This window comes from Parambassis ranga, chromosome 21, assembly GCF_900634625.1.
Source record: "Parambassis ranga chromosome 21, fParRan2.1, whole genome shotgun sequence".
In the NCBI taxonomy this organism is placed as follows: domain Eukaryota; kingdom Metazoa; phylum Chordata; class Actinopteri; family Ambassidae; genus Parambassis; species Parambassis ranga.
The window spans coordinates 11,653,576-11,761,580 of NC_041041.1; the positions used below are offsets into that span (position 1 = coordinate 11,653,576).

General features: G+C 40.4%; 8 protein-coding genes across 9 annotated transcripts; 6 read left to right on the top strand and 2 right to left on the bottom strand.

Moving 5' to 3' along the window:
- Positions 1-410: 410 nt before the first annotated feature.
- Positions 411-8,256, top strand: chn1 (chimerin 1). Its single transcript, XM_028393611.1, has 8 exons — positions 411-542; positions 720-978; positions 2,126-2,210; positions 4,731-4,904; positions 5,976-6,053; positions 6,728-6,865; positions 7,357-7,462; positions 7,589-8,256. The coding sequence occupies exons 1-8, from the start codon at positions 460-462 to the stop codon at positions 7,758-7,760; spliced, it is 1,095 nt and encodes a 364-aa protein (XP_028249412.1). The 5' UTR covers positions 411-459; the 3' UTR covers positions 7,761-8,256.
- A 3,926-nt stretch (positions 8,257-12,182) lies between these two features.
- On the top strand, positions 12,183-16,987 carry LOC114426037 (acetylcholine receptor subunit alpha-like). Its single transcript, XM_028393157.1, has 9 exons — positions 12,183-12,225; positions 12,948-13,090; positions 13,173-13,217; positions 13,690-13,799; positions 14,219-14,414; positions 14,629-14,866; positions 15,881-16,104; positions 16,245-16,481; positions 16,578-16,987. Exons 1-9 carry the CDS (start codon positions 12,183-12,185, stop codon positions 16,704-16,706), a joined length of 1,365 nt encoding a protein of 454 aa, XP_028248958.1. The 3' UTR covers positions 16,707-16,987.
- A 370-nt stretch (positions 16,988-17,357) lies between these two features.
- Positions 17,358-25,018, top strand: gpr155a (G protein-coupled receptor 155a). Its single transcript, XM_028393318.1, has 16 exons — positions 17,358-17,625; positions 17,835-18,325; positions 19,404-19,803; positions 20,322-20,490; positions 20,577-20,732; positions 21,231-21,314; positions 21,434-21,554; positions 21,643-21,727; positions 22,026-22,116; positions 22,208-22,409; positions 23,010-23,099; positions 23,190-23,320; positions 23,459-23,554; positions 23,636-23,700; positions 23,800-23,934; positions 24,068-25,018. The coding sequence occupies exons 2-16, from the start codon at positions 17,896-17,898 to the stop codon at positions 24,261-24,263; spliced, it is 2,451 nt and encodes an 816-aa protein (XP_028249119.1). The 5' UTR covers positions 17,358-17,625; positions 17,835-17,895; the 3' UTR covers positions 24,264-25,018.
- A 151-nt stretch (positions 25,019-25,169) lies between these two features.
- On the bottom strand, positions 25,170-27,781 carry scrn3 (secernin 3). Its single transcript, XM_028393319.1, has 8 exons — positions 27,693-27,781; positions 27,371-27,542; positions 27,073-27,254; positions 26,757-26,956; positions 26,217-26,429; positions 25,976-26,138; positions 25,706-25,886; positions 25,170-25,608 (listed from the first exon to the last, which is right to left on the bottom strand). The coding sequence occupies exons 2-8, from the start codon at positions 27,524-27,526 to the stop codon at positions 25,447-25,449; spliced, it is 1,257 nt and encodes a 418-aa protein (XP_028249120.1). The 5' UTR covers positions 27,527-27,542; positions 27,693-27,781; the 3' UTR covers positions 25,170-25,446.
- A 350-nt stretch (positions 27,782-28,131) lies between these two features.
- On the top strand, positions 28,132-33,396 carry cirsr (corepressor of RBPJ and splicing regulator). The gene is made up of 10 exons (XM_028394307.1): positions 28,132-28,288; positions 29,012-29,106; positions 29,362-29,435; positions 29,577-29,590; positions 30,133-30,185; positions 30,266-30,314; positions 30,696-30,816; positions 31,495-31,601; positions 31,881-31,966; positions 32,237-33,396. Exons 1-10 carry the CDS (start codon positions 28,217-28,219, stop codon positions 32,943-32,945), a joined length of 1,380 nt encoding a protein of 459 aa, XP_028250108.1. The 5' UTR covers positions 28,132-28,216; the 3' UTR covers positions 32,946-33,396.
- Positions 33,397-34,959: 1,563 nt separating this feature from the next.
- sp9 (sp9 transcription factor) lies at positions 34,960-37,353 on the bottom strand. Its single transcript, XM_028393257.1, has 2 exons — positions 37,197-37,353; positions 34,960-36,679 (listed from the first exon to the last, which is right to left on the bottom strand). The coding sequence occupies exons 1-2, from the start codon at positions 37,215-37,217 to the stop codon at positions 35,381-35,383; spliced, it is 1,320 nt and encodes a 439-aa protein (XP_028249058.1). The 5' UTR covers positions 37,218-37,353; the 3' UTR covers positions 34,960-35,380.
- Positions 37,354-40,294: 2,941 nt separating this feature from the next.
- LOC114426098 (obg-like ATPase 1) lies at positions 40,295-76,219 on the top strand. Of its 2 annotated transcripts, XM_028393258.1 has the most exons (11): positions 40,295-40,433; positions 40,548-40,636; positions 44,117-44,260; positions 45,106-45,233; positions 56,295-56,470; positions 59,648-59,728; positions 60,034-60,131; positions 69,744-69,884; positions 70,424-70,520; positions 73,436-73,558; positions 75,768-76,219. In XM_028393258.1, exons 1-11 carry the CDS (start codon positions 40,419-40,421, stop codon positions 75,867-75,869), a joined length of 1,194 nt encoding a protein of 397 aa, XP_028249059.1. In that variant the 5' UTR covers positions 40,295-40,418; the 3' UTR covers positions 75,870-76,219. The 2 variants fall into 2 exon arrangements, with proteins under 2 accessions (XP_028249059.1, XP_028249060.1); XM_028393259.1 differs by lacking the exons at positions 40,295-40,433; positions 40,548-40,636; positions 44,117-44,260; positions 45,106-45,233 and adding an exon at positions 45,522-45,657.
- A 4,900-nt stretch (positions 76,220-81,119) lies between these two features.
- Positions 81,120-90,662, top strand: sp3a (sp3a transcription factor). Its single transcript, XM_028394302.1, has 6 exons — positions 81,120-81,299; positions 81,704-81,801; positions 85,134-86,346; positions 87,343-87,529; positions 87,624-87,820; positions 89,142-90,662. The coding sequence occupies exons 1-6, from the start codon at positions 81,293-81,295 to the stop codon at positions 89,432-89,434; spliced, it is 1,995 nt and encodes a 664-aa protein (XP_028250103.1). The 5' UTR covers positions 81,120-81,292; the 3' UTR covers positions 89,435-90,662.
- The last annotated feature ends 17,343 nt before the right edge of the window (positions 90,663-108,005 follow it).

Genomic DNA, 108,005 nt, shown 5'->3' on the forward strand with positions numbered 1-108,005 from the left:
TTCAGCCCTGTCGTGATCAGTTTCTGTGGCAACATGATTTTTGAAAATAGCTCCCCTCTCCAACGGCCCACTGCTGTCGCAAGTTCTCCAGGCTGGAGCCCACTGCTTGATGCATGACTCATTCATTGCTCATTATCATCCCACTCTCATTTCATCCCACCACAGGCTCCCCAGCTCGGATATCTGATGGTTGTTGTGTGGGGGCGGGGTGAAGGGCTACTATAAAGCTGGTGCGTCCCCGCTGTGATTGGCTGGTGGAATCCATTTAATCTGCAGTGACTACTACAGGGCCCACCCCCATACTCCTCCCCTCTCTCCCTTCTCTCTCCCTCTCTGTGTTCACCCTGACAGCATCCATATATACACAACACTCTCCTTTCCAGGGAGAATATCAGCTCTGCACAGGGAGGAGAGGATTAACCACTCAGCTCATCTGCATACACGTTCCCAGAGAACCACATGAGCACCCAGAGGCTGCACCTCTTTTGTATAAAACCTGGCACTCCTCTCACAGAGGCTCCACTTGATCTGCTCTCACAGCTGTGAGAAGATTTTGGAAACACTATTTGTATTTTTTTTTAATTTATGGGCTGCATTTTGTTGTCAGCAATGACTCCATTTAATTGGGAAGATGAAAGTAGTTTTGTTTGAGTTATTTTGAATCATTTTTTGACATTTCCACTTGGTTTGTTTTGTCATCTGCTTTTGGAATACAACAGCTCCAGAATGCCATCTAGAGAGTCCTACGAGGTTCACAACGAAGAGAAGCCTTTGGTGCAAAAGGCCAAGCGAGAGGCCAATCAGGAGGATATTCTGGCGGCAGCACTGGGCATGAGGATGGGGCCACAGAAACATTCAGCCAGTTTTTGGCAGCCACTTAAACTATTCGCCTATTCACAGCTCACCTCGCTGGTTCGCAGAGCTACTCTGAAGGAGAGCGACCGCCCACCCAAATCAGAGAAAGTCCACAACTTTAAGGTGAGTACAGTTAACCCGACAGCTCCAAAAAAGATGGTTTTAATTTTATTATGTGTGGCCAGAGGGCTGCTGTCCTTGTGGGAGATGAAGAGGGAGGGTATCAGTGTGTGTGTGTGTGTGTGTGTGTGTGTGTGTGTGTGTGTGTGTATTACTGAATGAGAGAGAGAGAGAGAGAGGCGATGAAAAACAGAGCTGTTTTGATCTGTCCAGTGAGCCTTTATCAAAAGAAAATCTGCTGGGTGGTCTGTGGACCACTGCTGTTAGTTTGAGCACCAGATGGAGAGATTAGGCCGATGGAGAAGGGGAAACAGTGGAGGAGTGTCTCCCTGTTTGGCTCAGGCTCACTCTTCTAGTTTGGCCGGTTAATGGGATGGAAAGCAGTGATGGAAATATTACAGTCACAGCTCTTTAAACTGCTGATGCTCACAGGTTCTGCTGCTTTGTTCTTCTGTTTTGCTGAATGTTGCATTTCAACCTGAAACCAAGGAGGAGTGTGTTTTATGTATTAACATAAAATCTAAATTCTGGCTTATCTGAAACTGATAAGCCAGAATCTGAAACTCTGACGGGTCAGTCATTACACTAAATTGATTAGAACAGGGTGATCTGGGAACTGCTGAATGATGACATCACTCCAGACTGTTGACATCTACTTTTCAGGTTGAATCCAGACCTTTATGTACACATTAATACAGCAATACAAAACAAAATGTCTTCCCATCTGTGGCCGACTTAATGCAGGTGTACTGGGAGAAGTTGTGGTTCGCTCTTCTTCCCAGAAGCCTCCCTGATTGGTTGGGTTGTTGTTACCTGCCAGAGTGTGGGGCTTCCATTCCTACACAACAGCCAGGCGTCCCTCCACTGTTTCCCTGACAACTCGCACCTTGTCTCTGGGAAAGTGTCACAACCATGGTGGCAAAGGCTGCACCAGCCTCTGTATTGTCAGTCTGAGGGTCTGTTGAAACAACAATCCTCCTCCACTGTGTCATTGAAGGTGGCAGCACCTACGCATCTCCTGGCAGGCTCCAGAAGGTGCTGCGGGGCGTCTGTGGAGTTAATGGCTGCCACTACCCACTGTTTCCTCTCTCCCTCTTTCAGGCTCGTCTTTGCACTTCATGGCTAATATGTGTCCTCCTCTCTGTTGTAGGTCCATACCTTTCGGGGTCCTCACTGGTGTGAGCACTGTGCCAGCTTCATGTGGGGACTGATGGCTCAGGGGGTCAAATGTGCAGGTATGACTTGTCCTCAGTAGCCTCATGTCATCACACTACATTACACATTACATCGATGGTGTACAAAATGAGCATTAACTGTATATGGGTTACAGCTGGAGCTGGATTATTGTGCGTTAATCTAAACTCTTAACAGTAGGATTATGGGTTGTATAACAGCCTGGAATGATGTAATTGATATATGTTACATTATATAAAAAAATAGATTTTGACCTACTTTTTAGTCTATGGCGCAGATTTTTCAAAGCTAAACACCGTATAGCAAAAAATAAAAGCTTTCTGTGCTTCTGCTCAGATTATTTTAATGATTGTAGCTTAAAAACAACAGCACAGCATATCCTGCAGCTGACAGGAATACTGTGTTTAACGTGTTTTGGTTCAGTTCTTCTTATTTTCATGGATGCATTTTATGATGTGCAGCATTTTACTTTGTGTGACACATCCATCGTTTACTCATGCATACTGTTATTTCTGTTGTTCTGGTATCTTGGTTTATATACTTGCACGTTCAGTCTTGTTGGATTTCTTCTCCCATTCCAGCGCAGCACTATAATACTCTCTGATGTGTTTCATTGATGTTTTATAGATGAAACAAAGTGTGTCGCACAAATCAGCGGGAGCTCTTTTTTATTCATTATTTATGTTTTGATTCTGAAAGCTGACACAACAATTGAAATGAAGGCACTCACTATATGTGTGGAGCCGTATCTTTAACTCTATACGTTGTACAGTATAAAGCACCATTCCTTCAGACTCGACCACAGCCAGGAGAGAATCTAGGGCACCAAACTCTCACATGATACTCAAATTTGCATACCAAAAAAATGTTCTCTTAGCCTCACCCCCCTTTTTCTTTTTGTGTGTGTGAACTGTTTTTTTGGCCAATTGCCAGAAAGCCAGCCTCTGCTTGTGCTTGTTGTGCCACATTTCCTCATCAGAGTACGCCCCCAGCCTCATCCCATCATGGCCATGAAGGAAAACAAAGCTGGCATGTCTCTTTAATGAGGAGCTGAGCTGGGGGAGTGTGGGGAAGGAGCTCCATTTCCACACACATTAAAATTCACCAGGCTTCAACCAAAGAGCTAGGTCACACAGCTCAGCCCCTATTTAACTTAAACACTTGGTAGAAAAGAACAAAAACAAACCTTCTAACACACACTGGTAGAGCTGTTTGATTCCAGTTCTAACTGGTAGGCTGGATGATGTGCTGAGAACAGCCACCATTAAACCTTTCTTCAATGCTGCACCCTCCAAAGTGTAGCCACGGTGACAGGGCTGACGGTGCAGTAAAGCAGCATCCCCTGTCTCCTGGTGTGTCCCCTGGGCTCTGCCTCACCCTCACCCTCACCCAACCCACCTGGGACCTGGGGCCATAACTGTGGACAACCGGAGCTCAGCAGGCTTGTATCTGATGACAGGCCCTCCATTATTATACTGCCTGTCTCATGTCCTTAAGAGAATCATCTCTTTAAGTAATTACATTTCTGCATCAATGCATATAAATTCAGGCTGTGTGAATTTCTCCAGGGACCCATATTAATCAAAATATTGTCCCTTAAAACACAGATTCAGCTTTCAGAAGTAGAATTTTTACTTAAAATTAAAAAAAAATGTTATGAGGGATTAAAAATAATCTGTTTCATATTTTTAGAATGAAAAACCACATGTCGTTTATTTAATAAGGATAAAAGAAAAAGAACTTGGAGATTGCTCAGAAGATCTAAGAGCTTGAAGAGCTGCCCCATTTTAGTCTGGGAAACTAGGTCTGCCGTAGCCCGCAGCGCCTCAATTGCTGCTTCCACGGCCATTGTGTGTGAGCTCGGATTTGGAGAAAGAATGGAGCACACAGCAGCGCTGACTGTCCCTCCTCCAGGACGCGGCGTTTTCCAGTGTTCCTCTAATTCCCTACATGCGTCTCTGTTACAAAGCAGAGCTGCAGCCTCCACGGGCACCTCTGTTCCCCACGAGGTGAAGGCTGCTCTGAAACAGCTGTGCCTCAGGCGCCTTCCACTGTGATTGCGACGCAAAACACAATGTGGGGTCCTTACACACAACATCATGACTAATATGCCATTTAATCACCCAGTAAGAGGCTTCTGTGTCTGAAAAGTGTCTAGAAAAATGGAATTTTCTCATGTGACTATATGCATATGACATGATTTACTATCCTCCTTATCTGGTTCATTATTGTTCTGTTTCACACTTTGAATTAATAAGTGACCTTCTAGAGGTGACTATGGATCTATCCAGTGCCTTCAAGGTGACTCCAATGACATGTGTAGTGGAGAGAAACAGCTCACTAGAGGTGTAGTGACATTTTAGGGGCAGATATTGATGTAGGGGATTAACGCTTGTCTACAAGCCAAAACACACATGAAACCCTCAGAGCATGTCAGAGTGAACCTGCTGATGAACAGTGGTTAGTAGCTCTCAGTATGAATAATCATTCTGCTGCGTTTAGGTTATTTTTTATTGACAGATGTAATAAATTGTGATGTGTGTGTCTGTCTCCCCGTGTAGATTGCGGTATGAACGTCCACAAACAGTGCTCGTCCCTCGTACCCAATGACTGCAAGCCAAACCTGAGACACATCCGTAAAGTTTACAGCTGTGACCTGACGACCCTGGTGAAGGCTTATAACACAGCCCGGCCCATGGTGGTGGACATGTGCATACGAGAGATCGAGTCCAGAGGTCAGTTTTTACATGAATATGTATATTTGATTAAAATGTAAAGAAGAAGGGTCTGCTTTGTATGTTGTGTATGTCGTGTTTATGGCTTTTTGTGATACTGTTGACTATAATGACAATAGAGCTGAATGTAATAACCGAGGTCACATCAATGTCGTGTAGCTACTGATTACAGCTACCTGATTAACCACTTCTGCATTGCTATTGGCTAGCAGAGCAATGATAAGGTAATGCTATGCTACACATTAGCCTTGTAGCATTACATCATTTTATTGTTGACTATAATACATTTGTGTCATGAATCATGTTTGATGGACAGTTGGACCGGTTGCCTATTCTCAGATAGTATTTAGTTATTGATAATATTAGCAAGAAAGCTAATAGGGAAATCAAGTTGTAGTAGCAGGATATATTAAAGAACAATACATTAAAAATTAAGCTAATACTATATAAAATATGATACGCTTTAAAGTTTTCTAAACAACCCCTTTAAAACACCCTTTAAAGTTAAATTTAAGGATCATGTTTGCAGTATTCACACTTGCTGTAAAACAGCTTTTCTTTAATAGTGTAGTAAGTGATCCGAAATCTACACTACTTGTGTTGAAGTGTAAAAAAGTCTGATTCAATTACTGAGTGAGTTAATGTTTTTTGGGGGGGAGTATGACTGGGAGGAGAGATGAGACTGCTGGTAATTGTCAAAGCGTAATAAAGAATACATTAGTGTGTTTCCTGCTGCCTTAGTTGATTGCATTTGAGTTAAATCATTCAGCTACGCAGCACACTCGTTGCTCCCTCATTGTCTGCCCGCTAATACATGTCTGTAGCTGAGCTTGATTTATGTCTGTATTATTTTGCCCAGTGATGCAGAAAACTAGTTGCATCTGCCCATGTTGTTCCAATGTGTGGCACTGTGGACATTTTGTTCCTTAATTTCTTATGCATATTTAAGAGCATTTAATGGATTTTCCTAAATTACCCGAGGTGATGTATGCAGGTGAATTTTTCTACATTACTCCTGACAGCCATATTACTGTGTCTGAATGCCTGTTTGTTTCATGTTTGCTCCTCAAGGACTGAAGTCTGAAGGTCTCTACAGAATATCTGGATTCAGCGATTCAGTGGAGGAAGTCAGGACCGGCTTTGACAAAGGTTTGTTCCATCGATAGCTGTCAACTCACACAACACGACACATGTTTACATGAGACACACAGAACACGCTCCAGATTAATGAAAGTGACACATTGGTGAAGGATTAGTGTCCATCTGGGAGTGCAGATCCTACACTGACATCTCACGCAGGGTTTCACTGAGTGGACAGACAGGGGGGACCTCAGGGGCTGCACACTGTGGATGTACTGTCACTGCCTTAAAAAAACTCTGTTCTGTGTTGGGATTCAGTCGTGGACTTAGTGAGAATAAACCTGTCTTGGTCCAGTGTGGTGTGAATTTTAACTGTTAGAGGAAAAAAAAAACCCTGCAGCAGTGAGCTAAACTCTTAGCCAGATCCGCATGTGGGAGATCATCCATGACAGAGTGTCATTCCAGCTCACAGCACTGTGATGTTCAGTCTGCCAGCACAAGTAGGCCATGGCCTGCTCTGAAGAGCATGCATAACTGAGGGAAAGTCAGAATAAAACAGGCCAGGCGGATGATAGCAGCTACTTTGCAAAAATACAGAGCGAGAGTGGAATATCTTTGTAACAGAGCCTCTTTATTCCTCAGTTCACTCTCTGACACCAAAGTGCTGATGTGAGCCATTTTTTTACCATGAAAAATCTCATTTTTTTCTCTCATCTCCCTCATTTTATCACACATCTTCACAGATGGTGAGAAGACAGACATCTCGGTGAATGCCTATGAAGACATCAATATCATCACGGGCGCACTGAAACTGTACCTCAGGGATTTGCCTGTTCCTGTCATCACATACGATGCTTACCCTAGGTTCATCGAGGCTGCAAGTACGTCACAGCCAGACAAATGAGTTAAAAACACCTGTTTCAATAGGCTTTCTCTGACAAACTGTAACTCTTATATTTTCTTCGTGTAGCCATGAACTGAGTTATTTTTAATTTTGATTGAATTTTATTTCTATTTCTAATTAGAATTAATCTCTGTGCAGATGATGCCATTGTCTTTACACATAAAACACTGACAAGATTTTCATGGCTAGCCATTTACACAATATTGTGGCTGATATTTAACATTAATATTATCAACGTATTTATAATTACTTTCACCTTAAAATGCAACTACTAGTATTGCATTCCTGGTGAATTTGGAGGTTGAGGATCCTATCCACACTCTCTCAAACAGCACACCCTCCTCAGATTTCCTCTCAGAGACTAATGGCTTTTACTTCGCCACCCGGATGTTAACTGCACTCTGTATCCTCTGAGGTCAGAGACTGTGGTCTGGCCTCTCTAATGGCATCCTCCTCTCTGTTTGTTAGAACTCTCAGACCCAGAGAAGAAGCTTGAAGCTTTCCGCGAGGCTCTCGCTCTGCTGCCGTCATCGCACAATGAAACTCTGAAGTACCTCATGGCCCACTTAAAAAGGTGAGTAAACCAGGCAAGGGGGAAAAATTGTTGTTCAGCAATTTAAGTTTAATCTTGTCTTTAGTTTTATTAACGTCTGCTTTGTAGTTCAGTTTGTGTGTAATGAAAAAACAAAATGTCTTCCAGGGTGGCGCAGAATGAGAAATTCAACCTAATGAATGCAGAGAACCTTGCCATCGTCTTTGGGCCCACCCTCATGCGTGCACCCAACATGGACGCCATAACAGCACTGAATGACATCCGCTACCAGAGACAGGTGGTGGAGGTGCTCATTAAAAAGGAGGACGTGCTTTTCTAAAAAAAACAGATCAGGACTTTTATAGAACAACAGTCTCTAATCATTCTTTTTTGTGTGAAGACTTGAATGACCTGTTTGTATTACACTGATTGATACATTTTTAAATGCCTTGTGTATGGACTAGTGCTGACCTAATATCTGTCCCCCCTGTTAGCGGGTGTGGATAATGAACCTTACACTTGTACGTACTTTTACGTAGTCTCCCCATTTTTGTCGGGGGATCTTTCAGAAGCTGACGGACCAGCATGCATGGTGCCGGGTCTTTGTTGCTTTGTAGTTGTAACCCAGCATGTGTTCAGATGGTGTAGCGCTGTGATTTGTTGTGTAGTAGTTGTTGTTAACATTCCCAGCTGCCTGCAGTGCAGTTTAATTCAGTGAAACTTTGTATAGCTGGATATAAATATAAGCTACTAATTTTTCTGGGGTCCTTTTTATTATGATGTATTTTTTTATCTCCTCAAATGTTTGTATGTCACCTTGAAGTTTCTTAGTTGAACGAGCCTTTCCTCTTAATGTGTACACACTGGTGGATTTGCCTGACTTAAACATTTCTATTGTGTTATAAACAGCATTATTTGTGAGTTTTTTTTTTACCGTAATGTTTTTGTACACAACTTGTGCATGATCACTTTAATTTATTAAACCGTGCTCTGACAATTTAGGTGATTAATGAGTCATCTGAATTGCCATAATAAAACCTGAAATTTAATTTGTGGCTAAAACTGCTTTAAGTGTTTTTATCAGGCCTCTCGGAGGAAGCAGGAAGTAAAAACTTAGGTTGAAATAACATCAACAAATACGATCCTGCAAAGGCATCCATTTAGATACATGTTTGAGTCAATTGTCTTTTACCTCTGCTGTTATCTTCTGAGGGAAATTCAGCCCATCCCATATGTGTCATAATACACTTACAAGCCTTTTAATCTTGTCTCATCTCATTACAGTAGGTCCAAGGCCAAGTAACAGCAACAGAAACTGTACAGTCTCATCAGTTATTAAAAAGAGCTAACATTAGAATACACAATTTGTCACTTCGGCACATTCACAGCATGTTATTCATAGCTGTGTGTATAGCAGGTGATCAGTATTTTGTTTTGTGAATACAAACAATAATGGTTGCCAAAAACCTCCCTTTATGTATGACTGACACAAAACCTGACCCTATTATCTCTTGAAGTACAGACGATACCAGCAACTTGCTTTGAGTAAAAACCAAATAGTTTATTTCTGACACAGACTTCCATTGTTTTTTTTCTCCAAAAACACAAAAATAGTGGTGACATATTTAATCGTGATATAATTCTACATGCACACAGCCCATCCTGCTGCTGTGCGACACATACAAACATGCTTTGTTTTCCTTATTTAAACAAAGATCAGCAACTATATCATGCACTGTACTCTATGCTGGTTAACAACAGCACAGCATTAGTTTGAGATTGCGTGATTAGACCGTGGCAGTTTTGCATATTCAAAATGACAGGTTGTGCCTAAAAGCCTCCAGTCACGTGACTACACATACACCCCCCCCCCCCCCCCCACCCCCCAACAACACACCAGTCACACAGATTCATTCTGAATTTAAACCCACATCACCTAAAGCTACACCGCTGTGCTCTCGAGAGGCTGTTAATTACTGGATATATGTGCAAACAGTGTCACATGGAATTTATGAATTTCTGCTTTAATTACCCACAGGTTATGTCCTTCCTTCCTAGCAATTTCCAAGAACCAGTCATGCACGCCGCCGGTGGCTCATTACACGATCACTGCTTCAAACTGCTGAGGCTCATGGACAGTTTTTAACTCACTGTCTAGTGTCTTTACATTTTATTTTTTCTTAGGCATGCAAGCACTGCATTTAAAACATACCATTTTACTGCTGTATATATTATAGTAAAATATATATTATATAATTTTTTTTATTTTACTATTTTGAAGACCATAACATAACCAATTCTTTTTCACCATTTTAAATTGTTATTCACAGGAGGGAGCACATAAAACAAGACTTACAAAGAAAGCGATTAGTAGAAAATAAATATAAATATTCCACTTTTCCACTATTTGCTGCGTTTGCCTCAGATTTCTCCACAAAGCATTTGAGCAGCATCACAGTTGGATGTTGTCATCACATCACAGTGAGTTAATGTAAGCCAGACTCAGGCTTGTCTCCGGTGATTGTGTGGCAAAATTGGATTTCCATCCAACCGTTTAGCCTCCTCCTCCATTATCAGCCATTTTAAATATATCATATACCTTCATGTGCATGGGGGGGCGCAGACTGTGAAAGGAGGTAAACTACACCAATAAAGCTATCAGGCTTTCTATCTCTCAGTCAGATGCTGTGATGACGGCTAGAGGATTGTCCGGGAAATGTATTGTGTGCTGGATGTGCATTATTCAATGCAATGAGACTAAATCTGAAAGGCTGTGATCCATGAGATAACTGACCTTTCTCTCTTAAATGGATGGTAATGCTCTCCTCCCTGTAGAAGGCTGACCTGAATACATTTACAGAAATTGAAGTGTAAAGAAATATTCAGTTCATCCATGTGAAGAATTTGAACTTATTAGCTGGTCATTTGCTGGTACTTCTTATTACCCATTTTAAATGGAGTAATAAAGAAGAAAGTCCAATGTTACATGTTTCTATGTTTATGCTGCTGTTATTTAAAATATATTGCTCAAAGCACATCCTAATCGCTTCTATAAAAACCCTAATCCTCTTAATCTTCATCAAGGCATAAACATCCAGTATGTTGTCCAGTTTTCAGCCACCTCCTGCAGATACTACATGGACGCTTTCATTCAGATTCACTGAACATTTAATCATTCACAGAGCAGACGCAAACACGCAGCTCATGGTCCTCCAGAGAGAATAATCTCAGAGTGAGCCTTCAAAGAGTTATAATTAACACTGGACGGAGCACTAAGAGTGTCTGCCTGAGCAGAGACAATAAAGGCTTGTCTTATGTGTTACATGACAGACTTGGAGAGATGCAAAGCGCTGCTAACATGATCAGGTGACTGGAGATAGAGAAAAAGAGAAAGAGAGGAGGTAGAGGAGGGGGAGGGTTCGGACAAATCTCTCTTAATTCAGATATTGCCAAAATGGTCATTTGTCCCTAAGTGAGATGAATGAGGCCCGTGGTTGAATGGCTGGCTGATTGAACAGACTGGGGATGTGAGGAAATTGAGTAGCTTGACCCATCACAGGCCTGACAGGGAGGGGTCGTGCAAGAAAGAGGCACATGGGTGAGACAGCTGGCCTCCAGAAAATAAGGCAGTTTAAAAATCAGAATCATCTGAAACTATTTTATTACTGAATACTGGATTTTAGAGGCTATGTGATGTAAATATGTTCATAATCCCCATTGTAAAAATAGCACTGACTTAGCATCTAAGTGCAGTACAAAAACACTGTTTATCAGCTTCTCCTTGTTGTAATAATATAACATTATTCTGCAATAAAGAAGGGACTATATATAACCTGCTATAACACACATGATACATCTATACTGCATAGAATCCCTCAAACACAACATTGAAAGCACCCTCACTCACTCACTTTATCTTATCTCACTCCCTAAACCATTCCAAATAAATGTATTTCTTCTCCCTTTCCTCAAGTCTAATTTCATGGCGTAGGGATTTATCTTCAGCAAATGAAGATTTACATAATTAATATATCACTGATGCACAGAACACACGTATACACAGATAGGCATCTTTATAGAAATTACAGATTTTTACAGAAACTCTAGCAAACATTGTCATACTAAACACTTTCAGCATAAAAATCAATAATTTGTATATTGAGATTACTCTATGTTAATTTTAAGTGAATACATGCTACCTGACCATCACTCCATCTTATCAAAGGATCCATTCAGAGGCTGTTTCTAAAGCTTCCAGTTGTATTTCATGCTACCTAAGCAGAGGGATGTTACAGTGTTGCTGCAGCCCTTCACATGCTCACACTGACATCTGGCAAATGAATGGATCCTAAATTAGTGCTATTCATGAAAGGAAATGTTGCATCATGTCACCCCCATCCACGCTATGTTTTCTTCAAATAGTTTATAAAGAAGAAAATGACAGCAGCACACATGTGTTGTGTCTTGTACCTCCAGGCTTATGTGTGTGGCTGGGATATTTTAGTGGTGGATTACTCTGGCATGTTGATCTTATGGCAAAGAACATGGCCCTCTCAAATGACAAGCATTGGCAGCCAGTCACTCACATCCGCTGTCGGACAATAACAACAGCAGAGAGCCTGCAGGTTGTACAGTAAGTCTTTTGCTGGTGCTGAAAGAATGTTTTAGGCGGGTCAAACCTTTTTCATTCTCAAGTGGTCAACGGGGCATCGTGTTGAAGTTGGATCTTGTTTTTTTTGGATGTCTGTGTTTATTGGCAAGAATGAATGCTGGGTTTTTCCTTTTTCATCTTGTCATTCTAGCAGGTAAGGAACGTGTGTCTGTTCTTTATGTAGTTGTGATAAAGTAGAGAGAAAAGTTAAAGAAATAACACAAATATTGTCACTCAAACTTTTCTTTATTTAAGTGCATTTACTGGAACCCCTCAAAGGTCAGACAGAGACAATCCAATTCACAGATCAAAACTAATGAGCCTATTTGAATTTTGTGCACACTGCTTCTTTGATGTGTTTACTGTCTTATTTTGAACCCTTCATCTGTCACCACGTGAAGCCACCTGCATAATTACACATAGATCATTTCCTTGGTTTGTTGTTTTGAATCTATCTCCAGAATCATTCAAGCATTCAAACAACATGTTGCTCTAAAACGACCTTCGCTTCAAGGTTAGCTGAAAAATGAAAGGAGATCCTGCGCTAGCTCGTAACAGATACATAGTGGAAATATCTCTATTAACAACCGCCACAGCGGAGCCATCGCATGTCTGAATCAGTATTGCTAGTTTAAGACCCCAAACACAGCTCAATGGTACACATGTGCACCAGGCTTACAGCATGAATACACTGCATGCTTGCATTTCTTCATGATAAGTCCCTGATAATGTTTTCAAAGCGTCCTGTGAGGGTTGGTCAGGCCCATGCTTTGCCCGCAGTGTGATACTTGTCACGTCTATTTCTCAAGTCATATTAAGTTAACTCATCTCAAGTATCAGGTGCTCTTAAAGCAACATAACAAGTCCGTGTTACAGGTGCTGCCTGGGCCTCCACTGACGAGACACGCTTGGTTAAAACCCTTTTCACTGGATACAATAAGGTCGTCCGTCCAGTCAATCACTTCAAGGACCCCGTGGTCGTTACTGTGGGTCTGCAGCTCATCCAGCTCATTAGTGTGGTGAGGTCTCATGCCACAGAGCAGCATCCAATCAATATTCAGTGTTGTCAAACTGTCTAAACTTGTTTGTCTGGACTCACAGGATGAAGTTAACCAGATCGTCAGCAGCAATGTGCGGCTGAAACAGGTTAGAAGGAAATATATATATATAATATATACATATATTCATCTGTGCTGCTCTTATACCATTTAATGACTATTACAGCCACTAACTACTGCCATATGGCTATTAAGGCCCTCATAAGTATAGGCCTAATCCAAATTTGGGCACAGGGTAGTTATGGGGGTGGATGGTTACAAAATGTTATAGAACATGTTAAAGAACATTATCTATCGAGATTAAAACCATAATTTGTTGCTTTATACGTGTTTTTTCTTTTTAGCATGACTGAGTCTATAGGCACCTCAAGTGGCCATTTAAAGAACTGCATTTTCTGGTTTTATCTCTCAGCCTTGGAAGTTGCTTTGATGTGGTCCCACATTTTCATTATTTACAAAGTCTAGTCAGGAATTAAACTCTTCATAAAGATTTCTGCTTTAATAATATACTGTGAATTGTGACAAACTGAAAAGGGTGTTATTGTCTGTTTTTTTTTTAGCAATGGAAAGATGTGAACTTGCAGTGGAACCCGGAGGATTATGGTGGCATCAAAAAGATCCGAGTCCCCTCCACTGACATTTGGCGGCCTGATCTGGTCCTCTACAATAAGTATGCTCTCAGCCTATATTTGATCCACGTCTTGCTTCTTTTTCAAAGCCAATATTTTTTCATCACTGTAAGCTTAACGTGACCTGGACCTCCTGACTCTTGGAAACAATCAGCACACCTGTCAGAGATATTTTGAATCACACTTTCCCATACTGCAGTCTGTAGCGTGCGAAAGCTCAAGTTTCATCAGGCTAAATCTGGCCTCTGTATTGCAGGTCCCTCACTAAACCACCCCCCCCCCCCTCCTCCTCACACCATATGCTGCATCTGACACACTGCTGTTTTCCCTGACAACCGGCTCTGAGGCCACACCAACTTGTGCCAACCCTACCCATCCTGAGGCGCTGATGTCCCCCTGCGTTAGCATTTAACTGATCATCTCCCATGCTGACGCTGCCTGTGTTTGTCTATGCCTGCAGTGCTGACGGTGACTTTGCCATCGTTCATGAGACCAAAGTGCTTCTGGAGCACACTGGGATGATCACATGGAACCCACCTGCCATCTTCAAGAGCTACTGTGAAATCATTGTGCTGCACTTCCCATTTGACCTCCAGAACTGCAGCATGAAGCTCGGCACCTGGACTTATGATGGAAACCTGGTCGTCGTCAATCCTGTAATACCACTTAATCCACACATAATCACTTTTTAAATGATTGTTAGATCAGTTTCACTCTAATATCTGTGTGTAATTAAAAAGCTTTTACAGAGAGCTGTTAGCTTAAACATTTAAACAGGTCACCTCAGTACAAAGGACAAAAATCTCATACCTGCAAAGCCACTAACTATGTCGGAACAACCACCATGTTTACTGCTTCTTCTTTTCACAGGACAGCGACCGCCCAGATCTCAGTAACTTCATGGAAAGTGGAGAGTGGGTGATGAAAGATTTCCGTGGCTGGAAGCACTGGGTGTACTATGCCTGCTGCCCTGACACCCCCTACCTGGACATCACCTATCACTTCCTGATGCTGCGGCTCCCACTGTACTTCATTGTCAACGTCATCATCCCATGCATGCTCTTCTCCTTCCTGACTGGCCTCGTCTTCTATCTTCCCACAGACTCCGGTATGTACCAATGAAACATATACATATTTAAACAATACAATCCAAATATCAACATGGATGTCATGTTAATGTTGTTATGTTAAGTGGAATCAAGTACCAAATAAACACTGTTACACATGGAAGGTATCCTTTTCAAAAATATGCTTGATTGTTTTTATACTTTGGCAACAGAATAATAGGTCTGACATGCTCTTTGACGCTGTCCCCTGAAAAATATTCACATGCTGTCAGTATTGCATAAAGTTGTAATGGCCTAAATCCTCTTTATACTGCCAACATTATCATTATCAGCTGACACATATTGTAAAAATCCTTAAATGCTGTCTGTCAGTCTAAAGTGTTGCTACATCAGCTGCTACAGAACCCACTCAGCTTCTGTGCACATCTGGATGTGTTCCCCGTGTGTAGGTCTGCCTCATTACCCAGGGTCCCTCTGTGCTGTCATGTCTGAAAGCAGGCCTTTGCTTTAATGTATAATACATCACTTGATCCCTGTTTCTGATATGGCTGCTGACAGGAAAGTGTAGGGGAGGAACTGGTGCCAAAAGATGCTCTCTCTCTCTCTCTCTCTGGAATAGCTGTTCTTACTGAGCAACAACAAAAACAGGTCTTGCATTTTATTGGTGTGAAATGGTGTCAGAATCTGTTTAGCGCTGCCCCTCACTCTTTAACGTGATTGGCTCATAATTACTGTGTTGCTATATGACTGTATAAGGTGGATTTCTGATTGGCTGATGAGACACATAAGTTGCAAGAGCTATAGAAACAGCTCTCCCTGGTGGCAGTTTAATAGTATTGCACATATTGTATTAAAAATATTATGACAAAACTTCACACAAATTATTAGAAGAAGATCAATAGTTTGTTTTATGATTTCTATATCTTACACCTCTGATTGGATCCTGACCTCTCAGCTACAAATGCCAATTTATTTTGCACTTCATGGTGATTCTCAGACACTGAAACTGAAAAGAAAAAATGAGCAGTGAAGTTAGTCTGTTGTGTTTTTTCCAGGTGAGAAGATGACTCTCAGCATCTCTGTCTTGCTGTCTTTGACTGTGTTCCTGCTGGTCATTGTGGAGCTGATACCCTCCACCTCCAGTGCTGTGCCCCTCATTGGGAAATACATGCTTTTCACCATGGTGTTTGTCATAGCATCCATCATCATCACTGTCATCGTCATCAACACCCACCATCGCTCACCAAGCACTCATACAATGCCAGAGTGGGTCCGCAAGGTGAGCGCAAGACAAGAAGTGCAGAAGTGGAGAGCAATCAGTGATCTTTATTGTCAAGCATTATACTGCCATCTAGTGGTGGCATTCAGCAACTAATTTTGACCATTCCTTTACAATTGTTGTCATTTTTTTTATGGCAGGTTTTTATTGAAACTATTCCCAACATCATGTTCTTCTCAACAATGAAGCGCCCAGGGAAGGAAAAGCAGACTAAAAGCATCTATGGCGCTGACTTTGACATCTCAGACATCTCAGGCAACCAGACCTCTGCAGTCCCCTACCAGTCACCCATTACCAAGAACCCTGATGTCCGCAGTGCCATTGAAGGAGTCAAGTACATCGCAGAGACCATGAAATCAGACGAGGAATCCAACAATGTAAACTCATAATAATAATAATAATAATATTAAATGCAATATGTTCTTCGATGAGTCCTTCCAGTGTAACCATATTGTGCCTTGTTTTTTTTCCAGGCAGCTGAAGAGTGGAAGTTTGTGGCCATGGTGCTGGATCACATTCTCTTGTGTGTCTTCATGGCTGTATGTCTGATTGGCACGCTAGGCGTGTTTGCAGGACGTCTGATTGAGTTGAGCATGCTTTAAATGGCTGTGCTTTGTGTTCCACTGGTTTGACTTCTTTTTTATTATTCTATGGAAGCTGATGGTCCTGTTTTGTATTTGCGTAACATCTTTCATGCTGTATCTTCTACTGCTATTGTATGTTTTATGTTCTGTAGGGATGGGCAGGTCCAAGAGTGCTATATTCCAATGTTTATTACATTTAAAAGAATTAAAGAATTAAAAATGTGTGAAGCTTTAAAATGTTTTTAGGACATAAAAACAATAAACTGGTTTGGTGAGTTTTGCCAGATGATGTGATTTTACTGAAGTGGTGCCTAATGTATAATTTGACAGTTTATGAAGCACATTAGGCTAGATAATCACACACACACACACACACACACACACACACACACACACACACACTCTCTCTCTCTCTCTCTCTCTCTCTCAGTAGAGTTTAGAAAACCAATCATGTGACCATTATTTAGCAAGTTCTGTACTGCTCGATTGATCCAATTAGGTATCAAAGTGAGAAAACGAAAGAAGTTAACACGAGAAGCTGCGGCCTTGTTTACAAGGTCGTGGTTGATAACAGCAGCTAGCTGCAGAACACCGCCTGAGGATTATTAGCATAGTTACAGAAACCAACCTAAGCCCCGCCCCTCTGCCTCAGTCCTGAAACGTGATTGGCGGAGGCTTGTTGACAAATCATGGAGGTTATGAAAGTTGGGTGAAATATTAAGCAATATTTTCAGTATGTAACGCAGCATATATTCAGTCAAAGGCTGTGAGAAGGAGTGTTTAGGTGGACACGAAAGTTTGGTCGTGTAAGTAGCTCCACATTGTGTCTCTGCGTGTCTCCAGCTTAACATTAGCTAACCTGCTAACTGTAATGGCTACTTCTACTGAAACATGACCGACACATGGGACAGAAGAAGGCACGGCGGCTGTCAGTGAGGTGAGAGTAACTTTATAAGCCACTGCATGCGGACTAACTTCATGTTAAGACTTCTGTAATGATTTCAATTATTTCACGTTGATTTGGGTTCGTAACGCCGTTAGCTGCTTTTAAAGTTATCTATGATCAGAGGATGTTTGAACCTGTCAGTTTAACGGCTGTAATTGCTGGCTGCTTTTAAGTCCCCTTCCTCGTGTATTACATGACAGGAGCAGACATTAACATGACCACAACCCAGGAATCACAGCTGACAACGGAGGGAGGATTATTATGATGGAGGCACCTGGCAGTGTGAGGACATTCAACTTTATGGAGGAGGACCCGGCATCCTCTGCTGTCTCCTCCACCATGTCCATAGACAAGCTCTTCCCCGCTCTCCTGGAGTGCTTTGGGATCATACTGTGCGGATACATCGCAGGCAGGACAAACATCATCACCTCTACACAGGCCAAAGGATTGGGGAATTTTGTGTCCAAGTTTGCTCTCCCAGCACTGCTGTTCAAGAACATGGTGCTGCTGGACTTTGGTGATGTCATCTGGCCATTCCTCTGGAGCGTTCTCATAGCCAAAGTGTCTGTGTTTTGCCTTGTTTGTGTCCTCACGCTGATAGTTGCCAATCCTGACAGCAGATACAGCAAGGCTGGGCTCTTCTCAATATTTGCCACACAAAGCAATGACTTTGCTTTGGGATATCCTATAGGTAAGTATATAAAGCTTTTTATCCTATCACACACAAACACACTGTGTGTCACTTACTGAGGCAGCAGTAATCCATGCAACTCAAACTATAATTATGTATCTGTTACACTGTAAACACAGTCACTGGGAGTGTTCTAGAGCTAAAGGTGTGAGACATTTTAAAGCAAGGTTCTCACATAGAAACATTTACAGACATATAAAGACAAATCAATCATGCTAACACTAGTGGTTAATATTAAGATTTGTCCATGTATGGGCTCAGCCACTATAGCACATTAACTCTGCAGTGGAATGAAAAAGTTGTTACCTTACAAAGGTGTTTAATTTAGGCTGAACATAAACATTAGCATCCATTTCAGAAATTGCCCTATGTTCTAATGACTCCTATAAGACATAATTTTCTCAAGGTGTTGGTAACATTTACATAAAGTGCCCTTTTGGCTGTAATGTCATTGACTCAGTTTCTGTATCTTTCATCTTAAAAGTATGAAAGAAGTCAGGACTGCACATCCATCCATCCATCCATTATCTGAACCCGCTTCGCCCTGCAGTGCATGGTCACGGGGGGCTGGAGTCTATCCCAGCTAGGACTGCACATGTAAACATCAATTAAAACCATTTTGTTTGTGTGATGACACTGGCAAAGTTTATACAGTGGAGACAACAATAAACAATATTGATTGTGTAAGAATAAGTCAATCTAAAGGAGTGATTTTAGAACTTTTTCTTATACAGTGTTAATCATTGGCCTTGTGATGATGGTGGTTCTCTAATCTTTTCTGACCTGCCCTCTTTCTGGAGCCAGAACAAATCAGACCATTCCATCTCACAGTTTGTATCAGTCATTAACTATGATAGGAAAAGCAATAAATAAAGATGTGACATAAATCTCAGCCTGTCAGTAAGTAAACATTGTCATGTAAATGACATTCACCTGCTGTTCATATTTATCAAACACGTATAACTTTATGACTGTTGGCCTGCAGAATCACTGCTTAATCAAGTCATCTGTAAGTTTTGTCAATACTGGAAACCACAGTATTGAAGTTCATTGACCCATTTTTTGTCTTCACCCGCAGTTGAAGCCCTGTACCAGAGCACACACCCAGAGTACCTTCAGTACATCTACCTGGTCGCACCTGTATCCCTGATGATTCTAAATCCCATTGGCTTTGGCTTCTGTGAGATCCAGAAGTGGAAGGATCAAGGAAACCACCAGCAGAGCAAACTACTGATTGTGGGACTTGTAGTTTTACAGGTCCTAAAGAACCCCATAGTGTTCATGGTTGTCATTGGCCTCATCGCCCACTTTGTCCTGCACCAGAAGATTCCTGCTATCATGGCTGAGTTTGTGGATGGCTTGGCCAATTCTTTTGGTGGAGCAGCTCTGTTCTACCTAGGTCTGACCATGGTGGGTCATGTGAGGAAGTTGTCCAGATCCACAGTTGTGACTCTGATATTACTCATTACAGCAAAACTGTGAGTGGAAATCATTACATGTGATTGTCATATTAGTTCATCTGATAACCTCCTATTATTATAATTAAACATCTTGTAGAAATGTAGAGTCAGCAGGTTAGAGCTTTGCAAAGTACTCCCAACATGTTATTTTGTGCTGATGGTGTGGATGACTTGGATTTTTCTCACACCACAAGCCTTTACCGTATAGATGACGCACTAAGAGGTCTCAAGAGTACACAGCATGGTAATTTCTAATCAAAAAATCTGTATTATTCCTTATAAGGAAATATTGTAGTTTGCCAAAGATGGTGGAAGTTAAAAAATATAACTTTAGCAGAGAGGAGGAATTGGCTGCTACACCAAGTTTTACGGGAAGGAAGAACAGCAAGACCTCCTGTGATGTACAGTGAAGCACTTAGTCCCCTGGCCAAACAGCTAGTGTATATAAATAATTTAGTTGCACAGCATTTTACACTGGAGTGTTAACTAACTGCTCCAATAACGGTACATGGTACATCTTTTGATTTCACTTTCAGTTTGTTAATGCCCCTGATTTGCAAGGACATGGTGGATCTGTTGGACAATAACAGCACCAGCGCTTTGAACCACTCCAGTCTCTCCAATTATGCCTTTCTTTATGGAGTGTTTCCAACGGCGCCAAGTGTGGCCATTTATGCCGTTTATTACAACGCAGAGCTAGAAGTTGTAAGTTGTTTACCTGCTGATTTTTTTTCATCATTTTATCCTTCTTTATGTCACACTAACATATTTATTTATTCCATTTTTAACAGGTAACCTCTGGAATGGTGATCAGCACTTTTCTTTCAGCTCCAATAATGTATGTTTCAGCGTGGCTGCTTACAATCCACTGGATGGATCCTCAGCTTTTGATGCACTCACTGCAGAGTGTTAGTTTTAACATAAGCATAGTGAGCTTAGTTGCACTGGTGAGTCACAACTTCAACATTTCTATGTAACCAAATGTGACACACTGACTTTCTATCAGCTGATTCTGTTTGTTTGTGTAAAACACAGGTCACAGTGAAATCTGTTCTAATGCCTGACCGGGCTTCCAGGATTTACATTGAATTTCCATAGCTAGGCACCTCATTACACACATCCCAGTGTTTCATAAGGAAGTACAGAATAATGGTTTCGTGACAGATGTTTGAACTTCTATGGCAGACTAACATTACTAACATTAAACATCTCAGTCATTTTAGAGGATGTGTGGAAGCACAGATGCTTCACTGTCTCACAGAACCACTTCCTCTTTCTCACTTTCAGAGCTCCTTTTAAGGAAGTTGAAACTCCCCTGCTATATTTTGATAATTTTTTTAATGATAGAATATGACCACATCTTTAAAACTTCCCCAGCCACATATGCAAATGTGTGTGTAAACTTGCATTATTTTATATATATGTGTATTTTCTGGTTTGAACAGGTGTGGACAATTGGTGTCATGTTTTTAAGTAAGAAATTCAAGAGACTCCCCCACATGTTTACAGTCAACCTTTTCTTGGCACAGGTACAGCATGCTCTCGCAAACTCTCAACCTGAATGTTATTACCCATTAATAAAAAAAGTTAAAAGTCTTATGTATTTTGTATATATCTGTATTTATCACAATGTTCTCTATCTTTTTAGTTTCTAACTTCTATTGGGATGATCCTGTGGAAGTTTGTGGTGATGGAAGACAACTTCATCGGGCAGGTCCTGACTTTCTCATTATTATCCATTTCCCTCTACAGTACCTTTGTTTGGCCAGGTATGCACCATCCAGTAAACTCACATTAAACTGTTTTCATTTACCCTGATGATATTTCTGATAATATCTGTTGTTGATTTGGTTTTAGGGTTGATAGCACTCTCACTTGTCCTGCTGAAAAAGTTTGATGATGTCAAAGTTTCACCTGCCGTGTTGGTCATTGCAGGATGGGGGTAAGTCTCTGAAAGAATAAACATAGAAATAAAACCAAACTATACAAAGGTTGTACTCACAAGTTCCGTTTAACAGTCGACACTCATCACATGACCACATTTTAGGGTCAAACTTGGGCAATAACTGCGTACACAAGGCAGCAGTACAACCAGTGTACCTGCCCTGAAGTAGAGCTCAAAGGTTTGACCTACATCTGTGAACATGTACCGATACATTTTATATTGCAATAATTAAACCTCATCATTGAGCTCCCTTTTTATTTTAATGCTAACCCTGATCTTATGTGTTTCTTTACAGGGTTCCCATTTTAGTGACTGCAGTTTTGCTCATATTTGGGGAAAAAATGTCTGACACAATTGATGTTGCTTTTTTCTATGGCAAGCTACAGGTAACATTATTCATGAAAGTTATTGTCCTGGTTTTTACCATTTGTAATAGAAAAATACATAAACATCTGTATATTATGTGTTTTCTGTCAGATAATCTGTACCACAGTTGTAGTTGCCCTCAGCTTTCTGCTGGGAGGAGGCTCCCTTGTGTGCCTAAGTAGAGGAAGCTGGGCCCACATTAACCAACAACAAGACGGAAACCCCTTATCTGACAATGCAGAGGATCTTGTGACTGAAACAGAACCAGAAGACCAACCTCTGTTTGTGCCAGTCAGCACATCTGTAGACAGAGGTATTGTGTCTTTCAATTTATTATAAAAACAAACCAACAAACATTTGTTTATGGGTTATTAAAATACTATGATAATCAGTGAAGTTGTTCTCACCCATAAAAATTGTGAGTTGTTTTAAGCTGAAGTTGAAGAGATAAGGACGAGAAAGTCAATGCTATCTTACCTACAAGTTATCTGCAGTGATCTCCTTGTAATTGAGCCTGTGTTACATTAGAAGGAAATGTCAACAATGACCGTTGCCACACACTTACCAGACAATGGGAGATTGTTTCAGACACTAATACTCTGTTTGGTTTAAGTGAGGGGTGGTAGAGTGTGCAGAAGGTCAGGACATGACGCACATCAGCTTGCATACTTTTTCCAGATCATTTCCTACTTCATTCATACAAGAGTTCAGTCACAATTTTAAACAGACTTTGCACAGGGAGCTGGCAGGTTAAAGTCCATTTAATGTATGTTCCAACTGTTTCAGATTATCTCTACTCCCAATAATAACTGCAGTACCCAGTATTAAGTTGCCACACACGTGCTGTATTTACTCTCATCTTAGTGTGAAGGGATATGAATTATATAATCTTTCTCTTTTGGTGCTTTATCAGCGTGCCTCATATGTGACTGTGCTGCACCCCAGCCCATGCCTGACATGATCATCAGCACCAGTGCAAACAACACACCAACCACACTAGCAGGTACTGCACTGATAAGCAACTGTCATGACAGTATGTGCAGTTTTGTACTAGCTTCAATATGTTAAGTTTATGCTATGCTGCCCCCCTCAGGTCAGTGTGAGAATAGGTGTGAATCAACAGACTGCCTCCTTGCCGAGGTGGAGGAGCGCCAACAATTTACAGACAGACAAGTGGCCCGTCATACGCTCCTATGTCTGCTTCTGACAGTCTTCCTGCTTGCTGTAAGTGAAACACCCCCCTTTAACTCCAACACAGACTGAATGAATACAGTTACTGAGTCACTTTTGCTCAACTGGTTCTAAAAGCTAAAGAGATGTTTTATTGGCATTTGAACCCTAAAGTCCTTCTTAATTCAACAGAACTTGTCCAGCTGCTTGTGGCTTCTCTTCAACCCAAGTCCTGGTAGACTCTACTTGGAACTGCAGTTCTTCTGTGCTCTAGCCAACTATGGACAGGTTAGAGAGAAATACCAGTGTAGCACAGTCTTGAGCATTTTGTCCTAACACAGTCATGACTTTTATGTTTTCTGTTGACAGGGGTTCCTCTCCTTCGCTCTTTTTGGGCTGGACAAACATTTAATATTACTGCCTTTTAAGAAGAGGTACATTCATCTTATGAAACGTTTGCACACTCTAAGCACATATGTGCACTATGGAGGAAACTGTGTTTGTGCTGTTATTTATGTTTTCTAATGTTTTAGGTTATACAACCTGTGGTATGGAAAGAAGCAACAAGAGCCACCGACTGATTTGCCTGAGGACATCAGGATGACCTGCATCCAGTTCACCAAATACCACAAGCAACAGTGTTTTAATGATATTGTAAAAAAGAGAAGGTGAGAGCGAAAAACATGTATGAAAACAACACCTTTACATATCACATCTCTTACAGCAGTGTTAATGTGTGGCCGGGCTCTGTCTCCTTTTCCTCTTTTGTTTGGTGCCTTCAATGCTTCTCTTGACTTCCAGGTGTGGTAAGAAAACTATGGTGGACTGTTTTCTTGGCTGTGATCTTGTGGAATGGCTTCAGCAGGTGGGTTTGGCTCAGGATCGTGGTGAGGCAGTACTCTATGGGACACGTTTACAGCAGGGTGGGGTGCTCCAGCACTTCAAGGAGGAACACGGCTTCCAAGACAGTCATCTTTATTACCGCTTCATCACATAAGACCTAGGAGTAAATGCTTACAGGAAGTTCTGCTCTGTCAGCTCAGCATTTAACTGTGCAGTTCAGCATCACAGCTGGATGCCAGAATACGTCCCACATGACACTGATTGTGAAACTTTAAATTGCAGAAATGCTTAAGAAACCAAACCAAAAAACAAGTTGTATTGTCTGTGTTGTTTTTAACCACCTCAGCCTTTAAATGTAAAATTCCAGGTTAATTTCTGAGACGTGAATTTTCAGCGTCTTTGGTACAGTGAGGTGTCAGATGACTATGCACATACAGCAAAAAAAAAACCTTATTAAGATATAATATGAAATCCATTTATTTGGAAGTGAAATTGAAAGTGAGCACAATGGTGCTGGAAAGTCATTGTGTAAGTGCCAGTGTTGCTCAGATAAATATTATACACTGGATTTAACTTCAGGGAGTGAAAAGGGAGTCTTTTGCCGTCAGTGTACTTTGACTTTTTTTATTTTATGCCACTGCACAAGTGGTGAAGCACAAAGTAATACTAGTGCAGGCAAAAAAAATCATATAGCTCATCATTGCTCTACCAAAGCATGTAAGGGAAGGTGGGACTTAATTTCACCAGCTTTTAGCTTTTCAAAGTTTGCTCCGTTTATTTTACCAGTTAGTGAACTGGTAGTTGTAACAGGCAGGTTAATGTGACATTGCACTGACTGACACTGTTGAACTATATTATCCTCATTCTAATGCAACAGCTACTAACAACTAATACAGCTCTTTTGAACCACAAGGTTGTTTCGTGTGAGTACTTGAAAATGTTAACCTCTTCATAACCCCCATAAAATATTGTTGCTGAATTCATTTCTCAGGTACAGTCATAGTGATAAAGTGCTTTTTAAGTGTAAGGGCTAGTTTCATTATTCAAAACATGTTGAGAGTATAGGTGTAAATAGTCTTTTTATTGAAATTATGTTATTATATTAATACATTGTGGGTCACACACACTTTCTGTCAAAGACTGCTTATGTTTGTTTTTATTTGTTTTAAAATAAATTATACCACTCAACCCTCAAAACATGTATTGCATATAGATTTTTTTTTCTGAAAACTTTTTCAGTGGTTGATTACAGGGTATTTAATGATCATGGGATTTATGAATTTGACTAAAAGGTTAACGACAGACTTGATGAATACTGCTGCTGGTTTTCAGGCCTCTCAGTGTAAGCCATACACAGCTACCTCCTTCTGAACACAATTTGAAAACAGGTCTACCAGTTCATCAGGATTCTCCACACCAGATGAAAGAATCTTCTCCATCTTTTGCATCGTGGCCTTCTCCAGCTGCCTCATACCTTCAATGATCTTCTGTCCTCTGTCCTATAGAGAAAAAGACAGGCTGTCAGAATGATTCTGACCTCATAATGCTCAATTACAAGTTTTGTTGAATTGCAATTTTGAATCAAGATAGTTAAACCTGGTGTGATTCAATGATGGCAGCCACCACCTCATGTTTGACAAACAACTCATGCTTGCGGTCAGGTTTGCTCTGGAAGCGTGGCTTCTTCTTCACAGGGTCCTCTGGACCATAACTGGGTGAAGAAGTCTTCTTGAGAGGATGAAGGTTTTTCACAAAGACGAATGGCTTGAATACAGACCTGTTGTATGAAAAAACAATTTGATCAATCACAAATGCAGTCAACTTTAATTTACAGAATTCGTTGTGTGTAAAGTTCAAGTGTTGAACCTTTCAGGGTCTGGAGTTGCAGTAAAATAGTGGACCGCTGGCAGACCAGGGTTTGTAGGTATCACAGACACCATACTTCCTGTTGTCATGAACATGCCCTCCATGTTGATGCCGCTGTCTTTGTCCCTCAGAATGTCCATCATAGTCTCAGCAGTAATGCGACCTTCAGTAAACAAAATCAACACATGTATAAACAGTAGAAGAAGACAGATAATCTTTTGTAGAGTCTGTGTCAACTAACCACTGCTCTTGTCCAGCAGCTTCTTCCCTTCACAGTATCGACTCCCAGAGGCTTCTATTCTGGCTGTAGTCATAAAGGAGTAGACCGTGGCAAAGTTGAACTCTGACTTTCCGTCCCACCAACCCTTACTTCGTGCATACTCTCTCATTTCTGGATGTTCCTTGTCGATCTTGGTTGTTATGCCATATTGGTTTGAGATGTTTCGACAGGCCCCTGGAGAAAGGGAAAATGTATAAAAGTCATTGTTTATTCACATCTTTCTTCATTTATAGCTACTTTAGGTTGTTGTTAGGTTGTTATTATGGTGACTAAACTTATGACAGCAATAACAGACAGTAACATAGAATGAAGATGTGACAAAACATGTTCTGATATTTTCCAGTGAGGTAGCGCTCTCTGGTGGGCAAATTGTGTCAGTATTTTCATGTGTCTTTTCTTGCTTGTTCTATTCTTCTTTATTCTTCGAGTTTCAGTGAAAGATATTAACTTATTCCATTTACTTATGTTACAAATCTTCTATTACTATTCTTTTCTGATTACCTTCCACTTTCTCAGCTGCCCAGTATTTCCCTGATGTTTCCAGCAGCCACGCTTCTTTCCTGTCTGAGATGAGGAAGCTGTTGTGGTAGGTGAAGACACATTCGTCCTCCATGCATGATCCTCCCTGACCATATTTCTGCAGGAGCTCAGTGATGACATCCACAGCTTTCTCAGCTGTATTGGCCCTTTCAAGCCCGAGCCTGTAAGAGCACAAGATCACAGCTGGTCTATGTGTCATTCTCACAAATCTACTCTAAATTGACAAGAGCAAGAACTATATTAAATGTCATTTAAAACCTTAAAACAGCCTGCTTACCTGACAAGATCCATGCCAAGAAGAGCCTCCTCATCGTCTGCACTCTCTCTGCCCCACACTGCTTCATTGCCTATGCACACTTGATGCTCATTTGCACCCATCTCTGCCCCCCAGAGCCATGCTGGTCTGCTCAACACAACTGCGTAAGTGTGGGCAACCTGCTCAATCTCTATATATGTGCACTTTTGACAAAAAGACAGCAAGAGACAGGGACAAAAGCTCTTAATGGCTACCAATTGGGAGCATTCACACAGTGGAAAATTGAAGGTTAGAGGGTCCAGTTGTCTGTGTCACCTACCTCAACCTTCTCCCCTGCTTCATAGTCTCTGGCTGGAAAACACAAAACCTCCTGGACTTCGTCACAAGGCCTGTCAGAGTTTTTCCCAAAGATGATGCGTTCTCCGTCAGTGGAGGGAGGCAGAGCCACAAATGTGTCACAGGAAGATGGATGCATTTCCAACACAAAGTAGCTGTGAGAACCAAATAAGATACTTCACTAACACAGATTGATTGTGATTGTCTTAGCCACTAGTACACTGATTGCACCACACCGATGATACATAGTTTTACAGCCTCAACTGTAATATTTAATGCTAGGTAATCTGTATTCACACCCTTACCTGTCCTACAGCGGACTGTCTGTATCAGTTTCTGTTCTCATGTGTTTCAGTCTGAAAACAGGTCACGTTCACTAACACGGAAGCAGTCCGGTCACGTGACCTAAATAAAGTCAGTTTCATATTTAAGTTGAGAGGCTTTTTGTGTATTTATCGCCGTTTCACTCGCACAGCTTTAATAAAACTGTTTGCAGTGTTTTTTTAACACTGTTGGAAGAGTTATCATCACGCATGACTTTTATTAATGACATTTTTACACAACCGAAATAGGGTTTTAACTTATTTAAATGCTGTAATAAATTAAGTAAATTATGTTTCATAATATTTAAATGTATATAGGTGCATTTAAACCAACCCACTCCAACTGATTTCTGCATACAAGCCCCTACATAAAATCAACCATTCGGTTTGTACCAACGTAAAGCTGACTTCCTGACGACGGTCTTGTTTACTTGCGTAGAAGGAAGCTACGCTAGTGTCCCTGCTAGCTTCGTTCTCCACCTGGCTAACGCTATAATTTAGCAACCATGGGGAAGTCGTTTGCAAATTTTATGTGTAAGAAGGATTTTCACCCTGCGTCGAAGTCAAATATCAAAAAGGTAAGGTTTAGTAAACATTTAACGGTGCTACCTTCGACGTTGGAGGACTTATGCTAAGCCAGCTAGCTAAAGAGCTATGCTATGTACTAGCTACATACACTATTCAAGCCTGCTACGTAGCAAAAAACTAACACAGTGCTGACTACTCGACCCAAAATGCTGATCTAAAATTACACATAGTTTTTTTTTATTGTGCTTGAATGTTAAGTTTGGTAAACAATTTCTCGCAAGGTTGCTATGTAGGGTTGTCGAATATAATGTAAAGGAGCGTTGTTCAAATTCTGGGAAAAAAAGTTAAACGTTTTAAAAGTCTCCTGTTGTTCCATTTAACGCTTTATTCTTGGCTTAATGTTGACCAGCCATGTGTCTGGACGTTTCAGTCAGTCAGTGGTGTTTCTAAAATCGTGGTTCGTGCATTGTGGATGTGTACTAAAAGACAGTAATATACATTAGTAATACAGTGCCATAACTAGCAATATTGGCAGTGTAGTGTACACTAAATTAAAGCTGCAAATACAGAGTAAATGTTATTCCTTCTAAAGTTGCATCTCACAATATTTGAGTTTTTTCATTATGTAAGTTTTGACGTAAATTCTATCATCTCCATGAATAGGACAGTGAGTGTGCCTCAGGGCTGCATGAGACATAACTGATAACATGCAGCCCAGTATATCATATCAAGTAGAAGAATGTTTGCTGTAACTGTCACTGTCCTGGTTACAGGTATGGATCGCAGAACAGAAGCTGACCTTCGAGAAGAGGAAGCAAGAGGACCTAATGCAGGCTTATCTGAAAGAGCAAGACAATTACAACAACAGGTTAGCTCATTACACTGGAGCATGCATCACCATTAAAAAATGAATACTGAATTTATTTTTAAACAAACATACATTTTACCAGATAAATATTTCCAGATGATTTTACACAGCAGATGAAAATAGTTTCATTTGTCATTAAATTTACTAACTTGGTTATCTCCTGGACTTTGGTGAATATTATTATTTCAGACAATGTGCTTGGGAATATTGTCAAAACTGTCCAGAGTTAGTGTTGTTTTTTTTTTCCTCATCTAGGCTGTTGATGGGTGATGATCGTGTTAAAAATGGCCTGAATTTCATGTATGAGGCTCCACCTGGAGCGTCAAAAGGTAAATGAACCCTTGTACAAACCTGCTCTGATCTACTAAAATGTATTTACCTATTCTCAAGACTTGACTCTTCAAATAAGTAATGGTAAATTTTTAGTATTTGTTCTTTCTTTCCATGTATAACTGTCTTCTGCACTGAAGAGGAAAAGAATGAGGTAGGTAGTGACAACAAAAACCTAAGCCTACGTTTAAATAAATCTAAGCACCTTTATTGGACCCTGAAGTATGTAAATAAAGGTTTGCTTTGGCATTGTTATAATATTTTGGTTAATGTTTATTTATAAGCAACAACAGAAACAAGACGTATCCCTTTTGGGGATCCCCAAGTGGGGATTTCTTTTGTGTCTGTGTGTTATTTTCATACTACACACAAGACCTACAAATGAGACATAATGCCCTAAAACCTCAAGTGATGCTTTTTTAAAGCACTGTAAACAGTGCATCACTGTTTATACTAATAACTCCAATAAATTAATGTGTTTACTTGTAGATTTTTTTAAATGAGGCATGAAAGTATAACAGACTACAACTAAAATGCTGCACTTTGTGTCTTTGACCCATGTTTGTGCTCAACTCCTATCTCCACATTTCTGTAAATGAATTAGTATTTTAGTTGTTGTATTGTGTTTGTTTGATTTACACTTTATTACAGCAACAAATGTTTATGTACTCATATTCATTATGACATTTTTTCCAGGAGGGGGAAGAAGAATATAAATTTGAGTGGCAAAAGGGGGCTCCCCGAGAGAAGTAAGTTACTTTTTTTTTACACAAGTTTTAGGTCCCCTGCCTAATGTAGCTAATGTGTTAATTTTTTTTGTATCTCATAGGTATGCAAAGGATGACATGAATATTAGAGATCAGCCATTTGGAATCCAGGTGAGAGAAGATTTTTTTTTAAGCTAACTTCATTGCAATGGTTAAAAAAGGCATTAGTTAGTTAAATGAAAAAGAAGTGAAATGTTCAGAGTGAACAGTAAAGGAGAAGACTATTACAGTCAAGCTATGTATATGTATATGCATATAGATGCTGATTTATATTTTAGGAATCAAAAACACTGTCATATTAATTACACGTGTGAATTATACACACTCATCTTCCAAAGTAAAACTTAAATTTGTGATTAATAAAAAGTCTGTATGTTGCCTTATATTTACGATATAATTTTGTAAACAGTTCATAGTGTATGGTTTTGTTTAAACTGTTATGCATGTGTCTTGTGTTGAGTCAGCTGTCTTTTCTGTCTTTCACTTCCCAAGGTGCGCAATGTCCGATGCATCAAATGTCACAAGTGGGGCCACGTCAACACTGACAGAGAATGTCCTCTCTACGGACTGTCGGGTATCAATGCCAACGCAATGGCGTCAGAAGAGACAGCAGGTACACAAGTTAATTATTAAAAAATCTTCATTTTTTTTGAAAAACCAGATTTAGATATGTACTTGGATCTTGTCCAAACCTTAACTATTACAGGTTTTAGTATTATGCAGATACCCCGGATATTTTTAATTTCTTAAATTTGGTTCCTGAGAGAGAGAATTTTATTTCTGTTAACCAGCTTTGCTGTTACTTATGTTATGGGAAAAAAACCTGTATAGTACAAAAGAACCGAAAAGAAAAAATGTTGGATTTGTGTGACAGCGGGGAAGCTTTTGTCTGTCCCACATTGTGCAGCACGTACACTTACTGTATCTTTGCTCTCAGGCTTCAGCTGGAGCTCCCAGCCTTGAGCTGATTCTGACTTCTGCAATCAGGCAGTTGAGTAGTAAAGTAATAATGTTTACCCTGGGAGAGTCCAGTCAGTGGTGTTGATGGTGGAGTGCTGTAATGGTCCCCCTCCTGTGCCGAGAGAAAAAATGTAATTATTGTGTATTCTGATTCCCCTAAATGCTGCTTTGGCAGTGAATGATATTGTATGATTTGCTCAGCCGGAAGTGGAGTGAGTTGATTTGATGTCCCATTTTGTTAACAAAGCCGCCTCTGAAATTCCCACTGTGGAGATAGTGGATGGTATGGGTTTGACATCAATGGGACTCAGGCTGTGATTTGTGCCAACAGGTCCGTCGATGCACCCCTCGGAGTTAATGGCGGAGATGCGAAACAGTGGGTTTGCCCTGAAAAAATGTGTCCTTGGTAGGAATTCTACTGTTTGTGATCCATCGCAGGTAATTGTCTGCCTCACACTGTCATCTTTGTGCACATAGGACAATATAGGAACACACACTTATACTATTCCCCAGAGAGAGAGGACTAGCTCTGGTTTGTTCTGGAACTATATCTATTTGCAGAAAAGGAGTTGGTTATGGTACAAGTGCAGTCAAGTGAACAGCATTGACAAAGGAATTTTGAGAAATGTTGTGATTGAATATAGATCCTACTGCTTATGAGAGTTGTATTTGCATGTGCTTTGTTGGTTTGACTTCTTGTGTTGGTTAATTTAACAGGACTTTGTTGCCAGTGATGAGGAGGAAGATCCGGAGGTGGAATTTCTGAAATCCTTGTCGACCAAACAGAAACAGAAACTCCTCAGGTAAAACACGACACAATGTGCGAGCTTTAAGCTACTTTTAAAATAAAAGTCTGAGAAAGTGTATCAATTCATGTGATTATATAAATATGCCTGACCTGGTTTGGATGTTTTAAGCTTAATATTGATTCTATAAGCAGGTAAATGATTATTTTCAATTGGAATGATCATATATTTGCTGACCAGTACACATATTTTCGTTTATATGATGTGTTCATATGTTGCTGTCTTATTAAAGAATAATAATCAAGTGTTTGTTTTTCTGTTTTGCAGGAAACTTGATCGTCTGGAAAAGCAGAAGGCCAAGAAAAAGAAGAGCAAAAAACAGAAGAAGAAAAGCAAAAGAAAACACAAGAAAAAACATGAAAGCAGCGACAGTTCGACAGATTCCTCTGGCAGTAGCAGCTGTAGCAGTGATAGCGACTCAGATTCAGACAGTCAGGGCAAGTCCAAGAGCCAAAAGAAAAAGAAGAACAAGAGAAAAGATTCCTGTCGGGATAACAGCTCCGAGAGTGAGCGGCAAGTCAAGAGTCAGAAAAGGGCCTCTTCTCACAGAAGCAGGTCACAGAGCCCTCACGCTGGACAGAGGCGGTCTAAAGAGGAGTCTGGAGATTGTAGACAAACAAGGACAGAGAGGAGAAGGAGCCGGAGTCACAGCCGTAGCCCTCAGAACAAGAGTAGGCTGGAGGGAGGCGTGGAGAGGAGGAGGCCCAACAGCAGGGACAGGCAGAGACCTAGCAGCTTCAAGTCTGGCTTCGAAAGAAGTAGAAGCCGTGAGAGAGGTAGGGAGGATGGAGGTAAAGACAGATGTCACAGTAGAGATGGTGAGAGGAACAGAAGTAGCACAGAAGGAAGGAGAGACAGAACAGCAGACAGGAGGAGCAGAAGCAGAGAGAGGAGGAGAGAACGGGAGGGCAGGGGGAGAAGTAGGAGTAGGGAGAAAAGGGAGAGAAGCCAGGACAGAACAAAGAGAAAGCAGTAACTTTCTTATGTTGTTATTCCTCATACAATACTGAGCAAAAACCCTGTGATTGCAGTTACTGTTAAGTAGTATATGTGCCTGTGTTTAAAAAATGAGGTCTCCTTTTCGTCCAGTAGAGGGAAGCAGTCGACAGAAAATAGGTGGTTGCAGCTCAGAGCACTCTGATGCTGCCTTGTACTCTATGAAAGGGTAGAAATTAATAGATTACCATTGGAGGCAATTTGCAGCTGATCCGTTGATGGGAAAATGTTGGACGTGGTCACTTGCCCATAGAAAAGACAAGTTCCGTTGCTGCATTTTTTTTTAATCCCAATTTCCTAATTGTATTTTGAAAAAAAACAAAAACAAGGTGTTGATTGCTGGGAGGAAAAATCTTTTCTGATTAAATTGTGAAACCTCTAAATTTATGCGTTTTTGTTTAGATGCATTAAAGTCATAGATTCCATGAGAACAGAGGTGTAAATGTATCTGTGGAGAAGCCGTTAGTGTATTACTCCCAGTATATTGGCTACAAGGTCTGAATGCCTGAGAGAAACTTCATACACTTTTGTGCAAAGTAACATCTTTTTTTTATTTTTATTTAAATTACATAATTTTAATTCAAACCTTTGAAACACAGTAAACAGACATTTTAAGGGTGTTAAACGGCAAACAAAAAATGAATTGGATTTTTGTCAAAACACGCAGACGATAAATAAACAAAAATCAAAAGAATAACAAACGCGCAGAGCGGGAAAACTGCTCTCTAATATTGTCTTATATTAGGTTATATGTTGACATGGGGATATTATAGAAGAATATGTAGACACGTTAATTTATCCATGTCTGTTTTTCAAGTTCATTCTCTAAAATGTCAATAAACAATTTTGACCCCATTGAAAATAATTACATTTGGTCTAAAAATAATTTTAGTTAACTTGCTAAATAAAAATATTACATTTTAGCATTTTTACCGAACGTTTGCTGCGTGTTTATCTATTTTTATATTTTTGATTCAATTGAAATTGGAAGTCTAATTTGATAGTTTTCAGTATCTGGCCGTTTCCTTAAAGCCGCTGCTGCACAAAAGGAAATGAAAATAATTTCCCTCTATTGCCTTCTGGTCAATTTAACATCCTCTTCATAAAAAGAGAGGGTGTCTGGATGAGATGCTTTTCCATGACGTATTCCCAGTCCTGGATTCACGCTGTAATTATTCCCCGGCTTTTTCTTTGAGAGTCGGACGCTGCACTGGGTAAGCACAAAGAAGTCAGAGAGCATCCTTGAACCCTTTCAATACGGGGCCACTGATATTCAAATAACATGCAGGCACCGTTTGACTGCGCTGTGCAGAGAGCATTTAAAATCCAACATTTGCATGTGACTCTTTGCCCCCTTCTTTTTTTCTAAAGTTTAAAAAACTGTTCCCATAACATCTCTGTGTGGTTTCTGGCACAGAGAGAGAGAAGCCATATCCTTATTCTCGGTCCATCGATTGGTATGCAAATGAAAGCAGTTAATTTGGACAATTAGAATAAATATTCTGGGACCTTTGTCAGCGAACCCCCCTGGAAACCCCCCGATAAAGTGAATCTGAACAAAAGATGTCTCGGAGATTAATTAGATATTTGATAAGACACGAATCCCTAATCGCAAATACAAGACACATGGGGCTGCAATGTGCTCCAAGTCATAATTAATACCATTTAACAAGATTTTCATTTGGGCATGAAATTTCTTTTCCGGGGCATTAAACATTGATTTATTCCATAGGGAAAAATAGGTGAATTTAAGAAAAACTGGCCAATGAACAACACTCACGCTTTAAAATAAATTTCTAAATAAAATAACATTTAGATTAAAAACAAAAAAATATAAAATCTACATCACACAGTTACAGCCTTTTTTGAGATGTTTTAATTACGATAAAATGAAAGTCTTATACGTGTGACTTTATACAGGTAAACATTTATATATAGATTTTTTTAAGCAAAGAAATAAAATGGTTAACCAAAGTTTAAAAAGCTGTGTACATACATATCCACAAAGTGCGTCGAAAGTAAACTCCCTGATTTCCAGGATACCAACACGAACAAAACAATCATAGCCTAACATTTACATGGAAAATAACACATAGTTTAGTCGTCAATATACAAGATGTAACTCACATTGTCCAACCAAAGTTCAACAGGTTTCGCGCACTGTCATTAGCAAAGCATCCGTTTCATTTTTCAAGTTGTCTCCTAAAAATTTCCCGAGGCCTACAGTGAATCACTCTGTTTTCTTTAGATGATTTTACGCATGAAATACTCGTTACGCCAGTGGAGAATAGTTTGTTTTTTTTTTTTTTTTAGATTTTGCTTTCGGAAACATTTTCTCCTTTTATTGTCTGTCAGATAGGACCCGTTTTTCATTGCTGTGCAGTTTTGAATGTGGTTTGATTTTGGACAGAAGCCTCAGGGCTCGTCGTGAGGAGACGGATCCTTAACAGTGATTCTGGGGTTTACACCCTCCAAAATAAGTTCAGGGGACTCGGACCTCGGGGTCTCCAGGTTACTGGTGTCGGTGTCACTGTCGCTCCCCTTTTTTCCTCCTCCACCTCCTGTGTGCGTTTTGATGTGCTTGCTCAAATGGTCACTCCGCATAAAGCGTTTGTTACACACCGGGCAAGCAAACCTTTTCTCGCCGGTGTGGGTGCGCAGGTGTCTTTGGAGCTCATCGGACCGAGTGAACCTTTTGCCACAGAAAAGCCAGTTGCAGACAAAAGGCCGCTCGCCGGTGTGCCATCTCAAATGCGCTTTGAGGTGAGATGTCTTTCCATACACTTTACCGCAGCCCGGGATGTGGCAGCTGTGGAGTCCCTTTCTCCGCAGGCTGGCCCCGGCGGGTCCCAGTCGCTCAGCCTCCTGGCAGTTTGGACAGTCACATGTTGCTCTGCCGGAGTACCGCCTGGACGACCTCGAGGAGCTACTTATTCCTGAACTGCCCCCTGAAATCATGGCGTTGGCGGCAGAAGCGTCTGTGTAAGTGGGGATGACTGTTTTGAAACCGTCCTGCGTTAACAGGTGCTGACTGGTGGACAGTAGGTGCGACGCGGAGGGGCTGATTCCAGTGGAGCTAAAGGCGGAGTGTGTCAGCGAGGAGAAGTCCGGGTTGTAGCCACTCAGCTGAGAGTGGATAGCCTGCGGGGTCCCGGAGTGCAGTGAGGTCTGGAGGGTACTTGCGGGATTCTGGACATCGAGCCACGAGCCGGGGTTAGTGTGGACATCCCACCACGAGGACGCACCGTTGGCAACATCTCCAGAGATGGTTGAGTGGAACCCCGACTTGTACCACGACTCGTACGGGTGCGCCATCCCTACCCGCGGGTACAGAGTCTCTGCTGATGTGTGGACTTTGGAAATAAACGCTGACTGTCCAGACTCCTGCGTCGTGACACTCGCAGAGTTGGAAAACAGACCGCCGTACTCTGTGGAAAATGCAGACGAGGTCGGGGAGGTGGAGGCTAAGCAAAAGGCGCTGTTGCCTGTGCCACTGGTCGGTGTTAGTCCTGTCGAAGCGCGGCTTGTTGCCACCGTGAAGCCGGGTAGACTGGATCCCAAGTTGCAGCTGGAGGAGGATCTCTTCCACGGATGAAATCCACCTTTTGTGAACGCGCTGGAGTCAGGTAAAGTTGTAAGAGGGCTGGTGTTACCAATTTTGTTGCAAGTTGCCGCCAGCATAGCTAAAGGTGTAGTTCCAAACCGTGGCTCTTCCTAAAAACACACATACACAGAGACAGAAATACTTAAAACATGATGACAAATGGAGCAAGATTTTCACTTAACTGGAGACAACGGCTATGGCGCAACATAACATGGCTACAACAAATTAATTAAAAACATCTATTTCTTTTTGTAAGTTATCTCAGACATTTTGGAAAGAGGAAAAACGAATATAACAAAAGTATTCTTTTTTTCAAAATTGTAGCCTTGCTTAATAACAATGAACAGTTTTTATGGAGTTTGTCAAAATACTGTCCTGGGCTGAAAATGTTGAAGTCACTGCAAAAGTTTGAGCGACTGTTTGTCCAGCATGTATGGACAATAAAGAATCACTTTAACAGCAAATCAACACTATCAGCTGTCAACACGTGATAAGTAAGAGTACAAAAGACACTAGTGAATCTACACGCATGTTTACAAAGACAACAAACATTTCTTCTGCAACCATAAGAAGACAAACAATAACTTTACGCACAACTTTGACGCGTAAATACAAAGTGAGACTTACCCCAAGTATAGACGTAGCCATATCCGGGGTCTGTGCAGTGATGAGGGTGTTTGCGATTTCAGTGCTGTATGGCTCCAATTTGATTCAGATTTCCCGTGTTGACTCGGGTCACACGGTTTCTCTCTTGGCTCGCAGCTCTCAACACTACCTAGTTGTAGTGAGCGTGTTCTTTGAAGTACAGCTGGCGAGGACGCACAGCCAATCTAATAGCTGCATTTGTGGCCGGGGTTTGAAGTCAGCCAATGAGAGAGTCGACCGCAGACAGAAACACCAAAAAGCCCCGCCGTCAATCATCTGTTGTGCTGCCTCTGCTCAGACTGTCATACAAGACACGAATTGGTATTTTTTTTAATGCATACAGTTATTTTTATGTATTCTCACACGAAGCCTCAATGTCTCCCTTCATTGCAGAATTGAGATCACACGTCAATTCTCCAGGAGGTAAGCGTTTCATTAATTTTCTAAGCGTTTTGTGGATTGTGGCGACACTGTTCTAGTTCCAGACTTCCCTTTCTGATTTTCAATATTCAGATCATGGACAACACGTCATTAAGAAGTTGTTGATTTCAGCACAGAATAGCAGTGTGAGAGATAAACTTGGAGATGACTTTATGAAAGCAGTCTACATCCACTGCATGCTGCTGCTGCTGCTCCTCCTGGGTTAGATGTGGCACAGTTAACGCAACAATTCTCATCCATGGTCCGGGGTTTATTTACAAAAATGAGACATTTGGACGTTAACGGCGATATTATTTAGGACATGTCAAAGAATATCCGAGTAAAGGAGGACATAACTCCTAATTGTTTAGATGTTTTTCCTTTAGATTTTTTTTAACTTTCAAGCAAAATTTACGCGCGTCTCTGTTCGTGCGTGTGTACGTGTTGGCGCGCGCCCGTGCCACACGTGTGCCCCCCCCTCCTCCTCCTCCTCCCGCTTACTTGTTGGGGGGCGTGCAGGCAAGGGGTTAATTAAAAATGACTGCTCGCTTTGTCAGCGCATGTAGTAGATCTGTTTTAAAAGACAAGTGTTTTATAGGTGGAAAAAAGTTCCAGCATCCAGCAGACAGCTACCTGCTGTACGGCCGCCACTCATCCCCATTTAACCCGTTTACCAGGACGCGTGTCTTTAAACTGGGGATTCAAATTTAACGCCAGCCTAATCGCACATTTAATTAAATTCTTCACAATGAAGATGATACTATTTTCCACCAGTATTTTTTTTTTAAACGCGACATTTTTCTTCTTAATATATTTATTTTTTTGTTCCTTAAATATGACAATTTCATAAGCCCGCATATTCCATAGCTTGTTAAAGCCCTCAAGGATAATAGCACAATGTAAAATTGACCTGCTCTGATGTGATTCACCATCCCTTTAAAAGTTAAAGCAATTTTCCAGAGAAAGGCTTGACCGAAAGATGTGCATTACAGTATTCAAAACGGGCAAATAATGCTCTATTATAGAGTGTGAATGCTGCCAGTAAACACAGGCGCAATTTGTTCAAATACTCCTTTTCTGCTTTAAAACCCCACCTTTGGAAGGGTGAATAAAAATCAGCCTCATCAAATACTGAGCGCTGCCAAGAAAATGGAATCATTTTTGCAATCATGACAATTTGGCAGAGTGCTGTTAACAGTATTAAATATCTGTTCTACATAAGCACAGTTGATTGTTGCTAAAGAAGTTAAATTAATCCCAGTGTTAAATTCAGTTCAGTTTTCCAATATTATTTCTTTTCTAAATGGTTTTATCCTTCAGTTAAATGTGTATTAAGGTTTTATAAAAACCTGATTTTGGACTGGAAAAAAATAATAGTTTTTTTTTTGTATACTATATTATGTCTAGTATTGTGTCTTAATATTGAGCAGTGTGACATTCATATTGGACCCTACAAAATCCAAAGGAGCCACAGGATGCACAGATAATATTGTGTCTTTTTTTTGTTTACATGTATTTGTAGAGAAAACACATTATCCTAGAATAACAAAATATTTTCCAGAGGATATGTTTTAGTGGAGAACACGATCCTGCCTTGTCATTCAAGTCAAAAAATTCTGAGCTGAATCTGTAATTCTGGACTCCATTCGTGAGCACTTCTCTGTGGCAATTAGGAGCCTATTACAAGCCATTAGATTGATCAATGTACCTTAAACAATGGGAATGATTTATTTGGTCGAACAAAACGCTCTGCATCTATTGTGATGAGTCTAAGTGGGGGTGCATCCATCAACAAAAGATAAATGATTAATTCAGACCTATTCATTTAAATTCTTTCTACAAAGCCGGCCTCACTTGCCTCAAATCCAGATTATTAGAGCCTCATTTTCTGCATGTTAAACTAGACAGCCTGCCGGATGGGGGCAATGGTTTTTGGTTGTGCCCCTGTGTGCTTTAATTTGTATTTCAGCAGAGGGAAGTTTATTTGAGGATGTTTAACTAATTGTTGTAATTTTGTGTGCTGGTGTGGCTACACCTGTTTCTCTCAAAGGGGGCTTGCAGGAAACTATGAGAGGAAGGATGTTACTTTATTTCTGTTGTGCTAAAGCTGTAAACATTTTTATCAGAGGAAACACAGTCAATAGAAAAAGTGGGCACAGGTTTTCAGATGTTTTTACTTACTGTGCCTTCTTCTGATAAATATTTCTAGGTTGTAAAAACTTACTATTTTTTTGTTACACAGGGCTCTACATTTCATCTGCCATTTACCACAAGTCTGTCTAATTCCATAGCTCATTCTTATTATTCTGAGCGACCACAGCAAGAAAACAGTGTCATACTTAATTAAAAAAGGGGCTATAAACAGGCGGAATGGCATGGCAGAATTGCTCAGACCTCTTAGTGTTAGACACCTTCAGTCAAGATTGAGGATTCAGATGTTTAATAGAAAGCAGACAATACAGTCAAGCCTCTGTTAAGGATTAACTATGCTTTTTATATCCACTTTTCAACACTAGTACACGAGGTTGATCTTACAGGAGCTCATCAACCTGCATCGATATTATTGACAGCTAAATTTGGAGGTGTAGGTCAGCTCGCCAGCTTACAGTGTCAACTTTCATTTCCAGAGGCTGCCTGTTCTATTTTGAGCGTTGGCAGTGAGCTGGTTGAAGTGCAGTCGACTGGTTGCATTCGAGGACTATAAGCTTAGCCCATTTTCTGTCAATGCACGTGTTTTTCTTGCCTTAGTGAACGGGTGTGGAGAAAAGCATAAAAGTGTGAGAAATGGCTCCAAAAAAGGTGCGTTTTTTGTTTCTGTTGAAGATGCCATTCAAAAATGTGAGCATGCATTGTAGATTATGTAATGGCAAGTGCTCTCTCTGACTGCAGGCATCTCTATATTGTCTTTATTAGGGAAAGGATGATGTACAAAAGCCACCCCCAGTGATCGGAAGGTTTGGCACTTCATTGAAAATAGGAATTGTCGGTCTGCCCAATGTTGGGTAAGTAAAATCTTTTAATTTTGCAGTTGTTCCTATGTGTGCCTTCTACTCCTGCACTATATTTGTCTGCCATGAAATATGAATGCATACAAGCGAGCATGTAAAGTGAGTACAGTACACTGCAAAGAGCAGACACTCAAATGAAAGTGCAGTCCACCTTTTTCCAAAAGCTTCACACATTACCGTGTTTTTAATGATTAAGTGTAAACCTGTCACATAAATAGCTCATTAAAACCCATGGATTTATTAAGATGTTAAAAGTAGCCTGCATTCATTAGCTTCAATCCTTAAGTTTATGAATGTGGGTTCTATTATTACAGCAGTGTCCTTTAATTAGATAAAACAGCAGTCTAATTCTGTGCTATCTCACTGTTTCATTAAAACTCTATGATAGCATGCAAACTTTAACCTTATATTCTCCCCTCTCTCTGCTGTTGTTGAAGAAAAGAAGTGTATTGTGCATTTGTTTTGCACTTATCACTCATCACAGCACACACGGTCAAAGGTTAGGATGCATCCTAGACAGCTCTGTGGGTAAATCACAGGGAAAGAGACACATAACACAGTCATATCTCAGGCAATTTGTGAGTTAAGAGGCTGACATACTGTTCACATGTCAGACCTGGTCAGACAAATCCATTTTGTCAGCATCTCCTGAGACCTTCAGCAACATCAGTGACATAGCATAATCAGAGGGCAGACCCTTCATGACATCCACACAGCCCCCCCTTCCTTTGAGGTACATAAAGGGCTGCTGTGATAGGTTGTCTTCTGCTCATCTTTTCAAACATTTTTTCAATAAAACATCATTAGCCTAGAAAGTTTTGAGAAAGAAAGCAAAGAGATCCATGATGGTATCCAGGTATTAACAGAGAGCTCAAGATCATATCCAGTTATTGAAATGTAACGTGCAAACCTTAGACAGGCCGAGGGTGTTTGTAGAAGTCACTTATTACATATTTAGTTCCTATAATACGTGTCTGCTAAAGAAAACTATGAGAGCAGACATTCAAATTAAAGTAAAGTGCTGGTTATAGTAGAGAAAAAAAACATATGCAGATGAGGTTCTCCACATATGTGTGACCACATACTGTGTACTGGTGGTTGTTTTGACAGGTTTTGGGGATTGCAGCACAAAGCTCTAACTCTCCAGTGTCCAGTGTTTTCCTTTCGTACCGCAGTGTAACCACACTGTCTTCCTGCTATAAGAAGTGGAACTCACTGAGGTTGCGGCCTGCCATACCACATTTGTGTCAAAGTACAACTTGTCAACCCTCCTATGGTTTCTTCATGAATGAACTATGTTCAGATGCCAGGCATCCGTTAGCTGGGCGTAACTGACCATCCTTCACACATGGGGAACTTTAGAGTACACCAGCCTTTTCAGCTTCATTTGGAGCAGCACATGTTCACAATATTTACTGCCATTCTCCTGCACACTGGCCAAATATTTGTTGTTTTTTCTCATAGAAATAGATGCAACAAAACAGCCTCAGTTCTTATACACACCATCTACCTAAACCTAAATAGGGTCGCAGAAATATATCTGCCACCTTCAGCTGAGCATCAACTCATATTTTTAGCTAGTATTTTTAACTTTTTTCATATACAGTACCAAGTGGATAGATGTGTGCAGACTCTCATCTTAACCATATAACCAAGATGATGGAGATTAACAAGGCACTCAAGCAGAAAAACAAAAGCCCACTTCCTCATGCAGGGTAGTAAACTAGCTTTATCAGTCCTAATATGGACTGCTGTTCACACAAACCTTAACCATTCTGAAGGACAAATAATGGAATAATATGGATTTTTTTTAGTGTTGCTGAATGTTATTTTTTGGCCCAAGCTAAAGGAAAATCAGCTCAAAAGTCACACCTGATAAAATAAATGGCACTAAAAATGTGTTTATTATCAACTTATCAAAAAACAAGAAATATAAACTTTGACCTTTAAGAGTTAACTCCTCTCTCATCCACAGCCTTTTTAATGTTACAATAACATTGCCTGCTGTCTGAACCCCCGAAAAACTAAAATGTTTTGGAAAACATGTGAGTATGACCAGAGAGGGAATGGCAGAAATATTCATTTCTTATGAGTATGCATCTCATCCCTGCTTAACTTTGTGTTTACCTCCTCAATTTACCAGAAGAAAAACAAAAGCACTCTTGACTCACTAACGCTGGTTTAAGGTCAGACGTTTTTCAATTTTAGGTCACAGCTGTTTATTATTGACTACCAATTATATGTGCAGAGTTTAGTAATTATTGTGTGGGGGAAGCAAACTTGAAAATGTTCCACTAAGTTTTTCCACTTCCACTAAGGCTGTAATCACAGAGGGTAACATAACTTGTTTTTTTTGTTTTAATCTCTTGACACAGAGCAGCATCTACAGGTCAAAAAGTCTATTGGTGAGGTTGATTTCAATAAAGTGTTTAACCCCTATGATTTATTATCTTAACAAAAAATCTTTGTCCTGAAAGAATAATCGTAAAAAAGCTAAAGTCAAAAGGTTTAGAAGTATTTTGAGTAAACATGTAAGTAGATAATCACCTTAACATTTATTTGAAAGATTTGTGAATTGAGAAAATAGAGTTTATTAAAGAATCTTTTACCAACGCTTGCAGTAGGTGCTGTGTGTCATGTGACATGTCTATATTTAATTATGGTATGGTATGGCAACAATATAGTGTATATACAGTACATTTCAATCTATAATTATCTGTATTATGTAATAGGTTACAGCCATTCATATTTGTTATTACTGATCAACTATTATCCTCAGAATTGCACAATAATCAAGTCACTAATTTTGCATGTTCTCCTTTGTGTTTGTAATTAAAACTGTACACCTGTGAGTGGCTGTAATGTTGCCGTGGATTCCTTCCTTCCACCAAGGTGACCCAGGAGCAGCCGTCAAGTAGAAAATCAACCCAGCTTTATATTAGGAATTAATACATGCACTTTAGCAGTCGCCAGCAATTTCATGCCTATAGAACTTAGCAAACAATCATTTCAATGTGAAGCACTGAGTGAGGGGACAAAGATGGAAAGTCCTGGATTATAGTTAACTGCCACACCATTATTACTCTTAGACACTCACCATTGTCTGTAGATTTTGAAGTACACTTGAGTGGCTTGTGCTGTACAAAATAAATCTCTCTGTGATCACAACATGAAGCAGCTGATCCTGTTCAACAGCTGAGATCAATCAGAAATGTAAATAGCCCCCTCAATCCCACAAACAGTTGATCCATTATGGGATTATCTAACCTTGTAATTGGCGTAGTATTTTATTTTTGTTTCAAGAGCTTAGATTCTGACCATTAGAGTAACCTTTCTTTCTTCCATGAAAATACAAAAATAAAGTCAGTCTTGCATAAATAGCTAAAGTGTTTCTGGATCATGCTATTGAATCATCAGGTTCTACACAGCAGCACCTTTCAGACGTCTTGACCTCACTGCTGTTTTTATTTTCAGGAAGTCAACCTTTTTCAATGTGCTGACAAAGAGTCAGGCAGCAGCTGAAAATTTCCCCTTCTGCACCATTGACCCAAATGAAAGCAGAGTGCCCATTCCAGATGAACGCTATGATTTCCTCTGCCAATTCCACAAACCTGCCAGGTATGGGGTCTCATCATTCACGTATTATTCACACTTCAGGTCTGTAGTCTGTGGCGCTTCTCCTGCTATAGGTATGAGAAAACATATAACCATGATGTTGACATGTAGCTGTGTGATGTGGTCTGTATAATGTTAGACTGCTCCTCTTCCTTCAGAGAAACTGTTGATGTATGTGAACCTGGTTATCATATACATTTATAGAGGCTGTTAAAGCAGGTTCAGATTCAGATTTTTCCATTCTATACTGTGTATGATTTATACTGCTAGTCCAACACATGCAAAACAGGTACTATTTGTGTTTACTGATAATGACACCAGTATCCATGCATACAATAACACAATGTTGTGTAGGTTTAAAGCTCTGCAGTCTGTCTACCTTTCAAGAAAAGACTATTTCTACCATGTACATTACAAGCTATTACTAGTCTAGACTATATCTAGATATCTTATAGCTCTATGCCATAGATTACTGTTGTCCATAAATGTTAAAACCAGCACATCTTCACAAATGAATGACACATTTGGTGGATTACGTTACTGTATGCCAGAACAGCACATCTGTCATCTGATCAAGGAACCATTATAACTGCAATATTCTGCTGATCTTCACCTAGGAGTCTAGAATTTGTGTCCCTCCTGACACAGTTGCTTTATTTGTGTTAGGTACCTCATCCACCACCCACTTTTGTTTTCTCTTGTGGTTCTTCCATCACAGTGGCCTTAAATTCTAGACCTCTTCGGCACTAATCAAACCAGAGTTAAATGGTTGCGGCATGAAGCACAGAGCAAAGTTGGTGGTTCATCTTACTTATCTGACCTTTTCTTGTGACTCTCTTGCATTGCAGCAAAATTCCAGCATTCCTAAATGTTGTTGATATTGCTGGATTGGTGAGAGGCGCTCATGCTGGCCAAGGCCTGGGGAACGCCTTCCTGTCCCACATCAGCGCCTGTGATGGCATCTTCCACATGACACGTGAGTCACAGGTTGAGGGGTTGCTTTTCTATAAAGAGTTTAATATCATCGTCAACAGTTGCTAAAGGTAAAGTGACCCCAAAGGCAGCTTTTGGCCATGCTCAGGCCCCACCACCTTCAGGCATGTGAAAGCAGAAGCCATTGTTTTACCGGAGCTTTAGCTAGCAGGGCATCTTGTGTGGCCAGTGCCAAGAACAACATAACAGTCAGGATTAATGAAGTCAAACCAAACCTCACATTCCTACTGGGAGGCTCCCTGAATGAGAATCAAAGGAGCGGTGGAGTGAGAGGGTCTGTGCCTGTTTTAGATGACACACAATCAGAAGCATGTTCAGAGGACTGGAAACATTACAAGAAGGAGCACTGCACATTATTGTAACAAGAGTCCTAATGCCACTTCTGATTTAGTTTGGGCGTAGAAGAGGTAAGTTAAAAAACATGTTATGAGCAATATCCCTCTTTTTCTGACTGTTTTATTTTTTAGCATCAATAATTTCTTGTGATCTATTTGTAATAACTCTTATAATGTTATTTATTTATATAGTTGGCTTCTGCGCCTTTCTGAATGTATAGATATAATAATCTCAGCCTTCATATCACTCTCTTAGTCCTCCTCCGCCTCAGGTTCTCCAGTGTCTGTGACATGGTGTTTGTCTTAGACAATTAAAGAGTTACACGCTAGAATAATTCAAATTACAGCAACTGAAATGCATGCAGAGGCCCTTTTAAAAATAGCTGAATTAGTTTGCTGATTGTATGCTGTTATTGACTTTCCCACTATGTGAAAAGAGCTCTGATTGGAGTCTTTGGTGGCAGGCACAGAGCGGACGCATATAAAGGGTTAAAATTAAGTCCATTTTTCTATATTGTTCCTATGTTGTCTCTATGTATCACTGACAAACACATTACTTCTGTTCCGGTGCAATTTTCAAATAGCCTTTCTGCATGATGACTGTAGTTTGTGAGAAGCAGAAGACCACCCACTGTAGGACTTGGTAATGATTTACAGAGTGAACAAGGGGTGCCAGGAGGGATAAACTGTTGTCAAAAACACAGGTCAAGAAATCAGGTTATATTCTTTATCTTTCATCATCAATAGATAACATAAAATGACATAAATATTCACATATAGTCTATCACTTAACAACTTAACCTTGTTTACAAGCAGCAGCCTTCAACACATGTGGCCCATGTGGAAGTGTTAAAAATTGCAGTTCACTTCATAGCCTCTAGAGGCTGACTCAGTCAATCCCCTTAGACCTTCAGGATAAAATGGCTAACTTTACAGAAACAACATCCTGACACAGAAGGTAACAATAGAATTAAATTAACATAGCAAAACTCAAGTTTAGAGCAGACCCAGCTGAGTGTAGAGTATTGGAGTGTCAGCTGATTCAGGATGTGGGTTTAAGACATATTGTGTCGAACTGGGTATTTCATTATTTTTTTATACTTCACATCAGAGTTCACATAAACTACTCTTTACAGAATGATGTGTCATCCGTCTGAAAGTTTTCATTGTGTTGAAGGGTGCACTGCACTCATGAAGTCTCAATCTAGACTGCAGATCTGTTCAATATCTTGAACAGATCTGCAGCCTAATAAGGCAACAAAGCCTTACCTTGATCTATTTTCTACTTTGTTCTACTGTTCTGTGTTTTGCATCTGTTTGGTTTCTGATTCTCTAAAAGTGCTCCTTGTTGTCTTTTGTATATCCAACTTTACCTCGAAGGGAACCACAATGCTGTCTTCAGCCAGTCAGGCTTTTTTCAGGGCTGCTCAGAACTTCTCCTGCAGCAGGGAGTTTTTTTTTCTTCCCTGAAAATGCCACCCTAAAACAGCATGCTACTTCCCATGGTTGAAACACACCTGACATCAGGGTTTAATTACACAAAAATAACTTGTTAGGATCCATTTGTTCTAGCTTTAACATCATTCGGGGATTTGTTGATTTAAAAAAAAACTGTCATCAGCCTTAATTATTTATTTTCATGTATACATGAGCTTTACATGCATATGTGTGTGTATACTTTTATATACCCTATTATGTGTGTGGTCAAAGCGACCCACAGTTCTTTTGCCGTGAACTAAATGTATATACCAGATCCTCACCCAAAACCAACTCTTTTGTTTCTGCTCACACAAAGAAGACAAACATTCACAACAATCGGAAATAGAAATCGAAAGCTTCTTTTCTGCGTGCACGTCTGGAACTATCCGCTCTGACATGCCATTGTTTCCACTCTTGTGAAGTCCCTGGAAACAATGTGGTTTGTTTCACAAGTTAACCATTAAACATAGCTGCTTTTGTTTTGTAATTATATCTATCTGGTGTTAAGCAGACTGCAATGCTGAAGCCACTGCTTTTATATAACTTGATTATATGGTTGTGTGGTTGTGGGGATCACACTTTTTGTGTGTCTGGAGTGGCATGGAAATTAATAGAAGAGATCCTACAGACAGCGGTAAAGTTTGTAACATGAAACAGCTGAGTGCAGTTGTGTGATTACTCATGCAAAGTGAGGTCATAAGCCATTGACCTGAATCTGATGAAATTAAGTCGTGAAGTCTTGTAAAACATTAGATATCAGCCCAAGTTTCTGCCAGTCCTGCTTGAACTTATTGTATGATCAGCTTATAGCAACAGGTTTTTCCAGGAAGTAGTTGTCCTAGATTATTCTCTTCAAGTCTGGTCTGCACATTATAAGTATTTTTCCTCCTCTAATGACTTTGAAAGATCTGTGTAAACAGAGGATTTGCTTTCAACAATACCCTCCAAAAACTATCAAAGTACATGATGACATCCTGAAAGCGGATTCTGTTGAATGCACTGTGTTTCCTGGTCTCAGAGCAGACATGGTTTGCAGGCTCCCAGTGCCTCTGCAGTGACTGGAAAGTGGTTTGAATCGTTTCTGCCTGAGACAAGACACAGACATGTTCTACTTCATCTACTCTTCTGTTCCCCGCTAGCAACTCTGCCAGCTCACCTGGCCTTATTCCCAGATGTTTGGTTTCCAGCAATTAGATGTTTGAATGCTCACACGGCGCCCCCTCCTCATCACTGTGGGAAACCTCTAGTTCACTTCTAATGAAGACTTATTTACGGGTGTATGGCACTCAGTAAGAATCTAGCCTTAAGATACCATGCTATAGCACATTTAACCTTCAGGGACTTTCTGTGGTTGTCGGCAGCCAAGTGGAAAGTAGCTGTTATTTTTGGCCGAGACTCTTCCTTACTGTGATATTCATGCTTTCAGCACCTGAATCCCTGGTTAAGTTTGATCATTTTCCATTTTCTGGAGGCAGATTAAACTTTAAGGAAAATTAAAATGTATCATCTGATGGACAGATGTTACATAGATATTGAGCTTTAACATGAAAAACATCTTTTAATTGGTAAATCATGCTTTTATTAGCTTAGCAACAGTTACACATTTCATAACCAGGTATTTGCTTCATAGCACTTTTCAAGAAAAAAGTGTCAAATGTCTGAAAAGTTAGTGTTTTTTTCTCATGCATTTCATTATTAGTAAATGTAAAAATTGTTGTAACCTGGTTTTAAGAAAAGTGGCTCCAGTTCCTGGAAACAGGGAGCCTGTATTTCTTATGAAGGTTATTGTGGTTGTCTTTGATCACAGCGCTGCTGTTCCAGTAAGAATTTTGTCTTCTCACCTCAGGACTGCTGTTCACACTTCTTCCTTTGTGTTTGCTAAGCTACCTGAGACCTGTGATTACTTCATATTTACAGTTGATAGTTTTTACTTTTACTGCCCCTGTGACCCAGCCCTGGATAAGCGGGTGACGATGGATGGAGTTTTTACTTTTTTGAGTTTTTTGTGTTTTAAACACCTAAACTAGCCCTTTTAAAGATTTAACACCAAATATTTGAATTCATATTAAAAGAAATATTAATTGCCTCTGAAAGTTCAATCAAAAACCTCTGATGTTCTGTTGTTTGGTGGCTGGTCTTATTTTGATTGGATAAAAGTGTCAAAAACACAATAAAAACAAATTTTCGTGTGAATAAGCAGCTCCTGTTCACTCACCTCTAAAAAAAACAAGTCCACCATTTACCAGTGACGTCTGTGACTTTTACATGAATCATGATGAATGCATGAATGTGTGCTTAAATGAGTTATAGGAGATTGTATTGGTGTTTGTTTATTGCATTATTCAGACGTCATCCCACACTCCACTAATGGCTCACAGGGATAAAATCAAACTGATTGTTTAGCTACAGGCAATACAAGCAAACTGGATTGACTATTCAGACAGAGATGATTTATGGCTGACCTGCCTCTTCACTGACGCCAGTGATGGCTGCTCTGCATGTTTTCAGCCTTATCACTCATCAACTCACAAATTCTCAAAGTTGACAATCGTCCAACACACCTCACTCAGCCCAGCTCAGCAATGTGTGGATTTGTCAGCAGTTCTTTTGGAGAATCTGTGATTGCACTGATTAAACAGTTGATATTAGAGTATAAAAAGTTATTTGTTGTTGAAAGACTTTGGCTCCTGAAGTGAAAAAAATGCTCAGATTCAGGGGCCAAACTAAAAACATACAGACTTCTACTTACACTCAAAAACTAAAATTAAGGAAATCATAGTCTCTCAGCAAACAATTTCAAATGAAAATGACAGCCAAGGAAGCTTTAGCTTTTGTGATTAGAACTGTGAAATGTTGCAGGTCTATGCACAAACTCTAAAGTCTCTAATGATCCAGTGACAAAAAATGTAGCAGCTACTTTGTTAGCTTGGGTGATAAGCCTGTCAAATCCTGCTATCGTCATTTCCAGTAAGTGCACAGCTTGTCATAGATAGATACAGTATATGTACTAGTTAAAGTGAATGGCACAGTTATATGAGGACAAAACATAGAAGGACTGATTCATTTTCCTTATATTATCATAACTGTTGCAATTGTTGAACAAAAAAAGGTTCTAATATAATATTGCATAATATTGCTTTATGTTATTTTATAAAATATTTCTGTTGTTCATGTTGTTTTTGGCTTAATGGCCATGGGTAAAATGCCAAATACCAAACAAAACAGATGAACAAAAACAGCATAAGCATGAATCCTTCAGGTAGGTTTACTGGTTTATAATATACTGTGCTGCCTGACCGTCTCCCTTTGTTGTAATTCTAAGGTTAGAGTAGCAATAATGCCTTTTAAATAAGTCAGAAAAATCTCTGCCCTGTGCTGTATGTGGCTCTTTGTTTATGTTTTAATCAACACTCCTATTGTAAAATCTCGATCATTTAGCTTTGGCGGTATCATCCTTCTTTTGTGTGTTTTTGGACTGTGTTGATGTGCTGTCACAGCATTTAAATGAGCAGTTTGCTTCAGCAAGAATGAAGAGTTTTTGTCAGCCTCCACTCATCGTGGATGATTAGAGAAAAATGTCTACCCATCTTGACTGGAGATCGCCACAGCTCCAGATAACATGCTCGGTGATTGAAGGTCGCAATATTTTGAATTCTAATGGGCCTGCAAGATGAATTGCCTGAAATAGACTGTAGAATCTTCCTGCTTCCTCCTCATGCCCCCCTTGCCTGTCCGCTGTGAAAAGAACCACTGGGAATGGCAAGGCCCGATGATCATAGAATTATTGGATGGTGATTCTAAACCCTTCAAAAGGGAGTTGCTATGGAGATCTCGTTCCAAACTGTGAAATGATTCACCTTTGAAAGGCTGGAGGGCCTGAAAGCTGAACACATCATTGTTCAGGTGGCGGTTGGTTAGGAAATTGCTGGTGTCTGTGCAATCAGCAGCACTATAGTAGTTAGGGATCTAAAAAGGTTTGTTCTCTGAATGATGTGGGACAACAGTGGTCTGCATATGACAGTTCCTTTCAATCAAGGCACTCTCATGCTCAGTGGTTTAACAAAATAAATGGAACGACAGAGGTTAAGCTAATGATACGGGAATTAATACTGTTGTTTTCTGTCTGTTAGTAGTTCAAATTGCATTTTCAGCTGCACAGAGGTTTTCTCCTTTGTTTTTTTCTTCAGTCTGTGAAAGATGCATCTCTAAAAGGCAGCACAGTTTTCAGTTAGTTGAGCTGGAGACGCCTCATGAGGCAGCGATATTCATACTATCGAGCACTGTGATTTCACTGTTATCTATGTTAGAAGATGGGATCATGTTGAAAACATGAGTCAGTGAAAGCCTCCAACACACCATTTTCTGGTGTCAAACAGCTTTTTTAGCAGCCAATATATTTGCTATAATTGACATAGTATGTGCAGAGAAACAAGGCTGAATATTCCACAAACTCTGTTACAGGAACAGTGTACTACAAATTGCTGTCAATCTCATGTATCCTAAAATGAATGTCAAGAAGATATTTCCTGAATGAACATAAATACCCTTATGTGCTTTTTTTAATGCTGGGAAGACATCTATAATGTGCTTTTTCCTGACAGACTCATAAAATAGCTTTTACTGCTCTGAATACCAGGAGAATTGCGGCACTGAGTTTGCATGAACATTTTAAAAGCAGCATGTGGAATGCAAGTCCTTTAGATGTGCTCTTACCCATCCTGCATGTGAAAACACGCACAGGAAGTTAGAAGTCAATGAATACTGTAATTTAACTGAATTATGTTGACCACATATCCTCCCAGGTAGCAACATCAGAGGAAGCAGCTCAATCTGTATTGATCTAGACTCGACTCAGAAAACGGTGACAGAAAAGTAATGCTACAAGCTAACTCAAGCCCGCTTGGTGCTAGTAGGTCTCAAACTAAAATACAGAGCTAATTTAAAATGCAACTAATTTTGCATAATAACAACAACTTTATTTCTTTGTTTTTTTTCCATTTAATTATGTGAATTTCAGTTACATCTTCTCAGGCTACACCTGCCTGCCTGCAGTGCTGCTGTAATTTTGTAGAGCTTAGCCTGATCCTTAATCAGGCCATTGAATACCACTCACCCTCTGGAGACTTAATCCTTTTGTTCTGTCAGTGAAGGCGCACCTGTTAATAGTGTCTGCATATAACATGAACTATTTGACACAAAGCAGTAAAACCTGAATTGAGAGATGGACCTGACTCCTGACAGTGTGTGTTTTCAGCCATCTTTTATTGTGAGTTTTTACTGTCTTGCACGTGGCTTTGTGTGGCTCCAGTGTTCTGTCTTCACACAGCTCCATACTCAGAGCCAGTTGTTAAAGGACTAATTGTGGAGATTACTCCATCAGATTTTCCTCCTCTCTTTCACCTCATGCATTTGTTGTTGAGCCCTACGCCTTGAATGGAAAGGCGGTAAAGTAGATGTGAATGTTAAATTAGGCGAAATTAATTAAAGCAAATTACTTTGGAATATGTGGTAGTCAGCATGATGACTAAATGGTGAGTGATCAGCTGCTCTTTGAAAGCCTGTTTGAAATTTTGATTTATTCGCGTCCATATTATGATGCATAACACTAGTTTAAAAAACTGCTGTAGATTAGTTAAGGGGAAAAAGTGCCTTACTTTAGGTGTTTTTAACAAATGTATTGTCACTTTAATTCTTTTAATACCAATAATTCATGAGTGAAGAGGATTTGAAATCTTTCCTCCTTGCTCTAATTAATATGTGCTAAAGTGAACAACAGACACATGCATTTTTCCACAGTGTATCACAACTATACATCATAATTGTTTATAATGTATGTATATTCTTGCAGCTAACAAAATGATTACATTGCATTATATTTTCTGAGTTCATGCAGACACAATAGCAAATTTTCATTCCAATCAGTGCTGAACAGGGAGCTGGTAAATTGGAGCAGCAAAACAATAATTCCACTGATTAGCCCCTTTCTGTGTGGCGTAAGTGAACTGTTTATACTGTGGAGTACCTCTGCAAGAGGAGAGGAACCAAAACAGCCTGATTAGGCAAAGAGTAATTGAATAAGTTCATTTCACCATGAGGACAACGCACAGGATGACAGCTTGCACAAAAGTCTACAGCTTCTGTTGACTTGCATGAGTAATAAGGTGTAGGGCTTTTGGTTGTCAGTCATTTTGTTGTAAAAGCCATTTAGTTTAGAAAATCAGGCGTTTTCCCTCCCTAATACAAGAACAGATATTATATCTTGTGCATGTTGAAGAGGTGTGTATTATCTCAGTTTACAAGTTACATATAAACATGTAATGGTGTCAGAGTCACTGGTTTCTATGGTGAATAATATTGAGAACATACCCTTAGGTTTTGCGAATAGCATTTTAAAAATCTCTTTTTATTCTGCTCTTATTGTAAAACCTTATTATAATTTATATATATTAAGTGCTGTCCATTAATTTTTGGCCATGAATGGGGAAGAATGTTGGCAGCTCTTGCTTTAAGCTAAGGTGCTAACAGAGTCACTAACATGCAGATTTTTTGCACATAGGCTGATGTTTTCCTAGTTTAGGCCGTTGTGATACTGGTGCAAATCACCTCCTTTCAATTTGTCACAGTAATGTGCATTGATCCACTACAATACCGCTTAAAGAGGGTGAGGAGATGCATACACAGGAGTGAGAAACTATACCCATACCCAAAAAAGTTAGTTTGCCAGTGTATGTTTTTTTTTAATATTCTGTAAAAACAAAAAACAACCATGAACTCAAAAGATGGCAGCACCCACCCACCTGTTCATCCACCTTCACTTACCTGATCCTGCAGATTTCGCCACAGCATAGAAAGTAACTTGCAGTTATTTCACCAGACTGAAATCTTAGGCACTGTCAGAGAGATTAAGATCCACCTGAGTCCTAACACTGAGTCAAAGCTGAGATGATTGTCTCCGTTTCCTCTATATTTTCCATTTATATTGTGAACAAATCTGAGAAAAAAAAAAAAATCTGAATTGTTTGGTGTTCAATGAAGACCCGACAGCCCGAATGCTAGTTGTACATATTTATCCTACAGGAGATATAAATGCATTTGTCATGGCAATCTTTGGCACTCAGATACATAGGAAATAGAAATTGTTCCTCAGGGGATCATAAATATCAACAAAGGCACCATCCATAGTCTCAAGACTAGTGTCAATAGCATTGACTTCTTAACAAATAACCTTGACGTCAGTTTGATCACTGGCTTAGACTCAAACCTCTCTTAGCCTCATATTAAGACATTGTTTTAATAAGATTGACCCAAATCTCAGGTATGCAGTTACTTGCTATGAATCATCAATATTTTCCTTATGTGTCACTGTTAGAACTTGTGAGATATTAGCTTGCAGGGCCTCACCTATCAGCAGCTCCTCACACACGCAGGTATCAACACATGTTCGCTGAAGTGATTCGTCGATAACATTTAGTGACTTCACCACGCACATTCCAAACATAACACCTTTCAACACTTCCATACTTAAAGCCAAGTCATTATTCACCTGACTTCCACCTGCTTGGTGAATGAGATGGCATTCCCATTATGCCACTTTGTGAAACTTGACGAATTTCTGTTATTGACAGATTTACAACATGCGCAAATCCAACATGAAAATCTACCATGAAGACGCTCCAGTCCAGATACACATTCTAAATAAGTAGCGTTATTTTAAATTACCTCATTTTTCCTGTATTAGATCACAATTAAACCATAAACCAAGCAGCTACAAACATGTTTCTAACATAGTTTTATCTCTGTCTAAATCTTCTATAAAAAGAAAATAATACTTGCATCAGTGCCAATGTGAAAGTGCTGAAACAAAAGTGAGTCAATGAGTTAATCCCACCTGAAATGACCAACTTTACAGAGGAAATAAACTGTTTAAATTAAATTTAATTTCTACAGCAGAAAACCCCTGAAGGGGGGAGTGGCAGATTTAAGTGACAGTAGGATGCCATCTCAGATTCTCAGCAGCTCCACTCTCACTCCTCTGCTTTGCATAACCCAGGAGTTAAGACTGATGATGTTATGTTGGTGCCAGTGTTAGTAACTCTACATGTGACAAATTATGAAAAGCTACAGAGATTTGCCCTTATAGCACCGCTCTCCTTGGTATGGATGCTACATGTAGGGCAAATGCTGATTTGTTGTTAAAAACGTCAAGCATCTACCTATCTTTGATGCTGCCCCCATGTGGGGCACAAATAAGTGTGCGTATAAGTTGACTCAGGGTTAGCATCATCACACAGAGCATTAGAACCTTATTTCAGCAAACCTATTACAGAGTTTGTCTTTATCCATAGCCTATGTTGATAATATTTTATTTTTTATTTTTATTTGATCCTTGAATATACAATAAGATATTGCTATGCATATGCCATGGTTGTTTGGTTAAAGACCCCCTAAGAATAAACATTCAGTAGAACAGTCCACTATACGTGCCACTATGATGTTAAAGGCTGTCACTTTCATGTGACAGATGTACACTCGTGCTCCCCACCCACTCCCCTCCCACTGGAGAATCAGAAGGAGTCCTGAGAGCCGTTGGTGGCTAAATGGTCTGCTTCTGAGCCTCATTACCTAATCACCAGCACAGACACAGCTAAGATGCAAATGATTACAAGATGACTGTCCTCTTTCATTTGTGAGTGTTGACATTTTCTCTTAAATCATACTTAGTTTTGTATATTTGTCATGTTTTTTTTTACTTAATGGTTAATATTTGTTAGACAGAGGTAGAAAAACGCAGGTCCAGGCGCTCTTTACTTCATGCAGATTGACAGACAAGCCTGTTTTGTTGCACTTAAAGCCAATTTTAGTGGAGCTCACTGTGACACTCTAAGCTGGTTTCTCATATTTCTGACACTGAAAAGAAAGACTAAATATATTCCTGAATATTTGATTGTATTTGTTATGACTTTCCTTTGACACCCACTGTGCTTTTTCATGTGGATGTTTATTTTTCCCCATATTCTCTGCAGAAGCTAATGATTTTTTTTTTTTTTTTAGCTGAATCTAATCACCGTTTCACATTTGATCTCACAAAGTCGATGTCATTGATTTTGTTACACTGATTCTCTCGTGTGTATCATATATGTAGTGTTGTTGTTGTTGATGATGATGCTGGGGGGTAAAAAAAAAAAACTGTGCTGATGCTCTCCCTGTGTGTTTGTGTCCTGTCGTTTCAGGTGCTTTTGAGGACGAGGATATCATCCATGTTGAGGGGACAGTGGACCCAGTGAGGGATATGGAGATCATTCACGAGGAGCTGAGGCAGAAGGATGAGGAGATGATCGGTCCTATTATTGACAAGCTGGAGAAGACAGCCATTAGAGGCGGTGACAAGAAACTCAAACCAGAATATGTAAGTCAATGTCCCAGCAGGGCCTTTGCTCCCCCTCACGGCAAGGCACAAATAATAACCCTCCCACACACATGGCCAAGGAGAAAAAAAGTATGTTTTTTTTAATCTCCCTCCAATAGGTCTCACCCCTCCCCCTGGCCCATTTTTTTCCCTTTCTGAGATTGAAAGTGATCAGGGGTCAGGGGTTTTCTGCTGTAGAAATCATTAATAGTGAGTTACTTATTCAGCTGCTGACCCTGGGTCACAGCACTGGGCTAATGAAAGTGTTTCCACACAGCTCTTTTCATCTAAAGTAATACTCAAATCATGGCACAGCTCTTGCTGATGCTTATACACCTACAGCAGCTCAGGAAATTGTGTAAGGCCATACAATGGGTGACACATATGCCCATACCTCGCTATGAATACCGTAAATGTTTAGAATATTCTTTGACAGAAAAGTCTTGACTCTCAGAGGAGCAGGGCAAATCACAGGGTAAGAGGAGAAAAATAATCCAGGATGTCAGTTTGTGGATTCACATTCGGATAGTTATATTGTAACAGTAATGAGGCCGCACCTTTAGCAATGATTTGGTTGTAAATGTCACATGATGTGTTTCTATCACTGGAGCAGGCCGGCACATAAGGGGGATGTGGCCTTTCACTTGGAGCGGGCCAATTTCAGGGCCTAACACACCAAAGCTCTGACCACTCATTACACTAACGAGAGGGGCTATTTCACCTGCTGCAGAGGCCCCCATGACTGGTTGGTTCCCCTCAGACGAACCCCCTCCCTTTATTACCAACAGCACTTCCCCACACCCCTGTAGCCCCACAGACAGGAGCCATTCAGGCTAGGCAGGTGGCCGCTTACGCACATAATTGCTAACAATTTTAGGCAATGAATAAAAATGATCTACATTACTTGTCAAAGGTTGCGCACACGTCGGCAAGTGAGAATCTATAGAAGACCTCTTTAGATGGCAAAGAATGGTGCTTATCAAAGGCTGCACTAAGCTTTCAGGTGGGAGGGATTGTGTGATTGTCTCACCGGCCGAGCTTAGTGTTTGACACGCTCAGCTGTGTGTAGACACACATGTTTATGTTAGCGTTTACATGCAGAACAACAAGACTGTCTAAAAATATACAGTATAAAGGAAACAATAGGTCTTACTTTTATGCTCTGAATTGGTATATGTGTTTAGATGGTTATTACTTGAGTAATAAAATACACATTTAAAATAGGATTTAGCTCTACAGGTCTGCATGTAGCATGAAATATCATGAGCAAAACAGCTTTATGAAGCTCCTGGTAGATTTGAATAATTATAACAATGACAGTGAAATGAGGGGACAACTTATTTTCTTTATTATTTATCTGATTACATATACATTAGTATATGATGCGCGTAAAGAGCTGGTTTACAGTTAATGCATAAATAAAATGAATTCATTAAAAATGAAATAGTATAAAAAGCCTCACAAAAATGGCAATAATGTGCCTTTAGCAGCACACATGCAGACACTGAAAAGAACTTCCTGCATATTGTTGTAGATGTTTGAAATATAATGACGCCTTTCTCATGCACGTAAAGAATAATGTTACATATTTGTGGTTTATGGCCAAGTAAAATAAAAAGGTTTTGAGGGCATCCTGCATTTTTCTAAGTACTTCCTGCAGAAACAGGATTCAAGGAGATGATTGACACTAGAAAAAAAAATACAGATTCATAGACTGAGACAATACACTGTTTAAGGAGAAAAAAGAATTATTATTGTAAAGGGTTATACCATGGGTAGAATTTCTGTAAAAAAAAAAAAAAAAAAAAGCCATTTGCTGTAATGTGTTTAAGGTTAGGCTTAATGTATGCGCATACAGGGCTCAAATGTATGCATTGTTCATAAGATTTAAATCCATTTTGCTGGTGCTGTGTTTACAAGAACAATGTTTCATTGCTTTTGTCCACATGAATCCTCAAAATCCCTATCCTTACAAAACAATAATAAGAAACCGGCCCACCAGCGGCGCTTCATGGTGGCAAGCGTATGTGTTTGACCCCTGTGGGACCTATATGCCTTTTATTAACACCTGCCTGTTAGAGGAGCGCTGCACGGCGGCTGCGAGCTGATGAGGGAAACCTGGAGCGGGTTCAGCCTGTGTCACTGGCCGTTTGCTGTTTCCATTTCACAGATGATTAATCTCTCTGTGAAGACTTGGGCCGGCGCGGGCGGAGTGTATGCAGCTCTTCCTGCGCTCTCTCCCGCTGGCTGCACTCTGGCTGCCTGACTAAAAGGCCTTTAGAATTCCTGTGGAGAGAGATGTGCAGAGAGTGAATGCAGCTGGCTGGGGGTCAGTGTGTGGAGCTTTTTCTGCCATTGTGTAATTGAGGCTCTGGCAGGATTTTTTCCTCAGTTCTTTCAAAAGGGAGTATGATTGTGAAGTGCTGCAAGGGTTTGGGGAGGGAAAAGGAGGTAGGGGGAGTGTTGCAGGGGGTGGGGGAGTTTTTATATGAAGGGGGAGGTCAAGTTGACAGGAACAAAAAGAATGTGTTCCGCTAATTTCTGTGGGGCTGGATCAACAATAATAGGCTCAATTTCTTTATTACAAATTTTATAACTACCTCCCTCCCATTTTCCCACCCTTTTCCGTTTCCAGATCCTGTCAAGACCCAGTCTTGCCTGTGGTCTCAACCCACAAGTACCTCGGTAATGAATGTGGCATACAGAGCTGGAAATGCTCAATATTTTCTCCAGAAGAAACAGTGAATAATTAGCTCTGTACCTCACTAGTGCTCATTCAGAATGACTACATTCTGCAATGTGCCCGAGGAAGGACCAATAATTTACACCTTACTAACCAACTTCCAATTAGTACCCCACTTTTTCCAATTTTGTCTCCTCTCTCCGTCCTTTTCATTAAACAGTCCCGATGGAATATGGATGTATGAAGCTGGGACTCCAAGAGAGAGACACCCCAGAAGGCATTTTGTCATGATTTAAAGGAGGGAAGGGGGTCTTGTGCATGCCATCCCTGTCAAAGCCAGGCCACTCCTGCTTGAATGCGAGCAAAAGCCATTGTTCATTTTGGCATCAGGATGCCATGCATTTAGGAAATAATTACCCCATACCCTGCTGGGTTTGTACTCTTTTTCATCTCCTTTAATGGCTTCTTGTTCATTCTATTTCAACCCCAAACAGGACGTTATGTGCAAAATAAAGAGCTGGGTTGTGGATGAAAAGAAACACGTCCGCTACAATCACGACTGGAACGACAAGGAGGTATGGCTTTGATGTTACTGTCAGATTTCTTAATGTGATTTATCTCACTAGCTTTTCACATGACCTAAAAGTACAACTGCTGCTTCCTCCTCTGTTTTTGCTTTTTTTTTTAACATTAGTTTAATACAAGCTAATGACATCTGGCCATGCTGATCTTGATTTGGAGGCTTCATAGTTGCTCCCCATGGTGCCCATATATACCAGACTCTAATTTGATTTGGCTTCACTTGTCTCTGTGCTGTGCCTTCCTCAAAGACTGGAAAGTTGTGGGTTCTCACTACTCGCCTTCTCTGTCTTTTCCACAGATCGAAGTGTTAAACAAATACTTGTTTTTGACATCCAAACCAATGATCTACCTCGTTAATCTCTCAGAGAAAGACTACATTCGGAGAAAGAACAAATGGTAAGTGCTTTGCAGAAGGGGCGGGAGCAGATTCACTGCACTCACTAAAGAGCTTTCCGTCTACTTGTGTGCATAATTTCCTCCATAACTTTGACTCTGTCTGCAGTTGGCCACAGAGAAAAGTGTGTGTGCATGCTTCTGTGTATTCACGTGCGGGGTGTGTGAGACTGACTCTGGTCTCCTGCTGACACAATCGGTCATATCGTTGTGAGAGGATCTGCCTGGAGGTGGCACTAAGAAAGCTCTAACACAACATCCAGCTCTGCAAAACCTCAACCAGCCTCCAGTCCCTGCACTTCATTAAGCACATACTAACATATGGTTTCTATTTTCCATCAAAATTTCTCATTTCCATATGATATCAAAGAGAGTGGAGGCCTTAAATGACAACAAAACAACAAGCCTTATGTATGTCTGAAGCCAAACAAGTGATTAATATCGTCTGGAGTCCACCAATAAATCATAGAACTGTTTAAATATAATGTGAAATTGTTTTAGCTCCAGATATTGTCTTCACATGTTGGTACTTTTGCTTTACAAGCATCAATTTACAGCCATGAAATTCCCACAGTTGTAGAGCTTCCTAGTGATCACATGCATGTTTTTCAGAGATTTATACAACTTATACTGCAGGAACAACACTACTCATAATGTGAACGGACTAAACATAAGCCTTAATGCACTGGCATAACTTCTTTGCTGTGTGCAGCCCTCTGCTCTGCCACAAACACTTTTTATAGTAATGTTGTGACTGGCCACGGTGAGAGCAGATCTAGAAGGCTGGTGTTAGACATCCATTATATCTAAAAGGGCTACTTTTCTACACTACAGCTGTTTTGTCAATAACACCAACTTGTGGATTGTTATCACACTTTTCCAATTGGCCTCTAAGGCTTGTGGTGTCACTTCTAACAAAAAATTTTTTCTTTCTTTTTTTTTTTTTGCTTGGCAGCATTGTATTACAAGGGAAGTTGTTTACCTATGACTGTTGGTTAAATTTTTTCCTAACACGAAAGTATGTGTGTCAGACAGAGAGAGGGAGGAGGAAGAGAACTCATAAATCAAATGATTCATGGCAAGTGGAACATCCGTCATCAGTAGGAAGAGAGGTTTTTCACATTTGTGAGTGTGTGTGTGAGTGTGTGTGTGTGTGTTTTTAACTGTGTGAAATGCAATAAATCTCAGAGCGTTTTAAACAGGCAAACAGTAGTGCTCAGGTGGCCTCAGGGCTCCGTGATGAACAATGCCGACATCAAAGTGTTGATGTTTGACAAGTGATGAGTCACTTCCCTTGTCCAGAGAGGAGCTCACACCTGTATGGAGATGATTACAGGTAGATCTAGCTGGCCCTAATTGTACAATAAATGCTGCTCTCAGCCCTAATGGCAGCTAGTCTGCTACAGAGACGCCAGACTGCCATTTGGCTGTCGCCATGCTCCCGTGTTTTTCCACCAGCACAGTTGAGATGATGATACGGTTAAGGACTATTCAAAGCAAACAGCAAGACAAATTGCAATCTCAGCTTTAATGTGTTGAGGAAAAGAGGGGGAATCGTAGAATGAGGCAAATAAGCCAATTTTATCTGTTTCACTCTCGAGACACTTTTTCAGACCATTTCACAGGTTCAGTTCGCTGCACTGTTTTTGTATTTGAGGTGTTTTGTTTAAAGTAAGGTTCAGGGTTTTAAATTTAGCAACATGCCCCACGCATTAACGCACATTAAATAGCATGTTATAGAGGCGACACTGTTGCGCCTTCCATTAACACACACAGCCACAAAACTGGTTTTATGAAACCTCCAGAAACATTCCATTGTTAACCAAGATCATCCTGTTTGGAGTATGGGAACCACATACCAAGCTGCCCTTGTTTAGACAAGAATACACAGTATTAGCTTTAGCAAGCCATCATTAATGGAAGGATCAGACGAGGAGCAAGGCCTCCTTTCATCCCCAGGTTCACTGCTGGAGACAGTACATCATTTACTGTTGAGAGGAGCACATGGCTCCAATCCTATACAGTGTATGTGTATGTGTATGAGAATGCGTACATGTGCATGTTTGAAGTCTGTTTCAGAGGCGACTCCACGCTCATTTGGATGCTGGTGTAATTGCGGTGTGGAGATCAAAGGCGCGCTGGCCGAGTGATGTTCCAGAGGAGACTTTACCACACAGCCCTCTCCTCTGTGCAGAGGGGGCCGCCTGCTGCTCGCCGCTCCCCTCTCCCCTCTAGCCATGCACTGCCCCCTGCACATCCCCGCTCGTAAAAAATGATTAAGGCTGCATTTGTCATGTGTTTATGACTGAGAGGCATTGCGTGATAGGGAATGGCATCTACAAGAGTCTATCAAGAGGCTTTCTCCTCTTTCCTCGGCGTCAGTGAGCTGAGACTGTTTTCTCTGCGCCAAATACCGCAGTTTGTGTGTTAAAGAAGGTCATTAGAGTGCTGTTGATGATGTGGTGGCAGCAGTCTGCCCAGTGTTGGCATCTTTCACTTTTCATCTGAGAGACTGTTTATTTTACAAGCAGCCATTCATTATTTCTTCTAATAAGTCTGATATCAGAAAAAAAACATTTAATTGTCCTCAGAGAACTGAGGAATGACACACTCGAGAGTATTCCTGCTATGCTGTGGTGTTTTTTTCCTTGTCATTTCTGTCTTTTTCTCTGCTATTTTTTCTCCTTCTTCCTCTTCTTCTTTTGGACAATGTGCATTAAAGTAAATTGGTGCCTCTTAAGTAGATGAGTTGACCTTTAAGGAAACCAGCAAGCGTGACCTGTCTGTGAGTGCCTCTGCCGTGTGGGTTCTCCTGGTGAGTGTAAGAACTGCAGGGTACCATCGCTTGGAGCTTTTATTAACTCTGTGTGTGGGTCTGTCTGTTTGCCTGCCTGTATACAAGTGTGTGTGTGTGTTGCATAGGTATGAGGATGTGCACTTCTTTTTTTAGTATAGATTTTTTTATTATACCCTTTTAAACTGATTTAATCCTCTAATATTTTATTATTTGACATTCAGTGTGAAATAGTTGCCACCGTTTCTTTCTACAACAATTATTTCACTTTATTTTTCTTCCACTGTAGGAATCAGAAAATCTTTTTCACATTTGACAACTTCAATTAAAGAGACTGACCACTGCGAATTTTCTGATAAGATGATCTATTTCTATATCTATCTAATCTGATTATCAAGCAATTAATAAAACAAAACAGTGTTCCACCTGCTTATTTAAAATACTGATATCCGCACTGTCGTACATACGCACTTAGAGACCAAATCAAATATTGAAATATCAAATATTGCCTGAAAGTAGTGCTCAAATGTGCATTTTTTGACAGCACCAACACATTTTTAGCTTAAATGTTTATATATTAAATTATATTTGTTCAAATATCTGCATATTCTGTGACAAAATAAAGAGAAAGAGGAGGAAATTCATTTGTAATTTGTTTAAATCTTTGCACTGGCAATTTAAATAGACCCAAACAATGCAGTGTGAACATGAGGTAATGTCTCTGGCAGTAAGTTTGAGGAACAGTTAAAGAAGGAGCTGAGGGGCAGGAAATAATCCTTCCTGAGTCTGATACTCCAGTCTGCCTGTAGGAGGAGCTTTGACAATTAAAGTAAAGGAAGCCCTGAGCATGTCAGTGATGGCAGTGTTTTGAATCACACCATTATAATACAGGGACAGTATCCTTCATCTGCTCAGTGTTAGTGTTGTATTTTGTTAGCTCCTCTTTTGCTTTTAAATCCCAGTAATAAGTTGCATGCATGTTCTTTCGTCAGTTCATTTTGACACACAGCCAGCCTTTTGTGAGTACCCATCAGGATTTAGACTAAAGGGGGAAAAAAACTGAGGATGGAGGAGACTGCTATGATTCACTGAGAGCCAGTGAGAGAGCCAGTCACTGCACTTCAGCTACTCTAAACCATAATTCCCATAAACACAACTGAAACTTTATTGAGTGCAAAACCACTGGCTCCATCCAAGTTTTTAGGAACTACTATCTGGGGAGTTCACTTTTCAAAGCCTTGTGGGAGATTCATATACGATCACATACTCCTTTTTATTTTGTCATCCGCTCTCTCCTCGTGCAGTGTGGAATCCTGAGAAACACTTTCCCGTGGTAAGATGTGTACCCGACTGCCCACAGTCAGTCCTAATGGATGCCTTCATCCAGCTTTCAATGGGAGAAAACAACAGGAGAGGCTGTATAGTAAAACTGAAACAGATGTAAAGTCCTGTCGGCTCAGTTAACCCGCTTATTGACTGTCCTCTGAACAGGTAATGAAAGGATACCGTTGACATGTAACATGCCACCCCATTGTGTTTGATGTGATCTGTAGCAGAGACACAGCTGCTGTTGTTGTAAGTAGACACATCCCAAACAGGACTAAAACAGATTTTCTCTGTTTTTTGTTTGAATCCTTTGAAAGTTTATTAGTTTAAAAAAACTTTAGAATGCTGAAAATAAATTACAATTAGCAGCAGAATCTGACAGTAAAATCCATAATGACAATAACTAATAGCATGCTACCATCAGGCTGATAGTACAGTATCTAGTCTGCCCTCAGTCCAACAAATAAGAGGAAGAGGCAGCACTATACAGTTTATAAGTCTAACCTCTTCTCAGTCATGTTCATGAGAATGTAATCACCATCATGATAAAGGATGATAAAGGAGGCAGCCGGGTACATTTGTCATTCACTCACAGGTCTTTTACTAAACGGGGCCTTTTGTGATATTGAATGTGACGTGTGGAGGCAGACAAACACCACATGCTGTAATGAGAAAGTAAAAGGCACACATAGTTATACGATATTTTTTTAAGCAGGAGTCTCTAAAATCTGTCCCTTCATTTGCCAAACCCAAGCCTGATAAGTACTGACCGAGTCCTCCATAGTTCATAATACATTGAGACAGCATAGCAGCAGTGCAACATGCTTTTTGCTAGAGTCACATTGGGAGTAGCTCTCCTGTAATGCCTGCAGTTTGGCATTTTGCAGCCATAAAAGAAACATCAAGTCCGTCTAATGATACATTCTGATAGCTTCGGCTTTGTTGAGCAATGTCTTTTTTTTTATCTTTGTGATACTGTATGCGGTTTAGACGAACACATGCCATAGTGAGTATCCTGCAGCCTCGCTCACTCTAATGAGACAAATAAATGAATTTAGTGTTGCCACATACAGCCCCCTGAACGCTTATTATCAGGATTATTGTTGAACTGTTATGAATGGGGGGAAAGAAAAAAAGATGTCGGATTGGAAGGGGGCATGATTGGCTGATGTTACATATGTCCTTGATTACCTTCTTTCTGCTTTTATTCTAATAAGTGGCATTCTTTGTACTCCCTAGGACAGCTAGACAGTCTGACACACGATGAGAATAAATATTGCATGTGGTAGACATTAAGCTGTCATCCCGGAAAAAAAGAAGAGATGGAGAAATCCGTGTGGTGTTCTTCGGCGCTACACTTTGCCTGCTCTTGTCACAATTGTCACATCTTGATGACTCCCCCCACTCTGCCCCAGCCCCCTTATTTTCTCTCGCCCAGTCAACTGCCATGAATGACAGCATGGATACCCCATATAGAGAATTATTTTGGGTGATGCAGAATGTACTCCTCTGGGTTACTGTTTGAATTTCTCATGTTTGCCTCTTCTTCTTTTTGTTCATCCTTACAGAAATAGCCTTAAACAAGATTGTATCTTTGATAATGTCTTCTCAGCCAACATCTTAAAGACAAAACTGCAGCTGATGGTTCTGGTCTGTCATGTGCAAACATTTAAAGTCACAAGATTTAATGGGTGTAGTTATCAAAGAAAGGAAAGTTGTTTTAAAAAAAAAAAAGCTTGTTACCAGAACACCCTCAAGGTTTGTTTGAGACACGATGTGAGATGATGCTCTTAATTAAAGCTGCTCCCATTGTGCGTGCACCATGTTCTGTTTCCTCCAGCCTATGAATGCTTTGAAGATAGAAAGAAGTTGATCATATTGGTGATAGTGTGTGTATACGTCTGTGTGTGTGTCAGATCTCCTCTTTTCTACAGAGGCTGATGTGTAATGCCTTTCCATCCGGCTGCGGCCACGGGGACCAGAGAGCGTCTGCACTCTTGTCGCTCAGGAGCTCACCACTGGGAGGATGAAAAGCTTCCCACAGAGCCCCCGACTTCCCAGCCTCAAAAGCCAACATGAGCTTATACCTCTCATTTCTCTCTCCCGTCACAGAGGAGGCAAAGAGGAGGGGGGTTAGTATATGCTGTGTGCCGCAGCATCCTAACCCCCTAGGTTGCCTATCCCTGCAACCTGAGGAAAAACAGAGACTTTATTACTTGATGAGTGTGTGCCAGTAGCTGCCAAGATATGTGCACAGATGCCCCGTTCAGGTGCTGGGCCCCTCCACCTGTGGGTGTGTCAGTGATCGGACTGTGTGGATGATGCAGGTATATCGGATTACTCCTCAGGTCTTGTCAGCACTCAATTGCATCTGAAAGGAGCACTCAAACTGGAGGTGATGGCCCACGTTTTTACAGGCTTAACTTGGCTCAGCACTCATAATGAAGCCAACCTGTATGAGTGTGTGTCAGACACAGGCCCGGGTCATTGTCTCAGGTAGCTGCCCCTGTTCTTTAGAAACTCCCATTGTTTTCCCCTCCTGAGCCGTTTAAGCAGATCAAAGCTCTGACAAAGCCCAGGGAAGCCTGAGGCATGCAGAAACACAGGAATTATCCCCCCCTCAGGATTCCCACACAAAAAGACAAATAGACTAGCTGCAGAGGGTGGCCCCCTGTGGGACATCTCTATTCAGAGCCAGTCTGTTGTGGAAGGTCCAATTGTTTTTTTTTCCTCTCTTGTCATTTTGCAATATATTGTGTTTTAAATTAGATGTACTGTAAATACAACTAAAGCTCATAACACAGTAACACAGCAGCCATTTTTCTAGATAAACAGATGTTGCTTTCATTTTGCTTTGTTTTTACGATTAAAAAAACAATAATGTGCACATGCTTTAGATTTTTAAAAAGTTTATAAAAGAACTACATTTCACACTTTGAATCAGGAGCAGGAGGGAAAGGCACAAACACGGCTTGTTCTGTAGCCTTGTTTGAGCCTTCAAGCTGGTGAATGATTAGCAGAAATAATGTCCCTGTCATCCTTAATCACATTAAAACGTGGTTAACATTTAATTTTTCCCACTTGATATGCAAAAATTTCCACTTGATTTGCAGCAGAGGCCATTGGAATTCCATTATAAAAAGAATAAAAATTTCAGGCATCATTTGTTCAGAGAGGGATATCAAGAGCAGAAAGTGCTGAATCTTTCTATTAACCGAGCATGTGAGAGATGGTACTCAGTGCTGGAACATAATGGAAGACTGACAAGACACAGACGCACATTTTTTTTTTCAGTTTCTTTAGTTTGTACGAGCAAAATCTTTTTAAATGAGGCCTCTATGAAAAACATGTTACTATGCTGTTAATTATTTCCTTTAAAGATGTGGAGGATAAACAATAATCAGTAAACCTGCATTAAAACAACAAAGCAAGATGTGATGTGCTCTCTGATGATTTACAGGAATAGCCTTTATGATTCACAGTGACTGAAAAGCTGAAGAGTGTTTTACATAAAGATTTTTCTAAATTTACACATCCATGTAAAATTTCACACAAATAATTGGAAGGGACATAAATACAAATTGCAAAGTGGCACGAGCAGACAGCGGTGAAGTTGACAGAATTGGTTTTGGGAGCTGTGTTGACGGTGCATCAAAGCTCTTAATTGACAGTGCTTTGTTTCTAGAGTTGAGGGAAGGGGGTGTTTCATGTTCTTGTGGCAAGGTGTTTGTCTGGTCCCGTGTCACTCAATGCGAGGACCCAGAGACCCCCGTGCTCATTTGCAGCTCACGTTCTCCGTCTCAGCTTCACATTATTAAAATCATCCCTCAGCCTTCCACCAAGAGCCTCTTTGTTACTTGGCTGGCTTGGCTCAGCTCTGTCAAGTCTTCACCAATTACAGTCTCAGGTACAATGGTCTATTCAAAGGATCACAGCCCTTGACTGGTGTGGAGAGAGTGATTTGTGAATCATTATTCAACCGCCTGTAGAGAACGCAATACCTGAGGAATGCAAATAACGTGCCACCAAATAGACAGCTGTGCTGCTAAAAGTGACAAACTACAGCTGTTATTATCTCAGATTGGATTTTTTTCCCCTCTCGAAGCGCCTGCCATCTCCTATGTTTTCAGTTTTTTTTCTGGCTTTTGACTAAATGTGTTTTATTTTTCTGTCCTTTATTGGTACAACACTGGTTACCACCTTATTGTGGTGGCAGTCTAACGACAGCTCTGCATACATAGTGCAAACAGAAAGGGATATATTAGGTTGTGCATCTGAACAGACAGACAAACTGGCATGTGAGGAAAATGTACCCTGTAGTGTTATTTTAACTTGTTGCGAAAAACATTCAATCAAAGCTAAACTGCGCTCTCCTCGCGGCTGTTACCCTGTCATATATTGTATATTGATAATCATTAGGTAGGAGCAGTGATATGGTGCTGCAGGTGATAAAGCGGTGACATTGTTATTGGAATAGATGTGGTATTGAGGTGGTCGGGTTCCTCCCAGTCTTTGATTCTTATGGGCTTTAAACAGGAAACTAGGATTACAGATAATGACAGGGACCCCTTTAGAATCAATCCAGCCCAGGAGCCACCGTGTGAAAATGGATTTGTGTGATGCTGTTCTTTGAGATCTGTCCAATCCCAGCCTCCGAGCTTGCGGGGCTAATCTCATAATTGCCCTAACTCCCTCGTATTGTTCTGACTGAAAGTTACCATTAGGCGTGAGGATATCTTTGTCCTGCAATGTCAGGTGTCCTGCTGGACAGGAAGACAGGAGGGGGGGGGCACAGGCAGTTACGAGAATGACAAAGACATAAGTAAGAAAACACTTAGTGGTTAGTGGTTCTTCTCCCTCCTGGATGTACAATAAATGTTTGTGTAGATGCTCAGCAGGTGGAGGAATTATTTTGTACTTTTACTTCACCACATTTCAGAAGAAAGGTGCTTTTTACACTGCTGTGTTTCAGGATGTTGTAAGAGCATTGCTAAAAGTCAAATAGAGCTGTTAAGTTAAAACAAATACTATAATCTATCAGTGTATCTGCTTGACAAAATATTGTGGGTGGCACTATTGCACCTTAATGCTGGGAGCTACCTGCTCCATTAAAACTGAATTTTCTTTTTGTATAGAAATTATAATTGTGTGGTGAAAAACATAAATTACATTTTTCATAGATATTTTATAGATAATATCACCTTTTTTATCTTAAAGTTATTTAATACATGGCAAATATAGAGAAAAATCAACACACGTTCTGCATAGTTTTAGTTCTGATACTTCATATGAACATTTGTGCTTCTTTCACTTGATGTCAAGTTCAAAACTTTCCACAGAAAAAAGTCAGACTCTCAGAAAGAATTGGCACATTTGGAGTGCAGTATGTCCAGCTGATCTCATGAATATGCAGCAGATAACAAATACTTTTGACATTAATCAGGTCCTAGAATGAATCATGTGGCTCCTGTGTTTTTCTCCTTTTTTTGTATCAGGTTGGTGAAAATCAAGGAGTGGGTGGACAGTCATGACCCCGGAGCCTTGGTCATCCCCTTCAGCGGCGGACTGGAGAGCCAGCTACAGGACGGCAGCGAGGAGGAGAGGCAGAAGTACTGCACAGAGCACAAGACGCAGAGGTTAATTAGCATTCAGTCTCCCCACACTTTATTATCAGCTGTGTCCTCCATGCACTCCTTTAATTGCATGTGCTGATAGAATAATAAATGGCAGAGTAATTACCATTATAAAGCAAAGGATCCCTCTTCTTACTGAACAACTCAGTCAAAGGGTTTTCCTCTAAATTAAGTTTTTAACTGTCATCTGTCATCTGTAGGTATAATTATAACTTGGGCATTTTGGGTTTATTGTTCTCGTGTGAAAACCTCTATGGAGAGAAAAATTGTGACAGCAGATTTTCTCTGCACAGAACGAGGCATTGGGCTGAATTCTTAAAAATGTTAAATGAGTCTACAAGCTTTCTAATTAATCAAAGAAACCATTGGAGAGTTGAATGTCTTATGTGGAACGAAGTGACCCATCTTATTCGCTTAATGAGTTTATATTGGAATGAATGAGGCCTCGGCACTGAAGTAAAATTTGTCTGAGCATCAGTGGTGATAAAGAATACTTAAACAGTTCAGACCCCTCGATTCAAACTGACGTTTCTCTCCACCAGTGCCCTGAGCAAGATCATCAAGGCAGGCTACGCCTCCCTGCAGCTGGAGTACTTCTTCACTGCCGGACCAGACGAGGTCCGTGCATGGACCGTTCGGGTAAGAGCCAGCTGAGGGTGTGTACCAGATGTGTGCACACACACACACACACACACACACAAATGAATACACACAGTTTTCCACCCTGCTGGCACCCTCACTGATATCACACACTTCCAACTTTGTCATGGTTGTGCTTTAGCTAGTCATTACAGACCAAGGATAACTTCAATTACTGGTGAGCTGCTGAACAGTGAAAGTGGGGGCTACATTGATTGAGGAGGGCAACAATTGATTTTGCCCATTACGTCCATGAGAATGTTTCCATCCTGTGCAGATCTGCCTGCCCTCCTCCTGCCGCTGGAGATAAGGAGCCTGTGCATTGTGCCTGCCTAATCTGTGTGACGGAGGTTGTCTGTGCCAAAATTGATGTTGCTTTTCATTCGACTGTTTGTGGGTCTTGCTGGGGGCTCCTCCTCCCTGTGTGTCTCAGTTTACTGATCCCAGCCTGCCAAGAGCTTTCTGCAATGGGATCGCAGTTTTTACATCAATACAGATGTTGGCTTTGCATGTTGGTCTTGTGTGTTTTGTTGTTGTTGTTTTTTGTTGAGTGCAGTTATAATAAGGTCTCTGACTGACTGAGTCATATCTTCTAAGTTGATATAGGTGGTTTAAAAATACATCAGACTTACTTTTCTTTTAACCTTCTCCTGTGTCATTGTAATAATTTTCACTCTTTCGTCCCATCAGATGTTTCACAAGGTGTTTTCAATACCAAATGATTTCAGTGCCATAAACACAAGTTGTCCATTTGAAAAGAGGGGGGATGATTTTTCACAATGGCTTCTATTCAAAGAACTTGTCATCAAGCAGATCATCATGGATGTTTCCTATTCACAGTTTAGTGACAAATGTTCCTTAAATAGAGTCTTATAGATTATCTTTATTTGAAAGCAATATCAATGTAGATACCAGGATGATTCTCTCTCTCTTTTTGTTTTGGCTCTTTGACTCTTTTCATAATAGAAATGAAAGAATGTTTAGAGGCAGCACACATTATAGTGTCTTTAGTGTGTTAATCTACAGCTCATTTTAAAAATGAAAAAGCAATAATCATCCATTTCTATTCAAGTCATAGTTAATACTTATTAAGCATCAGCTAAAACAGACAGCATCAGCAGGGAGTTTGTGCTCAGGCTCTCATCTTATATTTATAATCTTAAAAAATTTAATTTACATTTTTTTTTAATTTAATCCTAAAGGTGGTCGCTTAAATATTTAATTCTTCAGTTGATTTATGAAGAATTCCCATTACTGAGGCCAACTTGATGGGACTGTTAGTGTGTGATTTAACCTGCCAAAAATATCAAAACAATACATTTTCATGTCTACTTTTATGTAGGGTCAATACAACATTTAATATTTAAGTTGTTTTTGTAAAAAAAAATCTGAGGAAGTACAGATTATGATGTATTTCAACATTCAGGAAGCTTAAATAAGCTACAAGCAGAGACATAATAAATAAATGAATGAATAAATCAAATTAAAATATATCAATATAGCAAAACTGATCAGATTAGCTTTTTTTGTAGATGATGTGAAATCTATCCAAACAAGTCTAAACACAAACTCTGCTAAATGTTTTCAGTGTGTCTCCTCAGACTGTGCTCAGCTCACTCCCTCTTTGTTTCTCACAGGACACATCACATTTTAGTCTGATGACATCACCTGGTTTGGGCGCAGCAGCTCGTCTCAGCATGACTGATGTCCTTGCTATTTACAGAAAAAGTCTCAAAACACTTTAAAGACACCCTCAAAAAAATGCTTGTCCTCCTTGACATAACTGATTACAGCCAGCCTTGATTGTGTGTGAGGGGCATTTAGTCAGGTAAGCATCAGTGAGTAACTATATTAAGCCAATACATCTTGTATTGTAAAAACTACACTCAGTAATGTCGTGTTCCTAAGTCCTTTAACATGCTTTATTAGGCAGCCTCGAGGTGACCATTATCTATCAGCCTGCTCTGCATAGCTCTTAACTAGGACAATGTGGATCTCTTGTAATGCACCATATGAAAAAAATCCCTCCCTTAATCTATTTTTCTCCAGATAGACAAACCTTGATGCTGATTAATGGTAGTTAAACTCACAAGCACTCCGTCAATGAGATTGCAAATAGATGGTAATGTATTAGAGTCATTAAATACGCATCATTCTTTTGGCATGAAATATGTTGACCCCAACCTGATTATATACATAATTAAAACTGCTCAACAGTTTCTGAGCACGGAGCCGCAGAGAGAGAGAGAGAGAGGAGAGCGAGAGAGAGAGAGATAGCAGGTCGACAGGCAGGACTCATGATGATACACAACAACCACGTCACTTATTTGGGTCATTTGTCATTTCCACCCAGCATTATTTTAGTGCATATAGATTGCACATTTCAACAGTCTGCCGTTGTGTCTTTCTAGAGAGGATTTTTCTTTTAAATGTGTATAAAACATCAACATCAAACACATCTGCCACGCTAAAATGAAGCTGAACTGAATTTGAATTACCAAACTCTGGTGTGTGTGACAACAGTCAGGCCTGATGCACTGAGGTCTGCACCACCCTGGCCTCTCACTGCAACACTGGGTCTTCTTGCTGTCATGACCAGAGAGCCGAGCAGCGACCCACAATGAGGCAAGATTGCTTGGACAGAAATCAATACCACTACGGAATGGGAATCAGAAGGCATTGATAGCAGTGCCGGGTCCTTATCGGTGTCCAGGCTGCCCTAGCAGGGCACAGCCGAGTGGAAAGCTATCCAGAAATCAGGACTGAGGCAAGAATACCCCCTGACTGAAAAAAAAAAAAACACCCCCAGAGTGATCACAACGCTATCACCCTATCAAACACCATGTCGCTCGCATGCTGTAATCCATCTTCTCCAAAACAATTCATTTGTCCTCTCTCTTCCTTCCTCATGACAGAAAGGAACTAAGGCTCCACAGGCTGCGGGGAAGATCCACACAGACTTTGAGAAGGGCTTCATTATGGCGGAAGTAATGAAATTCCAGGATTTTAAAGAGGAAGGCAGCGAGACCGCTGTCAAGGTGAGCAGTCAAGGTGCCAGAGGAGATGAGAGGAAGTCTCCTGTGATCAGTGGAGCTGACAGTCACCACACAGCTCCTACTGAAAACTGCTCTTCACCTTTACTCAGGGGAAGAAATTACTGCACACACTCCAGCACCACTCCTGACAAGCCAACTGATTCTGGCTCTAAACACTGCCATTCTGCTCCAGCTGTGCATATCTTTATCACAATGTGTCTTAACTGGCTGATGGTAGTTCCTGCTCGTGGCTCAGCACAGTTGCTCAGAGGAAGCACTTCTTCACCTCACCAGGCATTTATCAGATCTATAGAGTGCGCTGTTAGCTCAGAGCTCTCTGTTGCCAAATCCCTGAGCCACTGTACAAGGCATGTGACAGTGATATAAAGCGGCAAGTTAAATAAAGTGTGAAATTCCTCCAATAAGGGCGGTTTCATGGATGGGTAGCACAGAAATATGACTTGCATATCTTTATTTTTTACGATGCTAGTGTTTGTTTTGACCTTTTAGCTGTGCACACAGCTGTCACGTTTAATAACGTGAATTTGTGAATAACTGAGCGACAGCTTTTACACTTTGCGAGTTTATGTTCAGTTTCTCGCTTAGTTTCAAATCAAACAATAATATAATAAGAATTTCTCATCGAAGGAATGTTATCATTTTATTAGCCATTGTAATATCTTAATTGAATTGTCAGTTAATTAAATGAAAGCAGACTCTAAGGCTGCATATGTCTGACACTTGTGAGCAGCAGCTGTAAGCCATGCTGTTGCTATCACCACCATCAACTCCATGTGCCCACTTACACACTCAACTAATGTAATTATAGTGACACAAAAGGCCCACAGGGACCAGTGCGGAAAGGAAGCACTGAAAAAAAAACACATTTAAATCTCCTTACTATTAAAGCCTCTCTCTTTTTTTTGATAAATATTTGATATTTAATGCAGCGGCAGTGTATTGTCCCCACCCTTCATGAGCTGTACAGGCAGAGTGAAATGTGTCGGTCTCTGGGGGGTTCAGCATTGTTATCCGAGGTTCAGATCTGAGTGTCAGGTCCTTACTGCATGCTCTCTTACTAATCCCTTTTTGAGCCTCAGAAGAACATGGAGCGTTTCTGACTGTGGCATTAAGGTCCGTGCTATTTAATGCCAGTTGTGGGAATAGGCTGTCTGAATAGGGCCAGTGTACGGGGATATCACATTATTAGTAATCATATCTGCTTAAGCCAAGCTTTCTGCTCCAGATGGCTGCTTTCAAGTGCAAATGAACCAGTTAGACGTGTCTGGTTTAATACATACTCAGGAATCACAAATAGCCATTGATTTTTTCCCCCCGTCTCCCTCTCCATCCAGTGTTTCTGGTGGTATTGAGCTTGGATTAAATGGTCTCCTGAGCCTTTAAAGGGACATTGATTCTTCTAATTAATTGTGCACTGTGCAGAACCAGAATGCATAAACCTGTCCGTATTAGCACTTCAAGTCAATTATTTTTGAGTTTGCCGGGAAGGAGAACAAACACTTACTGTACACAAAAGAAATGTTAGAACTTATTTTGTTGCCTTGAGAAGTTTTATAGTGCTGTAATCAAAGACTTATTAACATTTTGTGCCTGTGCGTGAAACTGAAATGGACAGAAGAGACGATTATTCACTCAGTGGGGATTCAGGCACCCCTTGAACAAAACATGTATGTGTGGATGAAGAAGTGTGTGACATTTTGTGGTATTGTATTATGTTATTATGCTCTTTTATGTTATTATTACCCGTTTTTATTGTTCATTAAGCCTCTGTAGTCAGTGTGTTTAGAATAAAAATGTATGTTTCTGTGGTTAATTTAAATAGGTGGTGTTCAGAACCCATGTACATTCTTAGTTAAACTGAGGGCAGAACACTATTGCTAGCACGGCTAGCCAGCTAAACAGCTAACAAACAAAGCATTTTAGAAGGCGAGCTAGCCTCTCCGCCCTGTTTAGCATTGCAAATTTTGGTTTTCTCTGCCATTATTATTTGAACATGTAAGCATTAGTTAAAGGCAATAAAACTTTGCTGAGGAAGATAGAGGGGTCTGAAATCCACATACAATATCACTGATATGTACATGCAATATGTTACCAAGTTGTGAAGTACATTTCAGAAAGATGACTCCAAACCTCCTGTATATTGTACAATGTGCCTGTATTCTAATTCAGCTGTTGTATTGTTCTCTTACAGGCGGCTGGAAAATACAGACAACAGGGAAGAAACTACATTGTTGAAGATGGAGACATCATCTTTTTCAAATTTAATGCACCTAACGCACCAAAGAAAAAGTGACACCAGAACAATATGTTTATATAACCGACTGCATCATTACCTTCTTTTATATTTTGGTTTCCACACTTTCTTTTTTTTGTTTTCCCATTCTGTAGGATCAGTGCCAAAGCACAGGTAAACTCTGACAGCTTTGCTATTTAAGATCAGGATCGGCCCCCCACTCCAAATTGTAGCAGCATTTGAAGGAGCATATTACTCTCCAGATACTTCATTAATCTCCATCACGGGTGCCAGCACTGACACAGCTGACAGCGGGGACAATGCCACCTGCTCCTCTCCCCCTTCTGCAGATAATGCATGTTTTACAGTAGCCCAGATGTCTACACTCAATAAAACATTTGACAAAACCAGTCTGTGTGTGTTTTGGGATGTCTGTATTGAGCGGGAAGCTGCATGGGGATGGCGATAGCGGTCCTGCCGACCACTGATTAGAGAATTAAAAGACACAGCTGACATTGACTGTAGCATAGAGGGGATGATTATAATTAAATCTGTTAAGTGATGTTGATTTTTGAAGGGCGCTCGCAGGATGTGCAGGTGTTTTTGGGGCAAAAAAAAAGTGGTCAGTTTTTGTAAATTAACCTTTCATTTACAATTTTTTTTATACTGTCCCACTTCAATCTTTAAATATTGACAGAATGACCCTTTTTGTTATGATTCTTACTCCTATCCACATCAAGAGAAACAAAATATATATTCATTCATTCAAACCACATTTTCACAAAGAAAGTTGACATTTTTGGAAATTGTGTGTAGTATGAAAATAGAAGTTGACACAATCCACAGGCACAAGCAGAAAACGATTCCTGTTGTCTGAAGTAGTGTTTTTCTCGCCCCTATACTTTGTGTGTAAGTGTTTGTGAAGCATTTATGCTGATGGAATTGTATGGCTGCAGCCGCAGCGCTCCGAAGTAAGATTGTGTTCTCCGTGGGAGTCTCAACAAAGAGCCGCAGATCAGCAGTGCTTTGCTGAATATCTTGTAACCATTAAGACTACGGAGAAAAAAATGGCCTTTTGATGGGAACAAAACGATTGAATAAAAATGGTCATTTTACAAGGGAAGAGTATTGCATATCCAAGTTTTTGGATAGGATGTTTCATGGAGAAGAGTCTGTGCTAGCACTACAAAGCATAGTGTTTGTCATGGAAATAAGGTGGATTATAGTCTTTAAGGTTTGAGATCAGTGACAAAATATAGGATAGTGTTTATTGTGGCTACTTAGAAAGAATGACAGGATGACAACGCGCGTAAAGTAACATTAAGCTCACTTTGCTTACTACTTTTACATTACATTACATTAACCAGTGATTTTAATCACTTCAGTTTCATACAGCGGACCTTTACAGACCTTTACAGCTCTCATATAGGCTGTTTTCTGTTGTCTAATCGAAACCATACTAACCCTCTGGAGAGCACAATGGGGGCTTGAGACAAAAACAGTTTTTGCATTCTTCTCGGGGTGGTGTTGGCCAACTTAAACCCTGCATATTCATCTGCTGCAGTTTTGAGGCTCAGGGATTGATGAGTTGTTCCCAGTGGTCTGGGTCATGGAGTATTTTGTTTTTCATAAAGTGGCAGTAAATCTTTTCGGGCAAAAGTAATAAAGCTATTTAGAATCCTGCAGATGTAGTATATAGGGGGGGGGCACCATGTATGCTCAACATGCTGTTTCAGAGTCTGATACCAGTAATTTTGCTGTCACAGAAGAAACAAGAATTAATGAATTATAAACTCATTGGGTGTCCTTTCTGTCCTGACATCAAGGGACGAAGCATGCAAACATAACCCCCCACAGTTAACAGTGAAAACGTATTAAAGCAGTCACAAACATTATCAGGTGAAAGTGTTGGGTTGTAAAAGCAGCCCGACAGGACTCGTAAAATGCTCCCAGAGATCTAACACAATCTCTGTTGGTACAAATGTTCTGTCAGCACCATCAATCCAGTGGTGCCACTCTGCCCCGAGGCGAACCACAGCAGCATCGAACCAAAGACGGGCAGAGAGCTCCACAAAACAGACCGCGGACTGCCGTCGTAAATCACTTGCACACCAAAGACCTTTGAAGTATTTTGCAAGTTATAACAAATAAACATATAAATAACACTGGCATCTTTCAGGGCAGCAGCTATGCACAAGGGATTGTGTTGGGAAATAAAATGGTTATTATAAACGCACTGTATCATATTATTACAGAGAGGAAATTATCTCTATTCTGGATGACAATAAAAGTGTCGTAATTGTATTGCTATTGTGTGTATTTGCATGTGTGCTGCACACAGAATAGGCACAGGGTCAATATAGAACCAGTGTTTGACTAAAATAACACTTCATGCTCACATATGAATGTTTACTATTACCTACTATGATACAGCTTTGAGTTATTGCTCTCCCTGTCAGGGTGATAATACATTGTCGGTGCAGTGCTGAGTGAAAGGAATGCCATAAACAGCTCAGAGGAGTGTTTAAACCATAATGTATAGACTCCCTTCCTCTCTGGTCTGACTGATCCTTTAAAGCAGGCTTTCTATTTTAATTATCAGATCAGATCAGTTATAGTAAAGAATAGACAGTAGACAGTACAGTCAAATGCTATGTTTTGCATGCATGTTGTTCTCTCTGCTCTGATGATGGAGGTAAAGGTGCGTGAACATGTCGGTTGTTTTCCTCCCGTTTGTACTGTACGTACAGTTAATCAGCTCTTCCTGCAGAACGATGCATCAACATGTCCTTCTAACACGCAAGCTAACTTTTATTACAGAGAGTGTCATAATCTCATTAGTCATCTCAGAAAACTCTCTGCTTTGCTGTTAGTAGCTAGTTACTGCATGTTCTGTTTGATGGAGGGTGGCAACCAGTATCAAGGTGCATTAACACCACCTACAGTGAAAAAAAGAAACAATTTAAAAGGCACTGGATTGCACAATAACACAATGACAATGACACATTATCATGGTGCATTTTTAAATGGCATGGGTATCACACAACCCTAACCCGCAACAACTCCACTGTCTGTCTGTGTGTGTTTACTTCAATGAGGGACAGAATAATAAGAACACCTCCGAACATACAGATGTGACAATGATCTCTAAATGATAACAAGTGAGTAGACTTTGTGGCATGTGGATGTCTTGGACTCCCTCACATTGATCTATGGTTACTTCTTATTACAAACACACATATAAGAAACATACACAATATTTGCACAAGCAGACCTCTACCTATTTAAACCTGCAGGTATCAACACACTTTGCTTATTAATTCTAATACAAAATTGGGGAAAAAAGTTGACGTTCTTAAGTAAAGATTACAATAAATAAGTTTTCTCATATGTTAGTTTGAACTCAGCTTTTATCATGTGTGCACGTACCAGTCGTCTCTGGACAAAGAAGGACTTGTTCCTGTCTCAGGTGCTTCAGAGTTGTATCTAACATGTATTTGATATTCTATCCACACCTGCTCATGCTGCACCAGTTTCAATTTTCTTTCTCAGGTCCCATTTTCAGGCCTCCAGTTGGGCTGTTTCTCTCCATGAGGTCACTCTCTCTTGGACTGGCCATCAGAAAGAAAAAAAAAACAACAACTGTCAATATGTTAATACAAAACACTCTGAACCATTGTGGACACATATCTGAAATGTGCCACAACTGCAATGTCTGCAACAAGTGGACACTAAGAAGAGGCTTTTACTTCGACTACAAATGTTTTGATTACAATGTCTCATCTATAATTCCATGTAGATTTGATGATGATGAAGCGCAGCATTTGCATGACAGAAGCTAAACGCTAACGGTTTTGTGATCATCCCATGAGAAGGACATGGATGCCCCTATTTATAGTCATATCTGTCACACTGAACCCTTATAGATGTGCTGAAACTCACTGGGTAATTGCTCTGCAGACTTCACAGATTCCTCTCATGAGGTGAATACACGGTGTGTCAATACAATTTCATTTCCCTTGTTTGCAGCTGCAACCAGAGACAACACTCACAGGTCTGAACAAGACAAACACGATGGCGGAACCCGTCTCATGTAGGCCACTGCGTTGCATTTGTATTGCTTTTAGGATATTTGACTTTTCCCTTTAACTTGGAGGTCTTTGTAGAAATTGCTGATACGTTTCCAAGGACTCCTGGAGTAAGACAGACGTAGCTGCGAGGTTTTTCTAAAGCTGTTTCCATTGGCCTGTGTTTACCTGACACTTGGATTGACAGCAGAGTGATTGGAAATATCCACCATTCACTGCCGCGAGCTCCTGAGTGCACGGAAAGTGCTTTTGTAGTCTGGCTGTAATGGGCCAAGTTTGAATTGAAGGTTGGAAGAAATAGCCTCACTGCGGTCGTGCACTGTGAGGAACTGACACACCACAAATAATACTCAGAAGTGGGGTCCTGATAGCATCACAGCCACAGAGCAGATACAATAGCATGCAGGCTCTCATTTCAATGCACTTTCACAATGTTGTAATGTGCACAATCACATGGAGGGGAAGAAATCTAGTCAAATACAAACTCAGATTCTGTCTTCACTGTGCCCCAAGTAATCATCACAGAAAGTTACAAGTTAGAAAATTCCACTGTTAGATTGATGAGAATGCTAAATTAATCTATCTATCTATCTATCTATCTATCTATCTATCTATCTATCTATCTATCTATCTATCTATCATCTATCTATCTATCTATCTATCATCTATCTATCTATCTATCTATCTATCTATCTATCTATCTATCTATCTATCATCTATCTATCTATCTATCTATCTATCTATCATCTATCTATCTATCTATCTGTCTGTCTCGTTACAAAATTCATTATTTTCTGTAATAATTCATTTACTATAGGCAGTTTTAAAGTCAGAATGAGCTTAGGTTTTTACTTTATATGTTGTAAAATTATTTTTTTACTGGCAGGTTTATTATACTTGTTGGTCATGATGCTCCCAACAGAGGCAGCATAGATTTCATATATCATGTATTCATAATTACAAAACTTTAATGTTATAGAGGCTGCACAAACATTCAGAGGTTTGGATTCACAACATTGTAACTGAGAGTAAAGACTGTAACTACAGACCTACTCACTGCCACCAGCAACACTGTAAACTGTTCATGCAAAATAAACAGGAAAAGAATCTTACAAGGGATGATTGACACGTCGACCGACAAATAATAACACCGCGTCACAAACCGTATAACCAATCACCTTTATGCAGAACGGCGGGATTTCCTGTATGTGACGCAAATACTCCCAGTCAACAGTGGAGGCCCCACCCTTTGTGTTACCTACCGCCCGTCAATCAAAATAGAAAAAAATTTGACAGTTATCACCTATTTCTCCGCATATACAATAAGTATAAACAGCTTATCATGTCCGGAGGCTGGTGACTATCAGGACCCTCCGCTTTACGACAAGTCACGCAATGACTGGTATGTAATTTCTGTTCACCCATGTAAGCTAACAAGCTATCTCAGGCATCCTCTGGCTAAATTAGCTCGCTAGCATGCTAGTAGGTAATCTTGATGGTGATATTGCTAATCATCGCCGGCTAAGTTAGCAGCCGCAGCTAACGCTGTGCTCGTTAGCTTAGCTAACTGTCTTAGCTTGATTAGGGCACATCACAGACCAACTCTGCTTCGACTAACCATCACTATATAGCTGTGTTAATGGGTGTAGGAACTGTTTGGAGCGATCGTTGTAGTTGTAGTGGATCTATTGTTAGCCGGTTTACCGAGGCTAGACCTCTGTGTGGGAGTCTGGGGTTTGTTTAGCTAACGTTAGCGTCGGCTGTTCACACACTTGACAAATAACTAACTTGCTTTTCACTTAACAGCCCCAGAACAGCCAATGAAACCAGACGATATGGCTGCTTTGGAAGTGGACAGCAGTCAGAGCGACTTTATGCAGCAGGAGGAAGGCAGGGGCAATCAGGTAAGATTTCTCTCAGTGTTATCGCTCTCATTCTCCGCCGTTGCTGCGTTTTCATTAGCTGAGTGGTGCCTACTCAGTTCACACATTTCAAACTTGCAGGGGGTATTGTACCCTGATTTGAACCTCTCAGGCAACACTTCCTCTCAGGCTGCTTACAAATCCCGCCTCCTCTACAAGGATTGAAGTGACAGACAGTAAACTAGAGCCAGACCCAGACATTACTTGGATGTTATCTTAGGTGCTGCCTGAGGGGCTCAACACTGGAAAAGGAAGTTCTTTAACCTTACACAGTTTAGTCTTTTAGCAACAAGTCACACTTGTTTGGCCTGGACTAATGGCCACCCACTCTCTTCCTTTTAAACTTGCATTGTGGGTAGGACACTCAGCCATCACCTCTCGACCTGCTAGCAACGACCTGCACTAAAGTTGGGTCACCATTGTCAGAGGTGGACAGAGGTGCTGCTGCTGATGGGGTAAGTCGGCACCTCTGCTGCTCTGATGCAGTTTTGGCAGAAGTGAAGCTTTTGATCACACTGCAGTGAAGCAGGTGGTTTTAGTGTAGGTAAGCCTGCATTGGTTTGATGGAATATTAGCTGCTTCTGATTCTTATTATGCTTATTACTGCCACTGTGATGCCTTTTATTTTAGCGCTAAACACTGACTGTATGGGCAACCGTAACGTCAAGTCACATAGCAGGTTTTTTTAACAGACTATGACTATGTTTGCTTGTACACTTAATATGTATTCTATTATATGACTTTTGATGCAAAGAACATTTTTTTATACACTAGTGCCTAACTTCATAACATCTATGCCTTGCTTAAGACCAAGGTCTTGAAAAAGTTGCTGATTTAGTACATATCATAATTGATGACAACATTGAAATAATACTTCATAACAGGGAGCTATATACATGTAAATCTGATTTACACCATGTGTGTACAGTATCTTTCAGCAGCTGTAGCAGTGTCAGATGCTCCATATATGAATAATGACTTGCCTTTAGCGTTGCCTGTAAGTTCATAACTAGTAGAAACATTTATTAAAACTTTGGGATGTTGCAATGTTGGTAGAGTAGGCAGCAGACAATAGGTAACAAAATCAAAGCTTTTCATTGGTTCATTGGCTTCATTTATCTGTGGCTGTTCTTCTGACAACAGTAAGATGGGCCACAGTGGATGAAGGTCTACTCTGTGTTCATCAGTGTAACATACTCCTGTACATTTAAGTGTGTAATGCTAATGAGTTTTTTTTAACTGCACTACAAAATGTTTCATTTATTGTGTGAATGGATGTGACAATCAGACCTACAGACCTACAATCAGACCTATACATACATACATACATATATATATATATATATATATATATATATATATATATATATATATATATATATATATATATATATATATATATATATATATATATGTGGAAAGATTAGTACTGTGCTTGCATCATAATATTCAACTTGATCACTCACATCAAGAGCATCCAAATCTCCTTCATCCCCTTCTACCTCTGTATCATTCTGTGCTGCAAACACATGGAACGCTTTGATGAAGTTGCATCCACTATCAGTTGTGGTCCTTACAACTTTGTACATCCGTGTACATCATCAAGGGCACCAGCAATTAGGGCTGCAATGACTACTCGAGTAATATTCAAGAGCAAAATGCATCGACAACTAATTTACTATTCGATGACTCGTTAGTGATGTCATTAAGAATCATTCTCTCATGGCGCAGCAATACTCGTTTGTTGCAGCCCTATCAGAGCTCCTTTTAAATGACTCTTCCTCTATCCAATGACAATTCTGTGACACCAAGGTAGCTTCACATATGAAATTGGCAATAAGTTTGTCAATGGTTGCTCGAGGTACACATTTGCTTGCAGCTGTGAACATTACGTCTGGTAAAGTTTGTTGACTTTGTGTAGACCCAGGCAAACGAATTGAAATGAAAACAATATCTCACAAATATAGGCATAAGACTTCTTACCATAATGTGTTTTTGGAGATTTGAGGTTGAATTCTTGTAAGCCCATATAACCCCACATGGCAAACAAAGTTTACGCTCCATTAGCATACTGTCCCCTTCTCTCCCTGTGTACATTACCAACTCCAAGTGCGGCCAAGGGCACCCGCCCTCTGGTATTTCTTCATCATAGACTTGTCTTCCCTGTTGCAGTTTTCAGTATTCACGACTTTCAATCCATAAAACGACACTGTGCTCATTCACTATGCAATTGTAACTAGCAAATCCTGCTGCTTCGGGTGCCTCTTTTGCTCTCAGTTTAAGGGTTTTGATTGGTCAATTTGTGAATTCAGACTCATAAGTGTGCTCAAAAACAAATTGTGATGTTAAAAAAATAGAAGAACATTATTTTGTTACATTTGTACTTAAAGTAAAATTACTGGCTTAAATTACAGTAATGTGAGTATTTGTAATCAGTTGCTTCCACCCCAAAAAAATCTACTAGTAGTACCAGTATACTAGTTGCCAGATTTTATTGTTTTTGTAAAAACTGAAAGAGCAGTGTAAGCTAGAGGAAAAAACCCATTCATAGTTTGATGAATTTCATATTCATTTGATCATAACAGAGAGTTGGCTGTGTTTTGGTACCATTTTTAATTTATCCCTGTTTATCGATATCAAACTGAGAGCATAGTGTTGTTAAATGTTTCTTCATTAAAATCAAATGAGACCAAAAAAACCACTGCTGAGAATGTTGGTAATGAAGCAAGGAACGGCACAGGCGTTCACTTTTTAGCACCTGCAAGAGAGTTAAGTTTGTGTTAGCAGTAAATTAACAGATCAATAGAGCCGTGAAAGGAGAGTAGAGTGTACAACAAACTTGTTTGGCTGTATACATGCAGCACTTGGTTTGTACTGTTAGTACAAACTGAGATGTGTTTGCTGATTTGGTTATTAAGAATTCTGTTGTCCAAAATGCTATATGGCTCCAACAACTGACTGAAGAACACCTGAAAAGGTGCAGTTACCATCAGAGAGCATAAATAAAACCATCAAGTGCAGTTCAGTGAAGTAGGTGTTGTTGACCATAACGGTTTCCTTTCTGATGCATGACCATTGAGGTTTAAGATTCGAGTCACCTCTCAGACTTCAGTTCTGCAACACTGCATGTGTTACAATTTATAAGTGATCAAACCCCTCATATATAGGTTGCAGAAAGCTCTTCTCTAGATCCTCCTCCTATAACTCAACTTTTTTTTACATTATTAATAGTCTTTTAAATGAGTGTACTGTACTATCACATAAACAGTCATTTAATGTGCTTATTAATTCCTTGTGTTTATTTTGTCTCTTAGACATCGCAGCTTACTGGGACTGACAAATGGGAGGTGTTAGCCCCCACAACAGCCAAGGACGATTCTGGGATAATACAGATCCAAAGTCAAGGAATATTAACATCCAATGGACAGTATGTTCTTCCTCTGCAGAACTTACAGAGCCAGCCAATCTTTGTGACATCGGGAACGGATGACTCCTCTGCCAATTCAGTGCCTAACATTCAGTACCAAGTAATTCCTCAGATTCAGACAGCAGATGGACAACTGAGCTTCTCCACGTCTGGTGTGGAAGGACCAACTCTGACTCAGGATGCCACAGGGCAGATTCAGATCTTGCCTGATGGTAGCCAGAGTCTCAGTGTGACAACTGCAAACATCCTCAACAACAACCAGAACCTCATGTCACAGACTGGTAATGTCCAGCAGATCCAGGGGGTTTCTATTGGCAGCTCCACCTTCAACAACCAGGGCCAGGTTGTTACTAATGTGCCTGTGGGTTTGCCGGGAAACATTACCTTTGTTCCTATTAACAGCGTGGACTTGGACTCCCTTGGCCTGACTGGTGCTCAGACTATAGCAACAGGGGTCACTGCTGATGGCCAGCTGATTATGGCGAGTCAGCCTGTGGATGGCTCAGAGAATCTGGGTAAAACAGATGATCACATGTCACAGACACTGAATGACAATGCCAATCCAGAGATATTTGTGCCAACGTCTTCCTCTCAGCTACATGTTGCAGCAAACGAGTCAGGTCTGCTGACACAAGACACTTCATTAACATCAGTGGCTACAGAGCAAGCTGACTCATGTTCTGGCCTTCAGGAAGGCTTCATCCATCAGAATCAGGAGCAGACGGTCCAGGTGTCCTCAGCTCAGCCTATCATTCACCTGCAGCAGGTTCCTGTTCAGACCACCAATGGTCAGGTGGTGCAGTCAGTGGCGACAGGCGGGCAAAGTCTGCAAAATGTGCAGCTGATCAATCCGGGAACCTTCATCATCCAGGCTCAGACAGTGACGCCATCTGGTCAGATACAATGGCAAACCTTTCAGGTGCAAGGAGTGCAGAACCTTCAGAATCTGCAGCTGCCCACCACACCGCCACAGCAGATCACTCTGACACCAGTCCAGACTCTGTCACTGGGAGGCATCAGCACTGGGCAGATCCCCAACCTGCAGACAGTGACAGTCAACTCACTGGCCCAACAGGAGGGAGACACCGATGCAACAGGAGGTACAGTAGCTTGCTTCTATAATAAAAATAGAACTGTGAAATAAAGATGCAATAATCAGTTACAATAAATCACCGCAGCCACATAACTTAATACAATAAAAATGAAGAACACATTGGTTTTAGAAGGTTAAAACATTGTTTGTATTTTTGACCAGATGTAACTTTTTCCCAGTACATCAGTTAGTAGGATTTTCACTGCAGACATGTTGAGATATCACTGCTGGAAATGATGGCTGATGCCTTTAGCTGCTTTGGTTGTTATGTTGGCTCACTGTCACGTTGTCATGGTTAACAGGGACACTCGAACAGAGCAGAACGATTCCTTATGTAATAAATGACACCCACTCTTTTCCCATTCTAAGTCAAAATGTCTGTCATAAAAGTGGTCTATAAATTAGTATGTGAGATGCCAGTATAGTAATGTTGTTGCTGGACAACAGTAACAAGTGAAATCGAGTAAATTAATGAATACCTCATGGTTTAAAGGTCCGAGCAGCACAAACCTGACAGTAGAATGTGTAAAGAATAAATGATGGAAGCAGTTTATATCTCACAGCTCTCACCCTTGCATCAGAGAGGACAGAGCATTTCATATTTTTCTGCATCTATTACACAGTGAATATTTAGCCAATCAATTTAAAGTCTCAATATCTGTCAGCAAATTGTAATTCAGTATTTTCCCCAAATATTTAAGCCCTTTTATGTTTTATGTTAATACAATTAAATCTGCCAAAACATTGTGAGGTTTTTTTTTTATTGTTGTCGGTCCATCTATTTTCTGCCGCTCATGTGGTCCTAAAAGCCCACAGGGTATGCTTAATTAATGGTCACTGATACATTGTCTGTCAATCAAGTTATTATTTTATCACAGTAGTTAATTGTAAGTGTAACTTGTGAGACTAGCTGCCATGCTGTCAGTTACAAAGCAGCTTTCACTGTTCAGGATTCTGGTTATTACTCCAGCTTTTGTTGATTTAAGTATGCATGTAATTTCAGACATTCAGATTAAGGAAGAGCCAGACTCTGGAGACTGGCAGTTAAGCACCGATTCAACCCTGAACACCAGCGATCTGTCCCACCTCCAGGTCCGGCTGGTGGATGAGGAGGATCAGCTGGGCCAGGAGGGCAAGAGGCTGCGCAGGGTGGCATGTACTTGCCCAAACTGCAAAGAGTCAGGTGGGAGGTGAGTAAGCCTGACTGGTGCTTTGATGGTCCTTTGATCTGTATACAAAGAGAAACATATCAGAACCTTATGTGTCCATATCTATGCTTCTCAGAGGATCCAGCATGGGGAAGAAGAAGCAGCACATCTGCCACATTGCAGGCTGTGGGAAAGTATATGGAAAGACTTCGCACCTGCGAGCACACCTGCGCTGGCATTCAGGAGAGCGACCTTTTGTTTGCAGCTGGATGTTCTGTGGGAAGAGGTTCACACGCAGCGATGAGCTGCAGAGACACAGGAGAACACACACAGGTGCCCTTTTTTTGCTCCCTCTGTGTTTGTGTGTCAGGAAAACATCCATAAAATCTGTAAAATTTGTTAATTTGTGCCCTGCAAAGTGAGTCACGGAAGAAATAACAGACTTTGTCCCCCACTGGATTTACATGTAAAATGTCAGGTGAGGAGTCAAGTCTGTTACAGAAAACATATCTAGATTTTACATCCCTAGAGTGAGGCTCAAACTGTTTGTTCTGCAGTGTAGTTCACAGGATTATACAATTAAAATCAGGGGCTGTAGCTTTGAAGAGGTTGTGTACAGTCTGGAGACGGATAGCTCAAAAGATTTTTCTCTCTGAATACAGAAAGTAATAACATAACGATATGCGGTGACCATCTGATGGCACTTAAAGCCAGCACAGACATTTGAAAGGGATATCACCAGCGGCTCGTATTGTAGTTGCAGTGTTCTACCATCATTGGCAGAGAGGCCTTTGACAAGATGAGCTAAAGTAGCATTTCATTATGCTGTCAGCTGCTGTTAGCATTCACAGTCAACTTTTCAAGTCCATATTCAATAATTCTAGACTTGTAACTGTTAGTAACTATAATCAGTTGTATGGTATCCCTATGTCATTTTTGTCACTGACAGATTGGATTGATTAGACAACTTATTCAGATTAAACATTGGACCCAGGTCGTTCACAGCACACAGTAAAACTGTTTTTTTTTGTCAGCGAGTGTTTAGCTTTTATCTTATATACTAAGGCAGTGCCACTATATAATGCATCCATTAACAAGAGGCTGACTGCAGCTTTCTGAAGGATTGCTCATCCAAACAACTAGCAAAAGATTGCTTTCAATGCATCCTGCTTCTGGCATAGCATAACTCAAACATGGCAGTGTCTGTTCACACCTGGCCTGCTCAGACTGTCCTGATTGCAGCTTTATTTGAGGAATTTCTGTGTAAAATCGGTTGGGAATGTGCTCTCAGTTGTATAGTCTTGTAATAGTCTTCTCATATGTAACTTTTTTCTTCAATCACTGGCTGAACAGCCTGTTTCTGCTTTATCTGATACAGTGATGGAATCACTGTGGATGAAGATGTATGTTTTTTTTGTGTGAGTGTGATAAATGCTCATCAAAATGACTTCTCACTGCACTTAGTTTGGGTCCTAGCTACACAGACACCTATAGTGAAATAGAGAGGTTACATCTAAGTTTATTTATGAATCAGTCAAATGTAACTTTTCAAACCACTTTTTTAAAACTCTGATACATGGCATTATGTTTAAGCTTTTCTAAATGTATTCACCATCAGACTCTCATGTTTCAAACTATATTTACTGTTTGGCAGGAGAGAAGAAGTTTGTCTGCCCGGAATGTTCCAAGCGCTTCATGCGGAGCGACCACCTGGCGAAGCACATTAAAACTCATCAGAACAAAAAAGGCGTGAACTCTGGCAGCGCTGTGGTGGCCTCGATGGAATCGGCAGGGTCCACAGACAGTATCATCACCACCGCAGGCGGGACAACCCTCATCCTCACCAACATCCAGCAGGGCTCCAGCAACGCCCAGGACATCCTGGCCAACGCAGAGATCCCTCTGCAGCTCGTCACCACGGTAGCGGCCAGCGAAGTCATGGAGTGAATTTCACTCAACTTATGAACTTCTACAACCTCTCTCATACTGTATACTCCTACCTACATTTTTATTCGAGTTTTGAAGGAAAAACTAAAATATGAATATATATAAATATATATATTTTAACACAGAAGTAGTCTGTCCATGTCCGCCTTCAGTTTTTACTTAGGAAAAACAAAGTGCAGACTTCAAAGTAAAACGGTGGAAAAAGACATTGCAGTAAACACACAAGGAAATGCCTTATTTTGTACAATATTGTGTAGTTGGAAAATGTAGGATTCCAGTTTGTTTTAATTCTACCAATTTGTTAATTATGTGTCTTTCATGACAAATTATTGGTAAGTTGAGCAGCTCTTTTCCTCGCCTTCTGTTGACGGTATATTCGATGATGTTTTGTTCCAAATTTCTTTTGCGCAAAACTCACAGCAGAGCTGCTTTAATCCAGCTGAAGTAAAAACATTGTTTATGTCCACACAATTATTTCCTTATTATGCTATTATTATTATTATTATTATTATGCATTTTTGTTTCATTGCAGTCAGTCCTCCTTCCTCCATTATTATTTTAGGAATCACTACATTTTGCAGGTGAAAGTAAAAAACAATCAACATTTTGTATAGTAATTCCTCTTGAACATATACTGTTGATATGATACACGTTATTTGCTTATGAAATATTTTGACTGAACAGCTATTTATATTGGGCTTTACACAGACAATGCATTTGTGATATTAAAGGTCTAGACTATTTCGAACTGCTCCATTATGTGTAATTCAAATATGTTTTTTGTAAAATCTTTTTGGAGGACTTCATTTAAAAATAACAAACGTGTAATATAAAGAAAAAAAAGCCATTTTTTTGGAGGTAATTGCCAAATTCGACAACAAACTCAGGGTGACTTGTTACTGTGTGATATAAGTAGAGTAAATCACCCCTGTAGCTTCTTGGATCATGCTGGGACATTGTGAAGAAATGTGTTTTGATGGTTGAAAAGCTGAGGTGAAGTAGGGTGTCATCATGTTACCCATACATTGATTACTACCATGTCAGTTTTTAGAAGCACTGTTCATGTTATGGAAACTGCTTTTCAGATTTTTTTCACCGGTGTCTTGCTCCATCAGTCCTGTCATGCAAGTGAAAAGTCTGTGTATTCCTGAACATGGTACTCATTTTGTTAACAGCACTGCTCTCCTGACTTTAGTCTTGTCATTTTGTAAAAAATACAAAAAAAAAAAAGTTTTGTATACTTCCTGAATAGCCATTTTCAGTAAATGTTTCTGTCCTTGTTTTGCTTTTCTCTGTATGTTACATTCCCCCGGCTCCATTTTATGCTTTTTTTTTGTTTCCTCCCAATCTGATTGCACATGCACATTTTTTTTTCTTTTGACAGTTAAAAACATGTAATGTGATCCAATCATGGCCGCTCGGTCCTCTTCAGGAGACTTTACCTATAGCACGATGCTGCAACATTCAAGCAGCATCTTCACCTTCTGTACTGAACACTGAAGGTTTATCCTCACTCCAATCTTCTGTATAAATGTCAATATAACATCAATATAAATCTTTCTGTTACACTTGAATGTTCTTTTCTGCTTTATTTGTAATGTTTTTTTTTGTAATGCATCTTGCTTTCTGAGGTCAAATTGATACTAAAATATTTTTGAATTCTTGTATTTTTGCTTTTGTCTCCTTGTTGAAGACGTGTCAGCCAGCCGAGAGGTTCATGCTCCCCGCGTGGCACAAACTCTGGGTTAGTAGTCCAGTAGATGTCACTACAGCCAAGGGAGCACGCAGGACAAGAGAGGTATGTCTGACCCCTTGACCTTCTCCATGTAGCACCTGCTTAGATAAAGACAGAAGTCACTGAGGCCAACAAGAGCTGCAGACCCTCAATTAACCACAAGTTAATGTCACACAGAAATGTCAGGAACATATTCTGCTGCTGGAGAACAAAGTACTGTCTCATGACTTTGAACAAACCCTACAGAGACAGGAGAGGTAACAGCTCCTGGTTTTATGACCTGGATTCTTGTCTGTAAGGGAAATTAAGAAAAGCTTTTCCTCTCTTTGCTCTATAATGTTACTAATATTTTGATATATATATATATATATATATATATATATATATATGAACTTAATACCACCCATGCTGCATCACTATCCAAAGCTCTCTTTTAAAATGGGATATGATTTTAATTAAATTCTGTTTATATTTTTCCTTAATATTAGCCCACAGGGCATGAGGGACTTCAAACCGTGTTATAACCTATCTGCTTTTTGTGCCTGAGAACATAATTGAAATTGTAGTCTATAAAAAGCTTTATCTGGTAAATCTGAGTGAAAAGCACATGCTTTTGGAGTCTTAGTCAATTTGCTGAAAATGAGTCAGAAAATGTGGTCTATAATGTTAAAAAAGGACTCGTCCGTTTTGTCATTCCTTTTCATTTGCATAATTTAATGAGTCCAATTCATTGTAATGCAATACCAAGTGCACCAGGAACATGGAATGACAGTTTGAGTTAATGAAATGTGTTAACGGTATCATCATTTACTTGTATGTTAATTAGTCCAATTAATTTCCCCTGCTCGGTAATCTGAATATTGTAATAATCTTTGCTCCCCTGCAGGAATGAAATCTGTGATATACAGGCCTCAGGGATGATCTGCACTTACAATCCACATTTTGATGCAGATTCATAAAAATATTTTTAGGTCTGAGTTTTTTTTTAATGATATATGGCACTGGTTGTGTATGATCTGGCAGCTTTTGTGATGCAAATCATGCTCTCTGTATTGTCCGGTATCACAGCCGGGGTAACTTTGTCTCGCCTGACAAAGTGCTTTTGCCTTGTAGCAGGAAGAGGCAGCGTTCCTCTGGCTATTGCAGATAAAAGCTGCCATCAGTGGGCGATCCTCGCTGGCAGCAAGTAAAAGGGAGGAAACACAGAACCGGTGGCTGCCGAGCATGACACAATCCACACTGCCACTTCAGCTGACTACCTGGATTTGAGCCTAACTTTGTCAACAAACTCCTCTTAAACGTGTGTATCAGCTTCCATCAGTCCAGTTGATGAAACACACATGCAAGTAAAGCTTCTTGTGCAGTGGTGTCTTTGCATGTGAAGCAGATTTATCAAAACAGATTTCAACTTTAGGTGTTATTTTAGAGAGAAAAGGAAAAGCTTTTTTGTATTATACAGCTTTGGTGTTGTGTTGGTGGGGATGGGCAGGTGTGGTTTTAGACAGTGCTGACACTACGAGTTGTTTGTGTGTGTGTTTTTTGTATCAAATGGCTCAGGTTCTTCCAGCTCCGTTTTTTTTTTTTTTGAATAGCGGTGTAATTGTACACGGTGCTCGGCTTCTCTTCCAATTCATGTGCAAAATGCATAAATACAATAACTATGCAGAGGGAAAGGAACACTGTAATCATGCAATAACATTTCCAACTGTATGTGTGATAGAATTCAAAATGCTATTGGGATTATGGTTCTTAAACCATTGGGAGGTAATGTGAACTGTTGGCAGAAATGACTTATTTCATTATGCTGTCCCAAATATACGAAATACTTCAGTGAGAGGGTTGCTTCTTCCCTATCCATGCCCAATTTTAACTGTTTTCCCCAGTTGTTGAAGGATAGGCCTGCAATTTTGCAAAATGACTATTATTTGCCTTTCTCAAGGAATCAACAACTTGAAAGTACAGTGCAATGAATTGTTGGGGTTCTGCAGCTGCATTCATTTACAATATGCTGTTTTTCCTCTTTGAAACATCCCACAGAATTTAAAGCCTTTATTGTATTTTGCATATGAACTGTGCATGTCCCTCCATAAGTGAAAAGCACTCACCGCCATCATTTTTTTTTTTACAGACAGATACTTGTTTTTCTCTTTAGCCATTAAGACATTTGAAACTGTATTTAAAAGCAGCGTCTGGTGTTTCTACATTCCTCACACATTCTTGCCCTTGATCAACTGCAGAAGGCAGATAATGGTGCAGATCATTTTCCCCAGGCAGAGAAACACAGCATGGATCAACTCAATAACCTGATATTCTACTGAATGTGGCCAATTTAACAGAAGGTCATCGCCTCTTCTCTCTCACTCTCTCTCTCTTTTTAAACTCCAGAGACTATTTGGTGACCTCCCTCTGGAGCCCCAGCAGGACCAAAGGAGACAAACAGAATTGTCGAGGTATAAAGTGCTCATGTTGACATTGTGTTACGGTCTGGACTTCTCAAGGTGAACAGATACCTGGTGTGGGACAGTGGTGCTATTATGTAAACCTGATGGCCGCAGCTAGAAGTCGCATGTTTATGGATTCAGTGTTTCGTGTATTTTTTTTTCCCCCCCAGTTTTTATTAGGAGTGTCCGGGTGAATGCGGCCTGTACACACTGCATAGACAGGTATGTGTGTGTTGGTACGGCTGCATCCATCATCCTTTTATATGCAGAGGTGCCCTTCACAGCTCAAATTAAACCTTCTTGTCTCAGAGAAATTATGGCCATGTTCTATTTCAGGAGGGTGGAACTCAGATCGGATCTTTGCTATCTTTATTGTGAAATCTGTCCCCCACTGTGTTGCGTTTATTAAATGTATGTTTTTTTGTTCCAGATCCAACTGTGAAAATTGAATCAATAAGAATGAAACGGCTCCATCTAAATTTCCCACATTATGTCGGCCTTTGTACTTACGCACAGTATGCATATGTTTTTGTAGTGAGGAGACAATTGCATGAGGTGATGCTAGAGACCTCTGAGAAGATCAGAAGGGATAATTTTTAGTCACTCCTCACAGCAGTTGTATAGTTTTCACACTGAAATAACTCTCTATTGTTCTCCCCAAGGTCAAACGGTTTCAACTTTCCTGGACTTCACAGTCAAGGAAAAAGCAAGGGAAAGTGTGTGCGCTCAGTATTTTTCTTTTTGGTGACAAGAGCTGGCCTTCAGCCCATTGAAAACAATTTCAGATATGAAAAGAGACGTTTTGTATCTGAAAATGTACATTAAATGGTGTCAACAACATCCCAGAGGTCAAAGTAGAGTCCCCATGGAGACTGAATCTGGATGCGGCGCTGGAAGACTCGACACCCCCCCCCCCCCTGAGTGGCGGCTCCGTGATGGCTCTCAGTTTCTCTCGTCATGTCCCTGGCAGCTTTGACACAGGTAATATGCATGCAGGCTGACAGTGCCTGGGATGTGCGGCAGAGACAATGATGTACATATCATTTTCCTCACTGACTGATTGAAGACTGTAATCTGTGCTGGACTTTCTCTCTGATTACACACGTCTCAGGGAGCAAAACAAGGACTCTGAGCTGCCACTGGGCACTGGGCTCTTCCAGGGCTTTCAGCCTTCAAGAGGACTGAAGTCCGCCTTTAAGGTGAGCTCAATTTTCGTCCCATTTACACTATTGTTACAAGTGTCGGATAGAATGCATCTAGTAGATCATGGTCAAACAGTGGCTGTCTGAAGATGACACCGGAACAGAGATGTATTTGGCACCCAAGGTCATCCTATTCCCATCTCCGGCACAGTTGCAGATGTTTAGAGCACCTGTGCAGGCACTCTCACAAAGAGGGAAACAATATGAATGTTACATTTTGTGTTCTGTGCTTACAACATGCAAAGTGTCTCAACAGGCCAATACAAAGCCTGTCCACAATGCACGCTCTCTCTGTGGCTTAATGATGAAGCAAACCAGGTATTTACTTCCTGCTGAGTATATTTGCAGCTCCTAACCCGGCTGTGTAACCTTGTGAGTAACACTTGTGTCTTTATGTAAAAACCGGACAGATTTCTCTGTTGACAATAGGTCAATCCTTTACAGAAGGTACCTAGCACATTACAAGGTTGGTCTCCAGGGAGAAGTAATGGGTTCTGGGCAATTGACCAACTGCCATGCTTTACTGCACCTGCACTGAGTTAGAGCTGTCATCATTACCACTTCCTCTAACATTCCCCCCACAGCAACCCAGACACTCCCACTTACAGCCATATTTCACTTTGGCAGAACATTTTCACTTCTCTTCGTACACGAGTGGTAAGATTCAAGGATTTAGGGTAACCTCTAAAACATTCTGATGTTTCCAGAATAGTTCTCACTTACTAGCTGAGGTCTGGCTTGAAATTTTCAAATTTCAACAAAAACTTCTTGATGATTAAACCTTGTAAAAAGACGCCTGGCGTATTTTCTCTGTGTCAAAATACGAAGAACATGAGGTTAGTCATTTGAATGGCATTTATCCACTATTTTACTTGGGTTATTCAAACTGATTGCAAGACTGTACTGTCTGAAAATAATCATTAGACTGTTATGTGGAAAAAAGGCCGTTTGAATGGTTCATTAAAGTGAATCAGAAAAAAAGCAGCTACATTAGTTAGTTAATCAAGACTTGCTGTTAGAAAGCACCTTTAACTTAATTTGTATTTTTCATTAGTACAATCCTTTAGAAATTGTTACATATTTAAATGAGTACAGCTACACTACAGACAGAGGAGGAATCAAAACTGTGGAGGTCACAGACATCACACACACAGGTTACTGATTACAGCGCCGCCTGAAATACCGACTAATCAACGTTTACCACAACTTTTTTTTGTGTGCTTTAACAGAAGACCAGTGTGGACAACATGCAGGGAATTTTCCAGAACTAATAAATAAAAGAAACATATGAGCTTATCAGCCGAGAGGTCATCTGATGTCACAGAAAACAGCAGTAGCAATTTAACGCTCAATTGTTTCATGGAGTCTCGCACACATTTATTTCAAATAGTTTTGTTTTGCCCTTGGTGCAGTTATCCAGGCTCCAATCACTACACATGTCATTCTTCAACTGAAAGCACTTTACTATATTAGAAATGTAGCATTCAGGGTTTTTGAATGACAAAAATGATCAAGGCCTCAGAGCGTAGCAAGCCTGCGGCAACTTTGCTCTGACTTGCAGATGTTTTTTCCCTCAGTTTTTCACTTCCTCCTCCCACACATGTCTTATATCAGTATTTGCCGGATCCAAAACGACCAGCTTCGAAAATGAAGGAGAGGAACTTTACATTGTGCCAGAAAAAGGAATGGAAATTGCGGGCAGTGTCAGATAATTGAGCTTGTCGTAAGAGACATGTTAATAACAGACGAAGATGCAGAAGACTTGTCACTCCGTACCCTGGGTGACAGACTCTCTCTGCTGTTGATGAGCTGTTTTAGAGGGGAAATTGTTCCACGCAAACACCATCGTTATTACAAGCTGGCAAGCTGCTCGCTTGTGTACCCAATTCTGCTTGAACTGACAGAATCCAATTGACCGGCACATATTCATGCACTTTATTTTCTTTATTCTCACCAACAATGCAGATAATTACTGCACCAAGTAAAACTGAAAATAGAATTTCACTGTGTCCCAGAAAACAATGCCGGAGCTGTCTCAGCAACATGTCTGCTGAAATTGCTGTGACTGGGAGACCTACTGTAAGACAAGTGGCAATCCAATATTACTTGTCATCTTAAAATCTACTGAAACCATATCGACACTTGCTGCTGTTAGAAAATAAATACGTTAAAGTTTTTTTTTTTTTTTTAATGTTTTCATGCTTTATTCAGCAAAACATCATATATTCTCTGTGTATCCTGATGTTCCATTACACAGCAGTGGAAGTTCATGTGTTGAAACAGAGAAATCTGTGAACATCAAAATCTGATTTTTGTCTGTTTTTCATTGTACATATTTGGTGATCAATAGAGCTGATCATCAGCTGCAAGTTGCAGAAGATGCCAATTTTTGGGGGGGTCACATGCACATTAATGATGCCATATTTAGTAGGGATACACAATAGTGGATATATGCTGATATCACCAAGCTCATATATGGACATATGTTGAAACATATGTGCAAAGAACATCAAGTCTCCCCTGTATGAAGGAGGGGTAATTTTAATTTGTGGTTTGGGATCCTCCTTTCTAAACCAGTGTTCACAATCCCCACAGATGTCTACACACTTCAACATTTTCCACACTGCAGATGTACTTTAACCACCCACAAGTGCACCAGTAGCCAACAAAATAAACATCTGCATCCTGGCATACAAAAACTATTTCAGCTTGTATGGATCATTTCTGATTTTTAAATAACTCACTTGGTTAGTTTGTTTTATGGCTTAGAGTTATGCAAAATTGACCTCTTTGAGTGACAGGTGGGTGCAGTCTCACCTGGTAGTGGCCCACCTCAGCTCCACCCCTGTTCCACCAAGTCGCCCACATGTGGGTTAGGTTGTCACACAGTTCGCTCACCTTTACTTACAAAGTGCACCCTCACACTCACCATTCATCCTTTTATTACTGATTTCTTTCTAAAGTTTTAAATGTTTCAGTAATATTAGGTCACATTTTAATCCATGTTGTTTCCCCACTGAGAAATTGTTTAATCTTACAAACGCTAAATCAGTCTGCATTACTGTAGATCTTTGCTGCTGATGAAAATACACTGTTAATTGCTACATTTCATTAAGAACTCTCCTACTTATGTTTGTTGTTTCTCTTCATATTTCAGCTGAATATAGAGCGGGTTTCAGAGTACGGTGTGTGGACATTACCCTGATAAGTTAAAGTACTGAATGGCTTCATTTATCTAAAAATGACTGAACATACATTTTGGTGTGGTTAAAAAGGACATTCACCCTAGATTTCATGTGCGTGTTCCCATCATTAATCCTCTGGGGAGTTAGTGTGATCAGTGGAGTAGCAAATGCGACGTTGTGTGCGCTGCCCTCAGAGAATAGCGCCCTTAGCGGGAATGTAAAGTGTCTCTGAGGGAGCAGACCACATCTGCTGAGTTCACGTCCCTACGCTACCTCCAACATGTCTCATTAATAAGAACCCCTTTTCCCTGATACCATGTCAGTGTGTCATGTTATTTTTTTGAACTTTTAACTTTGTTGCGAGAACCCCCCCTGTGCAGAGGATGTCATACTAATGTATAGGGACAGCGTAGTGGCCCTGTCCAACAAGTCGTCCGTTATCTGAGGGAAATGTGTCCGTCCAGAGGTGGGGGCGGCTTTGTGCTCTCAACCAGGCCACCTCTCAGCCTTTGTGCCAGTAACAAGCTCAGCTCAGGCTCCAACGAAGCGAGAAATTGTAAACTCTCTGGAGAGGCCCAGTGTAGAGATAAGGGCTTAGTGTTTGCTGGCAATGTGCATGGGGATGAATCTGATACGGCCGAGTCCCACGCCAGAATGGGAGTGATGATACCTCCCCTTCTATGGAGAGTTATGTTTAATCCCCTTTACCAGTGTATTCACTTGCAAATATTCCTGTCACCATTAATATGTATTAACACCCTTCACACTGTTCAATACAGATTTATCAGACTCTATTTTCCCTCTTGTGCTCACCATCAACTCGGTGCTGCTCTTGAACCACAGCTTTTTGTGGAGAGAACAGACCTGAGTGTGCAGCTGATGTTCAGGCAAGCAGCAGTCAGTGTAGATTCCAGAGATCACCTGAACGCACAGGCAAGACAGATTCTGACATTTGGTTTAAACCTTCTCATTAACTAGAATTATTCCCGGCCTAATGTGACATCAGTTTAGCAAATAAGAAAAACAAACTGCTTTAAATGTGCTTAACATAACCTGGATTCACAATCACAAACAACCAATTAAATTTGTATTTGAATTTATGAACTCTTAACCAAAATAAATTAACAATTTATCAGATTTATTTTTTTCCTAACCTTTTTAATATTTACCTTCATGTCAACCCAAGCGAAACCTGTCATGTCTCTGCACAGTAGAGTAGATGGATACTTTCCATGAAGATCAGAAAGTTTTCTTATATTATGTCTTTGCATGTCTTTAGAGTTTGTTGTGTAATTTTGCTGTCTAAAATATAGATATGCATTAAATCAATATTTTGAAGTGAAATTTCTTACAGCTGAGGTTTTTTTTCCTCCAATCTTTATAAACTTGAGGGTTATTCTGAATTATAGTACATGCCATAATCTAACAAGATAAAGAATGTTGGATGGGATTTGTGTGCGATTTTGTTTGTGTTTGGTGGTCTAATCCAGACAAAGCCCTGAGAAGCTCATTACAGCCTGGTGAGGCCTTAAGCCTGTGCCGCCTGCATTAAAGCAGCCAAGAACTGTCTGTCAGCTTCCTGGCAGAGCCCAAATCAAGCTGTCAATTACTGGACGTGTTTATGGAAATTACATGTTTGTTAACATGCTGGAAAAATGTGCTCTCGGCTCAAGCAGCATGTGTTCGGAGAAACAATTTTGCTCGGAAATCACCTTTCAAATGGATGAAGGTGATCCTCCTCATCAGATCACAGACATGAGGAGCATTTTAAGTCTCCCCCCGTCCTGATATGTGTGCGTAAGAAAAAGCCAAGACAGGAAGGAGATGCAACTAACAATCAAAGGTGGAGTCTGTGAGTGACGCTGTGTTTTCATTTATTAAGTCATTTCTTGTCTGTTGTTCGGGCTCCTTTGTTTGCAGGAGTGCGGTTTTGGTAGCTAATGCAGCAGAGGCTGCTCACAGCATTTATTAAATATACAAATAAAGGATTTCACCAGTGCAGGGAGCAACTAATCAAGAATACTAACTTGATAATGTGCTTAGTTGAAGACTTTCCAGCAGCTCTTTTAAAGTGTGGCTTCACTTTAAATTGATTTGTAACAATGCCTGGTGCAAATGAAGCCCTCTGCCATTCAGTGTAATGTCCCCGATGAGATGTTTATGTCAATTTCCCCGTTGATTTTCTCTCACATAAAGGCCCTGATTTCAGCCTCCCAATGATCATGAAATTGAGCCGATCGACATGCATGTCTCAGATGTCTGGTCGAGCTCATCTTAGACAAGGTAATTTTGTCAGAGCAATTACCATTGTAATGTATTCCGAAGTCAGGGCATTTTTCTGCTGCTTAGGTGAGCCGCTGACAGCATGTTTTGATTTTAAAGCAATTGTGCTTTTCACTCTGAGATTATGCCAGGAGCTGCATTTCTTCCTATGTAACAACCCGCCATGATTCCATTATTTCACATTAACATCTAATTACCTCACTCAGACCTGCAGCTATACTGGAAAAAGCCACAGTGAGTTCTGGGGGTTTGATGAAGCTGTAAGTAAAGATGGGGTTGGTGGGTGTTTATTGAGAAGAAACTCTGACTGTAGACACATTCCCAGTGGAGCCGTATTACCTGTCAGGGACGATGACAATGCCCTGGAGAATGTCACTGTGCAGTGAAACTGTCATCACACTATTACTCTCCCCATTACTGGCCCTACATCTCCATGTAATGGCTGTGGCACGCTTTACAATTCAGATTGTATTCTCAGTCATTGGCACTTAAATGCTGCACTCCATTTTATGAAAAGATAAAGATCTCTGTAATCTGCCAGAGCTCAACCATCCCTTGAAAGCTTGTCAGGCGGCATTTTGTTGTTCACAAGAAGTTGTCATACCTCGTAGCATCTCCCTTTTGTTGGGCTGCTGAAAGTGTTCTTTTTGAGTGCACTATTGTGTGCTTGTTGATATGTGCTTGCCTATAGACTCAGTCTGTGTTTTGGTCCAGTTATCAGTGGGAGTCATCACAAGAGGAGCGTGTGATGTGCTATATTGTACAGTTTGGCTGCGACTACAGATCAGCACGGTGCATCGGAAGATCTCTTTGTCAGGGATCATTAAATTAGGGTCTAGACTTGATGCTTGAGAAATGCTAACCGGAAACTATGGCTGGAGGTACGTTTTTGTCAGCAAAATCCATATGACATCTGATATATTTGTTCTTAATAAAGGTTTTAAATGGGTTACAAAAATGAGGTCCCACATAGTGCAGAGTATTTAAAAATAGTATGTGTCCACTTGTTGGCCCTGCTACCTACTTACATAAATCGCTGAGCAGGTCTGGCTAACAAGCCACCCAGACTATGTAAAATACATTACCTGCTCTGTGAAATGTGTGGGGTTCAGATGTTACATGTCATGCTGCCAACATCTTTGGTCTTATGGTCAAACACAATGTTATGTTCTTTGTTTTATTTTTGTAGATTGCAGATTCAGGGTCTGATACTGACAGTGTTGCCCAGTTGGTTCCTTTTAACACATGTCAATGTTTATATCAAACATCATGTGAGAAGTTCAGGATGAATTTAACATTTATGTCAAAGACAGTAAATCTAGTCTTTGTTTTCCTGCTTTCATAAAGTAGAACTGAATCTTTGTTGCTCTTTGTCTTTTCATGGGACAATAAGAATAATGCAGAATATGACTATAGTGTTGAGCTCCAGTTGTCAGCAGCTTTGGGAACAGTCCAAATGCAAAAAACAGGCAAACTGCTGGCCTGTGTGTGATAGCAGATTGAGTTTAACAAGCCAGATGGGTTGTAATTGTCTGATCAATCCAATGTTTGTGAGCTTTTATGCCTTTTCTTATGGTTTGTTTTCCTTGCGTGCTATTTCCTCTGCTGATTTGCCTTCCCTTGGGGAGTGTCTGTGTCAAAAACACTTGCTGCCTGACCAGCCTTTTTACTTTGTGGAGTCACATTTTGCATGTGTGTGTGAGAGAGAGAGAGTGTGTGTGTGTGTGTGTCTCCCATAGACGCAGTATTATCTTCCACGCCTGCTGGCTGGTTTTTCAGAGCAGTTGTTACATAGACGTGTGATTAGTGGAGTTTTGTTCGGAACTACTTTCCCTTAATTTACATTAAAATATTGATGCACCTGAGTCATCACGCTTCTCTACTTTAGATTTAAAACAAACAGAAAAGAAGGCACACACATATACACACGCACACACACATGTCTGACTGAACTTTTTCTGCAAGGTGGTCCTATAATGCAGGCATTGTTATTTTCATGCCACATGTAACAGCAGGCACTCCTTCCAATCATAACTTAAGAGTTGGTCCCTGTATGGATGTGAAGAGGTTAAGCACCTGACTGGTTTTCATGCCTCTCCTTTACTTTATCACAGTAATTGAGACTCTTTTCACAGCACTTCTGTTTCTTTTCCTAGATATATAATGTTCTGGATAGATCCTCAACGCGCTCAATCACAGAGAACTAATTTGACTGTATTGTTTGACAAGTGTTCCTTACAGCTTGGTGTGACTGAAATGCAATCTAAGAACAATTATGCCATTTTCTGTGAACAGTATGGGGCAGGTAAAAAACATTTTAGATTTTAAATGTAATGACCACCTTGAAGTACAGAATTCCAGAGTTTTTTATTTTATTTTTTTTAAAACCTCACTGCTTTTCCACAAGAAAACCAAAGTGATATAGTGGTCTATAGATATGAATGCCTAGACCCACTTTGAGTCATTTTTATGCGATGTATGGTGAGGATTTAATTCTAATTCTGCACCACATCAGGTACCTAATCTTAAAAAATGGTGGCTAAAAGACCCTGAAGGTGCACTGGTAGTGAAGTAAAAGAGAGGAGCTCAAGGTTGCAGAGGACTGAAGCCCACATCTTTGAAGCCCCTGTTGGACTTTTACATTTTTTTTTTATCACTCCTGATATTTGTTCTGAATGGCAAATTAACAGCCTTCCTTGTGCCATTCAGTTTCCTTTCTGAAGACAAGGCTTAAATTTTGTCTAACTGCCTGAATTTACTACTCTTCTATTTTTCACACGACAGAATCGATACCGGGACTGAAGAGGAGAGGATAAAAATTTATGGTATCTTGCAATTTAATGGTTGAAAAGATGCAATTTGAAAGATCATAAATTGTGAAGGAGCTTATGCTTCATTGCACTTGATTCAGTGCTTGCTGTTAGAACTTGATTTGCGAGTGTCTGCAAAGTGTGATTAACGAGGCGATCAATGTGCAGTGCGGCACACTATGGCACTCCTAATGCTCTTCATTAGAATAAATAAAATAAATTGACTGCAGCTCTGTGAAAACTCTGTAATGGTTAAAAATCAAAGAATGTCATCCCCCAGCCACGATTTAGCTCCTCTCAGCCTGCATCCACCTTGATCACATTATCCTGACAGCCTTGTCTCTGAACCTGCAGGGGCCCCAAGACAAGCTCACGGTGAAGGAAGTAAAAGGAAGTGGTGTGTCGGCGGGGGCCACAGGCTATTGCTTAGTTGACTGGTAATCATAAATCGGAGGCTTTTGTACTGAGAGTGTTGGGGGGGGGGGAGGCAGTCTGTGGAGTATTAATGCATGAAATAGCATTTCAAGCTGATAAACGGTTCGCGGGATGGTCAGTCCGCTCAGATTGCTCTTCCCTCTTTCTCTTTCATGGAGGCATATTGTTTGCAATAACATTTACCAGAAACATTTATTCCACTTCATCTCATGTTTTCTTGCCAGACAGCTAGGTGTGGCCCCTGAGGCCGGCGGGGGAGGCGTGTGTTGTCAGACCCAGCTGTAATATTCTCTCTCCCCCTTCTGGATTATTGTCTTTGTAGATTAGATGATGTTGAATTGTCTTCAATATGAGCTGTCACGCAGTCACTTAACTTGGCTCTTCAATTGATTTCTTGCTACGTCTCCTGTGTAGCTGTTAAAATCAATTAGCTATAAGTAACTGGGCAACAAAATGTATTTGTAAATGAGCTGGTATTGATATTTTCATCTTTCTCCATTAAAAGCAAAGTATTGACTCAGAGGTTTATGTCATGTGTCATGTTGTCTCTTTGTCGACACCATTACTGAGGAAATAGCTGCTGGAGCCAAAGCAAACATCACATTTATAACATCAGAGCTGCTGTGAGGTTAGAGCACACGTATGGGAAGTGTAACATGCTCGTCACTCTTTCTTACACACCTGAAGTGATACACCATTTGTGTGTTTTTACAGGCTGATAAAGATGTGCCTGATGGCCTCCACCGGCCCTCCGTGTTGTCTCTGCTGCACCTTTTGTGCTGCTACTGTAAGGTGAGTCACCTCTCCTGCCATTCACAGAAACCTTTATTAGCTCTCTGCCCATTAAACACGGCCTGAGTGCTCATTTTGCATGGAGACACTTAATTGCATGCCGCTGAGGCACTAGTCCTAATAGGCTAAGTGCTGGCTCCTACAGTGACTACATGAACTGTATGTGAACTGCAAAACTTTCCTCCTTCCTGCACCACTCACTACTCATTAATGCAATCATCTTAGAAGTCACACTGTTATCTAATCACCTTTCATATTCATTAATTAACTAATAGATTACCAATACATCTACATCTACTCAAAACATTCCTGTTAAACCTTCAGTACACCATATGGGATCTTTATTTATGCGTGTGCATGTTTGTTTCGTATGACACCTTTTAATGCTGGAAACTTTATGTAATACCAGTGAAACACCACATTTATTCACAAAATTAATAAAGGGGTACAGGATTAGGAATTTAGCATGATAAGTGTTATTCTAATGTCAGAACTAACATAATTGTGAATTTTTTTTGTCAGATATCATATTCCTAAATTGTACATTTTAGAGATTGAAATCACCAGGATTACTGTAATATAACCACCACTTTCTGCCAGAATAAGAGTGTGTGTGTGTGCAGAGACATAGTCCATGTCACACCTTCTGTGTGTGCGTAGACTTTAAGCCTGAGAACAGCACTGTTGACTAAGACCCCATTCACACTGGGGCAATCAATCCGGCTAGAGTGGGATTCAGGCTGTATCCGGATATATCCGGATAGATTTTTTCTGAGTCTGAACAACACAAATCCGGATATATCCGGTTATATCTCAATTCACCTCTTGGACCCGGATTGGCTCAAATGAATCCGGCTAGCGATGTGATACTTCTGGTTCACTGGGACAGTGTCTGGGTCGCGTACAAAAGCCATATGTAAACAACCGCCCTAAGTTAATTTTCGACAGGGCTACAAAGGAATTAACTGCTTTTTGAACCGAAAAAAATGAAAGAACAAGCAACACAGGACAAAAAAACAAGAAAAAACCCATGCGCACACCCAGTCCAGTGGACTCTGCATGTTACGAGGCGCCACCTAGTGGTTTGAAGGACAACAAACAAGCCGGATTGAGCGCAGACACGCATGTGTGAAAATAGGTCTGAACGTATCCAGCTTAAAGACTATCTGGATTCAATCCTCCTCTAGCTGGATTGACTTTCTCCAGTGTGAACGTGGCCTTCTTCTTACTTTCTTGAACAGTGCAGTCGAGCTGGTGGTCAGTTCCTGCAGGCGCTTCTTTTCGCAGCCAGCAACTGTTTCATCAGTCCATAATGGGAGGTACATTTGTTGTCCCTTGTTTGCTGGAGATTTCTGCAGCAACTGCGGGTCAAACCCCAGACATGGTGGGCACTGATATATTCCATGAGAGAGCACCGGATACCCTAAAGTAATTAAGGCAGCATCCTGATTTTTTTTGTTTTTTTGTTCTCTTGGTGATTTCCCTGGGTATCTCTTTTCAAATGGAAGACAATGTGTGCAGTCATTTCTATATTTTTGTTTTCCACCATCAGCCAGAATACTGCTAATAATCCATGAAGGCAATTTTTTTTTTCTGAGAGGTAAACTGTAACCAGGCCCAGCCGAGTAGAAAGGGTCAGCATGGAAACAAAACAGATCAAGTTTTTTGTTTTGAATGTGTGTTTAGAGAAGGCTTCATGTTGCATGGTGTGTGTCCATGAATAATAGTCTGCACAATTTATTTCCAAAGATTGCTTCAAGATCATGCTAAATTGCTCAGATAGAATAAACAAATGTTGACTGTATGTGGAACATTGTCTTGTAATTAAGTTCGTGTTTCAGCGTTTTCATTTTACTTGATGCACAGAACTCAGTGTGTGGTGCAAAAAAACTGAAACACAAATGCATCCACCTCTCTGCACAGCTGTTGGAATTTAGACAGCCTTAGTGCAGGCACATGACATGACTACAACAATGCAAGTTCTGCAGTTTTTTTAAGATGTTATCATACTTTTAAATGTGTTTAATCTGCCCTGTTCTTTCACTTAACTCTCTTGAAACAATGCAGACTGAACAGAGAGCTGCAAAAATGTACTGATGGAGGCAACAAGTGCACAATATAGCACCAGAAAGCAGCCAGTGTGTCTGTCTGAGAGTTTTGGAAGACATCATGGGTTGGGTTTCTGTACCACTAAAGTATCCTCATCAGGTAAACAGTCCTTCCTTACTCTGTAGTGCTGACCAATCAGAGCAGACCAGGCAGCAGCCGCCCTGCCGCTCTGTTTTTTCAGTGTAAAGGCATAAAAAAGTAAAGCCAACCTTATAGCAGGATCTATTTCTAATACTTCTTTAATGTATCTTTGAAGTTTTAGAGGGTTTTGTGTGTAAAATCTCTGCACAGTAACAGTGCTGCCATCAACATAATGCGATCCAGAGAGGGATCGCAGGGTTTTCTTCCTCCTCTACCTGCACTCGCAGCTCCAGGCTTTGTTATATTCTCTGCATACAGGCCCCGGTGTGTCTTTCAGCTCCCACTGTCCTCCTCCATACTGAGGACAGAAACAGCACGCGCCGCTGCATAACAGACGAATGAATATCATTGTGTAAAATCATTGATTTGAAACTTTGACATCACACTCCTCATCATGTTGGAGCATAAGGAGCTGGGAGGGGGCACAGGGCAGCCGAGCTGTGAATAGACCTCATCAGTGAGGGTGAGGGTTCAGATCCTTATATTAGTTATACAGGAGTCACCCTCCCCGACCTAAGGCAAATAAGCCACTTAACGCAATTATTTGCAATCACTAAAGGTGGTGTTCATTATAAAAGATTTTTTTTTCTTGCCTCAACATAATTTCCTATTGTTCGTCCAAAAATGGCAACCAAAAGAGCAGTTAAAGTGTTATTGTGCAGAGAATGGCCTTTTAAAGAAAAAAAAAAGAAAAGACTGCTTCAAAGTCTGAATAAACTTTCAAATTGTGAGATAAAACTGAGCCGTATTGTGCGCTGACCGTCTCTGGGAGAGAAAATGGCAGGCTTCTGGAGCTTATTGTATTGGGCTGATTTGTAAATATGAGCTTTTGAAATGCAGTACAATACTCCATCATGAATATTTCAGCCGTTAGGCATTTCAAGCTATTGTAATACTTGGACTGTTTTTATTAACCTTATCAGCAGGTATTGTAGTTGGAGGTATTTCATCTTAGGGAAAAATCGGGCTCTGTGCGCACAGAGAGAGAAGAGATGAACAATCATTCCAAACTTTCCCTGCAGTGTTTATCTGTGCATCTGTCTTTGTTTGATTACAGTTTCAGGAACAGAAGCCTCACTCTCTTTAGCCTCCTATCTGTGCAGGGCGTATTTGGTAATGCATACCAAATATCTGACTAATTAGCACTTCCCTCACGTTGCTATACGTTTTTTTTTCACTCTGCATATTTCTGCCTTCCAGATAGTAATGCAATTAAGCACAACATTTTTTTTCTCCCCTACAAAAAAAAGTTGCTTAAGTAGATGTAATTAGCGAGTGAATGTTTTGATGAGGAGGACAGAACTTATGGAATACATCCATAATCCTTCACATGCAGGCAGTATAGCAAGCACACATTTGTAATTTGCTGTAGTGGTTCTCATTTAAAAGACAGGCCGGCCATGTTTTAAATCACTGTCAAAGACATTTAAACAACAGC

Coding starts and splice junctions, on each gene's coding strand:
- chn1 (XM_028393611.1), top strand. CDS start 460: ATGAGCACCCAGAGGCTGCACCTCTTTTGTATAAAACCTGGCACTCCT. Junction 4,905..5,975: donor ACGAGAGATCGAGTCCAGAG/GTCAGTTTTTAC, acceptor TTGCTCCTCAAG/GACTGAAGTCTGAAGGTCTC. Junction 6,866..7,356: donor TAGGTTCATCGAGGCTGCAA/GTACGTCACAGC, acceptor TCTGTTTGTTAG/AACTCTCAGACCCAGAGAAG.
- LOC114426037 (XM_028393157.1), top strand. CDS start 12,183: ATGAATGCTGGGTTTTTCCTTTTTCATCTTGTCATTCTAGCAG. Junction 14,867..15,880: donor CTATCTTCCCACAGACTCCG/GTATGTACCAAT, acceptor TGTTTTTTCCAG/GTGAGAAGATGACTCTCAGC. Junction 16,482..16,577: donor CAGACGAGGAATCCAACAAT/GTAAACTCATAA, acceptor TTTTTTTTCCAG/GCAGCTGAAGAGTGGAAGTT.
- gpr155a (XM_028393318.1), top strand. CDS start 17,896: ATGATGGAGGCACCTGGCAGTGTGAGGACATTCAACTTTATGGAGGAG. Junction 21,315..21,433: donor TCAACCTTTTCTTGGCACAG/GTACAGCATGCT, acceptor CTATCTTTTTAG/TTTCTAACTTCTATTGGGAT. Junction 22,410..23,009: donor CAGCACATCTGTAGACAGAG/GTATTGTGTCTT, acceptor GTGCTTTATCAG/CGTGCCTCATATGTGACTGT.
- scrn3 (XM_028393319.1), bottom strand. CDS start 27,526: ATGCATCCATCTTCCTGTGACACATTTGTGGCTCTGCCTCCCTCCACT. Junction 26,139..26,216: donor GCTGCTGGACAAGAGCAGTG/GTTAGTTGACAC, acceptor TGTTTACTGAAG/GTCGCATTACTGCTGAGACT. Junction 25,609..25,705: donor CCATCATTGAATCACACCAG/GTTTAACTATCT, acceptor TTTTCTCTATAG/GACAGAGGACAGAAGATCAT.
- cirsr (XM_028394307.1), top strand. CDS start 28,217: ATGGGGAAGTCGTTTGCAAATTTTATGTGTAAGAAGGATTTTCACCCT. Junction 29,107..29,361: donor CAAGACAATTACAACAACAG/GTTAGCTCATTA, acceptor TTCCTCATCTAG/GCTGTTGATGGGTGATGATC. Junction 30,817..31,494: donor GGCGTCAGAAGAGACAGCAG/GTACACAAGTTA, acceptor TTGTGCCAACAG/GTCCGTCGATGCACCCCTCG.
- sp9 (XM_028393257.1), bottom strand. CDS start 37,217: ATGGCTACGTCTATACTTGGG. Junction 36,680..37,196: donor TGGCTACGTCTATACTTGGG/GTAAGTCTCACT, acceptor GTGTGTTTTTAG/GAAGAGCCACGGTTTGGAAC.
- LOC114426098 (XM_028393258.1), top strand. Junction 44,261..45,105: donor CAATTCCACAAACCTGCCAG/GTATGGGGTCTC, acceptor CTTGCATTGCAG/CAAAATTCCAGCATTCCTAA. Junction 69,885..70,423: donor ACAGAGCACAAGACGCAGAG/GTTAATTAGCAT, acceptor TCTCTCCACCAG/TGCCCTGAGCAAGATCATCA.
- sp3a (XM_028394302.1), top strand. Junction 81,802..85,133: donor AGGAAGGCAGGGGCAATCAG/GTAAGATTTCTC, acceptor TTTGTCTCTTAG/ACATCGCAGCTTACTGGGAC. Junction 87,821..89,141: donor ACACAGGAGAACACACACAG/GTGCCCTTTTTT, acceptor ACTGTTTGGCAG/GAGAGAAGAAGTTTGTCTGC.